This window comes from Gorilla gorilla, chromosome 7 (assembly GCF_029281585.2).
Source record: "Gorilla gorilla gorilla isolate KB3781 chromosome 7, NHGRI_mGorGor1-v2.1_pri, whole genome shotgun sequence".
Classification (NCBI taxonomy): domain Eukaryota; kingdom Metazoa; phylum Chordata; class Mammalia; order Primates; family Hominidae; genus Gorilla; species Gorilla gorilla.
In genome coordinates this window covers 27,736,467-27,880,645 of record NC_073231.2, presented here as the reverse complement: position 1 = coordinate 27,880,645, position 144,179 = coordinate 27,736,467, and the positions used below count along the sequence as shown (strand labels likewise).

General features: G+C 43.8%; 1 protein-coding gene and 1 pseudogene across 4 annotated transcripts; one reads left to right on the top strand and one right to left on the bottom strand.

The window, feature by feature from the left end:
- Positions 1–20,343: 20,343 nt before the first annotated feature.
- LOC101151338 (SIN3-HDAC complex-associated factor-like) lies at positions 20,344–21,519 on the top strand (annotated as a pseudogene).
- A 56,863-nt stretch (positions 21,520–78,382) lies between these two features.
- SLC25A37 (solute carrier family 25 member 37) lies at positions 78,383–125,152 on the bottom strand. Of its 4 annotated transcripts, none has more exons than XM_004046784.5 (4): positions 124,686–125,152; positions 87,521–87,749; positions 85,494–85,550; positions 78,383–82,506 (listed from the first exon to the last, which is right to left on the bottom strand). In XM_004046784.5, exons 1-4 carry the CDS (start codon positions 124,893–124,895, stop codon positions 81,986–81,988), a joined length of 1,017 nt encoding a protein of 338 aa, XP_004046832.1. In that variant the 5' UTR covers positions 124,896–125,152; the 3' UTR covers positions 78,383–81,985. The 4 variants fall into 4 exon arrangements, with proteins under 4 accessions (XP_004046832.1, XP_055204917.1, XP_018888015.1 ...); XM_055348942.2 differs by lacking the exon at positions 124,686–125,152 and adding an exon at positions 110,708–110,824; XM_019032470.4 differs by lacking the exons at positions 87,521–87,749; positions 124,686–125,152 and adding an exon at positions 86,900–87,480.
- Between the last annotated feature and the right edge of the window lie 19,027 nt (positions 125,153–144,179).

The window sequence follows — 144,179 nt, the reverse complement described above, 5'->3', positions numbered from 1 at the left end:
TAGCAACATAGACGAATCTCAAAAATATCATGCTAGGCAAAAGAAGCCAGACACAACAGAGGACGTGCTATGTAATTCTATCAGGCTCTAGAAAAGAGGGTATGGCCTGTTAAGTGGCAGAAATCAGGCCATTCTTGACCTTGGCTGTGGTGGAGGTGAGATTGATTGAGAAGAGGCACAAAGGAGCTTTCTGGGGTGATGGAAATGCTCTCCATTTTGATTGTGGAGGTGGTTACATGACTGTATTACTTGTCAATATTTACTAACCTGTATATTTAAAATGAGTACATTTTATTGTATGTAAAGTATACCTCAATACAGTTGACTTCAAAAGTGTTTTTCTTACTCATTTTGACTTTCTTTACCCTAGACCAGACAGGTCGAGAAACTCTGGACCACAGGGTAAATCCAGCCTGCCACCTGGATGACTGTGAGCTAAGAATGGTTCTGACATTTTTTAACGGCAGGAAAAAAAAGAGGCAAAAGAAAGACATTATTTCATGACACATAAAATATATGTGTCATTCCAATAATAGTAAAGTTTTATTGGAGCACAGCCACAGGCATGGCTTTCAGACTGTAGTGGCAGGAGACTATATGGCCTGCACAGCCTAAAATACTTACTATCTGGCCCTTTCCAGAAAAAGCTCCTGACCCCTCCTCCAAACAGTAATCTCTTCTCAATGACACCATCCCTTTGCAGGCTATAAGGAAGGAAGGAGTGCTGCTGTTTGTACTTTTGAAAAAAAAAAAAGAGGCAACATTTAGTGAGAAAAGCAACCAGGGTAAACTAGCAACAATTTTTTTTTCTTGCCAGTGGCTTGGCTGTTGGAAATTATGAGTGTTCTTTGGAGTTCTGTCACCTTTGTGAGAAATTGATCAGGTTTTGAGTGGCATTCCACAGACACAACATCCCCTCTTCTCCTTAGTCAGCTTTATGGGACAGCCAACTGCTGGCCTTTGAGGGGAAGGACAATAGACTCTTATACAGCTCCTCTCCAGGCCCGCTGTTTTCCGACACTTTCTTTTTCTCTTAGACCACTTGTGACTTGTGATTCAGAGACTCACTTCAGAAACAATCAGACACAACACATCTTCACTCAGTCTTCTGTGTCAGCTGCCTACCTTCAGAAGAGACCCCATTTTCCACCATCAGCTCTCGTCTTCACGGAAGGAGCAGGGAGGCAGAGCAGAGATTTGCTTTCTTGTCTCTCTTCCCCATCCCAGCCCGCCCTGTGTGTCCCCAGGGCCCAAGCCTGTTCCAAGAGACTCCAAGGGTCAAAAGCAAATCATGCCCCGTTGCTCTCTGATCCTTCACCTCCACAACATTTTTATTTAAGGGAAGGTTCAATGAGCTTCCAGGTAAGTTTAAAGGGGGAAAAGCAATAAAAACACACAGCTCAAGAGGTGTCTGTGAAAAGAAGAAAAGAGACCATTAACTTTACCTCGTTGATATACTCAGGTGCTTACAAGTTCATTATCTCATCGAAACCTGAGATCTTTTTTTTCTTTTTCTCCTGGTGGTGACTTTCTCTCTGTGTCAGGAGCAAGGGTACTGATTCAGTTTTTCCTTCCTTAGGAGCATGTCTGTAAATTAACTCAGATTTACAGTCACAGAAATGCTGCCTGCTGGTTGACAAAGTTAAAACCAGAAGCCTCAGCTCAGAAATGTTCTTGTCAAGCAAATGCCTCATCTCCTGCTAAAAACATTTTGTCTCCCATGAACCCACATGAAGAACAATTCGGTGAGGTGAGTGGGTCATCTTCTTTGGCAAAGGAGGAGAAAGGACAAAAGGCTGGACGTCTTTGTATTTATTCTGATGTAAAGATGACTTACTGCTTTATTTACCTAATAAAATCTTTCTCCAGGTGAACACACTGAGATGGAAGTGTCTTATTTGCATGGCAGACCTAGGGCATTGAAAGCATAGCCCTGTTCACGTAAACCCCTTTTCAAAGAAACACAGGAGAGGAGGACTTCAAATAGAATGAAAACAAGCTCACAATGAGAGATGATACTGAATCATATGCTATTGGCTGGAACTGCGACTTGGAACCCATAAACTGCAATAAAAACTGCTCTTGTTATTTCTTTAGGGACACGTCTTCCTCTAAGTACTTCATTTTCTATAGGAGAGAATGAGAATGGGACCTATCTGTGGTTCCTGGAAGACCTACCAGAGCAGACTCATCATCTGAAGGAGTCCCACCTCCATCTGGAAACTCAAAGTCACATTATTGGCCTGGTGTGGTGGCTCACGCCTGTAATCCCAGCACTTTGGGACGCAGAGGTGGGCAGATCACCTGAGGTCAGGAGTTCGAGACCAGCTTGGCCACCATGGTGAAATCCCGTCTCTACTAAAATAGAAAAATTAGCCGGGCGTGGTGGCACATGCCTGTAATCCCAGCTACTCAGGAGGCTGAGGCAGGAGAATTGCTTGAACCTGGGAGGCAAAGATTGCCATGAGCCAAGATCGTGCCACTGCACGCCAGCCTGGACAACAAGAGTAAGACTCCGTCTCAAAAAAAAAAAAGTCACACTATCTAACGTTCATGAAAAACGCCAGTGGAAGGTCAGATGTTTGTAATTCATTGCCATCTTCTTGACTTTCTTCTAATACACTAAAGTACAGGGGTGCCAGTAGGCCATGCTCATACTGACTTACAAATTTGCTCACTTGGGAGTCTGCTTCCCACATCCCCCAAACTCCTTTCTCCTTCCTTTTTTCCCCCATATCCAATACCCACAGCTGCCCAGCACATAAATAAGATCATGCTGACTGCTGTTTCCCTGTAAATGAATACGTATTATGGTGTTAGGACTCAATATGTAACTCCTCACATTTTAAAGGTATTATTAAGGAGCATTTTTTAAAATGCAGCTTGAAGACAGCAATGATAGATTAGAGGAACAAATCTTCAGAATCTTCAGTCTTCTGAAAGTGGAATTTCAGGCATTAGTGGAGGATCTATTCAAAGACAGTAGGGAGCAACTTTCCTGTTGCCTTTAAGTTACCCCCAGCCCTTCCTAGGAGCTGAGTTCATAGCCTCCCTAACTGCTGCTGTTGAACTCATGTTCAACCACCATTCTTGAACGGCTACTGCGTGCTAGGCACTGTAATGAGTATTTTCCAACATCCTACTTGGTTAATTTAAAATGGACAGTTTAATTTAAATTTTATGGACATAGAGGTCAAGTAAATTACCCAAAGTCACCCACAGAAAGAAACAAAGAAAGAAAGAAAGAAAGAAAGAAAGAGAGAGAGAGAGAGAGAGAGAAAGAAAGAAAGAAAGAAAGAAAGAAAGAAAGAAAGAAAGAAAGAAAGGAAGAAAGGAGGAAGGAAAAAGAAAGGAAGAAAGAAAGAGAAAGAAAGAAAGAAAGAAAGAAAGAAAGAAAGAAAGAAAGAAACAAAGAAAGAAAGAAAGAAAGAAAGAAAAGAAAAAGAGAAAGGAGCATGACTGGTCATGAAGTCAAAAGACCAGTATCTGATTGATGTTTCCAGTGTGCTGTTTCCACGATGGTCAGCTCCACTGTCCAGAGCCCTAAAGGTCCAGGGATAGTAAACAAATCTGTGCTGAGGCATTGCTTATTATGGCCATTGTCAAATGCTAAGTGGTAAGATGAGATCTTTAATACAGAAAACTGGGGCTTTAATATAGAAAATTCTGAGTTGAGAGTAATGCCCTAATTAAAAAGAAATTAACTCATTTCTAACACCTGCAGGTCAAGCAGAGCTTTATGCATGGGCCCTAAACTCAGAACACAGCCCCCTCACACAGTCTCAAGACAGGCAGCAAACCCTGATGGGATGGATTCACATTCAATCAACCAATACATATTTACTGAGCAACTAGTATATGTTCACCAGAGATCTAGGTACTGGGGGAGATATAATAAGCCTAAGACTCAGTTCCTGTTCACAGCTTATTGGGAAACCAAACCATCCATTTTAAAAGGATAACTAAGAGATAAAGTGGAATACTAAATTGGGGGGGCAGGGGCAGAAAATCAGCACTACAGGGGTTTAAAAGAAACACAAATCTCTTGAAGTTGGAGCAATTAGGAAAGTCTTCAAATAGCTATTTGGGGCTGGATTAGAGGGGGTTAAAAGGGAAAAGGGGTGGGGTGTGGTGGCTCACACCTGTAATCCCAGCACTTTGAGAGGCCTAGGTGGGTGGATTGCCTGAGGTCAGACCAGCCTGGCCAACATGGCAAAAGCCCGTCTCTACTAAAAATACAAAAAATTAGGTGGGTGTGGTGGTGCATGCCTGTAATCCCAGCTACTAGGGAGGCTGAGGCAGGAGAATCGCTTGTACCTGGGAGGCTGAGGTTGCAGTGAGCCAAGATTGTGCCACTGCACTCCAGCCTGGGTGACAGAGCAAGGCTCCGTCCTAAAAAAAAAAAAAAAAGGCAGGAGGAGAAGGACTCAATGAAAGGAAGTCTGTGGATGGGGAGCTATTGCAATGATCTGGCATGGGACAATAAAAAACGAAAAACTAAGAGAATTTAGTAACTCACTGGATGTGGGCAACAAGGCAAAAGCCTCTAGACTCAAAAGTAGTACCAGGGTTTCTCCAGAAATAAGAAGTTGAGAAGATTTGGAAGTTCGATTGGGGATCAACTGAGTTGGAAGTGGCATTCAAATGTACTAGATGGGGGGAGGAGCCAAGATGGCCGAATAGGAACAGCTCTGGTCTACAGCTCCCAGCGTGAGCGACGCAGAAGAGGGGTGATTTCTGCATTTCCATCTGAGGTACCGGGTTCATCTCACTAGGGAGTGCCAGACAGTGGGCGCAGGCCAGTGGGTGCGCGCACCGTGCGTGAGCCGAAGCAGGGCGAGGCATTGCCTCACTTGGGAAGCGCAAGGGGTCAGGGAGTTCCCTTTCCGAGTCAAAGAAAGGGGTGACGGACGCACCTGGAAAATCGGGTCACTCCCACCCGAATATTGCGCTTTTCAGACTGGCTTAAAAAACGGCGCACCAGGAGATTATATCCCACACCTGGCTCGGAGGGTCCTATGCCCACGGAGTCTCGCTGATTGCTAGCACTGCAGTCTGAGATCAAACTGCAAGGTGGCAGCGAGGCTGGGGGAGGGGCGCCCGCCATTGCCCAGGCTTGCTTAGGTAAACAAAGCAGCCGGGAAGCTCGAACTGGGTGGAGCCCACCACAGCTCAAGGAGGCCTGCCTGCCTCTGTAGGCTCCACCTCTGGGGGCAGGGCACAGACAAACCAAAAGACAGCAGTAACCTCTGCAGACTTAAATGTCCCTGTCTGACAGCTTTGAAGAGAGCAGTGGTTCTCCCAGCACGCAGCTGGAGATCTGAGAACGGGCAGACTGCCTCCTCAAGTGGGTCCCTGACCCCTGACCCCCGAGCAGCCTAACTGGGAGGCACCCCCCAGCAGGGGCACACTGACACCTCACACTGCAGGGTATTCCAACAGACCTGCAGCTGAGGGTCCTGTCTGTTAGAAGGAAAACTAACAAACAGAAAGGACATCCACACCAAAAACCCATCTGTACATCACCATCATCAAAGACAAAAAGTAGATAAAACCACAAAGATGGGGAAAAAACAGAACAGAAAAACTGGAAACTCTAAAAACCAGAGCGCCTCTCCTCCTCCAAAGGAACGCAGTTCCTCACCAGCAACGGAACAAAGCTGGATGGAGAATGACTTTGACGAGCTGAGAGGAGAAGGCTTCAGACGATCAAATTACTCTGAGCTACGGGAGGACATTCAAACCAAAGGCAAAGAAGTTGAAAACTTTGAAGAAAATTTAGAAGAATGTATAACTAGAATACCCAATACAGAGAAGTGCTTAAAGGAGCTGATGGAGCTGAAAACCAAGGCTCGAGAACTACGTGAAGAATGCAGAAGCCTCAGGAGCCGATGCGATCAACTGGAAGAAAGGGCATCAGCAATGGAAGATGAAATGAAGTGAGAAGGGAAGTTTAGAGAAAAAAGAATAAAAAGAAATGAGCAAAGCCTCCAAGAAATATGGGACTATGTGAAAAGACCAAATCTACGTCTGATTGGTGTACCTGAAGTGATGGGGAGAATGGAACCAAGTTGGAAAACACTCTGCAGGATATTATCCAGGAGAACTTCCCCAATCTAGCAAGGCAGGCCAACGTTCAGATTCAGGAAATACAGAGAACACCACAAAGATACTCCTCGAGAAGAGCAACTCCAAGACACGTAATTGTCAGATTCACCAAAGTTGAAATGAAGGAAAAAATGTTAAGGGCAGCCAGAGAGAAAGGTCGGGTTACCCTCAAAGGGAAGCCCATCAGACTAACAGCGGATCTCTCAGCAGAAACCCTACAAGCCAGAAGAGAGTGGGGGCCAATATTCAACATTCTTAAAGAAAAGAATTTTCAACCCAGAATTTCATATCCAGCCAAACTAAGCTTCATAAGTGAAGGAGAAATAAAATCCTTTACAGACAAGCAAATGCTGAGAGATTTTGTCACCACCAGGCCTGCCCTACGAGAGCTCCTGAAGGAAGCACTAAACATGGAAAGGAACAACCAGTACCAGCCACTGCAAAAACATGCCAAATTGTAAAGACCATTGATGCTAGGAAAAAACTGCATCAACTAATGAGCAAAATAACCAGCTAACATCATAATGACAGGATCAAATTTACACATAACAATATTAACCTTAAATGTAAATGGGCTAAATGCTCCAATTAAAAGACACAGACTGGCAAATTGGATAAAGAGTCAAGACCCATCAGTGTGCTGTATTCAGGAAACCCATCTCACATGCGGAGACACACATAGGCTCAAAATAAAAGGATGGAGGAAGATCTACCAAGCAAATGGAAAACAAAAAAAGGCAAGGGTTGCAATCCTAGTCTCTGATAAAACAGACTTTAAACCAACAAAGATCAAAAGAGATAAAGAAGGCCATTACATAATGGTAAAGGGATCAATTCAACAAGAAGAGCTAACTATCCTTAATATATATGCACCCAATACAGGAGCACCAAGATTCATAAAGCAAGTCCTGAGTGACCTACAAAGAGACTTAGACTCCCACACATTAATAATGGGAGACTTTAACACCCCACTGTCAACATTAGACAGATCAACGAGACAGAAAGTCAACAAGGATACCCAGGAATTGAACTCAGCTCTGCACCAAGCAGACCTAATAGACATCTACAGAACTCTCCACCCCAAATCAACAGAATATACATTTTTTTCAGCACCACACCACACCTATTCCAAAATTGACCACATAGTTGGAAGTAAAGCTCTCCTCACCAAATGTAAAAGAACAGAGATTATAACAAACTATCTCTCAGACCACAGTGCAATCAAACTAGAACTCAGGATTAAGAATCTCACTCAAAACAGCTCAACTACATGGAAACTGAACAACCTGCTCCTGAATAACTACTGGGTACATAACGAAATGAAGGCAGAAATAAAGATGTTCGTTGAAACCAACGAGAACAAAGACACAACATACCAGAATCTCTGGGACACATTCAAAGCAGTGTGTAGAGGGAAATTTATAGCACTAAATGCCCACAAGAGAAAGCAGGAAAGATCCAAAATTGACACCCTAACATCACAATTAAAAGAACTAGAAAAGCAAGAGCAAACACATTCAAAAGCTAGCAGAAGGCAAGAAATAACTAAAATCAGAGCAGAACTGAAGGAAATAGAGACACAAAAAACCCTTCAAAAAATTAATGAATCCAGGAGCTGGTTTTTTGAAAGGATCAACAAAATTGATAGAATGCTAGCAAGACTAATAAAGAAAAAAAGAGAGAAGAATCAAATAGACACAATAAAAAATGATAAAGGGGATATCACCACTGATCCCAAAGAAATACAAACTACCATCAGAGAATACTACAAACACCTCTATGCAAATAAACTAGAAAATCTAGAAGAAATGGATAAATTCCTCAACACCTACACTCTCCCAAGACTAAACCAGGAAGAAGTCGAATCTCTGAATAGACCAATAACAGGAGCTGAAATTGTGGCAATAATCAATAGTTTACCAACCAAAAAGAGTCCAGGACCAGATGGATTCACAGCCGAATTCTATCAGAGGTACAAGGAGGAACTGGTACCATTCCTTCTGAAACTATTCCAATCAATAGAAAAAGAGGGAATCCTCCCTAACTCATTTTATGAGGCCAGCATCATTCTGATACCAAAGCCAGGCAGAGACACAACCAAAAAAGAGAATTTTAGACCAATAACCTTGATGAACATTGATGCAAAAATCCTCAATAAAATACTGGCAAAACGAATCCAGCAGCACATCAAAAAGCTTATCCACCATTATCAAGTAGGCTTCATCCCTGGGATGCAAGGCTGGTTCAATATACGCAAATCAATAAATGTAATCCAGCATATAAACAGAGCCAAAGACAAAAACCACATGATTATCTCAATAGATGCAGAAAAAGCCTTTGACAAAATTCAACAACCCTTCATGCTAAAAACTCTCAATAAATTAGGTACTGATGGGACGTATTTCAAAATAATAAGAGCTATCTATGACAAACCCACAGCCAATATCATACTGAATGGGCAAAAACTGGAAGCATTCCCTTTGAAAACTGGCACAAGACAGGGATGCCCTCTCTCACCACTCCTATTCAACATAATGTTGGAAGTTCTGGCCAGGGCAATTAGGCAGGAGAAGGAAATAAAGGGTATTCAATTAGGAAAAGAGGAAGTCAAATTGTCCCTGTTTGCAGACTACATGATTGTATATCTGGAAAATCCCATTGTCTCAGCCCAAAATCTCCTTAAGATGATAAGCAACTTCAGCAAAGTCTCAGGATACAAAATCAATGTACAAAAATCACAAGCATTCTTATACACCAATAACAGACAAACAGAGAGCCAAATCATGAGTGAACTCCCATTCACAATTGCTTCAAAGAGAATAAAATACCTAGGAATCCAACTTACAAGGGATGTGAAGGACCTCTTCAAGGAGAACTACAAACCACTGCTCAAGGAAATAAAAGAGGATACAAAGAAATGGAAGAACATTCCATGCTCATGGGTAGGAAGAATCAATATCGTGAAAATGGCCATACTGCGCAAGGTAATTTATACATTCAATACCATCCCCATAAAGCTACCAATGACTTTCTTCACAGAATTGGAAAAAACTACTTTAAAGTTCATATGGAACCAAAAAAGAGCCCGCATCGCCAAGTCAATCCTAAGCCAAAAGAACAAAGCTGGAGGCATCACACTACCTGACTTCAAACTATACTACAAGGCTACAGTAACCAAAACAGCATGGTACTGGTACCAAAACAGAGATATAGATCAATGGAACAGAACAGAGCCCTCAGAAATAATGCCGCATACCTACAACTATCTGATCTTTGACAAACCTGAGAAAAACAAGCAATGGGGAAAGGATTCCCTATTTAATAAATGGTGCTGGGAAAACTGGCTAGCCATATGTAGAAAGCTGAAACTGGATCCCTTCCTTACACCTTATACAAAAATCAATTCAAGATGGATTAAAGATTTAAACGTTAGACCTAAAACCATAAAAACCCTAGAAGAAAACCTAGGCATTACCATTCAGGACATAGGCATGGGCAAGGACTTCATGTCCAAAACACCAAAAGCAATGGCAACAAAAGACAAAATTGACAAATGGGATCTAACTAAACTAAAGAGCTTCTGCACACCAAAAGAAACTACCATCAGAGTGAACAGGCAACCTACAAAATGGGAGAAAATTTTCGCAACCTACTCATCTGACAAAGGGCTAATATCCAGAATCTACAATGAACTCAAACAAATTTACAAGAAAAAAACAAACAACCCCATCAAAAAGTGGGTGAAGGACATGAACAGACACTTCTCAAAAGAAGACATTTATGCAGCCAAAAAACACATGAAAAAATGCTCATCATCACTGGCCATCAGAGAAATGCAAATCAAAACCACAATGAGATACCATCTCACACCAGTTAGAATGGCAATCATTAAAAAGTCAGGAAACAACAGGTGCCGGAGAGGATGTGGAGAAATAGGAACACTTTTACACTGTTGGTGGGACTGTAAACTAGTTCAACCATTGTGGAAGTCAGTGTGGCGATTCCTCAGGGATCTAGAACTAGAAATACCATTTGACCCAGCCATCCCATTACAGGGTATATATTTAAAGGACTATAAATCATGCTGCGATAAAGACACATGCACATGTATGTTTATTGCGGCATTATTCACAATAGCAAAGACTTGGAACCAACCCAAATGTCCAACAATGATAGACTGGATTAAGAAAATGTGGCACATAGACACCATGGAATACTATGCAGCCATAAAAAATGATGAGTTCATGTCCTTTGTAGGGACATGGATGAAATTGGAAATCATCATTCTCAGTAAACTATTGCAAGAACAAAAACCAAACACCGCATATTCTCACTCATAGGTGGGAATTGAACAATGAGATCACATGGACACAGGAAGGGGAATATCACACTCTGGGCACTGTGGTGGGGTGGTGGGAGCGGGGAGGGATGGCATTGGGAGATATACCTAGTGCTAGATGACGAGTTAGTGGGTGCAGCACACCAGCATGGCACATGTATACATATGTAACTAACCTGCACAATGTGCACATGTACCCTAAAACTTAAAGTATAATAAAAAAAAAATGTACTAGATGTCCAGTGCAGAGATAGAGGATTCTAGTTCTCTGGAGGAAGGCTGGAGCCACAGTTGAAGATCTTGGCGTCCTGTGCCTAGATGCATGGGAATAGACAAGGCCGCAGAGAAACCAAGTACAATAATCTAATTCATGTTTACAAGGCACAGTCTGTGTTCTAAGCATTGTGTTTAACACTTTAAAAGAGTCACCTGAGTTATCCTCACAGCCCCACTAGGTAGACAGAGTACCCTAGAACCATTATGACTCGTGTTTTTATAGATACAAACACTGAGTCTTAGAGAGTTTTTATTTTTATACTTTTTAAAGCATTTTATCACATGGACACATAGAAGGAAACAACACACATTGGGGCCTATCGGAGAGTGGAGGGTGGGAGGAGGGAGAAGATCAGGAAAAATAACTTATGGGTATGAGGTTTCATATCTGGGTGATGAAATAATCTGCACAACAAACCCCCATGACACGAGTTTACCTCTGTAACAATCTGCACATGTACCCCTGAACTTAAAAGTTCCAAAATAAAAATAATTAATTATGCTTTATTATCTCAGCCAGAGATGTTCCACTGAATGTGTGGATTAAACTTAGCTTCCTGGTTTGACAGACTTCTATAATTCAAAAATATTATTAATGATTTAATAGCCTCTTATTAAAGTACAAAGTTAGCTAAACAAAAACAATAAGCTCGTCTGATTGTGATAAGAGTAAATATAGGTAAGAATGACCAATTTGTTAATTATTCTTATGTCTGGTTTCTGACTTATTGTTTCTATTAAAAATGTAAAGCAGATAAAGATTTAGTCCATTATTTTTCTTGTCAGGGAAATAAAAACAAATAGAGCAAAAAAAAAATCCCATTTTATTGTATTTATTATTTTTAGCTTTTTTATTTCAATAGCTTTAGGTGTATAAGTGGTTTTGGCTACATATATGAATAGTCTGGTGAAATCTGGGCTTTTCATGTACCTGTCACCCAAATAGCATGCCCAATTATGGTGCCCAAGAGAGAGTTTTTATTAATATAATTTTCCCAAAGTCACTTGGTAGATAAGCAAATGATGGAGGTGGGGTTAGAGGCCAATTTCTCTGACTCCAAACTCACAGTCTTCAATACAACATTCTCCTGCATGGCAGAAGACGAGATGAGCTGGCTCACTGGTGACTATCAAGGCTGTGGGAGATTGCCAAGGCCAGAGAAGATGGGGAGGGTGGGAAGAGAGCCAAGCCCTCCAACACCTGGCAAGTGCCTTCCTCCTAGCTGAGCACCAGCAAAACTTCTTTTGCTAAGAACACATGCCCAAGCCAGAGGGTTGAACTTATCATATCGAGGTCATCTTGATCCCCTCTGTTTATCTTCTCTCTTAGGCACTTCCTGAGCAAACTTGCTTACTTACCCAATATAGCCTCATGTACTTTTGAACCGATCACCTCCCTCCCAAATCCCTAGATGCTCTTTGCCAGTCTCCCAGATTGGCTTTACTATTGAACTGGGCTCGTGATTTCTGCTTGAAACCTTGTTCGTCTTCTGTGAGTAAACCAAGGCAGCATAGTATGACCTAAGAGTCAATAAGAAAAGTGTCTTGGGCAAGATCCAAGCCAAGCCTAACAAAATTGTGAGGTGGGGAAAATTTGCCTTTTTTCATCTGACCTTTTTGTCTTTTCTCCTGAACTCACTCATGTTCAGGCTTTTGATCCAATTTATTTGAGGGGAGGAAGAGTTCAGATTCTTTATACCCACTTCTTCCTTTATAACCCCTTTGACAAAACTCTCCCATAAAAAAGACACAATACACTCATTTACTTTAACACATAAATGACTGATAGTGATTCTATACATGAGCTCTACCAGGTATTTAACTCAACACAAAGTCATTTGATTTATGCCAAAGGAATAAAGCTCTAACGATAAACATCTAAAATCCAAGTCAAAGGGGAATCCTTAAAGAAGGAAAATTGGGCAACTTTAATTTGTAGTGTAGAAATTCCCCAAGATAAAATTCCAAAGAATGAACTGGGCTCATGACAATCAATATGACAGTTAAAATTACAAAACACACAAGAAAATAAGGAATCGTGAGTGACATCAAGCACACACAACACACAGCTAAATCAGATCTGAACCGATTGTCAGAGTTGAAAAAGAACCAACTACAACTTTAAGAAATAAAAATTTCATGACTTAAAATTTAATAAATCAGATTACAGCATATTGAATGCAACTGAAGAAAGATTTGTTTAACTTAGATCATAAAAATTATCCAAATACAGCACAAGGAGTCAAAGGGATGGAAAATACAAAAGAGAGATCAAAAGACATGGAGGAAGAAGTGTGAAGATTTAACAGATGTGTCATCAGAGTTCAAAGAGAAGAGGACAGAGATAACGGGAGAGAGACAGTATCTGAAGGAATAAAGTCTAAGAATTTTCCAGAACTTATACAAAGGCCCTAGTCCAAATAATTTCGGATAAAAAAGAATCAGAAAAAAATAGAAATCTAACCCAAGTACAACATGAGCGAACTGCAGAAACCAAAGACAAAGAGAAGATTATAAAAGTAGCCAGAAAAAGAATAAAGTGGAAAGCAGATTGCCTTCAAATAAAGTTTGTCAACTTTATTTGACAACAGCTGATTTCTCAACAAAAATAGGAGTGCAAAAGCCAATGAATGACTGCCTTTAATATGCTAAGGGGAATACAACACTTTCTTCATAAAAATAATTCTAAAGGGTGTAATTCAGGCAGAAAGAAACCCTGAATAGAAATTCTGAGATGCAAAAAGAATGATGAGTAAAGAATGCAATCATGTGGGCAAATCATACCACTGATTAAGACAGTAATAATAATGTCAGTAGGCTTTAAACAAAATAGTAAAATAAAGACAATAATGACTTACTAGTCAGGATTGAAGTTAAATGAATGAGCATTCTAAGGTTCTTATATTGATGTGGAGGATGGCAAATATCGATTAACTTTAGACTTTGCAAGTTATATTATACATCTTAATTTTATAGGGTATTATCTAAAAGGATGGGAATACTGTACAACTTCCAAATAATGAGGGATTGGGGAGACAGAGAGAGAGCAACAGAGAGAAAGAGAATTAATATAGAGGGGATACAACTAAAATATAAAAGAAACAAAAAATATAAGAGAAAGCACAAAATAATATAGTAGATTGAAATTCAAATGTACTAGCAATTTCAATAAATATAAAAGGAATAAATCCTTCAGTTAAAATTTTAAACTTTTCAAACTGTATTATAAAAAACTTGTTATCCATAGATAATATGCTTATCTATGTAGAAAACCCTAATGTACAGACAAATCATTAGAATTATGGAGAATTTAGTAATGTTGCTGGATACTAAGTCAATGTTCAAAAATCAATTACACCATCCACACAAAAACCTGCATGTGAATGCTTATGGCAACTTTATTTATAATTGTCTAAATGTAGAAGCAACCAAGATGCTCTTCAGTAAGTGAATGGATAAATACACTGTGGTGCATCCAGACAATGGAATATTATTCAGTGCTGGAAAGAAATGAGCTAATAAGCCATGAAAAGACATGGAGAAACCCTAGGTGCATATTACTGAGTGAAAGAAGCCAATCTGAAATGGCTACATATTGTAGAATTCCAATTATATGACATTCTGAAAAAGGCACAAGTGGAGACAGACAGTAAAAAAAAAAAAAAAAATCTGTGGTTGCGAGGGGTTGTGGGGAGGGAGGGATAAATAGGGGAAGCCCAGGGGATTTTTAGGGCAGTGAAACTACTCTGTATGATGCTATAATAATGAATACATATCAATATACATCTGTCCAAACCTATAGAATGTACAACACCAAGAGTAAACTCTGATGTAAACTATGGATTTGGGGTGGTAATGATGTATTGATGTAGGTTCATTGACTGTGACAAATGGACCACTCTGGTGGGGGATGTTGACAGTGGCAGAGGCGGTGCCCGTGTGGGGACAGGGGTAGAAAGGAACTCTCTGTATCGTCTGCTCAATTTTGCTGTGAACCTAAAACTGCTCTAAAAAATAAAGTCCATTTAATAAATCAGTTATACACCCCATGTCTTTGAGTTGAACTGTGACTAGGAAACAAAATAACGATAGCTCTATATATCAGCAGCAAACAGAGAGGAAATATAGTTTTTTAAAAGAGATAACATTTACCATAGCCTAAAAATATAAAGATGTACCTATGAATAAATCTACAAAAGATGTCCATTCTTTTGTAAAGAAAAATGTAGAAATATTATTGATAGACACTAAAGAAGGCCTACATTAGTAGAGAGATACACTATATTTGTGGAGAGAAAGTTAATCTCACAAAAGTGTTAGCTATCTTCAAATTTAATAAAATGATTCTAAAATATCAATGGATGAGCAAAGAACCAATAATAGCCAGCAAACTCTTGAAGAAGAACAAAGTAGAAGAAGTTGCATCTACTCCTAATTCTTAGATATCAAGAATTAATATAGAGCTATAATATTTAAGGCAGTGGATAGACAAATTGACAAAGAGAACAGAATAATGAAAACTTGATTTATAACAGAACTGGCCCTGCAGATCAATGGGGACTGGATAGAAAATTGGATATCCATATAGAAAAACTGAAATTGTACCCCTATTGCACACAATTCACAAAAATCAATTCCAGGTAGATTAAAGACTTAAATGTGAAGGGCAAAACGATAACACTTTCAGAGGTGCATATAGGCTAATATATTTATTATCTTGGGGTGGGAAAGGATTTCTTACACAAGAAAGAAAAACTACAAACTATGAAAGACTACATTAAAATTTAAAACTCTAATTAATTACAAAAATCATTAAAAGGCAAACCACAAACCAAGACAAGATACTTTCAACATATATATCAAGAATACTTAAAAAATTCCTACAAATTAAAGAAAAAGCATAAATGATACAAAATAAAAATGGGCAAAAGACACAAGCAGGTAGTTCATGGAAGGGAAAAACCAATGAGTCAATAAACATAAGAGAAAAGATAATCTTAATTTCATTAGTAATCAGAGAAATGAATATTTAAACTTCAACGAGAGAGATTTCTCACCCACAAGACGAGCAAAAATGTAAGTCTTTCAACATCAAGTTTCTACAAAGATATGAACAACCAGAACACTGAAAGGTAGGTAAACTGGTACAGCTACTTTGGAAAACAACTTGACATTATTGGTAAAGCTAAAGATGTTCAAATTATATGACTCAGCAATTTCACTCCTAGGGCTGTACCCTAGAGAAATTCATGCTCACATAACCCAGGGATGCATAGGAAAGAATGACATAGGAGATATCTGTCAGAGCAACAAAGCAGAAATAAACATTTCCCTCAACAATGTTAACTAAAATATTATTATATGTGATTTTCTTATAATAAAGTACTTCATTGCAGAGAAGCAATTGAATTACAGTTACATGCCACAACAAGGTTGAATTTTTGGGAACATAATATTAAGCAAGAAAAGGAAGTCAAGAATAGAATTATAGTTGCTGGGGATAGGAAGGATGAAGACATAAGGAGTTGCTAATCAATAGGTATGAAGTTTCAGTTATGCAAGATAAATACGTTCTCAGCTCCACTGTATGCTATTGGACCAACAGTTAACCAAACTGTATTGTATACTTTAAAAATCTGTTAAGAGGGCACATCTCACATTAAGTGTTCTTACCACAATAGAATAAAAATAATAATAAAAGAGAGAAATTAATGTTAAAAAGAAAAGTGAATCTAAAAAGAATGCCTATAGTATCATGTAATGATGTAAATATACACAAATATACATATATACTACATATACAACAAATAAGCATAAATCTGAATATTATATTGTTTAGGAATGCTAACATATTTGGTAAAACTGAAGAAAAGCAAAGAAATGATGAAATAAAAATGCAAGGTTCCTCTCTGAGTGGTAAGAAAACAGGATATAACTGAGGGAGGTACACAGAGGTCTTCAAAGGTGACAGTTATGTTATTTTTTAGTAAACTAGTTAGTGGATACAGTATTTATTGTATTGATATTTATATCTAGATATTATTGTTCATCTATTTCATGTTCAGTTACAGCAATTAAAAAAAGCATTCATTCAACAAATAAATATTGAGTCACTACTATGGCTCTGGCACTGTTCTAGGGGCTTAGGATACAACAGTGAATGAAGCCAATGAAGTCCTTCCCTGCTTACCTGCCAGCTGGAGGGCAGTGGCATATCATTACAAATGATAAACAATAAACTTAATAGTAAGCAAACCATACAGCATGTTAGAATATGATAAGTGCTATAAAGAAAATGTTGAGCCAGGTAAATGAGAATGGTAGGGTGCGATGGGCAGTTTTACCAAGAAAATATCTGGGAGACGAGTAACCTAGGTAAAAAGCTAGAGCCAAGCAAAGGCTCTAGGGCAGGAAGACGTCTTGAAGTATAAAGAACTGCTAGGAGGCTTGTGTGGTTGAGATCAAGTGAGCAAAGAGGGGAAGGACTAGAACATGTGCTCAGGGAGGTACTGGATGGAGGGGGAGAAGAAGAGGGAGGAGGAGAAGTGGGACTACAGATTATGTATGGATTTTGAGCCAAAGAATGATATATAAATTTCCCATTGCTGCTGCAACAAATTACCACAAACAGTGGTTCTAAGAAATTTGGATTTATTTTCTTATAGTTCTAGAGGTCAGATGTTCAAAATCAGTCTCTCTGGAGGCTGCAGGGGAGAATCTGCTTTCTTGCCTTTTCCACCTTCTCGAGTCAGTCCTCATGCCTTGGCTCAGGGTTCCTTCCTCCATCTTTTTTTTTTTTTTTTTTTTTTGAGATGGAGTTTCGCTCTTGTTGCCCAGGCTGGAGTGCAATGGTGCGATCTTGGCTCACTGCAACCTCTGCCTCCTGGGTTCAAGCGATTCTCCTGCCTCAGACTCCTGAGTAGCTGTGATTACAGGTGCTCACCACTATGCCTGGCTAATTTTTGGTATTTTTAGTAGAGATGGGGTTTCACCGTGTTGGCCAGGCTGGTCTCGAACTCCTGACCTCAGGTGATCCGCCCACTTCGGCCTCCCAAAGTGCTGGGATTACAGGCATGAGCCACCACACCAGGTCCCCTTCCTCCATCTTTAAAGCCAGCTATGTGGTATCTTCAAGCCTCTCTCTGCTTGCGTCATGAAGCTGTCCTCTCTCAGCATCTGTCTACTGCTTGCCTCTTATATGGGCCCTTGTGGGTGTACTTATATACACTCCCCATCTGCAAAGTCTCTTTTGCCATATAAGCAACATATCCACAGGTTCCAGGGATTAGGATGTGGATGTCTGGGAGAGAGGGACATGTTTCAACCTACTGCAAGGAACATAATTGATTTTTTTTTTCTTTTCTTTTCTTTTTTTTCTTTTTTTTTTTTGAGATGGGGTCTTGCTGTGTTGCCCAGGTTGGTCTTGAACTCCTTGGCTCAAGCAGTCTTCCCACCTTCACCTCCCAAGTAGCTGGGATTACAGGCATGAGTCACCATGCCCAACTGAATATTTTTCTCAAAGGGATTCTGCAAGGGTGGAAGTAAGAAAAGCAATTAGGGAGCTATTTCAATCATCAAAGTGAGAGTTTATGGTGGTTCCCATCAAACCCATAGCAGTGGGGGTAGTTAGAGGTGGTAGGACACTGGATATATTTCTGATATAGTGTGAATATTATCTCATAATGGGTAGGGTGTGGGATTTGAGAGAAAGAGAAAAGTTAAGAATAAATCCAAAGTTTTTCACTTGAGCAACCAGAAAGCTCAAAATCCCATCAATTTAGATAGGGATGAACAGGGAAAACACATTTTTAGGGGGAAGTTTAGGAGTTCCGTTTTGTACTTTGAGGGAGATTGCAAAAAATGACCACAATTTTTTTTCTCATCCCTCTATGCAGGCCTCTTTGCAATGTGGTTTTACTGCTCATGCCATGAAGAAGTGACAGCTATTTCTCCATCTCTTGAATCTGGAAGAGTCTTGTGACTTGCTTTGACCAAGAGAATGTGGCAGAGGTGACACTAGGTGACTTTCAAGCCTAAGCCTCAATAGCCTGTACTCCCACTACCTTGGAAAACTTCCCTGATACTCCATCCTGATCTAGAGGATGAGAGACCAAATGGAGCGGAGATGAGTTGTCACAGTGAGACCCTCCAGATCAGCCAGCCAACAGCCAGCAGCAACCGCTAGATCTGGGAATGAGCCATCCTAGACCACCCAGCCCCAGGTGAGTTTCCAGTGAAATCATACTGTTCATCTACCTTTGCAACTTCTTTTTTCCTCATTCAGTATTGTTTTTAAGATGTATCTGTAAATAAAGAGATCCACTTCAGTAATTTTTAACTACCCGGTAGAATCCAATATGTTGCGTATTCATTCTCCTACAAAAGTGATGACAATCCTTGCATATGTTCCAGTTTGTGAGTTTCTTAAGACAGATGCCAAGAAATGAAAGTGCTGAGTCCGAGGGGGTGCTCATTATTCAACTGTATTAGGTGTTGCCAAATTCTTGTCCAAAGTGGTTCTTTCAGTTCACCCACCCACCAGCAAAGGATGAAAGTTCCTTTTTCCATACATCTTCCCTAACACTTTGTGTAATTAGACTTTCATTTTCTCAATCTTACAGGAATAAAATTGATCTCATTGTTATTCTAATTTTCTTATTCCAGATTGTTGTGAGGTTGAGAATGATTTTATAAATGTATTAGCCATTAGCATTAGGGATTCTCCTTTATATCTTGCCTCTTCATGTCATTTGTCTATTTTCCTATTAGATTTTTTTGCTTTGCCTCATCTATTTTTAGTCATTCTCTATGGATCCTAGTCACATGGATTACAAACTTCTTCTCCTGATCAGTGGATTTTCTTTCTTTGCACTTTATTTATGCTGTCCTTTGTTGAAGACATTTAAATTTTAATATAGCCTAATTTATTATTTTTGTCATTATAGTCAAATCTTTTTCTTTTTTGCATGCACAAAGTTTACTAAAGGCATTTTGTTTTTTGCTTATAGTTGAATCTTTTTTGTTTTGGCCTATCTGAAGTTAAAGATTTTCTCTATTTTCTCCTACATGATTCAGAGTTTGCTTTTCACATTTAAGTATTTAATCTATTTAGAGTTTCCTTTTGTGTAGGATATAAGGATCTGATTTTATAGATCCACTTACAACGAATGTTTCAACACTATTATTGACTAATTCATCCTTTGCCATTAATTTGGATGCCTCGTCTGTCATATTTCAAGTATCCACCTACTCATAAGCCTGTGCCTAGGTCATTTGTCCTAGAAACCGTGTGTCAATATCAAAACTGTTCCAATAACCATAGCTTTACAGCAAGTCTGGATATTTGATAGAGCAAGTTCTCCTCCATTTCTTCCCTCTTGTTTATTTTTAGTCTTTTATTCTTCAGTAGGATTTTATAATCAGCTTGTCAAGTTTGGAACCTGTACTAGTTTCCTAGAATGGCTGCAACAAAGCATCACAAACTGGGTGGCTTAAAAACTACAGAAATTTGGCTAGACAAGTCAGTTGAGGAGGAGGGGGCGCTTGAGGCGAGGCTGATCCGGCATGCACTCCGCACCTCGGGGACGTTATTTCGCGTGGAAGAGCTGCTTTTGGAAGACTATCGCCCAGAAGAAAAGATGTTTGATTTTCATAAGCAAAAGATGTACCAAAGTATAGAAGTCTGGTGTATTTGCAGAGCTAAGTCCTCCAGTTCTCGATGCACTGACAGTAAATGCTATGAAAAGGACTTCCAGAGCCATTTTGGATTACATGAGACTTGCTCAGGAGACATCTACAATGCCTGTGTCCTGCTTGTAAAAAGACGGAAGAAGGTGAGAGCAGGATTAAAAAAAAAAGAAAAAAACTGGAATCATGTGGTAGTTACAAGGCCTGGACCCAGTATAAAGAGTACATTGAAACCATAGAAAGTGAAAACTCTATCCGAGAACAGGATAAAAAGCATCCAGATCAGTAAACTGCAGAAGGAATTTGAACGTCATAATTCTGATGCTCACAATACCACCTCAAATGCGCCCCCAGCTCAATCTCCTTGTAACAGTAACCAGTTAGATGATAGCTCAGATACAGAAATGGTTTCTGGTTCTAACAGAACGCCAGTTTTTTTCCTTTTTAGAGCTCACATACTGAAAAGACAGAAGAGACATTGTGGGGTCATCTATAAAGGATGTTTTGGGGAAGTCCTCATCAACACACATCTCTTCAAGTCTTGCTGCAGTCATAAGAAAGCAGCTGGGCCAGGCACCGTGTCTCACGCCTGTAATCCCAGCACTTTGCAAGGCCAAGGTGGGCAGATTATCTAAGGTAGGAGTTCGAGACCAGCCTGACCAACATGGTGAAACCCCGTCTCTTCTAAAAGTACAAAAATTAGCTGGGCATAGTGGTGCACCTGTAATCCCAGCTACTCAGGAGGCTGAGGCAGGAGAATCAGTTGAACTCAGGAGGCGGAGGTTGCAGTGAGCTGAGATCACGCCACCTCACCCACTCCAGCCTGGGTGACAGAGTGAGACCCTGTCTAAGAAAGAAAGGAAGGAAAGAAAGGAAGGAAGGGAAGAAAGGAAGGAGGGAAGGAGGGAAGGAAGGAAGGAAGGAAGGAAGGAAGGAAGGAAGGAAGGAAGGAAGGAAGGGAAGGAAAGGAAGGAAGGAAGGGAAGGAAAGGAAGGAAGGAAGGAAGGAAGGAAGGAAGGAAGGAAGGAAGGAAGGAAGGAAAGGAAGGAGCTGCTGAGAAGCCAGAGGAGCAGGGGCCAGAGCCTCTGTCCATCCCCACTCAGGAGTAGAGACTGAAGTTTTCAGGTAAAAGGGGAACAAAAAAAATCTAAATTTTGAAAAGACCACAAAGCAACAATCTGACCCTCCTATTTTTCACTTGGATACCTGCTATTCTGCCAAAAGACAATTTCTAGAATAGTTTTGAATGGGTTGATTTTCCCCCAGTCCCACAAACTTTGAAGCCAGTGTCTAGCTCACTAAAAAAAGAGTTGCACATAATGTTTAAGATGCTATTTCATAGGAAAGCTGAATGCTGCTGTAAAGTACTCTTTAAGTCTTTTTTTAAAATCCCCTTCTAATGAATGAAACTAGGGGAGTTTCAGGGGACAAAGGCGGGATTTGTTTATGATAAACTGTAGTTTTTAGTCTTTCTGTATTGAGAAGCAGTTGTTGGGGCATTTTTTAAGATGGCTAGCTACGCTTGTTTTCCCTTATGATAACAAATTTGTCATAACTCAGTAACATGGACTTTCCCCTAGAGGTAGCTGTTAATAATTTTGAAATATTAAGGTCTTGCCTAGGTTCTGATGATTCAACCTGTACTACTGATTATTAAGCAGGACAGACTGAGCTTTCTGTTGCAAATACCTTGGAGGAGAAAGTAATTTCTCAATATATAGAGAGGTAACTTGACTGTATACGTTGCATCCTGTGCTACCTCCCTTCATATTAATATTTGACAAAGACTTTAACGTACGTGAAACTTCTAAAGCAGAATCAAAGCTTCTCTTGGGGAAATGGCAAGACAGGTGAGACCCTGCGGGAATAGTGCCAAGGCATTACCACGTAATAGAGAACACGCCCTATTAAAAATGTTAAACTATCTGAGAAATACAATGTGCAAGTCTTCAGGATGGCAAAAAACAAAGGTTAATGCTACCTGGGGCACATTTCTTAGAGGGCTTGCTGAGTTTGTAAATAATCAGCTTTTGCTTGTGTTACATGACTTTGATGACTTCATTGAAAATCTGCACAATTTAGTTTCAGCTCTGGATTACTTCAGTTGACCTTTGTGAAGGCTTTTATCTGTGTAGAGCAAGTGTTTGACTTGTTTCAGCCTATTAGGTTTTTATTTTCTTTTGCTCTGTATTAAAAGCAAATTTTACTAAAAGAAAAGAGGTTTCTGTTCATGTTAAGCAGGTAGGTTTTTGTTTGGCTTCTTTTATTCAGGCTTTCTGAACATTGAGATAACTAACCTGAACTTAGAGCCCTTCAATCCTAAAATCCTCATGAAAAGCCTCTCACTCGAACCCAAACCAAAGCACTCTTACTGCCTCTTTTCTAAATGTTCAGGAAAAAGTATCACCAGTTCAGTCTTTTCATAATGAGGGAGAAGCACTTGCCTGCCTCGTAATAACAAGACTCAGTGCTTATTTTTTAAACTGCATTTTAAAAATCGGATAGTATAACAATAAGGAGTGAGCCACCTTTTATGGGCACCCTGTAGATTTATAGTTCTTAATCTAAACATTTTATATTTCCTTCTTTTGGAGAAAACCTACATGCTGCAAGCCACCATATGCACAGACTATACAGTGAGCTGGGTCAGCTCTCCCTCAGTCTTTGAGGCGAATTACAAAAGTCCAGCCATTGTCATCCTCCTGAGTCATTTTGAAATTTTTTTTTTGTATATGTTGGCTGCAGCATTAGTGGTAGAATATACTATACTATGGATCATCTCTACTCCTGTATTTATTTGTTTATTGTTAGACCTCAACCACAGTCTTCTTCTTCTTCCTCTTCCACCTCTCTTCGCCTGTAGGATGTACTATATGTAGTCATGCACTTTGTATTAATATATTAGAAATCTACAGACCTATTTTGTACTTTTTATACTGTTGGCTACTTATAATCAAAACTTTTACTAGGGAATTGAGTAAGTCCAGTCTTATTAGAAATTTTTTTTAAAATACAGAAATTTGTTCTTTCACACTTCTGGAGGACAGAAGTCCAAAAGGGTGCATCAGCAGGGTTGGTTCCTTCTGGGGACCAGGAGCAGGGAATCTGTTCCATGCTTCTCCCTGAGCTTCTGGTGGTTTCTAGCAATGGTTGGCATTCTTTGGCTTGCAGCTGTATCACTCCAATCTCTGTGTCCATCCTCACACAGCCAACATCACCCAGCCTCCTTCCCTGTATGTGTCTCTGTGTCTTCATGTGGCCTTCCTATAAAGATTAGGGTGAGATCTAATATGACCTCATCTTAACTTGATTACATCTATGAAGACTATGTCCAAATAAGGTCACATTCACAGATCCTGGGAGCTAGGACTTTACCTTATCTGTTAGGAATATACCATACAACCCTCAACAAAACCTTTGCTTGTAATGCCAATCAAAACCACAATGGGATGCCACCTTACTCCTGCAAGAATGGCCATAATAAAAAAAAAAATAGATGCTGGTGTGGATATGGTGAAAAGGGAACACTTCTACACTGCTAGTGGGAATGTAAACTAGTACAATCACTATGGAAAACAGTGTGAAGATTCCTTAAAGAACTAAAAGTAGAACTGCCATTTGATCCAGCAATCCCACTCCTGGGTATCTACCCAGAGGACGAGAAGTCATTATACGAAAACATTTCATTGCACACCCATGTTTATGCAGCACAATTCACAATTGCAAAAATGTGGAGCAAACCCAAATGCCCATCAATCAATAAGTGGATAAAGAAATGTGGTATATATATATATGATGGAATACTACTCACCCATAAAAAGGAATGAATTAATGGTATTCACAGACACCTGGATGAGATTGGAGACTATTACTCCAAGTGAAGTAACTCAGGAACGGAAAACCAAACATTGTATATTCTCACTCATAAGTGGGAGCTAAGCTACAAGGATGCAAAGGCATAAGAATGATACAATGGACTTTGGGGACTCAGTGGAGAAAGGGTGGGAAGCAGGTGAGGGATAAAAGACTACAAATTGGGTTCAGTGTATACTGCTCGGGTGATGCGTGGACCAAAATCTCATAAATCACCACTAAAGAACTTAGGTAGCAAAATATCACCTAGTCTTAAAAACCTATGGAAATAAAAACATAAAATAAAATAAAAAAGAAATTACATTGCATTTGGGGATTTGTTTAGGAGAGGATTGTCATTTTTACTTAATTTACTTGCATTTTACTTATTTCCTTCCAGAACATTTTATCCTTTTCTTCATAAGGTTTTTAAAAACCTTTTGTTAAATTTATTCCCAGGTACCTTATTGTTTTTTGTTACGTTTTGAAATGGTATCTTTTTTCAAATTGCATTTTGCTACTTCTGTGTTGCTGGTGTACAGAATGCTGTGTATTTGGGGGCAATTGACAAAACATCCAATAATTATTATTCTAACAGTTTGTAGGTGTCGTGGAATGCTTTGTGTATAGTCGTACTGTCTGCGTTGACAATTTTATTTTTTCCTTTCCAGTCTATATTCCCTTTATTTATACTCTTTATCTCATTAAGTTGGTAGGAACTTCAGTAAAATGATTAATAAAAGTAGCAACTGGGGATATCCTTTACTTGTTTCCAATTGTACAGAAATATTTTTACTGTTTGGCCATTCATTATGATGTTTGCTTTGACATTTTGTTTAAAATATTTTATCAAATTACTTTTTATTCATAATTGGGAAAACACTATTTTGATTTTGTGTTTGCTTTCATCACGTATGATGTCAACTTTTATACCAAATTTGATCAGAATCTATGAAAATAATTATATGTTCTTTTGTCTTGTTTCATATGCTACTATGGTCAATTTCATTGGAGAATCTTTTAATGTTAAACAATTCCAACACTCCTGTGATAAACCATATTTAGTTGTGTTTTTCACTCCTTTTATCTTATTTATTATATCCTTGATTACAAAGTTATGATCACATTTTAAAATATTGTGTTGCATATCAAGGAAAATAGAAATAGTCAAACATAAATATTTTTATATCTGTGTCTCTCTCTCCTCAGTTAGGGAGCAGAAATACAACTGCATTTTTATCTACATAAATATCTGCTATCAGATCCCATGAGTGAAGCCCTGAGGTGTCCTGTCGAGGTGTTAGTGGATGGCAGAAGTTGTCCTCACGTGTATGCAGGGACACAGGCCCAGAGGGTGTCGTCTAAGAGCTGCATCATCAGCTCACCTGGTACCAGTCACAGACGGAGCCATATAGGATCTCCAAACACCACTTTCTTCCTGGATATCAGTGTTTGGGGTTGTTAATGTCTGAAAGGCCAAGAGTCATTGGAAATTCTATCAAGAAATAACAGGAGTTCTCTGAAGATCAGAGAAGGGCTGCGGATTCTAATAAGAAATACTACCACAAGGGAGACTGGGAAGTCAGTAGTGACTGGGACCTTCAGGAGGGCGTTGGTCCTTCTTGCTTCTGCTCTCTTGCTCTAAAGACATGTATATTTCTGAAGCTCCCATGGGGAACAGGATCTCCCTGATGATGCATCCACACAAGAGCGGTTGCACTTCTGAGAGGTCACACCAAGATACATAACCACTAGTAATGCTGAACATGGCCCTTCAGGAGCCAGAAAAAGGGCTGCCCCATGCAAGGAGTTGTGGTGAGGGATTCCCCTGGGTGTCAGAAGACCAAACTTCTCCTTCTCTTTGGTTCTTGATCCACCCTAATTACATTGGACATCACACCTGTGATTATAAAGTAACTGTGGCTGCAATATCTTAAAATTACATATAAGCTACCATAATTCACATATGTACAAGTTGTTGTGTACTTGTTAAAAGTTTCAGTTAGCCATAAGCCTGCCTTAGATTAACTTCCTGGAATATGACACCAACGGAATATTTGTTAAAGGGGAGGTAGTCAGTGTAGGGTAGGGAGGTGGCTGCACCCTGAAAGAACACGATGGAAGACTTGGGCTCAAGGTATCAGCTCTGATTCCAACCCCAGACTAGTCTAACCTCTGGGACCTCATCCGCCAATGTGAAAACCATACTTGATGACTCTCCGAGCTTTTTTTTTTTTTGAGACAGAGTCTTGCTCTGTCACCCAGGCTGGAGTGCAGTGGCGCAATCTCGGCTCACTGCAACCTCCGCCTCCCGGGTTCACGCCATTCTCCTGCCTCAGCCCCCCCAGCAGCTGGGACTACAGGCGCCCGCCACCATGCCCGGCTCGTTTTTTGTATTTTTAGTAGATATGGGGTTTCACCGTGACAGCCAGGATGATCTCGATCTCCTGACCTAGTGATCAGCTCGCCTCGGCCTCCCAAAGTGCTGGGATTACAGGAGTGAGCCACCGTGCCCGGCCGACTCTTCGAGCTTTTATGTGCTAGAATTTATTTTAACAAACCAGTTTTATAATCACATCTCCTATATTACCTTTTGTTTCTTTCTTTTGTGAATGTCTTGCTTTCATCAACAGTTGGAAACACATTGTGGGCAGAGATCCCATACACTCCTTCTTTTATATATTCCTTGTGGTGTAACCAGAGTTTACAGTGTGACAGGAGCCAAGTAAGGGCTTTGCAGAGAGAATATGTGAATGAATGACTTTGTATCTCCCTGTGATGGTGAATTTCATGTATTAACTCAACTGGGCCATGGCATGTCCAGATAGCTGGTAAAACATTATTTCTGGGTGTGTCCCTGAAGGTGTTTATAGAAGAGATTAGTATTTGAATCAATAGACTGAGTTAAGAAGATCCACCCTTACCAATGTGTCAAGGATTGAACAAAAAAGGCAGAGGCAGAAGGAATTTGCTGTATCTTTTTGAGCTGGGACATCCATCTTCTCCTGCCCGCCAACATCAACACTGCTGGTTACTTGGACCTTCAGACTCAGAATGGAATTGACTCTATTGACTCCCCTGGCTCTGAGGCCTTTGAGCTTGAATTGGAATAATGCCACTGGTTTTCCTGGGCTGCCAGCTTGTAGACAGTTGGCATATCAAGAGACTTCTCAGCCTCCACAATTGCTTGAGCCAGTCCTTCATAATAAATATAGATAGATAGATTAGATAGATAGATAGATAGCTAGATAGATAGATAGATAGATAGATAGATAGATAGATAGATAAATTTTTTTGAGACAGAGTCTCGCTCTGTCACCCAGGCTGGAGTGCAGTGGCACAATCTTAGCTCACTGCAACCTCTGCCTCCTGGGTTCAAGCAATTCTCCTGCCTCAGCCTCCTGAGTAGCTGAGACTACAGGTGCATGCCTCCATGCCCAGTTAATTTTTGTATTTTTAGTAGAGATGGGGTTTTGCCATGTTGACCAGGCTGGTCTCCAACTCCTGACCTCAAGTGATCCACCTGCCTCGGCCTTCCAAAGTGCTGGGATTACAGGCATAAGCCACCACACCAGGCCAATATCTGTATGCCTATAAAGATCCTATTGGTTCTGTTTCTGTGGAGAGCACTGACTAATACACTGCCTAAACTCTAGCTCATAGTAGCCAGACAAAAGTAAAATATTTTCTCCATACTCTCTATAGTCTGGGTAATACTATATATAAGCTGAGCTTTAAGAAAACCACGTGAACCAAAAATCTTACAAATGTTGACACCTGTCAATTATTCTTTGTCTTATAAATGGGGTCTGTATCAGTCAGGGGCCCTGCAAGAAGCACTCTCAAAATGGGCAGTGTGAGAGTTTAGTCAAGGAGCTATTTACAAAGGTGTGGGCAACCTGGCAGAGAAGGTGCCAGGGAAAGTAATATCTCAACCTTGTGTTCCTCTGGCCCCCACACTTCAAACCCTCAAGATGCACCATTATGCCAGAAAGAGTTCTGTCAGTCATAACCCTCCTCCCTCCCAAGTCCCTACTGAAAGGTCAGAAAATATATTTTTGAAAGATCAGAACAATGACGGTGCTGGAAAATTTTTAAAATGAGATTGCATGGTCAGAGAAAGCAAAGCAGGAAAGTCACAAAACAAAATACCAGAAGCAAATGCAACCCCTTCCTAGAGAGTATCGGAGAAGCTCCAAGCTTGGGGCAAATAGGAAGAAAAATTGTGAGCCTTTGGGGGTGATTATGGGGGCACATAATGAAAGAGAATTAACTATTTTCTTAATTTCAATTGATCCAGAAAGTTCTGAAATTTGGCTCACAAGTTCCTTGTAATATATTTCCCTGTGTTTCCATCAGTGATATATATTTTTCTTGCAATAACTCTATGCCCCTTTGATTGGAAAGTCTAGCTCTGGAGCTCTTCCTGGAGTAACTGTGCCAGTTAAGCTCTTCCCACCCCCAGCCCCACTTCCATCCCTCTGGGCATGCTGTATGCCCAAGATGTAACTGCACTCTAAAAGCAGTGGGTGGGAGAGACTAACGGAGCATCAGAGTAGCACTGAAAGGGACTCTAGTCTATACCACCTGCTGCAGCAGACACGGAGGAATAAAGAAAGGAGGATCTCCTTCAAGGAAGGAAATACACAAATGTCCAACACACCAGAGAATAGCCTTCCTCGTTGTGCCTGCATCTCATTTACACGGTGAAGTACATCATGGTTGATAACATGTACCACCCTCAGCAAGAAGCCAGAGAGAAAACAGATGTACGTAACTAAAGAAGAAATCCATCCCAACTATTTATACAAACCAAACAAACGATGACATGCTGTACACACCATTGCTTTCTTATCCTATATTTCAACCTCATTTTGGAAACTTCCCTGTTATCAGTACATAGAAAAGCTTTCTCATTTTTGGAGTGTTTTTTATTTTGCACTTTTTTGTTTACATCTGAACATTATTTCATTGTATTGATACATCATAATTTATTTAAACACACTCTTATTGGTAGATAATTTAGGCTGTGTTATCAAACTTTCTGATCCTTGATAACCTTATAGGTGATAAGTGGTAGCCTGGGATAGTTTTATTTTGCATCTATCTTATGACGAGTGAAATTGAACATCTACTCATGTGTTCAAGAACCATTTGTATTTTCCTTTCTGTGTGCAGTCCAGTCTGTTAATATCTTTTTTCTATTTGGTTTTGGTCTTTATTTTGAGAGAGATCATTTTTTCACTTACATCAGTTTGATTTATACACATTTGAATATTATTCAAACGACTGACTTGTTTCCAGTATGAAAACTAAATTTAAAATAACTTGATTACTTTGTGTCCAACACAACTGTTCATATACCATACTCCAATGCCATGGTCTTTTGTTATTGGTAGGAATTCAACTTCTAAACTCGGGGGGCCAAATAGCAATGAAATTAAAACTTCTTAAGGCCCCAAATCCATTATTTCTGAACTAAAATACATCATAACTAACTTTTACAAAGGTATCCTCAGTTAAATAAATTAGATTACAAATTAGTCCATTGTTTCAAAATGCAGGAGTTTTTTTAACCCCATAAATTTAGCTTAACATAAAATACATTGTTAAAGCCAAGAAATTTCATAGAGTATTACAACTTTAAAACTGGAAGGGACCTTTAAAGTTATTAATTCTCTTGCATCATTGTATAGATGTAACAGAAAATTCAAGCAAGCAGCCAGAGTTAATAGAACCTAACTCTCCAGATTCAGCACAGTGATCTTCCTATGCCACTTTGTTGCTCCTCCCAATCTGCTACTTAGACAAATCAGAATTTTCTGTCCTTGGCAGAAAGTTTCTTTTCAAGAGATATGTGAATAAGCAGCAGCAAACCCTTCGAAGAAAGCTCAGGACAGCTGACCTCAAAGTTTTGCTGTGGGTGCTTCTCCTAACTGGGTCCATTGTTCTCCCAACCTTGACCTTAAGCTCTTATAAAGGAAAGAATTCGGCAACTCTGGGGAGACAAACACATATTTTTAAATTTCTCCCCAATGATAGACAGGACAGAACAAGGCAGCCCACGCAGGGGTGTGGCTAAGAAAACCTTTCAGAGCTGGACACCTCGCCGAATGCTGCCATCCAAGGTAAACACCAAGCTTAGTGAAATCTCAAGCAATTGGCTATTTGCCTTTATGTCTGATCCCCTGTAAAGGAGGGGTAATATTTGAAGAAAAACAAAAGATCTGAGAAAACCACATAATAATCACGTACTGAGACTAGGTACAGGAGCTTAGTTGTTTAGATCCTGAATTAATAAATGAAGTGAGATATTAAACCCCAGAGGCAAGAACTCCAGCAGAAGCAGTGGAGGGGATCGGCCGTGCAGCCCCTAGAGAGAGCTCTAGGCTGAGTAGGGGTACGTTGGAGAGTGAGGAACCAAGGGCCAAGCTCTCTTTTTTAAGTAGAGAAGGAATAAGTTCATTCCTACATGTCATTCTGGCAGTCTCTGAAAAACAAAGCAAAACAAAAGAGGTATTTCTAAAAGAATGAGAGTTAGAATAAATGCCTTGATGGACTTGGCTGAGTTGTGCTGTGAAGGAAGGAGAGTAGTAGAACATCTCAGAAGGATCAGAAGCAAGGCTGTCTTCGCAGTAGTCCAGGAGACATCTGTCTACGTGGTGAGGACTGCCATGTGCAGACAGGCAACTTGTGCACTGCTCAAAGGCACTGTCCTAAGAAATGCAGGGGCTGAAATACATCCTGCACATCACTAGTAAAACTGCACAGGAAAAGAATTCCTTTTACAAAGGAACCCACAGGGCTGCATCTACCCAGAGGGAGACACTTTATCTAATTCAGGCAAAGGTGTTATGTAGGTTACTGGCAGCTCGGGATCTTATTATAAATGTAGACCTCCAAGGCCTACCCCAGAACTGCTGAATCAGGATCTTCCCATTAGCAATATCCCTGGTACCTTGTATGCCCGTTACAATTTGAGAAACACTGGCCTAAAACACAGGAAAATACATTTCTTTGCAGAAGGGGAAACAGATCCAGAAGACAGCACTTTGCTTAGAGAAGAGGTACAGGTTGCTTAGAGAAGAGGTACAGGCCTCCCAAGTTCCAAGCTTCAACTTTTATTCCACGCTAATAACCTTTCATTACCCTTGGTCTATTTTATCATGGTAGCACATGGACACATGGCCTGAATCCCTCATTGATTTTAGAGTCCTGAGGCTCCTGGAATCCTCAAGACTCGTGACATATATTTTCAAGATCCCTTAGTTCACTTGTGAATGAGGATCATTGGATTATAGCTGAACTAGGGCAGTGGAGGTACCCCTGCCCCTGCTCAGAGCTCCAGTCCTTAGATTCTGGCTAAACTTCAGGTCTAGGAGTGTTAGAGAAGACTGGTGTGTGTATGTGTGTGCGTGTGGGCAAGTGTGTGTGTGTGTGTGTGTCACAGAGAGCACACAGGCATGAGGAGAGTGTGGGTACGTAGAGCAGATAGAAATATCTTGCATGCAAACCTTGCTCTTCCTCTGCGTGGCTTTTCGTGTGGGGTTTTTGCATTCTTCTAAGAGCCTAAACCACCAGCTTAGCTTGTCATACACTCGAAGAATCTGTCCCCACATTTTCTTTGCATTCCTCATTTATGCAAACAGATTGTATGTCTAAACTTGGAGTGCCTTTCAATCTAAGTTGTTCCCTGATTGTTGATATGATCTCTCTTACTCTCCCCGCTTCTCCTCTCTCAATTTAATTGTGAAACCACCTTCCTAGTCCCTGCTAGATGGTACTCAGCCTATAGGAATAGAGAGAAAGTCTGGAAGCAAAAGTATCGAGGAGAGAATTCACAGTATAAAAGCCTGGTTACAATACATCCATTTGGAGTAGCAAGCATCATCTCACATTGTAACTAGCAGCTTATCATGGTCAGAGAAAAGCTGCTAAGTTTTTCTCCTTAGGACTATCTATGTCTTTTATTCTGTGTGCCAGCTTTCTCTCTCTCTCTCTCTCTCTCTCTCTCTCTCTCTCTCTCTCTGTCTGCTCTTCCTCCTCCTCTTCCTCCTCCTCTCCCTCCCTATCTCATTTTCCCTTTCCATCGCTCTCCTTACCCTCCCACCAAGGAGGACCTCTTTTATCTTCTCCAAGCTAATTATGATTTTCCAAGTTCTCCTTCATGAGTCCTAGTAAAGAGAGAAAGAAGTGGAAAGAGGTGTTCACAGCGTGAGAGCTTCTTCTCAAACAGGGGATCCTTCCTCTGCCACCTTCCTGCTCAAAGCAGTCTGCCTCCTATCCCCGTGCGGCTCCCTGGTGCTAGGGACCCTCCATGCTTGTGCACAAAGAGGCTGCGCAGTCTTTCCAGCTAACGCAGCTCTAGTCAGCTGACCCTTAGTCAGATGCCACTAACTTCTGTCCCCGCTCCCACTTTCTCCTCTCCTCCCCAGTTCTAGCCTTTTTTCAGGTAGGTGGAAGGATATTGAAGGAGTTTCCACTGGATACTTTTTATAAAAAAAAAAAAAAAAAAAAAAAAGGAGGAGAAACAGCCATCTCAGACTGCGGGAATAGGTCATGGGGTCAGAAATTGAAGAAAAGTCAAAGTTTTTCATTGTTATACTGGAGGAAAAAAGCAAGCCCTGATTGAGGAAACAGGAAGGCTGTGTGGTTTTGCAACTTTCTTCCAGTTCCACTCACAGAAAAGACAGACTTGAGATTCATCCATTATCCCCTCCCTCCTCTCACTCATTGCAGGCGCCTTGCCTTGAGAGTAAGGAGTTTTATTTTGCTTTGTTTTGTTTTGTTTTCCCAGAAGGACTCTTGGTTCATTACAAATCAAATTACAGAGAACGAGAATAAGAAGGAGAAGTTTTTCAATACAAGGTGCTGAGACTAGCCCAAGCCCACTGTCTCAGTATTTTGGCATGTCACTTCGCCTCTCTGGATCTTAATTCCCTTTGACATAAAATTAGGAAAATACCATCAATCCAATCTACCACGTGGGAAGGTTGAAAGAAACATGCCAGATAATGTATGTGAAATAATTTTTAAAAGTATAAAGTTGCTCTAAGAGTAGAAGGTGCTATTGATATCAAATCACTGTTTTAAGTGCTTTGTGAGAAATAAGTTTGAGTAAGAATTCTTTACCAAAGAGTTACAATACAATTAGGGAGGCAAGACATAGAGCAGATGGCACAGTGCAGAACAGATGATAGTATCAGGTGGCCTATGGTAAGGGTCAGGATGGTGGTGCAGGTGCAAGTTGGTGGCTAGAGACCTGCCAACTACACAAATGCAGAGTGAAGAGTGATATTAAAGGGACGGGAGCTGTTTCAGGTTGCATATGACTCCCAAAAAGGTATGTTACAGACTCAACCCCCAGTACCTCAGAAGGCAACCTTATTTGGAAAATAGGGTCCTACAGATGTAGTTAAGATAAAACCCTACTGGATTTGGGTAGGTTTTTAATCCAATGTGACTGCTGTCCTTACCAGAAGGGGAAAGAGAGAGACAAGGAAGAGAATGCCAAGCGAAGACATACGTGCAGAGAATGACATAGGATAAAGGGAAGAGAGACTTAAACTGTGCACCTGCAAACCAAGAAAGGTAACGGGTGGCCAGCAAATCACCAGAAGCTAGGAAAAGCCTGCAGGGATCCTCCAATACAGGGTTTGTTTGTTGGTTTTTTGGTTTTTGCTTTGAAATGGAGTCTCACTCTGTTGCCCAGACTGGAGGGCAGTGGCATGATCTCGGCTCACTGCAACCTCCACCTCCCAGGTTCAAGCGATTCTCCTGCCTTAGCCTCCTGATTAGCTGGGACTACAGGCACATGCCACCATGCGCAGCTAATTTTTGTATTTTTAGTAGAGGTTTTACCATGTTGGCCAGGCTGGTCTCAAACTCCTGACCTCAAGTGATCCGCCCACCTCAGCCTCCCAAAGTGCTGGGATTGTAGGCGTGAGCCACCAGGCCCAGACTCTCACACAGGTTTTAGAGGGAGTGTGGATGGCCCTGTGGACCCCTTGATTTCAGACTCCTGGCCTCCAGAATGGCAATAGAATACATTTCTGTCGTTTTTAGCCACCCAGTTTGTAATACTTTGTTATAGCAACCGCAGGAAACTAATATAAAAGTTGAGCAGGGTCTTGTAAGCTATGCCATAGTCTCATAGGCGCAGCTGGGGAGAGGCAATTATGCATGTCCTGTTATATCACAGTGAGGGATGAACTTCACCTGTCAAGTGAATCATTTCTCAATATGCTAGAATATATTGGAATAATATCTGTGTTCCCTCTGTCTAAAATCAGCAATTTCTACTTTACTATATAGTAACCGGTATTATCATAGCTTTGTTGCTTAATATATTTGGTTTGGCTGCACAAACTCTTTTTTAATTACTTCTCCTTGCCTATTATCGGTTTATTGCCCATGAAGAATCATGCTGACCCTGTTCTTATTTTTTTTTAAATCAATGTTTGGCTTTCATGTTTATTGATATTCACATCTTAGTGGTCCGTACCCATGTCCTAATAATTTTTGACAAGGAGTTCTGAGGAGAGCATTCTGAAATGACCTCAGAAGCAACTCCTAAAGCACCGTGAGCCCTGTTTGATACTCCGTAGATTCTGCTTCAAGGAAATCCTGTTCCCTGAAGAAGTTGTTATGGTCTATTGGACCAGTATCATACCTTGAGAAAGATCTAAGAGCCGTATTTACACATATAGCTGTCATAGATCCAAAGTAGCCATTAAAGATGATTAGGTAAATAGAACAATTTCAAATGTCCCTAAATACATATTTGCAGGATAATAGTCTATTGGATGAGGTGTTTCTCTTTTAATAGGCCCAGCTTTTAAAAATGAAACTCTGGTTGGGTTACAAGCCCGCTAGATAGCACTGCCCCATCTCTATGTATTGCCAATTAATATATCATGGTTGTATCTGATAATGTCTTAGCAATCTTTGGGCCCTCTAATAGTGATGGGGAGTATGTAACATTTGTTCAATGCAAGGCTCAGGACACAAATCAGTATTCTAGTTTTAGAGCAGAGGCTTCTACGTGGGTGCCCCCACAGGTAGTAATTGATGTCTGTGTGCTATTTTAATTTTTTCAGAAAGTATCAGAAATTATTCATTTGCATTCAAACCACCACAAGGTCTAATTCAAGGGTCAATTGTGCATTACAAAGTTAAGAGTTTAGAGTCTGGAGCCAGACTGTCTGAATTTCATTCAGCATCACAATTCACCAGCTGTGAAACCTTGTCCAGTTTGCTCAGCTTCCCTGAACCTCAGTTTCCTCATCGGTAAAATAGGGGTGATAACAGTACCTACAGCATAGGTTGCTTCTGAGGCTCACCTGATTTGGTGCAGGGAAGGCACTTAGGGTAGTGCCTGACAGATAGTCAGTTCTCAAGAAATGCTTATTAAGACTTTTTGCTTTTAGCTAAATTTTATGAATTCCAATCAGACATTTTATGCTAACCAGAAACTCTGCTTTGCAATGCCATATGTCTCAAATTAATTCTTATTAATCATTAAATATTATTTATTTATAAGATATCTCTTAAAGCCTGATTTTTGCAATGGAAAAAATAGACGGGGTCATTGGTGGTGACAATGCTGGGGATTATTTTCCCTTCTTTTTTTTTAAGATTCTCTTGCTTGTTTTTAATGATTCTCATGTTGACACAGTATCCAAACCATGAAAGAATATCCAGAGAATCCAGTCCTGTAAAACATTGTAGTCTTTCTTTTTTGTTTTTCAGAGACAGGCTCTTGCTCTGTTGCCCAGGCTGGGGTGCAGTGGCACCATCATAGCTCACCGCACCCTCAAACTCCTGGGCTCAAGTGATACTCCTTCCTCAGCCTTTCAAGTAGCTAGGACTACAGGTGTGTGCCACCATACCTGATGATTTTCTTTTTTTTGTAGAGACAAGTCTTACTATGCTACCCAGGTTGGTCTTGAACTTCTGAGGTCAAGTGACTCCCCCATCTCAGCCTCCCAACATTCTGAGATTACAGGTGTGAGATGCTATACCTGGCCTATAGTCTTAATATAATAGTAACAATCACTTAGCAATTAGATGCAGCCTCTGATTCTGTCTCTCTCAATTTCCTGTTAACATATCCAAGGAGATTCAGAAAAGTATGAAAATGAAAACTGCAGGCTGATTGGTACTTTAATAACCAAATCGGGGAGGAATTTCCACAAGATAAGGCAGTTGGAGCAGACGTGAAGGAAAAACCTACCCAGCATGATATAGAACTTAAAAATGTAAAGCACCAAAATTGAAACCCACACAGGAAGAAGTAAATAGCAGAATGAATACTACAGACATGGTCATCACCATTCAAGTCTCAGTTTAGGGGTCACCTCCTCTAAAAAGCGTTCCCGTAACCCCTCAAGCTGACCCAGGTGTCTCTTTGCCTGTTGTCTGAGTTCTCAGTGCAGCATCTGCATTCTTCTACCATATCACCCACACATCATATTGATATTATCAGTTTCTAGATCTAAGTCTAAATCTAAATTGTATGGGCCACGTGCTAGTCCTGTTTGCATCTCCTGAAACTGGCAGAATGGTTGGTCCACTGCAGGTGATCCATTGGACCATTCTGTTGTGGTCCAATAGACTATAACAGCTTCTTCAGAGAGGTCAATTGTTTACTGAATTATCCAGTGTTTTGCCAAAAGCCAGGTACACTCTCTGCTGCACTTTCCTGAACTATGAATTTTGTAGTCCATCAAAAGAAAGGAATTTGGTTATTCATTTATTCACTCATTTTATCAGTATCTTCTGAGTTTCTACCATGTGACAGACATTACACATGTATTCTGCCCAATATGACTTATGTCTTTGGTCATGAGCTGATGCCTGGTATGGATAATTCCTTTTTTAGGTTCTCAGGAATGATTCCTCTAATAATTTATTCAGAGCCTAATACTTTCGAACCTTTCTAAAATCAATGTCAAGTTCATTGGTCTATAATGGGATCAACATATTTTCTTCATTGTTTCAAAATTTAGAACCACAGCTGTCTATCTCTAAACTTCTGATACCACTGTCATTGTTTATGGTCCTTCAAATATCACCAGCAACAACAGCTGGACACTCTCAACCACAAGTTTTTCTACGTGGCACACGATGTCATCTTTTAGGCTAGAAGACTTGCAGTCATTGAGAGAAGTTATCTTATATTTCCTCCTCTTCTTTAATTTTAATTCCTCTTAAAGTTTATGTAGGAAGATCATTGTCCCTGACAAAGATAGAAGGAGAGAAGGTAGAAGACACTGGACAGTCTTGCTTTCCTTGTTAACCTGTGTTTGGTAACCTAACGAAGTGAGGTCGTCAATACCAAAGTTTATTTATTTTTATTTATTTATTCATTTATTTATTTTTGAGATGGAGTGACCTTGTTTTGAGATCTTGACCTTATTGCCCAGGCTGGAGTGCAGTGGTGCGATCTCAGCTCACTGCAACCTCCACCTCCAGGGTTCAAGCAATTCTCCTGCCTCAGACTCCCTAGTAGCTGGGATTACAGGGGCCTGCCACCACGCCCAGCTAATTTTTTTGTATTTTTAGTAGAGACGGCGTTTCACTATGTTGGCTAGGCTGGTCTCGAACTCGTGACCTCAGGCGATCCACCCGCCTCGGCCTCCCAAAGTGCTGGGATTACAGTCGTGAGCCACCACGCCTAGCTAATACCAAAGTTAAAATCTGTCCAAATTGAAGATTAACTGCTATAGGAATTGGCTTTCTACCAAAAATAATCAGAACACTGGACCAAACACATGAAACAATTGTTTCAGATAATGGACAACCGTTTTCAGATGCTGGACAACCGTTTTCCGATATTGGACAACTGTTTTTAGATATTGGACAACTGCTTTCAGGTATTGAACAACCGTTTTTAGATATTGGACAACCGTTTCCAGGTGTCAGAATGGTGAAGATGTCAGATGTTAGAATAGTGCCCTGGGGGTATTCAGAGGTTTCTACTTGAGCCTATGGCTGCTCCCTTAGTTGCACACGTGTGGAGTAAAACTCCATGAGGCTGCAGAAGGAACCACCAGAAAGCAACAACAGATGAAACAATTTCCAGAGTTTATGAAAAGCTAGGAACATTTCATGTTTTGACCAGACAGGGTGGAGAGACCTCATGCTATGTAGGCATTGGCAATGATGTACTGGGGCAGGTTTGTCCCTGTTTGAGACAGCTAATTGCTAAGTTTTCAGGAATTTTGAGAGCTATTTGATGTCACATTGGTAGATGGAGACTCGCCATGATAGGAAGTCAGCAAATGTTACAAATAGGTTTTTATTTTTTCTGAGAACCAGTTGTTAAACATTTACTAGCACACCACTAGGCATTGGGTAGTCTTTAGAAGAATCATGCTTTAGTAGTAAGGATAAACTAATCCTAGAACAAAAGCTACGCTGAACCCACACCCTACAAAAGCCCAAGAGCAAGCCTCAAAAGGGTCAAACTCATCTATAAGCAACATAACTTCAATGAAGGCCCAATACTTTTTTTTTTTTAAAGACAAAGTCTTGCTCTGTCACCCAGGCTGGAGTCAGTGGTGTGATCTTGGCTCACTGCAACCTCCTCCTCCTGGGTTCAAGAAATTCTCACGTCTGAGCCTCCTGAGTAGCTGAGATCACAAGCGTGCACCACCACACTTGGCTAATTTTTGTATTTTTAGTAGACACAGGGTTTCGCCATGTTGGCCAGGCTGGTCTTGAACTCCTGACCTCAAGTGATCCGCCCACCTGGGCCTCCCAAAGTGCTGAGATTACAGGCTCAGGCCCAACACTTGTGAAAGTAATACAACAAAATCTAGCTTTTAACGCTACAATATTCTTCATAACATGAATAGCCTTACATCTATTAAATAAATGTAATTCATTATCAGAAACCATTCCAAAAAAAAAAAAAAGATTCAAGGTATTTTAGTGAATTCCACAAAAATACTTAAGGAGGAAATAAACCCAAGTCTACATAAACTCTTCCAGAAAACAGAAGAGGAGGAAATACTTCCTAATTCAAATGCTATGGGTCCAGCATTACTCTGCTATCAAAACCAAAGACATATTATAAGAAAAGGACACTGCAGACCAATATCCTTCCTCAACATAGATAAAAATTCTTTAAAAAATTCGCAAATCAAATCCATCAATTTAAGGATAACAATCCATTATGACCAAGTGTGGTTTATCCTAGGAAGGCAATGTTATTTTTGCCTTTGAAAATCAATTTATATCATTCACCTTATTAACACATTAATAAAAGAAACCACAGATTCCATATTGTATGGTTCCATTTATGTGAAATTCTAGAAAAGGCAACACTTCAGTGGCAAGAAGCAGATCAATGACTGTCTGGGCCTGGGATGGAGGAAGAAGACTGGCTACAAAGGAGGACAAGAAAGGAGGACAAGAAAGGAGGACAAGAAAAGGAGGACTGGCTACAAAGGAGGACAAAGGAGGACAAGAAAGGGGGTTAATGGAAATACTACAGTTCTTGAGAGTAAAAGTAGTTTTGTGACATTTGTCAAAATTTATCAAAACTGAACACTTAAAATGGGTGATTTCCATTGGATGTAAATTATACCTTTAATGTTGATTTTTTAAAATTTTTGGCCCAAACGCCCTCATGGCAAAAGTAGTTTCCAACAACCGTCTTCTTTCTATAGATCCCCTTTTCCCTTCCTTTGTTAGCCTGGTCATACCTTAGTGCAAAATCAGCTCTGGATGGCTGGTCAAATGCTCTAGGCTGCCACTGCCAGAAATGGGAGTGAGTAATTGATTTTCTCAATGCGGGGGTCTACAAGAGAAGATCAGAACATGAGGGCCTTTGGCTTCCTCAGTAGATAGGGGGAACATAGGAGGCTTTGGTTGTGATGGTGGCATTTCTCTCCTTCCTTTCCTTCTTTTCTCACGTAAATAAATGTTTAAGTCTGGCTCTTCTGACACACTTTCCTTGGTTCAATTCAGAAACATCTATTCATTTATCAGTGATGATAAATACATCAAGTACAGGGCTTAGGAGTAAAAAGACCAGGTCTCTAGAATTGGTTCTGAGTGAGATTGAAGAAGTGAACCACCAGCTTAACCTCTCTTGGCTTCAATGTCATCCTTCATAGATGAAGATCAACAATCCCTAAAGTGCTTGCAATAAAATCTGATTCCTTACTTTCCAGAGGAAACACTCCTCCACACCTGCTGCCCTTCTCTTATATTGCTGCTCAAAATTGTCCATCTGCTTTTCATACATAACTTCAAAAACTGTGCCTGTAATATTTTAGGGATGAGTAATATTCAGTTTAGTACAATAATACTGCATCCATCTAGCAATCAGGTCTCTTGATTTCTTAATTCTCTAGAGTACAATCTAGGATCCAAAAATCAGCTTTAAAACAAGAAGGAAGAAAGGATTCTGAATAGCCTACCTACAAGGATGAGCATTTGCCTAAAAGGAGAAACCCTTGGACTTACTTAGAGTTAATTTGTTGGGAATTTTATATCCAAACCTAACAAGATTAGTTTGTTCTTAAGCCCATGATAGATAATTATCAGCAAATTAAAAGGTACATTCACAAACCAATTACAAGGAGGAGATAGAAAAATCATAAAATACAGGTATAATAAAATACAAATAATTCTAGTGTAGAAAATAAATTATCTTATGTACATACTTCAGTAGGTCCTCAGTGAACTACTGTATTGGAGCTAAGTACAACTGCAAATTTTATTAATGCTACGATCTTATGTTTTAAGAGACAATCTCTCAGATGTCCAGAAAACTCAACTCTCCAGAATGACTCAACTTTTGACAGTTCTGAAAAGCTGATGATGCTTGCTCTAGTATCTTTTATCTAGCAGCTATTTCATATGTGTAAATATTCTGTTATTGATTATACAGAAGCTCCTTGAGACCAGGTCATGTACTTCTCTGTAACTTTCATACAATCATCGTCATCTGTATCATGAGACTAAGACACCACCCTCACATGAGCATAGTCTAGGTTAAAGACCAAAGTTCCTAGATCCCATGCATAGTGCTCAACTAATGTGCCCAGCACACAGCTGATGCTTAACTAGTATTAGTCAAATACATGATCTCAAAGAGTTGTGCAGCTCAAGGAATACCTGAATTATTACTGACGTAGGGATCCCTGTGTCTTCTTCAAAGTTGTATTATATACATGGATGCCGTCCTTTTTCTCTGAAAAATTTACTAATCTTCTCTCTACATAATTAAAATAATCTCTAAAATCCCACAAATTCCCAAAGATGTTCCTGATTATCCTGAAAAGGTCTGATGGCTTCTCCTTGATCTCATGAAGGGTAGATTGCAAACTCCCACAACCCTCATCCCTATTCTCTTCTCAAAATGCTGTTGCTCCCCTCTCTCAAAATTTTTCTGAATTCTGACTGATATTTGACATCAACAGTTTACAGAATTGGTTTAACATTTACATTTATTCTCCCTTTTCTCCTTCTATGTTCACATCCCCATGGTTGCCTTAGATTACATATTTTTAGTGTCTCGGTAGAAGGTGTCTTTGCAATTATTTTTTGCAGTTTCCCACAGGCAATTAGGTGCTTAAAAATGTCTTAAGAAATGTAAATCGGGGATTCAAGGATTCAAACACTTCCAAAAGAATGTTTTCATTGGGTGCTTTCCAACAACAAAACGTTTTAAAATGGAAAAAAAAGAGTATTAATTTGTGATTAACTCTTCCATAAAATTCTGGAAAAGGCCAAGACTGTTGCGTACCTCTTATTACAGCTAACATGGGGCTATGTGAGCTGGGAGTGGGGGCAAAATGATAGAATTCAACAGAACAACAAAGGCATTGCAGATACTTAGTTTGTCTTGGTATAAATACAATAATAAAACACATTTTTAATCTTGGAAAATTAAAAAAATAAGAAAACAGTACTGACATTTTCACTGCCCCAATGAGACCATTTGTATATAATTTAGACGTGTTAATTGGGTACAGTACTTGGGTAGAAAACACAGTCACTACTCTGGAGACTTTTTAAATCCTGGTGGGGGTAGACAAGACCACACGTTTGAAGTTGTTAGGAAACAAAGTGAGACCACGTGTAATCCAGTGCCAAATGGAGGACTTACAAAGAAGAAAACAGAGCCTGTAGAATGTTTGCCTACAGGTCCTATATCCAAAGTACGAGACAGTGTCCAGAAAACAAAACCCTCTATTCCAATGACCTGCTGGTTGAATGATAAGCATTGACGAAATGTTCCTGATTCTAGCAATACTCACTGACCAGGTGGGAGACAAAGCTTCTCAGGCCATGAACCGGAAGTTCTCGAATATTTTTCAAAAAATGATCATCACTGGAGTATGAAACTCAAACAAGAACTGGAGGCTACTGTATAATGCCAGCATATACTTTTGCCAGAAAAATCACACCCTCCCAAAAAATAATGAATATGTATGCTATTCTTTGTTCATTCTAAGAAAAAAAAAAGTTTTAATTTAAATATATTTTTATATTCAAAATAGGAACTTATTTTACAACTCTTCAAAATACAGTCTCCTTTGCTTTATTACTATTTTTTTAATCTTTTTGTTTTTATTCTTGCGGGTACCTAGTTTGTGTTTATGGCACACATGAGATATTTTGACATAGGCATGCAGTCAGTAATAATCACATCATGGAAGATGGGGTATCCATCCCCTCAAGCATTTATATTTTGTGTTACGAACAACCCAATTATGCTTTTAGTTATTATCAAATGTACAATCAAATTATTATGGACTATATTCACCCTGTTGTGCTATCAAGTACTAGGTCTTATTCATTCTCTCTTTTTTTTTTTTTTTTGCCACTAACCATCCTTTTTAATCTGGATATGTGTTCTCAATTTTACATAGAATTTGTAACCAATAATGAAGACTGCCTGTAATTGCAGAGCTGAGGGACTGAGACCCAAAAAGGACAGCAACTTTTCTAACCTCACACATCTACTAGTGACAAAGCTAAATCACTTAACGTTCCCATCACCCAGAGATGGTTAATCTCTGTATAAAGAAGTAAAGAATTTGCCTTGCACTTAACATGGCTTTTCAATCAAGGTAAGAATCTGATGGCAGGAGAAGAAGTAAAAGACACTGAGGAAAGATCTTATGGAAGATTAAATAAAAATTTGTTTTCCCTTCACTTTAGCTAAAGAAATGACATGTCTAAAACTGATCCTAATCCAAAACGTACATTCCAGGGAGAAGACTCGCCCATTTTAAAGTGTGTTCTGGTACAATTAAGAGGTACACTTAAGATGGGGATTAATTTTAATGATTCTGCTTAGGGTTCTTTGTAAAGGAGAGAGTGCATAGAGGAGACCATAACGCTTCCCAGAACCATCATCCCTGCTGCCTGGCTCCTTCCAGCAAGTGATGATATAAGGCTGAAAAGAGCTTCAAGGTATTATGGAATGAATCTTTGCGTCCTCTCGAAATCCGTATGTTGAAGCCTTATGCCCCAATGTGATGGTCTTAGGAGGCGGGGCCTTGGGGAGATGATTAGATTTAGACCTGAGTCCAAAGGTCATGAGGGTGGGGCCCTGTCTTAGTGTGCTTATGCTTCTCCAACAAAATACCTGAGACTGGGTAATTTATAAAGAATAGAAATTTGTTTTCTTACAGTTCTAGAGGCTGGGAAGTCCAAGGTTAAGGCATCAGTAGGTTTGTTGTCTGACAAAGGCTTGGTCTCTGCTTCCAAAATGGTGCCTTGAACACTCTATCCTCTGAACAGGGGGAACACTGTGTCCTCACATGCCCAAAGACAGGAAGGTAAAAGGGGAGAACTCCTCCATCAAGTCTTTTTATAAGGGTACCTGATTCATGAGGGATAAGCTCTCATGGCCTAATCATCTTTCAAAGACCCCACCTCTTAATACTACTACATTGGCCTTGACTGAATTTTGGAGGAGACACATAAAAAATGTAGCAGGCCCCTCGAAGAGATTACTGTTCTAACCTAAGAAGAGGAAGAAGAAACCTAAGTGTTCTAACATAAGAAGAGAAAGAAAGACCAGAGCTCGCTCGCTCACTCTCTCCCCTCACTTCTCGGCCATGTGAGAACACAGTGAGAAGCAGCTATCTACAGGCCAGAGAAAGGGAACCCTCATTAGGAACAAAATCTGTCAGCACCTTCGTCTTGGACTTCCCAACCTCCAGAACTGTAAGAAATAAATGTCTGGGCCAGGCGCGGTGGCTCACGCCTGTAATCCCAGCACTTTGGGAGGCCAAGGCTAGTGGATCACGAGGTCAGGAGATCGAGATCATCCTGGCTAACACAGTGAAACCCCGTCTCTATTGAAAAAATATAAAAAATTAGCCGGGCGTGGTGGTGGGCGCCTGTAGTCCCAGCTACTCGGGGGTCTGAGGCAGAAGAATGGCATGAACCCGGGAGGCGGAGCTTGCAGTGAGCCGAGATCGCGCCACTGCACTCCAGCCTGGGCGACAGAGCGAGACTCCATCTCAAAAAAAAAAAAAAGAAATAAGAAATAAATGTCTGTTGTTTAAGCTACCTGGTCTATGGTATTTTGTTATGGCAGTCTGAGCTAAGACAAAAGATATCTGTATTAGAGTGCTCTAGAAAAACAGAACCAACAGGATATAGAGAGATATGTAGAATAGATTTATTATGAAGGATTGGCTTACACAGTTATGGAGATTGAGAAGTTCCATGATCTGTCATCTGCAAGCTGGGGGCCAAGGAAACAATCCAAGGACAAAGGCCCAAGAACCCAGGAAACCAATGGTTTAAGTCCAAGTCCAAGTCTGAAGGCCTGAGAACCTGGCGGGGGTCTGGGCATTGTAAATAGTGTAAGTCTTGGTCTGAGTCCAAAGGCCTGGGAACCAGAAGCACTGATATCAGAGAGCAGCAACAGGATGGATGACCCATTTTAATGAGAAAGAGCAAATTCAAACTTCCTCCACCTTCTTGTTCTACTCACCCAGTAGTTGCTCAGTGTTATTTGATTAAAGTGCAGTTTAGTTGGGCCTTAACAAATGAGATGGTCTAAGTAGGCAGAAAATAGAGACGATAATGGAGATTATTATAGTACTATTAGGGATAATACCAAGAAATTCCATTGCAGAAAATATTACATAATTCCAACAACCCGGACTTGACAAGTGGATTTTCTGACCTGCCGCACACAGAGCATACAGGAGGTTTCCAAATGTGAATTCAGGAATGTGGCTGCAGCTGTTCTCTGGAGCTGAGAGGCCCCAGATAGAAAGCTGAGTGGTGTGCACACAGATTCACCTAAAGGTGCACCTGTTATAGCTGAGTAGACTCAGAGTGAATGAGAGGCTAAGAAGCAGCACTTTCAGACCATTCTTACCCCATACTACAGCTATCAAGAAGTGAACCCCATTGGAATGGATTTCTATTCAGTGTGAATTTTTGAAAAGCTACATATGAAATGGCCCCAGTTACCCCCAACTTAGGATAAACCAGTTATTCCCAACTTAGGATGGCTCTGAAGCATCATCCTACTTTCAGGAATCCTCCCAGGGTTGGTGATGGCTTCTTTTGGAACTGCATCGCAGCTCAAGTTTTCCCTCACCCAATCGTGTGTCCTCACTTCTTTAAGGGTTGATCCCCAAACCTCCTGCACATGAACCATTGCAGCCTCTGCTTCCAGGGAACCCAGCTGTGCAACACTGCCCGAAGAAAGAAAAGGTAAGGTCCCTGATTTCAAGACTCAATTTAGCTAGAAATATCAAACGCAGTCACAGAAATCATTACAGTATAGCACAGATTATAGACTGTAAACCTCTTGAAGATAGACATATTGCCTCATTGTTTTTAGTATTTTCACAGCCCAGCAGCAATCCTGGTTGTAATCACTGTCTGTGGAATGGATGGACAGATGGAAAACAAATGACAGAGTTACCACCCATGAGAAGGGCTGTCAGAGCTCAGAGCAACACAAAGTCACCATGGAGTTTTGTTCCTGGGAAAGCCATCATTAAGGAAGTAGCAATTAAGTAAAGGTCTTCTACACAGTAGGGAGAGGGAAACCCAATCCGCTATGCAAGAATGAGACCACAAAAAACCAAGACTAGATTGAGAAGACGGAACTATTGATAACTGTCTAGACTGCCCATCTATAAGAGCCACTAAAATGTTACCAGAAACATAACCAAATGGATAATTGTGTGATTGCATGTGCCCGTATTTCTTTCAAGGATGTAACTGGAAATAAAACTCTGATGATTCTATTGGAGTGAGGAGGAAACCCCAAAGACACATGCTCAAATAACAACACACGGCCACTTGACTTCCTTTAAAAGGGCAGGGCTGGGTAAAAGCAGGTTTAGGTGAGAGCTGGATGGCTGAGGATGTTAGTCAGGGGGATACTCTTGCCACTACCATTCTTCTTCTTTGATTATCTGAGTCCCCCACTTCATGCAGCCATCAGCCATTCCCCTAAATAGACACTGAAAAAAAATTTGAAGAATATTAGTTTTAAAAGACATCAAATTGATTAGCCTGCTTTGGCTGCCCACATGCCTCAATTAAGTCTTAAATCTAGAGATATGCAGTAAGAAGGGAAAAAAATGAGAAAGATATTCAAGATGTCGGGGATGAGTTCACCCCATGATTGTAACTAAAGCTGTTTGAGGCTGTTTGTATTTCTGCCAGTTCCATAATTGTACAATTGTTGCATGCTTTGTGTGTGTTGTTTGTGTGTGTGTGTCTGTATGTGTGTATTGAAACATCAGAAGGAAGGCCTAAGTCATGTTCTCACTGTAAATCCAGCGATGTCCAGACATCCCTGGAAGCTTTTTAATGCCTTCTTGACTCCCAGTTCCCAAGACCAAGACTCTTAACCCTTCTCTAATGAAAGCCTCCCCTTTACTCACTGGAAAGGTAAATGGATAAAAAAGGAACCCATCAGGGTCAGGGGCATGGTGAGGCTGAAGATCACAGCACTATTTGGGGGAAATGGCTGGAACTGGGGGGGGTGAGGTCATTTTAAATACAGAAAGGCATGCATTAGGATTATTCTCTCTGCCAGCCACCAGTGACTGCTGCTGGGGGCCTAGGATTCCTAGGACTCTCAGTGCTCATGGTGCGGCTCAAAGCTTGGCAGTCCTGTCACAATGAAAGGTTGTCAAGGTAGAAGGCAGTTTCCACACTTTAGCATTTACTTGTTGAAATACAGAATGGAGGTGTCAAAAGGCCACAGAAATGCAAAGACTGTTGGCAACTCCTCCTGTCGGGCCCCAGCAACACTGCAGGGTTCTGGGGAGGGGATTACTGTAGAGACACTGGAAGCTGCTTGATAAGATCAAGCCACAGAGGAGGACAAGATGGATAAATCCAGATAGCCATTCCTGAGCCCATAGGAGACCCCAGGAACTCTGAAGGACGACAGGAAGGAATGAGGAGTTGGAATACCTGAAGTTTTGAGAAGGAGATTAAGCCAAAGAAAGACTGGTTTGTTGCAAATATTCAGGCTCTGTTGTACATCCCAACACCAGATGGTTATTCCTGGGAAACATGGGCGTGTGTGCAGATGACTGGATTTACTGAGTTCACCAAGAGGACATAGCCGCTTCTAGACAGCTGGAAATCCCACTGCTGACTACTTATATTGTGGGTGGTTTCCCGAGCAGTGGAGAGAAGTAGCCAGTGGGCTCACCGTAGGAGCCCTCCTCTGCAACACTGGGAGAGGAATTTCGTTGATTTTCCTTTCCTGGGGTTTCCAGTCTTGATGGCATGTGGAATAACCAGCCTGGTGCAAAAGTGAAAACAGAACCTTCAGGAAGGCTGACTAAATACTTGTTGATATAATCAGAGGTTCTGAGTGCTGAGGGAAAGTCCCAGGACTTAACAAGAATGTCTTCCATGCGTGCTTCTGACAGATGCCTGAAGTTCTGCCATGACAGCCCCACTCTGTTTGCCTTCAGTGCTGTTCATGGCACTTTGGAGGATTTTACTGGGGAAAGAGCTTGTTTTTTAATTTAAGTATTAAAATAGATTTTGCAGCAAGCTGTGGTAGCTTACATCTGTAATTCCAGTGCTTTGGGAGGCTGAGGCAGAAGAATCACTTGAGCCCAGGAGTTCAAGGCCAGCCTGGTAACATAGCAAGACCCTGTTTCTTAAACAAAACAAAACAAAACAAAAATAATGCATTCACATGACTCAAAAGTCACAGACCTAACTTTAGAATTGACTTATATATATGCACGGTCTCCCTTCCACACCTCACCTTCACCACCATTGCTGTCATAACCTCCCCTGGCCATTGTTGTGAGGGTTCTGTGTATCCTTTGAGGGTTTCTTTTTGCACAGATGAGCAATATAAATATATATTCTTATCCCATCTTACCCAAAGATAGCATATTATAACACTCTGTTTTTTTTTATTTGTGTGAGTTTTTTAGTTTAAACAAAATTTAGCAATTTTTTTACTTAAAAAAAGGTGTGTTTGATACCTTTCTGTTTCAGATGTTTCCTTGTGATTCATTAATTTATTTTTATTTCCATAGGTTATTGGGGAACAGGTGATATTTGGTTACATGGATAAGTTCTTTAGTGGTGATTTGTGAGATTTTGGTGTGCCCATCACCCGAGCAGTATATACTGAACCCAGTTTGTAGTCTTTTATCTCTCACCCTCTTCCTACCATTTCCCCCTGAGTCCCCAAAGTCCATTGTGTCATTCTTATGCCTTTGCATCCTCATAGTTTAGCTTCCACTTATGAGTGAGAACATACGACGTTTAGTTTTCCATTCCTGAGTTACTTCCCTTAGACTAATAGTCTCCAATCCATCCAGGCTGCTATGAATGCCATTAATTCATTCCTTTTTATGGCTGAGTAGTATTCCATTTTGTGTGTGTGTGTGTGTATCACAGTTTCTTTATCCACTCATTGATTGATGGGCATTTAGGTTTGTTCCACATTTTTGCAATTGTGAATTGTGCTGCTATAAACATGGGTATGCAAGTATCTTTTTTGTATAATGACTTCTTTTCCTCTGGGTAGATACCCAGTAGCTGGATTGCTGGATCAAATGGTAGTTCTGCTTTTAGTTCTTTAGATGTTTCTTTGTAATTTAAACAAATGGACGGTATTCCATTATATGAATGTACCATAATTTTTTAATCAGTCCTTTGTAATCGTCATTTAGGTTTTATACAGTTTTTGCCATTTCAAATAATCTGGCAAGGGTGGAGCCTGGAGAAGTTACCAAAATCGCCATTTTGCACATGTGCAAGTATATCTGGAAGATAAACTCCAGAAGTGGAAAGGATAAATTTTGTAATATTTGTAGATATTGTGTATGTGAGTGTATGCGAAAGTGTGCTTATGATTTTTGTTTTGGAGGAATTTTAGATTTACAGAAAAGTTGCCAGCATAATCCAGAGTTTCTATATACACCTTATGATATTGCATTTTTTTGATATACAGACATTTACCATTTTTATGTAGTCACTCTACTTATGTTTTGCTTTGTAGTTTCTACCTTTGCAGAAAAAAAATCCATTATTTTTGTTTAGTTTGGTTTGGTTTTATCTTTTACATCAATTTTTTAATTCATCTGAATTTGTTTCAGTATATGGTATAAGGTATGAGGTGGGAATATAACTTAATTTTAAAAATTGTTGGCCAGGTGGGGTGGCTCATACCTGTAATCCCAGCACTTTGGGAGGCCGAGGTGGGCAGATCATGAGGTCAAGAGATCAAGACCATCCTGGCCAACATGGTGAAACCCCATCTCTACTAAAAATAGAAAAATTAGCTGGGCATGGTGGCGCACGCCTGTAGTCCCAGCTTGTCAGGAGGCTGAGGCAGGAGAATCACTTGAACCCAGGACGCGGAGGTTGCAGTGAGTCAAGACCGCACCACTGCACTCTAGCGTGCCAACAGAGCGAGACTCCGTCTCAAAAACAAACAAACAAAAAATTGTTAATGAAAGTTCCCGATTATAGTATCTTTTGTTAAATAATTCTTCCCCCCAAGTATGAATATAAATTTAGTATATAGTAAAGGCAGAGTGCATACCAGGAGAGAAGTAAAGGGCAATTCTATTAAGTTGATCTTGCTTGTAAATATTAGTGCTTTGGGGACAACTTAATATTTCAATAAATTCATTATATGTTCCATTGGTTTTTCAGCTGATTTTTCTTGAATTTCTAGGTAAATCATTATATTTGTATTATGTTTTATAATAAGAATAATTTTGTCTCCTTTTAAATATTTTTTGCTCTTGTTTTAATTTCTTATTTTATTGCATTGGCCAGAACTGAGGAGATGGGCAAAGGATGGAATCAAGTGCACAAACAGAGGGGCCTCACTTTAGAAAGGGAGATAAACTTATCTTTCCATTGAGGCAAGAAGGAGAAAGAACAAAACTGTGCAAGGAAGTGGGAAATGAAGCACCCTCTTCTTGGGAGGAATGCAGAGAAGTAAGTGTCCTCAGGATAAGAATAAGGTTTTAATTAAGACAAGAAGGTAAAAAAGAAAACATTATGAGAAGAGGCTAGGATGTAGGGGAGTGTGTTCGCAGAGGGCAAAAGGGAACAGTTTAGAGTAAATGAAGAAATAGAAGTGTGGGTCATGGAGAGACAGCTCCAAGGCTTATGGACATGAGAGTCTTAGAGATAGATGACCAGGGAGGCGTCCGACTGGAACCTGACCAAGGATAACAGAGCTGTGAGGCATGGACCTGCTGGTTGCTGCAAAGTTTCTAAAAGGAGCAGTGTTAGAGTCCTCTAGAGCACAAACAACTGTGGCACTGGGGAGAAGTTGCCACAATGGGAATTGATTAGCCTTCTAAGAGGGTTCCAATGCTGGAGGGCAGACAAGCAATAAGACCAGCAAATGTTATAATTCAGCAGTTCAAGTACTTCCAGTGCTGGCTAAAATGGAGTAGGTTTACTACAGCCTGTAGCTTTCATTAATTACAACAACAATTCTGAGGAATATAAAAACCAACTACTGAGGACTCTAAAAACTAAATAATAGCAGGTGGATTGGGGAGTAAAGATCAAACTTAAAGAATGACCAGGGGCCAGGCACGGTGGCTCATGCCTGTAATCTCAGCTCTTTGGGAGGCCGGGGAGGATGGATCACGAGGTCAGGAGTTTGAGACCAGCCTGACCAACGTGGTGAAACCCCGTCTCCACCAAAAATACAAAAATTAGCCAGGTGTGGTGGCACGCACCTGCAATCCCAGCTACTCAGGAGGCTGAGGCAGGAGAATTGCTTGAACCCAGGAGGCAGAGGTTGTAGTGAGCCGAGATTGCACCACTGCACTCCAGCCTGGGTGACTAAGCAAGACTCTGTCTCAAAAAAAAAAAAAAACAGAGTGACCCGTATGATTGTGAGTTTCTTTGTTTTTTGCTTTGCTTTGGTTTTGCTTTTTGGCTGTCTCCTTTACCTCCCAGCTTTAACCTGAAGGTGGACCACATTGCTGGAGGTGTATGGTTAATGCAGTTAGCAAAAACTGGGAGAAACTTCCTCTTTCTGGCCATACCAGGATAAAGGGTCCTGTGAGCCAGAAAGCATTGGAGTAATTCCCATTCTTTTCCCTTTTTCCCCCTTTCTTTTCTCTCTGCACTCTCTCCTGAAGCCAGCCCAGTTGCAGAGCTGCACTGTCACTGCAGTGGCAAGGGCACATAAGACTGAAGAGAAAAGCTCCTGGCTGGGCATGGTGGTTCACACCTGTAATCCCAGCACTTTGGGAGGCTGAGGCAGGTGAATCACTTGAGGCCAGGAGTTCAAGACCAGCCTGGCCAACATGGTGAAACCCTGTCTCTACTAAAAATACAAAAATTAGCCAGGTGTGGTGGCATGCACCTATAATCCCAGCTACTAGGGATACTGAGACAGGAGAATTGCTTGAATGCAGGAGGAGGTTGCAGTGAGCTGAGATCATGCCACTGCACTCCAGCCTGGACAACAGAGCAAGACTCCATCTTGAAAAAGAAAAGAAAAGCTCCTGTGAGCCTAAGAGTGCAGACAATTCCTACTATTTTTTTTCTACTATTTTTTCCCTCCCTTTTCTCTCACCACTTTTCCTCTAGGATGGGGACAGGGGCTAAAACTCTTAAAGAAACCCATACTTCTGGCCAGAGGAATCAGGAAAGAAACCCATAGGATCATACAGTATGTGGGAAATTATGTAGAGAAAAGAGCTGGAGAAGCAGATACCATAATTCTGTGTAGGAACTAACAAAATCTCAAGCTCACCATTGAAACTCACATGCATAGAACAGACCCAATGAAGCATAGTAAAGGCTTGAGAACTGAACTATCATACAAACCACTGAAAAGTCCAAACTAAACTCTGAGGCGCCATGCATGGGGCAGATTTACATAGCATAGGAAAGACTTTGAAAATTAAACTGACATTGGGCCCATCCCCAGAGGGTGAAACAGAACTTATGGTTCAAACACAATCAGGTTGATTGCCTGCTAAAACAAACAAACAAAAACATCCTGTAGAGTATTTTACTATAACTCAAACTCTTATCACATAATATTCAAAGTGTTTAGATACCATCCAAAGCTACTTAACATGCCAACAACCAGGAAAAGGTCACCAAATCTCAAGAACAGAAAATTAAAAATGCCAAATATGAGATAATCCAAATTATCTGACAAAGACTTTAAAGCAGTATTATAACCAAACACTATGAAATACAAATAAATACTTTTGACAAAAATGTAAAGATAAACATAGTCATCAGAGGAAAATTATCTTTTCAAAATGGAAAGTTTATAATTGAGAATATAATATCTGAAGTAAAGAATTCATTGCAAGGGCCCAAAAATAGATTGAAGATGATGAAAGAGTGAGTGAATCTGAATATAGATCACTCGTAAATTTCAAATCTGAAAAAGAGAGAAAAAAAACGGATTCTAAAACAAACAAACTGAGCCTTAGGAACTTGTGGGATGATATCAAAAATTCTAACATTCATCAAAAATTCCAACATTCATGTCACTGGTCACAGAATAAGAAAGAGATTGGTGCAGAAACAATATTTAAAGAAATAGGATGAAAAATTTCCAAATTTTGTGAAAGACAACGGTTTGCAAATTTTAAAATCTCAGTGAATCTCAAGCAAGACAAACTCAACAAAAAGCAACAAATTATAATCAAACTGATAAAAACCAAATATGAAGGGGAAAAAAAACCTTGAAAACAGCCACAGAAAAATGACACATTACATGTAGCAGACATCAATTCAGATGACTGCAGATTTCTCATCCGGAACCATGGAGGCTAGAAGACAATGGAACAGGATCTGTAACATGCTAACAGAGAATTGTCAACCCAGGCTGTTCCAGAATGAAAAAGAAACACATTTTCAGAGGGAGGAGAACTAGGAATTTGCCACCAGATGATCTACTCTAAACTAAATGGGGAAAGAAGTTCTTCAGACTGAAGGAAAATGATACCAAAGGGAAACCTATAACTTTAGTAATTTTGTAAAAACGAAGAGCAACAGAAATTATTTTAAATGGATAAAAATAATAGACTTTTTTGTTCTTAAGTTTTTTCAAATATGTATGATTATTGAAAACAAGAATTGTTTAGCTTTGCATAGTGGCAGTATCATAGCCAATGAGGTTTATCCAAGGCACAATTATTGCTGGTTATTGGTAATTATCCTATAGAAATGAAAACTTACGTTCATACAAACATGTGTGTGCAGATAACAAGAGTAGCTTGATTCTTAATCACCAAAAACTAGAAACAATCTAAATGCCCTTTGTTGCTGAATGAATAAACAAACTGTGGTACATTCATACAATAGACAATAGTCTACAATTTATGTGACATTTGTGACATTCTGAAAAAGGCTAAACTATAGAGATGGAGAACTGTTTGTCAAAGGTTAGGAATGGCAGGAGGAGGTGACTATAAAAGAGCAGCATGGCCAGGCATGGTGGTTCGCACCTGTAATCCCAGCACTTTGGGAGGCTGAGGCAGGTGAATCGTTAGGTCAGGAGATCAAGACAATCCTGGCCAACATGGTGAAACCCCATTTCTACTAAAAATACAAAAAAAAATTAGCTGAGCGTGGCAGTGCATGCCTGTAATCCCAGCTACTCGGGAGAAGAGTAGCTGAGTAGCTGAGAGTACTGAGGCAGGAGAATTGCTTGAACCAGAGAGTTAGAGGTTTCAGTGAGCTGAGATAACACCACTGCACTCCAGCTTAGTGACAGAGCAAGACTCCATCCAAAAAAAAAAAAGCAGCATGAGGAAATTTGGGGAAGTGGTAATGGAACTACTGTGAACCTGATTATTGTGGTGATTACATGACTATGCATTTCTCAAAACTCAGAACTGAACACCAACACAATAATTGTTCCTTACATAATTTTAGACATTTTTAAAAATGTAGTAATCTGTTAAATTTTCAATTTCATGTGTCCCTCCCTTAAGTCAATATATACAGTATCTAAAAGCTGAATGGAAATTGAATTCTTGTAAAATCTAAATATTTGAAAATTCACCAGGGGAGCTTAACTTTTAAGGGAATCACAGAAAACTTGGTTAGCACACCTGATACCTGCTACTATCTATGTAAAGTAGAGTTTTGGATTTCATCATTTCTTTAAAGTGAGATGGCAGAGCTGGAAGAAAAAGAGTGGGAGCCCTGCAGGGCAGTTCAAGTCCCTCAGGACCTGCCATCAGAGAAACATAACATCCTCCCCTGATTTAGTGAAAAGGATACCGGGAGATGGGGCTTGCACACCCAGGTGTGCTGTAACTTGCCTTTTTTTAGATTGGGCTCACAGCTGAAGGTCACTGGGGCCTGAGTCCCCATGAGCCAGATCACAGCCACATCCCTCTCTCACACTGCCAGCCTAAGAATACCCTGATGTCAAGAGCAAACAGCAACTCCATGAGAAGGAGGAAGTTGCCTTTGTCTCAGCTTCATGTTTAGTGATGTATGTCAGAGATGACACCTGTTCAATAAGCCAGGTAAACTTTACGCTCCTTGTTCTTGGCTTCTTTCTAGCTCTGCAGTTAGCTCAGGTGCTCCATTCGGCAAGTTTGCACATCCTGCTCACATTTCCACAGGCCTCACTTTCCTAAGCTGTGTTTCAGGTTCAGTAGTCTTTCAAAAAAATCATAGACAACTCTGCCTTGCCCCTCCTAGGAAGGTGAGGAACACCTTTGCTCAATAACTTCCTGAAAAAACAATGGATGCAAAACTCATTGTTATCAATCATGGGGCATAATAAATGCCTAAGGAAGTTTCTTATAAAGCAAGCCTAGTGTGGCTTATTCTACAAATTGAAGTCTCCTTTTGAAAAGAACCAAATCCCATCCCCCTCCTGAGCCACACACATATATACACACACACACTTGCCAACTTCTCTAGCTAGTAAATCCACATTGGACATAATGTGTGTTTTTTTTTTTTTGGACTGGTGAGCATTCTAGCAGTTATTCTCCTGAGTCTCTTAAAAATACAAATGCTTTCATCCAGTATTTCTGAGAGGAATAAGCTTGAACTGAATTGTTGGATATCCAGACCACTTCTGGGAGCCTCAAACTCCCAACAGAAGCATTTCCTCTTCTTTCCATACCAGGGGCTGCCTCTGTTTCTTTTTTTTTTTTTTTTTTCCCAGTTCCACCCAGTACCCCCTACTGGTTTATCTAGCACTCCCCACTGACAGGATGCGTCTTTCACGGAAGAAGAAGATGGCACTATACATAACTCAACACAAGGGGATGATATACTTAAAGTATGCATTTAGTAAATAAGAAGAAATTGGGCCAAGCCCTGTGGCTCACGTCTGTAATTCCAGCACTTAGGGAGGCTGAGGCGGGTGGGTCACCTGAGTTCAGGAGTTGAAGACCAGCCTGGCCATCATGTTGAAACACTGTCTCTACTAAAAATACAAAAATTACCCAGGCATGGTGGCACACACCTGTAATCCCAGCTACTAGGGAGGCTGAGGCAGGAGAATTGCTTGAACCCAGGAGGCAGAAGTTGCAGTGAGCTGAGCTAGGACCACTGCACTCCAGCCTGGGAGACAAAGTGAGACTCCATCTCAAAAAAAAAAAAAAAGAGAGAGATGTTAAGTTGTAACACAAATGTCCTCTCCTATTGCCAAAATACTACAAGAGTTCATTTTCTTTCTCTAGGGCTGTTGCTGCAACTGGAAGGGATCAGTGAATACTGCTAAAATTTAAAATAAGGTTAAGCATAAATCAAAGTTAAGTCATTAATTGTCTTACTATTGAAAAACCAAAGAGCATCCACTAACAAGAAAGAGTTCATGGACTCCTGGTCCAGTTCATCCCTCAGTCTCTGCCAGGATCCCTTCTCTGGCCTGAATGTTTGTGTCTCCCCAAATTGCCTATGCTAAAATCCTAACCCTGATGATATTAGGAGATGCAGCCTCTGGGCCGATTAGATCATGAGGGTGGTATCCTCATGAATGGGCTTAGTACCCTTAAAACAAAGGCCCGAAAGAGACCTATTGCCTCTTCCACCATGTGAGGACACAGCAAGAAGACGCCATCTACGAACCAGAGAGCTGGCCTCCACCAGACATTGAATCTGCCAGTGTCTTGTTCTTGGACTTCCCAGCCTCCAGAACTGTGAGAAATAAATTTCTACTCTTTATAAGTTGCTCGGTTTATGGTATTTTGGTATAGCAGCCCAATAAGACACTCATCCTATGCTATCTGATTTTCTACCTATCAAAGGAGAGTAACAGGTCAGGGGGACCAATGAATACCCCTCAGACCCTGCCTCACCTGGCATGCCATACTGTGGCTCATTTCTTAAGGATTCCATGACCATACCAGCCATAGGAGCAGAGCTATTTTAGGAACGTCATAGGCCTGGGGCTTTCCTACTTTTGGAGTTCTCACCCCATATTAAATAAAAATTTTAAAATTTGCCAGTACACTAAAATAAAAATGCTTTGCATTACCCTTGAGCTGCAGGCTAGAAAACTATATGGTCACTCATGAGTTTCTAGTTATGCCAGAATGTCCAGCTCCTTTATTGGGATGGGACTTCCTAGCCACCCTTGGAGCCACTTTACATTTATGAGGCCCTGGGGAGCCTTATTGGCAATGATTGTTGTTTCTAAGCCAGCCTGAGAAAAACAGGAGATCCACCTCCTCGAAATAAGGTCCCAAATAGCTCCACAAGTATGGAATCAAAAAACCCCTGGGAAAGCAATACAGGATCAGCCAGTGAGCCCCTCTTTAAAAGACAAAAATAATTTCCCATAGAAGCATCAACATCCCCTCAAACCAAAAGCCAGGCAAAGACGGGCTCCAACTGAGAAGTTTTTAAAACATGGCCTCCTGGTTCCATGTCAGTCTCCTTGCAATATTCCTGTCCTCTCTGTCCAGAAACCAAAGAATATCATCCAGTTCAAGATTTATGAGCCATTAATGAGACCATAACTCCCTTACATCCTATAGTGTCTAATACTTATAATTACCCAAATACTGGGAGACACCAATTGGTTCACGATATTAGATCTTAAGGATGTTTTCTTTTGTATCCCTTTGCTCCCCAACTCTCAATATTCTCTCAATTATTTGCTTTTGATCTAAAATTAGTATTTCCCAGCAGTACGCCTGAACAGTACTGCCTCAGGGCTTTAGGGATACCCCTAATTTGTTCTGAAGCATCTTGGCATGAGAATTAAGGGAGCTAGAGTTAGACAGGGGAGCAAATACTCCAATATGTAGATGACATCCTGGTATGCAGTCCCACTAAAGAGGACTCAGATAAGAATGGCATTCAAGTCTTAGACTTCCTAGGAGAAAGAGTACTGGAGCTCTCCATCCAAGGCCCAGATTTCTAAACCAGAGGCAAAATATCTGAGGTACATCCTAAGACCAGAACATCAGACCTTGTCTATCAAACGAAAGGAGGTTGTTTAAAAGGTGACACCTCCACAAACGAAGAAATAATTCAGAGCCTTCCTGGGTATGACAGGATTTTGCAGGATTTGAATCCTAGGATTTGGGTTCATTTCTAAGTCACTATATGAGGCCCTGACAGGGCCAGAGCATGAACCTCTCAGAGGGGTTTGCATAGTAATAAACACACATGTTGTTCTTATATCAACAATTCAGGATTTAGTTGAACTGCAAGTTCAAAAGACTTACCAATAGGCTACCTGCCCTCATAATTTCAATAACCCCACTGCTCAAACTGTCTGGATTCCATCAAAGGATATCTACCAAGTGTGACATGGTACCCACCTTTCCTGGGACCTTTAATTGCTATCGTATTATGGCTACTCTTTGGTCTTTGTTTAACCTCCTTGCAAAGTTTGTGTCTTCCAGGTTGCAACAGTTCCACGTCAAAACTATGGTTATGCTAGGATTCCAGCCAGTCCCTGCCTTGGATTCGACTGATGATCCACCCTTGGGACCCTTAGACAGGTAGCCAGAAATTTCTATGTCCTCACTATGCAGAGTCAATGCCCCTGATCAACAGGAAGTAGATTCAGAAGACTGACTTCCTCCCTCATCAATTCCTAAGAATAAGGTAAGGAATCTCTGGGAGCGGGGGGGGGGTGGGGGCGGGGAAATGAGACAGAAATAATACAGGGTGGTCACACCTGTATGATTAAAGGCTATGGGCTGATAAAACCCTGAAAACCAGGGTGTGGACCAAGCTGACTAAGAGCAACTAGACCCAACATGGTGCTGAATTTGACCCAGATTTCACCTAGGACCTTTTTATATGCTCATTAACACACAAAATCCTATACACATTAGTGCCATGACAGTTCCAGGAACACCCATATTTGGTGTAAAAATGAGTGGCACCACAGTTCCAACAAATGCTCATCTTCTTCCAGGAATTTTCATGAATACTCCACCCTTTGGTTTAAAAAAAAACCCTAAAGATAGAAACCCCAAACCCCATTGCAAGACTCTGTCTTAAGTACATCTGCACTCCACTTTCTTAAGTGTGTACTTTTTACTTTGCAAAAAATCTCTGTACTCTCACTAAAAAATAAAATAAATAAAATGAAATTTGCCAGCATGTCACATTAAATATAATTTATACATGGCTACATAAGCATTAGAAGCAATTAACTAGTTGATACAGTTTTGTAAACATCTAACTGGGTGTTCATTAATTTCTGTTTTCTTTTGTTTTCCTTTCATGTTTTGAGATCAATGCATTTCTTTTGGGTTTTCAAACATTCCCATTGTCCCCTGTAAAGCTGGTACACGTAAGGAGTTGATTCTCTTGTGCTTAATGGATACAATGGCCTTGCACAGAGGGACACAGGAATGGCACCTCTTGGCCAAATCCATGGTACACCAAACTCAAGATGCTTTTACCACCCATGGCCCAAAATATTTGAAGAGAAGAGGAACCCAGAGTTCTAACACCATCAGTCAGTTTCACTTGTATTAGTCATTCCATATTCACAACCACTTTTTGAGCTTGAAAATTAGTATCCTCATGTTCCAAACAGGGAAAATAACCACAAAGGCTCTCAGCAACTTGCCCAATGTCCCATCTCTAGAAAGTGGGCTTTTGAACCCAGGTCTCATGGCTCTGAATTGCACCATCTTCAGCTTAGTCATGACTCCTGCAGGCACAGCAGAAAGTCATGGCTATCTTTCCTGGCATTTAAAGTTAGATAAATATTGGCCAACTTCAATGATTATTTAATGTTCTGCCATTCTTAGATTTGTTTGTATCATTTAGGAGATACTCATTCTTTTTACATCTGTATCTTCTTGCCCAAAATGGCCCTTATTCAAGCTGTAAAAGGTACTCCCATGTAAGTGCTGTTTATTTTGCTTTTTTTTTTAACTACTTTCTGTGTTCCTTCTTAGCCTTGCCTATCATGAGCAATCTCTCCTCTTTATGCCTAGATCACATGCCGTCTGTAGAATTCACTTGGCACTTGGAACCCAATGTCTCCTTTTCATTCCTGCTGATCTGATCTCTCTCAAACAGCACTCTGGGATCCTCCATGCAAAGATTGAATCTTATGCTTCTTGCTGTCTCCCTTAGCAGTGTGGTCTAATAGTAAATGGGCCCTGGTTTCCAGATCCCTCTGATGCTAGCCAGTTATGTGATCTTGGGCAAGTCACCAAACATCTCAGTCTCTTTATTCATGAAATGGAAACAATAGTTGTCCTGCTTACCTCACAGGATTATTACAGAGATGAGACAGCAAGTCAATGTCTAGGTAAGTGCTTTGCAATCTAGAAATATTATGCAATTACAGAGATGAGACAGCAAGTCAATGTCTAGGTAAGTGCTTTGCAATCTAGAAATACTACGCAATTATACAGGGTTATTAGCCAAAAGTATTGCTGAGTGATATTGGGAGGAGTAGGTCGCTAGGGTCTCCTGCCAAACAAAGGAGTTTATAAACTATGACAGGGACCACTACTGCACTAGGCTTCCCAAGATCACAGCAGGTACATGAACCAATGGATTGGATTTGATGCGACAGTTGATTTGGCAGTCAGCCTTCTAGGAGAGCAAGGAAAAATTACCAGGCAGTGACACTCTTGTGAGCCAGCAGATCTCCTGGTCCCTTCAAAAACTCAATCCCTGAGTGGTACCATTGGATCACCAGACACCTAGAATATACCGAGAGCTATTGCCAACACTCAAGCACTTACCTTAACAAAACATCAAAGGGGCAAGCACAGATGCTGGTACGTGGAAAAGGCACTTTGCCAAATCTTTTCTTAAAGCCCCAAATTGTCAAGGTGAAGAAGCTGTGAGAGTTGAATGGGCTAAAGCACAATGAATAATTCTGGAGGAAGCTGAGGCTGGGGAGAGACTGAGAGGGAAGGAGGCTCCAAGCCCAGGATGAGGGGCAAGAAGGGAAAAATCAGATGCTTCAACTAGTAAATCTGGGCTTAACAATTCACTGGGGAAATGCTTGCTATGGAAAAGGAATAGTACATTCCTTTTCCACATACTAAGCTATTCCACAGTATAGCTCAAAATGGAAGCAAAGCCACCACCTGTAATAAATTGCGAGCGAAAAAAGACACCTGGGCTGTCAAGATCTAACATCACCAAGGCTAGCCCACCACTCCCAGTCTAAAACCTAGCTCCCTGTCCCCTAGTCTAATACCTACTGTGGCCAGCAGGCCTCTTCATTCTCTCAGCTCTTTCCAAAGCCCCTAGCTTTTGTTCACAACAGTCCATCCATCTTTCCTAGAATGCCCCCCACCCTTGGTATATCCCACTCAAAGCCAGTATGGCTGCACTTGACAACTGGGCAAGTCTCTCCTCCTGCACAAAGCCTACTCCATCCACCCAGTACCTTGGAATGCCCCACTCCACTGAGATCATAGAAGACTTGGTGCATGCATCTCTTGTAGAGCAAGCTTTTCTAGAAACACAAGTGAGCAAATATGCATGTGTTTCTAGTTTGAGTTCCCCAAATATCAGAGCCTGAGTCAAGGACATGGGTCAAGGACTTCAGTGCAGGCTGTTTATTTGGAAGACGATGCCAGAAAGCAGAAGAGTATACTATGTGAGACAGGGAAGAAGGAACCAACCAAGGATGCATTATTAATGGTCTACATCTTGAGCAACTGGGCCTCAACCACATTGGAATCCTCTGAGGAACCACATAGAATGTGCCTGGGAATTGTCCTAACTGAAGACAGGTGGCTGGACCACATGGCCATGGTCTTGCCTTCATTGTTAGGGTTGCCTTTGGAGGCTTTATCTTGCCCCTTTTCTTGTGCTTTCAGGTCACAACTCACACAATGGTGTATGTCACCTCTTTGGTGTGACACACCTCCTTGGGCTTCAGAGAAAGCCCTGAGGCTGCAGATCCATGGGAATCAGTTTGATGCACCACAAGTCACCCCAAGATCTGCTGCAGTGAGCACACACATGCTTCCTCTTGGCAACAAGATCATAAGCTCCTGGAATGCAAAGATCATAAAAGGAGAAAGAAAACCAGGCAGATGGCTTCAACTGTAGACTGACATCATTTTGGCTAAAACCTTGAGATAGTTTGCTCTTGGTTGTTTTCAACTGATGACATTTTATCTGTCCCTTTCCCCTATGTTCTCACTGAGGAATAAAACCATAGCATTATATGGCAAAACCATAGCATTATATGGCAAAATCATATAAGGAAATAATACAGGAAAAGCTGTGCCTTCGTTCATTGTAGCAGCAACTGTGTCTATCACCATCTTTAATTCAGAAGAAAAGTGGGAGAAATCTCACCTTTTTCCATTAGATCCTTTGCTGGCCCCCATCTTGCCAGTCCTTCAAGAAGCAAGGTCAGACCCAAATGACCAGACTGACTCTGGGGAAGTCAAGTCATTTAACCTGTCTGAGCCTCAACGTCCCAATGTGTAAAGCAGGGACAGTAACTGTGCTGACACCACAGGGATAATGTGAGCATCACATACGGTAATGTTTGAAAAGACTTTGCAAACTGTAAACAGACATTCAAATGTCAGCTATTATTACAGCAGATTTGGGTCCCAGATACTTGCCCTGCAGCAATCCCTGCTGTGCCAGCTGGACAGGATCTTGCTTCCTTCTCTGAAAAATCCAGCTCAAGTTTTACACCACCTAAGGACACATGTCCCATGCTGCCCAGGTTATTATTTATGTAGGTGCCTTGTGTGTTTTTCAGTGTCCCCCACTGACCACAGGGCTTTGTGCTTCACTTTTTTTTTTTTCAGCTGAATTTTAGACTCACACTTTTTTAAAAATCCGTAATTGTTCTCAACTTCCTCTGGGGAAACTACAGGCACCTCAGCATGACCTCAGGGCCCTGCCCAGGTGGAGACCTGGCTATCCCAGTGCAGGCCAGACCACTCTCCTCCTCTTACACTCCGGCCCCCTCACACTGCTCCTGCGCCTCCTGCACCCTGTCTCTCCACGTGGCAACGCCTCCTCCTTGACTTCCTCTGTCCAACTCACACTCATCATTTTCAAGTTAGTTTCACCCCATTCTTCCATGCAACGCTTCTTAGGCCTCTTCATACACTCATTCCGTAGGTTTTTGTTTGTTTGTTTTTAATTTTTGTTTTAGAGACAGGGTCTCGCTCTGTCACTCAGGCTGGAATGCAGTGGCACAATCATAGCTCACTGTAGCCTCAACCTCCTGGGCTCACACAATCCTCTCACCTCAGCCTCCTGAGTAGCTAGGACTACAGGCATGCGTCACCATGCCTGGCTGATTATATTTTTTATTTTTGTAGAGACAGGGTCTCACTATATTGTCCAGGCTGGTCTCAAACTTCTGGCTTCAAGCCACCCTCCTGCCTCAGTCTTCCAAAGTGCTGGGATTACAGATATAAGCCACTGTGCCTGGCCTATATATATATATATATATATTTAGTATCTAGTATGTGCCAGTGCTGTGCCAGTGCTGTTCAAGTGCTGTGCAATGGTGAACCTATCTCTCTTAATGCCTTTTCTCACAGATCTAGAGACCTTATTCATAATACTGGTCTGAGACTTAGACAATGTGCCTGTGAGTTTTTCCTTTATGGCTATTTTATGCATGCACTTTGCGTCTACCCCACCTAAAAGCTAGATCTTTGAAGAGGGCTTCTTTGCGCCTTCCTACTCACAAGCAAAACAACATGCAGCATAGGATAGGCATATGTTAAAAAAGTGCATGACCCCACTCTCAGCCATAGAAATACATGGCAAAAGCTATGATAAATTTTCTACACAATGATCAATTAAAAACATTAAAAACGTAGGAGCATGCCTTGACACAAACATGACTTAACTAAATACAGGAAGGTTTAGTTCTAGGCCCCTAGACAAACACAAGTTAATGTAATTTCCTTTACAAATGCTGCCATGGGGACAAAAATCTGTTACAATAAGAGTCCAGAAGTTGAGACAGATGGAAGTTTCCAGCTTGAGAAGTGAGAGATGAAGGGGTGTGGCTCCCGTATTAATGAAAATCAGATGCCACCTTGTGGCCAGAAATCAAAATTCAGGGATTTTGCTGGGGAAAAGAATTGAGTGCTGTGAGAATCAAATAGAAAACTGCATTCCACAAGGAACACAGATTATCCTAGTGAAGACACTGTATACTCACATTTACCCTCAAAAGACTTCTTTGCTGTAATCTATGACCTCCTTATAGCCATAATCCTTAAGTCAAACACGTACTACACTCAAAAGCTTCCAAAAGCCCTGCTCTAATCGATAGGACCAGCTGTCACCTCAGCTAAAATGCAGTGTTGATTTATCCCAACAAACTCTCAGGGAAATATTGATCTCTGAAAGAGTAAAGATGACATCACAGATATTTTTCAGGGAAATTGGGTGAAACACAATTTTCTTTCAAGAGCAAATAAACTCTCAGAGACAAGGGAATGAATATTTTACAAAAAGGTGGCTATACGAAATCATTTTTAACCAATATTTTATAGGCATATATAAGTGACCAATTTTGACAGTACTGGGAAGTTTAGGATTTCTCACAAACTAAGAGCTACTGAATAGTAAAGATCAAAATAAACATAATCATGCCTTATTGCAGATACCTAAACTTTTTTAAAACTACAGACCAATACTCTCATGAACATAGATGCAAAAATCCTCAACAAAATATTAACAAATCAAATCCAACAACATGAAAAGAATATGCACCATAAACAAGTGGGATTTATCCCAGATGTGCAAGGCTGGCTCAACATTTACAAATCAGTTAATGTAATCCAGCACATTAAAGGCTAAAGAAGAAAAATCACATAATCATATCAATAGATACAGAAACAGCATTTAACAAAATTATATGCATTCATGATTAACATTCTAAATAAACTAGTAACAGAGGAAAGCTTCCTCAACTTGATAAAGAAAATCAACAAAAAACCTACAGCTAATATCATATTTAATGATGAGGAACTAGAAGCTTTCCAAATAAAATCAGGAATAAGGCAAGGCTCTCCCCTCCCACCACTCCTTTTCAACATTGTGTTGGCCGGAAGTCCTAGTGAATGCAATAAGACAAGAAAAGAATAGAAAACTAAAAGCTATACTGATTGGGAAGGAAGAAATAAAACTGTCTCTGTTCACAGATGACATAATTGTTGATGTAGAAAATCTAAAAAAATCAACAAAAAAACACCCTGGAATAAATAAGTTATTAAAGCAAGGTTGCAGGACATAAGGTTTATATACAAAAGTCAAACATATTCCCATATAGCAGCAACAAACAAATAACATGTGAAATTAAAAACACAAAACCATTACATTAGCACCTGCCAAAATAAAATACTTAGGTATAAATCGAACAAAACACATACAAAATCTAAATGAGAACTACAAAACTCTGATGAAAGAAATTTGAAAAGAACTATATAAATGAAGAGATATTTCAAGTTCTTGGATAGGAATGTTTTATACTGTCAAGATGTTAGTTCTTCCCAGATTGATCTATAAATTCAGTGCAATTCCAATTAAAATCTCAGCAAGTTATTTTGTGGATGTCAAAAAACTGATTCTAAAATTTACGTGGAGAGAATAAAGATCCAGAATAACCAACTCAATATTGAAATATTGAAGGAAAAGGGCTGAGCTCAGTGGCTCACGCCTGTAATCCTAGCACTTAGGGAGGCCAAGGCAGGCAGATCACGAGGTCAGGAGTTCAAGACCATCCTGGCCAACATGGTGAAACCCTGTCTCTACTAAAAATACAAAAATTAGCCGGGCATGGTGGCATGTGCCAGTAGTTCCAGCTACTCGGGAGGCTGAGGCAGGAGAAACGCTTGAACCTGGGAGGTGGAGGTTGCAGTGAGCCAAGATTGCACCACTGCACTCCAGCTTGGGCAACAGAGTGACACTTTGTCTCAAAAAAAATAAATTTAATTTAATTTAAAAATAAAACAAAATATTGAAGGAAAAGAACAAAGTCAGAGGACTGTCATGATGCAAATTCTAGTGTTATTAATAAGCTACAGTCATCAAGACAGTAAAATCACTCTTTCACCAAGTGGTATTGGTGAAAGAATAAACAAATAGATCAATGGAACAGAATAGAGCCCAGAAACAGATCCACATAAATACAGGCAGACCTTGTCTTACTGCACTTCACTTTACTGTGCTTTGCAGAGGTTGTGTTTTTTATAATTGAAGGTTTGCGGCAACCTTGCATGCAGCAAGTCTCTCAGTGTCATTTTCCCAACAGTATGTGCTCCCGTTATGTCTCCGTGTCACATTTTGGTAATTCTCACAATATTTCCAACTTTTTCATTATTATCATAGCTGTTATGGCAAGGTGTGATCAGCGATCTTTGATACTACTATTGTAATTACTGACCTATGTCCATATAAGATGGCAAACCTAATTGAGAAATATTACACGTGTTCTGACTGCTTCACTGACCGGCCGTTCCCCAATCTCGTCTCCCTCTCCTCAGGCCTCCCTATTCCCTGAGACGTAACAATATTGAAATTAGACCAGTTAATAACCCTACAAAAGCCTATAAGTGTTGAAGTGAAAAGAAGAGTTGCGCATCCCTCACTTGAAGTCAAAACATAGAAATGATTAAGCTTAGTGAGAAAGGAACGTCAAACGCCAAGGTAAGCCCAAATATATGCCTCTTGTGTCCAACAGTTAGCCAAGATGTGAATGCAAAGGAAAAGTTCTTGAAGGAAATTTAAAGTGCTGTTCAAGTGAACACACAAATGATAAGAAAGCAAACAGCCTTATTGCTGATATGAAGAAAGTGTTAGTGGTCTGGATAGATCAAACCAGCAACACCATTCCCATAAATCAAAGCTTAATTCAGAGCAAGGCTGTAACTATCTTCCATTCTATGAAGTCTTAAAATTGTGAGGAAGCTGCAGAAGAAAAGCTTAAAGCTAGCAGACGTTGGTTCCTGGGTTTAGAGAAGAAGCCATCTTCATAACATAAAAGGGCAAGATAAAGCAACCAGTGTTGTTGTAGAAGCTGCAGCAAGCTATCCAGAAGATCTAGCTAAGATAATTGATGAAGGTTGCTACACTAAACAGCAGATTTTCAATGTAGATGAAACAGCCTTCTTTTGGAAGATGCCATCTAGGACTTTTAAAGCTATAGAGGAGAGTCAATGCCTGCCTTCAAAGACTTCAAAAGACAGCCTGACTTTCTTGTTAGGAGCTAACGCAGCTGGTGTCTTTAAGTTGAAGTCAATGCTCATTTGATTTCAAAAATAAGAATTATGCTAAATCTACTCTGCCTGTACTCTATAAATGGGACAACAAAGCCTGGATGATAGCACATCTGTTTATAGCACGGTTTACTGAAGGTATTAAGCCCACTGTTGAGATCTACTGCTCAGGAAAAAAAGATTTATTTCAAACTATTACTACTCATTGACAATGCGCCTAGTCACCCAAAAGCTCTGATGGAGGTGTACAAGGATATTAATATTTTACGCCTGCTAATACAACATCCATTCTGCAGCCCATGGGTTAAGGAGTAATTTCAATTTTCAAGTCTTATTATTTAAGAAATACATTTCATAAGGCTATAACTGCTATAGATAGTAATTCCTCTGATGGATCTGGGCAAAGTAAATTGAAAGCCTTCTGGAAAGGATTCGCCATTCTAGATACCACTGAGAACATTTAGGATTCATGAAAAGATTTTGAAGTGTCAATATGAACAAGAGTTTGGAAGAAGTTGATTCCACTCCCAGGGATGACCTTCAGGGGTTCAAGACTTCAGTGGAGGAAATCACTGAAGATATAGTGGAAACAGCAAGAGAACTAGAATTAGAAGTGAAGCCTAAAGATGTAACTGAATTGCTGCAACTTCATGATAAAACTTCACTGGATGAGAAGTTGCTTCCGGTTTTTTTTTTTTTTTTCAGACGGAGTCTCGCTCTGTCACCCAGGCTGGAGTGCAATGGTGTGATCTTGGCTCACTGCAACCTCCACTTCACAGGTTCAAGCGATACTCCTGCCTCAGCCTCCCGAGTAGCTGGGACTACAGGTACATGCCATCACACCCGGCTAATTTTTTGTATTTTTAGTAGAGATGGGGTTTCACCATGTTAGCCAGGACGGGTCTCCATCCCCTGACCTCGTGATCCACCCACCTCAGCCTCCCAAAGTGCTGGGATTACAGGCGTGAGCCACCATGCCCGGCCAAGAAGTTGCTTCTTATGGATGAGCAAAGGAAGTGGTTTCTTGAGATGGAATAATCTACTCCTGTTAAAGATGCTATGAACATTGTTGAAATAAAAACAAAGAATTTAGATATCTTACACAAACTTAGTTGATAAGGCAGCAGCAGGATTTGAGAGAACTGGCCCCAATTGTGAAAGAAGTTCTACTTGTGGGTAAATGCTATCAAACAGCATTGCCTACTACAGAGAAATCTTTCATGAAAGGAAGAGTCAGTTGATGCAGCAAACTCTATTGTTGCCTTTTTTATTTTTTTTTAGAAATTGACACGACCGTCCCAGTCTTCAGCAACCGCCACCCTGATTAGTCAGCAGCCGTCGGTATGAAAGCAAGACTTTCCACCTCCAAAAATATTGCGACTCCCTGAACACTCAGATGATCACTAACACTTTTAGCAATAAAATATTTTAAATTAAGGGGTGTACATTGTTTTTTAGACGTAAGGCTATTGTACACTTAATAGACTGCAGTATAGTATAAATATAACTTTTATATGTACTGGGAAAGCAAAAAATTGTTTGACTCACTTTATTGCAATATTTGCTTTATTATGGTGGCCTGGAATCAAATCTGCCATATCTTTGAGGTATGACTCTATAGCCAACTGATCTCAGACAAAGGAGCAAAGGCAATACAATAGAAACAAGTAGTGCTTTCAACAAATGGTGCTGGAACAACTGGACATCCACAAGCAAAAAAAAAAAAAAAATGAATCTAGTCACAGACCTTATGCCCTTTACAAAAATTAACTCAAAATGGATCGCAGTCCTAAATGTAATATGAGAAACTACAACATTCCTAGAAGATGACATAGAAGAAAATGTAGACAACCTTGGGGTTGGCAATGCCTTTTTAGATAAAAACCAAAGGCAGGATCCAAGAAAGAAATGATAAGCTGGACTTTATTAAAATAAAAATTTCTGTTCTGCAAAAGACACTGTTAAGAGAATGAAAACCCAAGCCATAGACTGGGAGAAAATATTTGCAAAAACATATTTGATAAAGGACTACTATCCAAAATATACAAAGAATCTTTAAAACTCAACAATAAGAAAACAAACAACCCAATTAAAAAATGGGCTGAAGACCTTAGCAGACACCTCACCATGAAGATGTACATGTGGCAAATACACATATGAACAGACGCTGCACATCATATGTCCTCAGGGAAATACAAATAGAATGAGATCCCAGTACAAACCTATTGGATGGCCACAATCCAGAACACTGATGACACCCAGTGCTGATGAGGATGTGGAACAACAGGAACTCCCATTTGCTGTTGATGGGAAAACAAAATGACACAGTCATTTTGAAAGACAGTTCTGGCAGGTTTTTTATTTTTTTATTTTTTTTTTTTTTGAGACAGAGTCTTGCTCTGTTACCCAGGCTGGAGTGCAGTGGCGTGATCTTGGCTCTCTGCAACCTCTGCCTCCTGGGTTCAAGCGATTCTCATGCCTCAGCCTCCCAAGTAGCCGAGATTACAGGCGTGCGCCACCACACCCAGATAATTTTTTATATTTTTAATAGAGACGGGGTTTGGCCATGTTGCCTAGGCTAGTCTCAAACTCATGGGCTCAGGCAATTTGCCTGCCTTGTCCTCCCAAAGTGCTAGGATTACAGGCGTGAACCACCGCACCCAGCCCGGCAGTTTCTTACAAAGCTAAGCAGACTGTTACCTAAGATCCAGCAATTGCCCTCCTTAGCATTTCCCAAAGGAGTTGAAAATCTATGCTCACACAGGAGCTACACATGGATGTTTATAGCAGCTTCATTTGTAATTGCCAAAACTTGAAAGCAACCAAGATGTCCTTCAGTAGGTGAATGAATACATGGAGTACATCCAGACCAGGGAACATTATTCAACAACAAAAAGAAATAAGCTATCAAGACATGAAAGGACATGGAAGAATTTTAAATGCATGTTACTAAGTTAAAGAAGCTAATCTGAGAAGACTACATACTTTGTATGTTTCCAACTACCTGACAGTCTGGAAAAGGCCAAACAATAGAAACAATAAAATGATCAGCAGTTGCCAAGGGCTACCGGGAAGGAGGAAAGAATAAACAGACTGCAGAGGATTTTTAGGACAGTGAAACTATTCTGAATGATAGTACAGTGATGGATACAAGCCATTATATATTTGTCCAAATACATAAAATGTACACCACCAAGAATGAACCCTAATGGAAACCATGGACTCAGAGTGATAACGATGTGTCAATATAGGTTCATCAGTTATAACAAATGCATCGGTCCGATGAGGGATGTTGCCAGTGGGGGGATAATGCGTACATGGGAATGCGTTATGGAAAAAATCTAGTATCTGCCTATCAGTTTTGCTGTGAACTCAAAACTGCTCTAACAAAATAAAGTCTATTTTTTAAAAAAGTTTTAGACATATAGACCCTACAATAAAAAACATCATGGAGGCCAGGCACACTGGCTCACGCCTGTAATCCCAGCACCTTTGGAGTCCAAGGCAGGTGGATCACAAGGTCAAGAGATCGAGACCATCCTGGCCAACATGGTGAAACCCCCTCTCTACTAAAAATACAAAAATTAGCTGGGCGTGGTGGCACGCACCTGCAGTCCCAGCTACTCGGGAGGTTGAGGCAGGAGAATCGCTTGAACCCGGGAGGCGGAGGTTGCAGTGAGCTGAGATTGTGCCACTGCACTCCAGCCTGGCAATAGAATGAGACTCCATCTCAAAAAAAAAAAAAAACATGGAGAATATACAATGTGCCTTCCTATAGTAACAGACTGTGGGAAAATAAGGGCATCACATTCCGTGAGCTGCTGGCACACAAGACCCATTTTGTTTCAAGCACTAGGCTGGAGGGCTTGGACTGTACTAGAGACCAACAGTCCCCACTCAGAGTTCAGAAAGATATATAGGCAAATAAATTATTTACTTGCAAGTAATTAAAAACATATTAAAGAAAAGGATGTGAAATAGTCACATCCATCATTCTCCTATATCAAGTTCCTGGATTTTAGTCTTTATTTGTAGAGTAGTTTAGGAAGAGGGAAGTGAGAAGAAGTAAAGCAAAATGGTAATGAATGATTCTTTATGGTAGGTAAGTTAAAAGGCCTGTGAGATTTTCCTTCTAATTTCATCTAAAAAGCATGTAATCATATTTTAATCATAGACTTAGAGGCTAGATAGAGCCTGTACTCTGTGGACATTATTACAGGCTAGAGAACCTAGAGGAGCTATTATTACACGTCATCTGGCCCAATCCTTTCATTTCGCAGCTGAGGAAACTGCAGACCAGAGAGATTAAGTGATATACCCAACATCACCCAAGCTCACTCAACCAGTTTAGTGACCTGCAGGACTAACATCTAGGCCTCTGACCCATCTGTTATATGCTCAATGGCTAAAATGGACCAGAGCAAACAAATCACTTCATTATATGAACCAATAAGAAAATTATCCTTGCATTGGAATCCTCTCAAAGGTAATTGTATGCTTTTCAAATGTGGCTTTGAGAAACTTGCTGATCTTAAAAACAAAAGAATTATAGAAGCCAAGGTGGACATTCTAGAGAGCATCAAGAAACAAAGATTTTGATGGAAGTCAAAATCAGCAAAAATAATCTCTTCAAGATAGGAAGCTGGATCAGATTAAGTGTGACAGTAAGAGTCTAAGGACGTTTGTTAAATGAGTGCTCTTGACAACCCAAGCTCATTGGAACACCAGGAGGCTTAGAACTTCATGTTCCATTCTGTGTATAGGAAGTTTTTCTACCATGATGAATAATAGGCCCAGGGTTTAGTTCATTCTTCCCATCTAGAACATTCTTTACTCCTGGCTGCTCTTCCCAGTATGACTGCCTCTCAGTCTCATTAACCATAACCCCCTTCATGTGTAATTTATCCAGATTTTACTCATTTGTGAGCTTGAGGGGAAATGTGAGAGGGAGTCATGCAGGACAATTTGCCCTCAGACGTTGGACCCTACCTAAAGATTGTGAAATGACCATGGAGTTCCATTGTTATGGATATACACGAAACCCTGAATGGATCACTGGATGTGCTAGAGACTATGCAAAAACCCAAGGAAGCTCCTAGCACTTAGGTATTACCAGTTTCCAGGCTGGTGATGTTTTTGTAGTCTTAGACCAAAGCCGCTGAAGCTTGGGCATTGGCCTTGAGTCCTCAGGTTTTTCTGTTGCGGTCAAGGACTCTCAATGTTGAAAATGCTAATAGAAAGCATCACCCATTAAAGTCTCATGAAGCCCAGAGCTACAGACAGAAGACATTATGAATATCCATAACTATTTACATTAAAATTTGCACATTGATATGGTTTGGGACTGGGCGGGGTGGCTCACACCTATAATCCCAGCACTTTGGGAGGCCGAGGTGGGTGGATCATTTGAGGTCAGGAGTTTGAGACTAGCCTGACCAACATGGTGAAACCCCGTCTCTACTAAAAATACAAAAGTTAGCCAGGCGTGGTGGCACACACCTGTAGTCCCATCTACTTGGGAGGCTGAGGCAGGAGAATCACTTGAACCCGGGAGACGGAGGTTGCAGTGAGCTGAGATCATGCCACTGCACTCCCGCCTGGGCAACAGAGTTAGACTCCATCTCAAAAAAAAAAAAAAATATATATATATATATATATATATATATATATATATATATGGTTTGGATTTGTGTTCCCACCCAAATATCATGTTAAATTGTAATCCTCAATGTTGGAAGTGGGGCCTGGTGGTAGGTGACTGGATCATAGGGGCAGATTTCCCCTTTGGTGTTGTTCTCATGATAGTAAGCTATCACAAGATCTGGTTGATTAAAAGTGTGTAGTGCCTCCCACCTCGTTCTTTCTTCCACCTGCTCTGGCCATGTAAGACAAGCCTGCTTCCCCTTTACCTTTCGCCACGATTGTAGCTTTCCTGAGGCCTCCCTGGCTATGCTCCCTGTACAGCCTGTGGAACCGTGAGCCAATTAAACCTCCTTTCTTTATAAGTTACCAGTCTCAGGTATTTCTTTATAGCATCAGTGCAAGAATGAACTAATACACACATTATTTATTTCTAAACTTTATGCAGACACAATCAGGGAAAGATTGAGGATGTGCTGGTATATTTCACCAGCTGCTTGCATTAGGCTCAACGTAGAAATCTTGGGATATATATTTATCACCTGTCAATCCAAGCTAAAGGTGTCCATCAAGAGAATATTTTCACTGTTCAGCAGGCAGCAAGAACTCCTTCCATGAACTCACATACTGATGAGGACAAACACCCTTGGTACATATCTCCCTTTGTTCTTTTTAAACCCCCTTTTCCCTTAAAGGCAGCCACCCCAAGGGGCAGCATGACAATAATGAAGAAGCCAGATGTCCACAGTCCCTCTTTCTGCAGCTCTGGGCTTCATGAGGTTGCCGTCGGGTGCCCATTCAACACTGAGAGCACTTCACAACAATAGAAATACACCAGGACTCCAAGGCGATACCCCAGCTCCAACTGCTTCAGGTTGAAGACTAAAACATCACTGGTATGATTTTGATTTATACTTTTTGTCACAGACGAGTTTCTGATGACAGTGGACAGGGGTTGGGCTGTCTGTCTCTGCTAAAGTGGCCCTTGTGTCCTCTTAGCAGTAGTGCTGGGGGCTCTGCCCAGAGTCTCACTTACTATGGAAAATGAAACATCAAAGCTACCATAGGTAAGTATGAGCATAAGGAAAGAAGAGCTTCTTAAAGAAGCTATGGCAACAGGAACCTGGAAGTCTGGAATTGTGTAATATCTATGGCTTCATAAAAGAGAGGTCACATGTTTACCAAAATAACATTACCTTTAGGAGGCAAAGCCAGAGAAATGGGGAAGCTCAGAAGTATCCTAAATTTGATAAATGTATTGGGAATAAAGATTTTATGGTATATTGCTGGGGACCCTTAAAGAAATTTCTTTCCTACAAAAATACCAGGACAGCCAGGATTGTCTATAAACCATTTAACTTCTTGATAGATATCGTTTGTTTTCCAGCTTTTCACTTTCATGAACAAGCCTGGGATGTGCAGTTTTGAGTGTTTGTCTAATTATTGCCTTTAGGTAGCCTCTGAAATATTATGCTAGATACAGTAGGAATGGTGCTGGGTGCAGGGGGTCAGGGGAGGGGGAGGTGTGGAAGCAGCTGAACTTGGTGAAGGTGACATTTAAAAGGGAATCCAAAAAGGCAAGAGAGTAAGTGTAGGGAAAAACAAACCGGGAACAAAGAAGACAAGAGCAGGGAGAGACAATGTAGGTTTTGTTTTTTTTTTTAACAGCTTTGGTTGCTTATATTTCACTCCTAAGCTTGTAGAACGGATTACTACCCCTCCTTTGTAAAAGCCTCACCTCTTGGTTACTTCATAACTCTCTGACCACTCCAGCCTCTCCTGGTTCCCATTTCTCTCTTCACTATTAAATGTAAGCCTTCCACGAGATTGTTTTTCTCCTTAGGGACTCTCCTCTGCCCATGGCTTTGGCCACCACATCCCTTGGCCTATATGCCAGGTCCTTTGTTCCAGTTCCAGCCTTTCTCCTGACCACCAATATTGCATTTCCTTCTGGGGGTCTCCACCTGGATGTCCCACAGGAGTTTCAAGCTTAGCAGGACATCAGAAGTTTGTTACATACAACGAACAATAACTGTCACTCTTATGCAGAATGCGGGAAACAGTAGGCTGGAGGGCTATGGAGAAAACAGGAGTGAATAAACCACAGTCTCTGCCCTCACTGGGCACATAATTCTGGGCAGAAGGCAGCAAAAATGCAAAGTGAGGTCAGCCATGGCAGGTTGGAGGCCTGTCAAAGAGGCTGTAGATACTGACAAAGAGGAAGGAAAGATCACATAGACAGGCAAATTAGGAGGAGCTCCACAATGTGGTAGTAAATGGTATCTTCAAGGCAGCCTGAAAAGGGGACTTGAATGAGCAGAGAGGAGGTGGCAGGAAAGGAAGACATTCCAATGGGAACAAAGTTCTGCAAAGAGCGCAGCACCACCCTGTTAAGAAGATTAAGACCTCAGGGTCTTACACAACCATCCTGCTGACCTATTCTGTTTCTCTCTAGTCATTACCTTACACACGAAGCTAAACTGGGAACTGCCATATGCAGGAAAGCCTATTAAATTCAATCAACAATGAAGAGCCCTTGAAGGTCTTAAGCAACTGAATAACACGGTAAGCCTCTGGCAGCAAGGGGGGATAGTCTCTTAAGAATGGAGGACAAGTTGAGATCCAAGAGATCTCCAGCAGGCCACTGGACATTGAAATCTGGAGTTCAGGAGAAGAATCGGGGTGCTACAGCCCCACATCTAAGAATCATCTTCCAGAGGAGGGCAGATCAGCACCAAGGGGGTGTGGAGAGACAGGATCCCCAGTGGCAGAACCTTTCCAAGCAGCCATACTTAGGTGGCCCGGAAAGGAGATGAAGCTGGTGAAGGGCCAGAGAAGGTAGTCATAGAGGTGGGAGGCCAGCAGAAAGCAGGGAAATGGAAGTCAAGTAGGGGAGCTAAAGAGAGAGCCCTCAAGTGTTGTGCATGTTCAAGGAGAAAGACTAGGGAGGGACCCATGGACTTAGAGATGTGGAGTCTATGCCGAGGGAGGAGGACTAAAGACAGACTCGTGGACTTGGAGATCAGGCATCTATGCCAAGAAGGAGCAGGACTAAGGAGAAACCCATGGACTTGAGATGAGTTTTCCATGCCCGAAGAAGAGGAGGACTAAGGAGAGACCCATGGACTTAGAGATGAGGGATCTTCTCTGCCGCCATGTATTAGTCCTCACCACCAGGTCTTCCTACTCCTCTCAGACAGCCCAGCCTGTTCTCAGCATGCCCTAGAGTCCTGCGCCCCCAGGCCTCTGTTGACTTCACCTCTACACTCTCATCGATCCAGTCCCACTCATTCTGTTTCAGTCTCCTTCACCTTTCTCTTAGTCATCCCTCTTCTGGACAATTTCACTGTGACATGGAACTGACCATCTCCTGGCTTCCTCCGTATTTCTTCTTCACTTGGTCCTGTACACTTTAGCCAGATGAGTTTCCCTAGAACCAAGCTCCAATCATGGTGTCCCCTGCTCAAATACTCTTCATAAGACTCCCCATTACCTACTGCTTAAAGGTCAAACTTCTTACAATGGCAGTCAAAGCTCTTATGTGCAGCTTACTTACCATGAGGGTGTCTCCTACAAAGCCCTTATGGATGCAAACCAAGCTCTTTTCTCCCAAATTGCTCTTATTTCTCTTAGGCCACTCACTGCATTCAGACTTAGACCAGAGGCAATGCTTTATTCCCTTGCAAGCAATCATAACCCACCTCCACATCTGCCCAGTTGGCTGTGTCTTTCTCTTGTACAAGACTAGGCTCATTACTTCTTCTCTGAAATGTTTGTCACATTAAGTCCCCTCCTTGGGTAGGAGCAGAGGTCTCTCCTGGAAGAGGTAGCTGATAACTAGAAAACATGCAACTCAGTAAGGAGACCTTGCCCCTAGAGGAAAGGTATACCTTCCTTTCATGGCCTTTTTAGGGCTGGAATTTGAATGTGGTCGTGCTGGAGAGGGCTCTTGAGTGATAGAAAGATGCCTCCACGAGGAGGCAGGTGGCAAACTAAGAGGGGCACCACAGAAGGGCCCCCTAGGTTGACACTGGGTTCTACTTTTCATATTTTCCTCTCAGCAAATCTTCACTGAACACCTAGCACATACCAAGCACTATGCTATGTGCCAGCAGTGGTGTGCTGATAAACCAGCTATTGGAAAAGCAAAGGCCTTGATAAGTAGCGCTTGACGATTTCTGTGGTGTAAATATTCCCACTGTTGCTGATTTCAAGCTACCAACATGGTAATATGGAATGTGAAGCTGGGAAGGAATGTGCACTGTACAACCTAGAGAGCTGGTGCAGGGCCAGCCCCAGCACACCACTGGCTGGGAATAAAGCAGCAAATAGGACAGACAAGGCCACTGTCTCATGAAGCTTGGTCTAATGGGCACAAAGCTACTGTTTTGCTTCCATGGCTGACTTTGCTACCATCTTGATGGGTCAAGATCTGATTGTCTTAAGGAGTTTGCATCTCCCCTTGTACTCTTCTACTAGGCTGTAAGGCCTTCGAGGACAGGGACCACATCATATACTTCATTCTGTTCCCAGCACCTGCATGAGGCTCTGCTCATGGGAGGCACAGCCAATTTGTTGGCTGACTGATTCCTTGGTGGAGGGAGAGGGGGGATATCTGTCGAATGAATCTTTATCTACTGGAAGCAGACCAGCTGTGCCGCCCACCCCAGAGGAGGGGAAGCAACCACAAGTTGGAGTAGCACAGCACTGGCCATAGGTAAATTACAAAACAGGGAGTTTATCCCAACGCTCCCCATCCGCTAACCACCACCCCTTTCCACCTCCGGGCACCCCTGCACTGGCCAGTTCTCAGGCCTGACCTCAATTCTGACCCTGACCATGGCAGGCCAAGGGCTTCAGTGGTCATACTGAAGGTGGGTGCTCAGACTTTCAAACTTGTGGGAAGCATCAGAGTCATCCCTGGCTTCTCAAAGTGGTCCAAACCTTCCCTCCTCCCACCTCCAAAAGAGGTCACGTTCTCTTGCTTAAGCTGAGGTGTAAGACAGAGAAAACAGGCATGAGCACAGCACATTCCAAAGAACCACTTGTAGCCTGCCACACACAGCCAGGCTCTCACAATGAGAAAGAAAAGTGCCACCCTCCCCAGCATGGTGAGCCAAGCCAGTGGGAGGGCTCCCGCTCCTGCCCAGCAAGACAATGCAAACACCACCATCAATCTGCTTGCCCTGGGGAAATGGGGTTGCAGGGGCTGTTCCTATCAAAGCTGCAGACCTTGGTCCTTAGTGCTCAAGAGGAACAAGCATAGGCCCCGTGAAGGACGTCCCCTCTTGCCATCCACTCCCTTCTCATTTCAGGATTCCCACCACAGAGCCCACAACACTTCGAAGATCAGTACTTTATTTTCTCTAGCTCCAGTGTTTTGCAACTGTAGCAGCATATCAGAAACATCCCCACACAAAAACACACAATTCTCCCCTTCTTCAAAGAGCTGGCAACAATTGAGAGGCAGAAACAATAGTTACTACAGGCATTTGAGAAATTTAAGAAATAACACTTGCTCACCCTTGAAACATACATTGTGCGTCTTGCAGGTAGGAAGCAGCAGTACATTTGTCATTCAAAGACACAATCATCCTTAAATAAAGTTAAATAAAACCTTATTGGCATAACAATGTGTTGGAGATGCAGCTTTATGGGGACTTTGGAGGAAGGTGCTTGGAATAAGACATGAGCATTTTAAAAGAAAAAAAAATGAAGAAAGCAAACTACACATAGAATGTAACCCAGTAAATAGATTCAATGCAAAGTTAAGAAAACATAGTCATGGGAAGAAGATTTCACCCATTTGGAAAAAATCAGTTTATCGTTCTAAAATAAAGCTTTGATCTACGGGTAGTTGAACCTCAAATCATGGTTTGGACAGAAGAGCTACTCACACACACATCACGTAAAAGTACGAGTGCTGTACTCAGGTGGCACTAACTAGCTGCAGATGTCACTCCAAAGACACCAATGACTGAGTACGTGCAATGGTTACACTGAGTTGGTCACCAGGGTGGGATAGTGGGGTGGGGAGGCCTCTTCCTATGTTGCACTTTGCAATGTCAAAGTCACAATAAGAAACCGGACTGCAGTCTGCATGGGGCAACAATACCAACTTTGGAGATAAAGGCCAGATGGGAAAGTTAATTTCTACAAAATTAACAAACACTTGTATCTGCTCAGTGCTTCACAACTTTCAAGGCTTTTCTCAACCTCCTGATGACCAGGCATGCAGGCTGGCCAAGTGGCTCCCCAAGCTGACTCATCCCTCATCACACAGGGAGGAGCCTGCAATCAGGGCCCACAGAGCTCCAGGGTCCGGTTTTTGCCTTTCCTTTTTGACAGTCACTCTGTCGCCCAGGCTGAAGTGCAGTGGCACAATCTCAGCTCACTGCAACCTCCACCTCCTGGGTTCAAGCAATTCTCCTGCCTCAGCCTGCCAAGTAACTGGGATTACAGGTGCCTGCCACCACGCCCAGCTAATTTTTTGTATTTTTAGTAGAGATGGGGTTTCGTCATGTTGGCCAGGCTGGTCTCAAACTGCTGGCCTCAAGTGATCCGCCTGCCTCGGCCTCCCCAAAGTGCTGGGATTACAGGCATGAGCCACCACACCCCACCTTCACCTCTCCTTCTTGCATCCCCCTAACCAAAGGAGTGCTCCTAGAGAAATCAAGTTTATTTTCTAAACACCGGTGAAAGCAAAATCCAGTAGGAAATACCTTGCTTCAGCGTGGCATATCTTAAGTGGACCAAAAGGGGTGGTAGGATAATTTTTTTACAAATTTGCTTTAAATTCTACTTTGAAATTTGGAATTTGATTTTTTTCCCCTGCATTTGCAGAATTTAACACCATTTAACACGAACGCAAGGCAGGTTGAGAGCGGAGATGTAAACATTTTCAACAGCAGCGTGGACTTTACGGCTTTCTACATCCCCATGTGGGTTGAGGCTGCAACTGGTTCTGGGGAGTGGGGGGCAGAGCAGGGAGAAGGCGTTAACTGCCAGATGGGACGGGGCAGCAGCCAAGCCCCACAGCCCAGCTGCAAGGGGCTGTTCACAGGGCACACATGGGAGGTACCCAGTTTGGCTCTTTCCCATCCCTGATCTGAAAAAGGAAGTCAACTGACTGATAAAATTCCTCATCGCTATTAGGGCAAAATCTACTCCCCCAAGGCACTGTGTGCATGGTCCCAAGATGGAAATTCTCCACGTGTTACTTCCTAGGCAGTAGCACCACTCAAAAGAATCCAGGCCTGCGCCTGCTCGGTGAGATGCACCACGCTGACCGTGGTGGGTGGCGGCAGGTCAGGACCCGGCTCACTGAAATGCAAACACACATGAGCTTCCTGCTCGTTTTTAAAGACAAGCTCCGGTGAGGGCTCCAAATCAGAGACAGTGCAGCTCGTCTCGTCGGTATTCCCTTGCACGGCAGCCTGGCAGAGCACCAAATGGCACAGCTAGGGAAAACGGGCTTGTATTTTCTCTGAGCGGCAATCTGACTCGGCACACACCATTTCAGAAAGCGAGGCTGCGAAGCCTGTGTTCTCGGGTGACGCAGAGCAGACAAGGATGCAGAATGGCTTCTGGAGAGGGGTCTTCCGACTCGGGCATGAGGGTCCAGGTCAGACCTCAGCCGCAGGGCCCTAGCAGATAGGCCTGGCTCTTGTCACATGCAGTGAGAAGCTGTGACATGAGAATTAATGGTTGGGACAAGATGGGGACAAAGACCGGAGACATGCTTCCCTAGACTGCACAGGGAAACACAGGAGATGAGATTCAGTCAAAACACACATAGATCATGTTACCTGAAGTGCCTGAGTTAAAAGGCTGATGCAGAAATAAGTCCTAGGATGAAGGTAGAATTTATCCCAAACACCTGCCCCACAAGTCGCCAAATGCTGCCTATCAAGCGCTTCTAAGTGCTGACCCGGGAAGGCAGGCATTCACATCACTCACAACCAGGGAAGGAAGCAGTCTCAGCAGGTTTATGCCCAGTCACCCCAATTCTACTGGGCTCCACCACCCTCCAGCGGGCGAGAGCCTGCCACCCAGCATGGGTGCGTGTGTGTACACAGCGAGAGAAAATAAGCCAGGGCCAGATCTCTGGTCCTGGAATTTTGGGGAAAGACAAAGGAAAAAGGCACATGAAGGTGGCTGATTTAATTTAAAAGAAAAAAAAAGGTAGCTGCAAGTGACATATCATTATTTTGATTTTTTTAACGTACCTTTTTTCCCCATGAAAAGAGAAATTCAAAATATAAACTTTATTATTTTACATTCAAGTGAAACTTCCATCGGGAGGGGCTAAACACAGCTGCAGGCCACATTCACTGATTTATTACTTTGGTGCCTTTTTCGTTCACCTGATGGAAGAATTCAACCCTCTTATTTAAAAACATAACAACAACAAAAACAGCTGGAGAGTCCCAGCCGTAATACTAGGTGTAGACACGCACAAGCACACACACAAATTCAAAAACTTCTACATAGAAAAATAAAGGATAAACATTATCCATCTATTTTGTACTGTGTAATGGAACTTTTATATACATAAAAAAATTTTTTTTTTTTTTTTTACTGTTTTCAGTCACTGCAAATTTTCTTCCCTCCTCTGGGATCTAAGGATCCAGGGAGGAGGCTGCCACAGTGAAGCAGAAAAGCTACATTCTGCCCAGGGAGGAAGAGAAAAAGCAATTTCTCGCTCCCCTTCCCAAGTCTTTCCTGTCCACCACCACCTCGGATGTCCCTGCACACAGCCTTCCGGTGAGCGGCCGTGCTGTCCCCTCCTCTCTCTAAGGCATTGGGGAGCAGAGGGCCCATAGGCAGCACCCTGCAAAAAAAAAAAAAATGATCTAGGTGTGAGGAGAGGGCAAGAGGCTCGATGCAGGCAGAGAATGACTTTAAGAAAAGATTCTATGATCCCTTCCCACAGCCTGCTCCTTTAGTATGGAGCTCGATTTTCCAGCTGGCGCTTGGTGAGGAAGTACTTGAAGAACTCATAGACAGACCAAGATATGGCGGTGGAGGGCATCTGGTAGATGACACGCGCCTGGATGCCTTTGAAGTAGCCGGCCAGGCCGTTGAGCTGGTACACCGTCCGGAAGGCATTGGCCATACCCGACAGCCGGCCGCTGATGTTGGCCAGCGAGAGGGCCACGTTCTCCTGAGTGTTGAGAAGGGTCTTACAGACGTCCAGGGGGGTCGTGGCGGCCGCGGCGAGGGCCCCGGCCAGCCCGCCTGAGATGATGTGGGACTGCGGGTTGTAGGTCCGGTGGGGGTTGACCTGCTCCTGCAGGAACTCGTAGGTGATGAAGTGGATGGACTGGAAGGGGATGTTCATGGTCAGCTGCGTGGTGTAGCTCCGGTAGAAGGCCCCCAACCCCTCGGTCCTCCACACCGTCCGGGTGCAGCTGATTGCTGACCGGTGCTGCGAGTTGTACATCTGCAAGCGCTGCTTCACCACTGTGGTTGGAACCGCGGGGCAGGCCAGACGGACAGCCAGTGGGCAGTGGGTTGGATGTGGCCCCACCCCAGGTCGGAATGAAGCCAAGCCATAAAGAGAAACAAGCCAGTTAGACACCGGAAACAGGCGAGAGCCAGCACACACAGCCCTAGTCTGAGCAGCCGCGGAGGGCCAGCTCCCGGCAGTCCTGGGCTAAAATCCATTTTTATCTCCAGGACTCACGCCTGGAAGGTGGCTATTTCCGTCTCTCCTGCCTGAATCTTGCTGAAGGTAGCCCCCGAACCACGCAGCCACTTCAGACTAGAGTCGCTGATCTGTTTCCCAGATCCTGGCTACCCCTGGTAGGAACCCTCAGGACCCACCACAAAGCTGAATCCTGTCCCCTGTCCCCTCTGCCCTCCTCCTTCCCCAACACATCTACTGGAAGCGTGTCCCCTTGTGTATTCTCAGGGGTTTGTGCCTCTAATGGTAATTCTAGCTTCTGTGACACAGTGCGTTTGGAACAGACACTAGAATTATGTCTGCCCAAGTTCAATGACATTCTAAGTGGAGTTCACAGGACAAGAGGCAAATGAGACTAACTGTGGTACCTTAGGCTCAGGGTTTTAATGGCCTCATGTATTGCCAAATAAATACATACAATATGCTTTACTTTTAAACAAATAAAGACTGTAAACCAATAGTTATGACAAGGAGAAAGAGAGAGTTTGAGCCTCACTTTTTTCTCCTTTAAAAAAGATAAACAAAACCCTTGCTTGGTTACACGAAGTTAACTACCTGTTTACTGACTGGGTCCCTGAATGAACTGTCATAAAAAGAAGCCCAAGATATATAATATGTAAGCGAATGTTTATTTGGGCATTTTTAGGTTTTTCGTTGAACTGCTTCCTAGAAGGGTTTCCTCTCCACCCCACCCCACCCCCCGCCGCCGCTTACCTAAGAATGCCTCTTTCCTGTCCCCAAAACACTGTCTTGAACGCATTCATTACAGGACAAGCCATGAAGGCAGGTCAGTTTACTTAAGGACATCACATCTCTTGAGAAAGATAATGTGTACAAAACAAAACAGAACACGAGCTGTCTTTCTCAGCTCTCTACTTTGTAAATAAAAAGGGGGAAAGGTGTGTGTCCCTCCAGCATGCCTCGTGCGGCACACGATATAGAAATCAACGGGAATGGAGTAGGTGATTTTCTTCACCTGCCCATCGGGTCCACCTCAGCACCCAGACCACAGAGACTCCCCGCCCACCTCCCAACCTGCCCCATCACAACCCTGAAGGTCAGACCAAGTCCTCTATCTGCTAGGACATGGAGGGTAGCTGAGAACAAATTTAATAGCTTCACCTTGAAAGACAAAAAGATAGGCAAACTTATAGCATGAGACTTAAAATGTTGAAACTTTTCTCACCAATTCTCCCTTCTGGCCAGGAACTATTTTCAGATGAGGCAAAAAGGTGAAAAGAGCTCCACAACTCACCTAAAGCCATCGCCAGGTAGAGAATGACCCAGCTGAAGGCCTGCCCAGTGCCAGGCCCAAAAGGTACTCACTATTCAGAAACGAGCTGGCTAAGACGCCGGGATATATAAAAAGGGAACAGACTCTGGTCTGCCCAGCTGAGGCTTGCTTCATATTACCCCCGAAATTTAAAAGAACAAAAAGAAGAGAATGTGGAAAGAGACGGCTAAAACAAAATGACCCAGTGTGAATCTCTGAAGCACAGTGATGGACACACTGCAGTTCATCATATGATTCTCTCCACGTTCACATGTTTGAAATGTGATCCATAATCTTTCATATTAAAAACAGTCAAATTGAACACTAGCCCTAAAGAATAGCCTCTGATGGGTTCCCCATACATTTGTCTAGGATCGATAAGGGTTAACAAGGGCTAAGAGAGTGAGTGTGTGAGAGAGAGAGAGAGTGTGTGTGTGTGTGTGTGTGTGTGTGTGTGTGTGTATGCACACATAGGTTTTAGAATAGTGCAAAAGCATGCAACAGAATCACCAATAAACAGATTCTGGTCCCTAGCTCCAGGGATTCTGATCCAGTAGGCTCGGTGTAGAGCCTGAGAATTAGCCTTTGTTTTCTTTTCTGTTTTGAGGCAGTCTTGCTCGGTCGCCCTGGCTGAGTGCAGTGGTGCAATCACGACTCACTGCAGCCTCAACCTCCCAAACTCAAGCAATTCTTCCACCTCAGCCTCCCGAACAGCTGGGACTACAGGCACGCACCACCACACCTGGCTAATTTTTGTATTTTTCATAGAGACGGGGTCTCATTATGCTGCCCACGCTGGTCTTGAACTCCTGGGTTCAAGAGATCTGCCTGCCTTGGCCTCCCAAAGTGCTGGGATTACAGTTTTAAACCACCATGCCGGCCAGAATTAGCATTTCCCTTTTTTTTTTTTTTTTTTTTCCTTTTGAGATGGAGTCTGGCTCTGTGGCCCAGGCTGGAGTACAGTGGCGCGCTCTCGGTGCACTGCAACCTCTGCCTGCTGGGTTCAAGCGATTCTCCCACCTCGGCCACCCCAGTAGCTGGGATTACAGGTGCACACACCATACTAGGCTAATTTTTGTATTTTTAGTAGAGATGGGGGGGGGTCTCTCCATGTTGGCCAGGCTGGTCTCGAACTCCTGACCTCAAGTGATCCGCCCACCTCAGCCTCCCAAAAAATGCTGGGATTACAGGCATGAGCCACTGCACCCAGCCTCAGAATTAGCATTTCCAACACCCCTCAAGATGTCTGATGCTGCTGGTCTGTAGAACACACTTTGAGTAGCTCCGAGCATAGAATACCAAAAACTCTTATGTTCACGTCCTTTCTTGAGGCCTTTGATAACGTAGTAAAAAATTCAATTCTCCTGTCTGCTCTGACTGGAGACTAGGAGCCGCTCTGCCCACCTTCAGTCCTCTCCACTCCCCCACAACCATTTTTTGTGCCCCTTTGCACATCCCCTACTGCCCCTCCCTGGGACCATGAAACATTACCTTCTGCTGGATTCATTACCGCATCGTGGAGCAGGGTGGCCATACTCCCAGCTATCCCTGCAAAACAAACTCCAGAAAATTACCCTCTGCGATCGGGTGTTCTCAGGAAGTTCCTGGAACCTAAAATCAGACGGAACCCAGGACTTAGCTTTCTAAGAAGCAAAATGTACTACCAGCTCTGCCCAGGTGAGCACTGACTCTTAAAACCCTAAAGTGACGGTGGAAATATGATAAAAATGGGGATGGTTAATTTAGGCACACTCACCCACATTTTAATCTTGCAAAAACATGGTTTTCTTTCTTGTAGTCAACCCTGGGAAAAAGCTAAACCTGCAAGTGTTGGTGGTTCCCAGAAACCACACACCATGGCTTTTTCCACTGTCTAGATGTTAACTCTCTCTTGTCCCTCGCCTTTGCCTACACATTAACTCACTTTGCCCTTAAGCTGGGGCCCTGAAAGGAGATAATATCATATCTACAGCTGAGAAGGGGGAAAAAAGAAAATCTGGTTAAAATCCAGGCTTTAAAAAAAAAAAAAAAAAAAAACTGGGCAAGAGAAGAGGAAATCAGGAGAATCTGCATTTTGTAGATTTCCAGGGTCAGTATGCAAAGCGACGGGACTGACCCCATCTGAGAGTCGGGTCAGGCCTGGCTTCAAGAACCAGGAACCTCAAAAGCCACAATCAGGCCTGGAATTTTGCTTTCGGCTTTGAGTTTCCTCCCTTTGCGGTGACACTGCCCCGTAATTAAAATGACCACGGGAAGGTGGGAGGAATGAGGAACACCAGTATGACTCTTCAGCAATGCATGTAATACCCACTCCCCCACCACACACACACTTATAATCATTCCCAGCAAGATCACCACAGCATACACCACACATTGCAGAAACAGTGCAGGGCAGCACTTGGCATAAAATGGATTCCGTCAAATCTCTTTCAAGGAGTAAAACCATTACGTAAGGCAGTTTCAGCAAAAGAAGGGCCCCAATGTCATAGAATCAGGGTAGGTCAGGGCATAGCTCTTTAGAGATCATCTCAATAAATGCACTAATGGCCAATTTTTACAAAGCAGAACAAATATCTGCAAACCAGCCAGGCACACTTATGACCAAGGTTGGGTAATGGGAGGAGAGATGCTTTTTGAGCAGAGTAAAAAGAGAGGGGGAGAAGTTATTGTTGGTCAAATCTATGTCTCCATTGTTGAAAAAAATGAATTTTGTCAAAATAAAAGTACTTTATGCTGCTATCCATATTTCCATTCCAAACCCAAACAAGAAACAACAAAAGCCAACCCCACTGGAGAGGAGAAAATAAAAGCTCAGCCCTCCCCAATAAAACATGCCTTATGTAAGAGCTGCTGGCAGATTTGCAACCCCCCACCCCGCCTCTCTCCCTCAAAACAACCAAACAAAATGATTTCAGCCCTTGCTTGCAGAGAGATGAGACTCAGACAAACAGAAGAGAATGGGGGTAAAATTCCCAGATCCCCGGAAGCTTAAGGTGGGAAAGGCCTTCTGCGTTGCGCGAGTCCTTTGTCAGCCATAAAACTTCTTGACCTTTTAAAGCTTAGTTAGATCTTGGCGTTGTAGAGACCTGTTGTACCAGTTTTTAAATAGTCTCAAAGAAGCTGTCCAGATAACTTTTTTTTTTTTTGAATCCAGCATTCAAAAGTTTTGTTTCTATTCAGGGTTTCTCCTATGTCTGATCATTAATTGCTTTTGAATGTTTAAAAACAAAACAAACAAAAAAATAGAAAAGAAAACCCACATAACAATAAAACCAAAACACCTCTGTCACTGATTTCTCCCCAGGCTTCAGAAAGCGGAGGGGAACAGAAAAAAGCATGTGTGTGCGCGCGCGTGTGTGTGCGTGTGTCTGGGTGTGCATTGCACACACAACTCTGAGTTCTTTATTCGTGAGCAAGCGGGCCGAAGTCGAGGCGGTGGGTCACAGGGAGGAACACCCTGGGGAGGGACGTGTTGAAGAAGAGAACTTTCTAACTCCAGACAAACGCTTTCAAAATACCGTTGGCTAGGTGGCTGTTTCCTTGGTGGTGGAAAACGTCATTTAAAGTCCTTTTCATGTTTTCATAGCAGGCAAAATACATGGCGTGGGCCGGCCCTGCACCCATGATCATGACGTTGACACCCCGCAAGGGCCTCCAGAAGCCTTCGGTCCGCATGATTTTCTTGAGGGCTCCGTAGATACTTGTGTACCGGGCTTTGGGATCTGGACTCAAACTCTGCATTCGTGTCTGGGAGCGGGCAAGAAGAGAAAACAAACAAAAAATAGAGTTAATCAGGATGGTAAAGAAGGAAAATAAGACCTGGAGAAGGAGAGAGAGAAAAACAATGTCGTAGTTTCACAGGATTTCTCTGGGAAGGAAACATATTTGAAATCAAAATGAATTCTACATGGACATAATGAAATCTACATGAATGTGTGCACATACATTTCATTATGCTCCATAAAGGGAGAAAGACAGAGAAGGCTGTGGAAGAGGAAGACCTTCCCCTGCCACTGGCAAGTTGTGTGGCCTCTGGGGAATCCCTAGGCCCTAAGACCTTCAGTTAAAACAACAGGGTTGTTGCAAGCAGCAAACCAAACAATGCATATGGAAACCCTTCAAAAACTCAGAGTCCTAGAGAGATGTAGAATTGTCCTGTGGTGCCCACTCTGGTTGTGAAGACTTCTGTGTCCTCACTTATCTGAAACCTCCATGTTCTGGAAGCTCCTATTCAGTCCCTACACCATGAAATCTCTCCAAATCCTCCAGCCCTCACTTGCCTTGTCACTTCTAAATACTTTTTACATTTCATAAGTTGGCACTTATATATAAATGGTCTTGTTCTTAATTTCTTTTTTTTTTAAGTAAAAGCAAGTTTGTTAAAAAAGTAAAGGAATAAAAGAATGGCTACTCCACAGACACAGCAGCATTCTTAATTTCTTCATATGCATAATTTTGTCTCCTTGAAGCAGAGACCTGGCTTTCCCCTCCTCTGTCATCCCTAGGACACCATCCAGGAGGGAAAAGCGCTTGCACAGGTGTGATGGTTAATTTTATGGGTCAGCCTGGATGAGCCACAGTACCCAGATATTTGATCTAACACTAGTTTAGATGTATGTATGAAGGGATTTTCTAAATGAGATTAACATTTAAATCAGTAGACTCTGAATAAAGTAGATTAACCTGTATACTGTGGGTACATACACCTCATTTAATCAGCTGAAGGCCTCGTGAGAAAAAAACTGGGTCTCTCTCAAGGAAGAAATTCTGCCTCCAGACTGCCTTCAGACTCAAACTGTAACATCAGCTCTCCCTAAATCTCCAGCCTGCAGATTTTGGACTTGCTAGTCCCCACAATCATGTGGGTCAATCCTCAAAGTAAATCTCTCAATTTCTAAGTAGGTAGGTAGGTAGGTAGGTAGGTAGGTAGATCAGACAGATAGGTAGGTAGGTGGGTAGATTAGATAGGTAGGTAGGTAGGTAGGTAGACAGGCAGACAGACAGATAGAGACAGGTAGGTAGGTAGACAGACAGACAGACAGACAGACAGATATAGATAGAGAACAGGCAGAGAGTTAGACAGATAACCTCTCTATGTAGCCGGATATAGATGTCTCTGTCTCTCCTGGTTTCTGTCTGCTAGGACCCAAGGAAGGTCTTCAACCAAAGGCTGGTCTTACAAACCCAAGTAGACTTTACACATCCTATTACCTGTTTCTCTGGAGAACTCTGACTAGTACAGTAGGCAAGAAATACTCGCCAAGTAGAAGATCCACCATGGCTCAGTCCCACCAAAGTCACTACATTCCTTCCTTCCTTCTTCCTCCCTCTCACCCTCTCTTCCTCCCTCTCTCCCTTCCTCCCTTCCTTCTTTCCTGCCTCCCTCCTTTCCTTCCTCCCACCCTTCCCTTCCTCCCTCCCCGACTCCCTCCCTCCCCCACTCCCCCCCAACACACATCCTAGAGGAGAAGCTTTTCAACTTTTGGCAGGGGTATCCTTTTATCTCCAAACAAAATCATTAAAAAAATCTAATCCTACATATAAAAAAGGAGGGCTTCTCTGATTGAAGATGGGCAAAGGACTCTCTGGGGCTCCCTCTCACTCGCCGGGACAGAGAGCCCCAGGTACCCCAGGGCTCGGAGGAACGGTGAAAACCAATCACCTGAATTAGTGGTCATTTTCAGAGTTCAGATTTCACCAGCTATTAAAACCACAAAGGAAATGGACACACCAAGGCAAACTTTTTATTTTGCCCAGAAAGGACACAAAAACAATAACAATATAAGCAACAATCACCACTGCCCTCCACCACAAACATGATTTCGTAAAAGAAAGGGCATTTTTAATGCTTAAAAAAAAGTAAGGAAGACTACCTCTGATTATAAAACGGTACTTTAAATTAGATTTAGCTTTATTTTTATTTTTTTCTTTGACATGGAGTCTCATACTGTTGCCCAGGCTGGAGTGCAGTGGCACAATCTCAGCTCGCTGCAACCTCCGCCTCCCATGTTCAAGCGATTCTCCTGCCTCAGCCTCCTGAGTAGCTGGGATTACAGGCGCCCTCCACCACGCCCAGCTAATTTTTTATATTTTTAGTAGAGATTGGGTTTCACTATGTTGGCCAGGCTGGTCTCAAACTCGTGACCTCGAGATCCACTTGCCTCGGCTTCCCAAAGTGCTGGGATTACAGGCGTGAGCCACTGCACCCGGCCCGTTTAGCTTTATTAAAAACTCGCTACTCTGCACCCTTTTTCCTACCACAGACTGGTGAAAACATCCTCTGGCCCAGCCCAAGGCAGCTGCCAAGACACCTGGGCCCCAGGGTCCTAGGGAGGGTAGCCCTGCATCCTTTCGTTTTTTAAAGTGATTTCAATTTTAAGTCTTTTCAAAAAGGATTTGATCTGATTTAATAAGATGATACATTAGGCTAGGTGTGATGGCTCACACCTGTAATCCTGGCGCTTTGGGAGGCCAAGACATGAGGATTGCTTGAGGCCAGGAGTTTGAGACCAACCTGGGCAACATACTGAGACCTCATTTCAACAAAAAAATAAGAAATTAGCCAGGCATGGCGGCACACCTCTGTAGCCTTGGCTATTTGGGAGGCTGAGGTGGGAGAATCCCTTGAGCCCAGGAGTTTGAGGCTGCAGTGAGCTATGTTTGTGCCACTGCACTCCAGCCTGGGTGACAGAACAAAACCCTGTCTTAAAAAAAAATTAAAAATTAAAAAAGGGATATATTATAAGCAAGAAAGACCAAGGGAAGGACGAGCAAGTGAATGTGCCAACCAAGAAGGTATCTGAACCAAGAGAATACCCAGGTCATGGTCACAACACCTCATTCAGTTCCTGAGTGGCCTGTTGGCCAGACCAAATGAATGAAGATGTACACACCATACCAAGTGTTCATGCTGGGAAGGAAGAGGCAAAGCTCCTCCTTTAGGACATATGAAATCGCTCAAGTTTTAGAGCAAATAAAGCTTCGCGTGTCACCTGCCTTCTTCTTATACTTGCCCCTGACAAAAAGCAAGGGTACCAGGTGGTACAATGTGGCTGTCAAGAACCCCAGCTTTGGAATCAGAGAGAACTGGGGCTGAATTCAGATTCCATCACTCATGGTGTGACCCTGGGCAAGGTCATTAAACTCTCTAAGTTTGAGTTTCCCCACTTGAGAGAATGGTTGGGAAAATTAAATGGGATAATATGTGTCTAAAACCATCAATATTGTCAGTAATGACACAAGAGTCCCCTGTCGAGGGGCTACATGACGGTGATTCATGGAGAGGCCAAGTGATAGGGTTCTAGTGTGTGACCTTCCAGGGTTGTACAGGCCACAGAGGTGGGGTTGTGTTTGTCTTGTTCACAGCAGATCTCCAAGGACCAGTAAGATGATTTATTGGGAACCCAATAAATATTTGTTGAATGAATGAATTGATGAACAAACTAACCCAACTTAGAATACCCACCGGGGTGAAAGGGTACTGTGTCTTGTCTCTTAGCCCACCACCCCTAAATAGGAGCCACACTTTCTTGGACTTAGCTGTGCTTGCCATCACCTTTAATTTGGACCTTTTCACATCAATGCAAAGTTCACGTGTCACCGCATTTCTCAAGCCTGGGTGTGATCTGCAGAACCACATATGGAGCCAAGGCAACCTGTCCCAGGGGGCCTAACATGGGCCTGTGAACAAGAGGTGGCTCCAGGCAGTGCCCTTCAGGGGAGAGGCCCCCACACTTTGGAGAACGGCAGTGTATCTTCTTGGGGATGAGCCCTGGCTGGAGCCCTGAGGTTTCCAGCCAAGGGCAGGGTCCTACCAAGGTTTTGCAAGCCCAGTCTATGGTCAAAGGCCTTCCTTAAGTTCCAGAGCCCCATTGAGCAGGGCTGGCAGTCTGAACAAACACAGAGCATGGAGAACTGGCTACTGAGATCGCACTTTGGACCTGATGCTGGCTCTGGCTACAACCCAGTGACCTTGGTCACGGCATCTCATCTCTCTGGTCCCCAGTGTCCTTGACTGGAAAATGAAAGGGAGGATCAGAGCAGGGTCTGAAGATCAGAGTTACCCGGGAAATGTTTGAAAATACCCATCCATAGACACCACCCTAGCACACACTGATTCAAGTCTTCTTTTTCTTTTTAAAATTCCCCAGATGATTTCGATCAGGACTCAGCTTGGGGAACCACTAAGTGACCATCTAGACCCCTTCCAGCCCCAGCCCTCTGCCTGGGCAGTAGGGAATTACCCCTGGTTACCTATGGAGGGAGTGGCTGAGTGAGGGCAGGGGGCACAGAGGGTGCCCAGGCTGTACAGCCACCCAGCCTGAGGTTGTCAATCTCAATTCCAGCTCTGGGACCTCAAGCAGGTTCCTTAACCTTAGGGCATGGCCATCCTTGGCTGGAATAATCGCCCAGAGAGCTGCTGGGAAACACTTGGCACAGGCTGGCTGTCAATAATGACTGTCCCCATCCCACCCCATGATATACGTGAAGCCATCAAGAGGGTCTCTCCTTTACAAAACTGCTCATGTCAGCCAGTTGGAGGCTGGCATCACACCAAAACTTACAGGGACATTTGGGACTGATTTCTCACCCCCTCCTCTTTTTAAATTAGGGGTAGAGCAGTTGGAGGAAACACTACTGAACCAAAATGCATCATTCTGTTATGAAAAAAAAGGTCAACTGGGTATCTTTGTGCTGTGAAAGAAAAATAAAACCTCAGGGCCCTAAACTCACTATGTCAAAGAAAAAGAAAGTTAAGCTTGGGAAGTGAGTCATGCAAAAACTGACCTTCTTTTTGTTCCCAAACAGACAGCTCTAATTTCATAAGCTTACTTTATCTTATGTAAAACGTAGATTTACTAAGTGCAAGACCATGATTCACTTTTCCCAACTCCCTTCTTTTCACATGTAAAATGCAGATTCACTAAGTGCTAATCAGAGCCTCACAAGAATGGTACCACTTGCCTAATGCCTACCCTTCCTTCTTTTATTTTTCTTCTCTCCCTCCTGCTTGCTCTTTCCCCTTTAAATACTGATGTTACCAGAGCCCTCTTTGGAAAAAGCACAGAACACAGATCCTACTATAACTTGTGTTTCTTTTCCCCGGTGCATCCTCAACCCTGATAGAATAAACCTCTAAAAGATTGAGTTCTGCCTCAGTCACCGCACCTCAGTGGACTTCTCTGTCCTCAGGGTGGTTTACTCAAGGGCAGGTCTTAGTTAATGATACAAGCCCCAGACAGAGGCAAGTGGCCCAGAAGCGCAGAGATGGGCCTGGTCAGGCCCCCGCTGGGACCACTGCAGCCACAGCAGCCAAGTTTGGGGCCAGAGCCTCATTCATCCTGCAGCACCATCATTTCTTCCACCTGCCTGCAGGGAGCACCCACTGAGGTTGGCATCAGGATACAGAGGAGAAAAAACAATGGGGAAAAACAAGGAAAGTGTATGATAACAGGAGGAGGAAACGAACCACCAGGGTGCCTCGAAGGAGTGTAGGGAAGAGGCAAGGAGGGATCAACCCTGCAGCAGCCTCAGGAGAGGCAAGAGAGGCAGAAGGCAGGCGGCTAGGAAGGCAGGCAGAAGTGGCCACAGCCAGAGAGACAATAATCAATTTAGTCTCTTTTTTATTTTTTATTTGTATTTTTTTAAGACAGGGTCTCACCTATCACCTAGGCTAGAGTGCAGTGGCATGATCATAGCTCACTGCAGCCTGAGCCTCCTGGGCTCAAGCAATCCTCCCACCTCAGCCTCCTGAGTAGCTCAGACTACAGGTGCGCACCACCACACCTGGCTGATTTTTGTAGAGACTGGCTCTTACTATGTTGCCCAGGCTGGTCGCAAACTCTTGGGCTCAAGTGATGCTCCTATCTGTGTCTCCCAAAGTACTCTCTTTTTTAAAGCTCCACTACCTGTAAAATGTAAAAATGAAGGCTGGGCATTTTCTATTCCTTGAGGATCAGAGAGGGGAAAAAACATCTGGGAGTGAGTGGAAGCAACTCAAGTGTCCATCACCAGATGAAGGGATAAACACGACGTAATATATCCATACAGTGGAATATTATTCAGCCTTAAAAAAGGAAAGAAAATTCTGACACAGGCTACAACATAGATAGTTCTTGACAACAGCATGCTAAGTGAAAGGAGCCAGTCACAAAAAGACAAATACTGTATGATTCCACTGATATGAGGTGCCTAGAGTAGTCAAATTTGTAGACAAAAAGTGGAATGGGGGTAGCCAGGGGCTGGGGTGAGGAGGGAACAAGACGGAGAGTTCTTGTTTTATGGGTACAGGAGTTTGAGTTTTGCAAGATGAGGAGAGTTCTGTGGATGCATGATGCTGATGGCTGTGTTAATAGTATGAATGTACTTAATGCCACTGGACTGTATGCTTAAAAATGGGTAAGATGAGAAATTTTGTTATGTATATTTTACTACAATTTTTAAAAATACAAAAAAAGGAAGTGAGGGTGGAGAGGAGGAAAAAGGAAATGAATGAATCAGGATGCAGAGACAGGGCAGAGATTAAAAATAAACACACACGCGCGCGCACACACACACACACACACACACAACCGGAGACAGAGAATTTCACAAATTTCTTTTCCTGTCCAGGTTTCAGTTCCTGCCCAAGACCTAGCTTCTAGTCTCCTCCTGTTCGGTAAAATCAGTTTCCATGTTTGCATTTCAGTTCTCCCCTCTTGGAAATTCATAAGCACATTACCATACTAAAGCCTCTGGGAAATCCTTCCGGAAAGAAACCTGTTTCACTTGGTTTTCCGAGGCACTTCCTAAACCTCTGTCTCTAGCAATGCAAGCCTTGTCTCATTTAATAACCAGAGACACCTGACCAAACACACGTGTGAAAACACAGCCGTAGCCAATGGGAACCTAAGCCCTTGAAGCAGCAAGTGCCGAGAACATCCAGGTGTCAGAGACAGTCAGAAAGACCCCTCTGGCAACTGTGTGGGGAGCAGGCCGGAGGCAGGTGGTTGTGTGGCTGGCCCCTGGAGGGGAAAGAGGGTGCCAAATAAGCAGCTGAGAGGAGCCCTCATGTGCTGCCTGTGAATAAGCATTCCTCCTCTGCACCTGCCTGCAGGATGGAGAAACGTGTCCTGCCCGGGGAATCAAGAGACAAGGGTCTCTGGCCTGACTCTGCCACTCCCAGTGTGACCTGAGCAAGTCCCCTCCAGCTCCAGATCCGCTCCAGGACAGTGAAACTCCCAGTGATATGAACTCGTCTGTATCTGCATCCACTGTCTCCACAAACTCCTAGCAAAGCTAGAACAAAGTGAAGGGTCAGCCCCTGACACCAATTCTCCCCTAAGATGACAAAACAGGAAAGGCCTGTCTCACTGGCCCGTTCTCTCACTGTGGGGAGGAGGGAGAGTGGAAAATGCACGTTCTGTCCTAGGTGAGCTGGCGGGATCATGTAACAGAAGCAACAATGGCCCTAGGGAGACCGCATCCAGCCCAGCCCCCGCCTTTTCAGATGGGAAACTGAGGCCCAAGAAGGAAAATGACTTGTCCAAGATCCTGTGGGTAAGGAGCCTCTGATCCAGGCCTAGAACCAAAAAAGAAAAGAGAAGGGGGCAAGCTGAGCCTGGTAGGGGGCCTCAGGTCCTTCTAGGGGTCCTGCAGAGGTCATGCCACCCAAGCCAGCCACCTGTAGCATCAGAAACTCAGCCACTGACTCCCTGCCTGACCTGGAGACAGCCTGTGACTCCCACCTCTCCAATCTCTCAAAAATAAAAAACTTTCCATGTGTGAAGTTCACGTGGCGTTTCTAGGACTGAGGAGACGATCATGTGAAATCTACTCAGTGGCTCATTCTAAAGCATTTGCCTTACACCTACCTTGAGCCAGGTGCAATGGGGATACAAACAGGAAACAAACAAGCACTGTAATACCATGAGCAGCACAACTCCAGGGGGGCCCAGGGCTGAGCCCTAGAGGCTGCTGTGCACCGTCTCTGTTCCAGACTTTCTCCCAGAGAAAGGAAATAAGGCTCGGGCACCTCGAAAGTTTAGGATAAATGCCAAATGTTAGCCTCTGCTGCCCAATGTCTGCTTCAGAATTCAAAATCGAACCACTGTTTTCTCTTGTCTGTCAACTGTCCCCAGCTAGCACTGACATTCACTAAATAAACCACAGTAAAATGCGGGGCCAAGCCCAGCCCCCTCCCTGTTTTCCAAGCCTCACCCTGCAGCCCCCTGGCCAGCAGCTCTCCCATGTCCACCATGAGCCCATCCAGAGCTCTATGCTCCTGCTTCACTGGGGTCTGCTGAGGGCACTCTCAAGACACCAAGAAGCCAACTCCCATCCACAATCGTCCAGAAAGGATCAGACCAAGGAGCTGGTTCCTACAGAGCCCTCCCTCACTGAAACTCCACGCCACAAATCACAGCGGGAGGCCCAGGAGGAAAAGGCTTTTTTGGCACCATGCTTTATGGAAAGGATTGTCTTCCTAAGTAAAGCCACAAACCCCATCTAGGCCTTGGAAAGCCCTGTCTCACCCTCCAGCATCCTTAGAAGGCACACACTACAAATGCAGAAACCCAGACCACATCAAGGAGCACCACGCACACAAAAACCGTTGGCACTCCCCGTCCAAAACCACCCGTTCCCCATCCAAAACCACCAGCCTTCCTCACTCAAACCTGCTCCCTTCCTAGGCTCCTTGACAGAAGAGGGACTCTTAACAGGGCTTTGGATAGTCCCACCCTGGCCCTTTGAAAAGCCATGTAAAAATCATGCAAAATTGGCCAAGTGTGGTGGCTCACACCTGTAATCCCAGCACTTTGGGAGGCCGAGGCGGGCAGATTACCTGAGGTCAGGAGTTCGAGACCAGCCTGGCCAACATGGCAAAATCCCATCTCTACTAAAAATATAAAAATTAGCCAGGTGTAGTGGCACACGCCTGTAATCCCAGCTACTCAGGAGGCTGAGGCAGGAGAGTCACTTGAACTCAGGAGGTGGAGGTTGCAGTGAGCCAAGATCGCACCATGGCACTCCAGCCTGGGTGACAGAGCGAGAATCTGTCTCAAAAAAAAAAAAAAAAAATCATGCAAAATAAGCAGGAGGACATCACTCAGCATCATTCCCACACATCGCAGGCAAGAGCAGAGCAGCACAAATAATCCTTTAACTGCAGCTCTCAGAGTACAACTAACTTTATCCCTAAGTTGAAGATTCCAAATCATGTCTTTTTCTAACATCTCCCAAACTGGCAAAAATAAATACACAAAGAGAATATACATATAATACATATACACACACACACACACATATATATACACATATATACATATACACACATATATATACACATGCATATATACATATGTATATACATACATATACATATATGTATGTTTTTAATGAAAAGGAAAATTTGAGCTGGGTGCAGTGGCTCACACCTGTAATCCCAGCACTTTGGAAGGCCAAGGCAGGTGGATCACTTGCTGCCAGGAATTCAAGCCCAGTCTGGACAACATAGCAAGACCCCATCTCTTCAGAAAATAATTTTTTAAAAAAATTAGCCAGGCATGGTGGGTGCCAGTAGTCTTAGCTACTTGGGAGGCTAAGGTGAGAGGATCACTTGAGCCCAGGAGACTGAGGCTGCAGTGAGCTATGGTCATGTCACCGCACTTCAGCCTGAGAGAGAAAGACTCTGTTGCAAAAAAAAAAAAAAAATTGGTGCTCTTAATGTTTTGAAACCAGCAACAGAAAAATGATTCCCCTAAAAGTAGTCATTGCCCCCACTTCAAAAAAGGGGGGGATGGGGTGGGAAAACAAATGCCTATCAGAATACATGGCGGGGGACTCAAGCAGAGTTAGAAGAACATACATTCTGAAAAAAGCTTCCTGCTCATCTGAAAAGTCTCTGGTGAAAACTACCATTTTGGAACAAGCAAAGAGCCCAACCAGCTTGCTAGAAAGTCAGCCAGAAAAGCTATACCAAGACAAAATGAAGAGTTGAGACCTGGTGGAAAACACTTCAACTAAATCAGGTCTACGTGGCTTTCCCTGCCTCACCTACAGGAAGACCTAGACTTCCTTCAGCGTTCAGGTCACCCTGATGTTGGAGGGGGGAGAAAGTGGGTTCATATGTGTGAGAACAAACCATAAAGGCTCCTCTGTCTTTCCACCGATGTCCCCGAATGGTCCCAGTTTTCTGAAGGGTCACGTTTGTCCTTCTGAAAACACCAGCCACAGTCTGACCTCCTGGTCATCTGCCGCCTCTGAAGTGGACCACAGAGGATTCCTGCCACCTGTCACTGATGCTCTCCAGACACAGTCCTGAAACCTTCAGGGTCTACTGGGGCTTCAGGAGGCACTGCTATTGCTAGGGGCAAAAGACTCAGTGAAGAGTTTTCATTGCACATTTGGTAGAAAATAACAATTCTGCTAAGATAGCAATAACCAAGTTCCTCAGCCTCCTAGGAGAGAAGCCCCAGCACCAAACCCCCCTTCTCCTTGGAATAGGTCACAGCAGGACGTGCTATAGGGTAGAGATCCAGAGTCCAGATCACATCCAACCTGGAGAAGGTGGCTGGAAGGAAGCCATGTGAACAGCCACCTAGAAAAAGGAAGAGTATGTCAAGCTGTAAGAATTAGAGCTGTCACTACAATCTCTTCTACACTATTTCATTTTGTGACTATGTACATATGTTACTTTGACTGGGAAAGAAAAAGACAAATTTGGCATGGAGATGAAGAAAACAATTCCCACTGCAGGAGGATGTGAACATGCTGGTGCATCTGGGGAATGAGGACCTGTGGCCGGAGGGTCTGGAGTGCAGAGAAGACAGCAGTCAGGTGAGGGTAGAGAAGCAGCCTCAGACTTAGGAGAGAAGCTGCCACCTTAGATGATCAATTATTGTTTGCTGGAAGAAAGGTAGGGTGGGGCTAGACCATGCAAGGCCCTGAATACCTTGCTGGAGTGTGTGGAATTTACTTTATGATCAGGTGTCTTCCATGGCTATGAATCGCACCCAACAGCAATATGATGGGAGCTATGAAAAGCCATGCAGTAAGCAAGACAGATGGGCTCTCCAATATCTGAGAGAAAGCAACAGGCCGTGCAACAGAAGCCTTCCCTACCAGGCCCCTGGACAGGCTGGTCGCTCTCTCCAAAGCTACAGCTGCTTGCCAGGCCACCACTAACATCACATACCAGTTAGATTTCCCTCTCCGCCCACTGGCAGCAGCTCCCAGCCTTGCCTGTAGTTCAGAGGGTGCCATTCCCACATCCCCCGACCCTAGGAACCCAATCTGGTCTCCACCCCTTCTCTAGAAAAGCCTCCAATGGATGGAAGGGTCTGTGCCTGGCCCATGCCCAGTGTACCCAGAACACACCCAGAATATCCCATATGTGGCCCACCAAAAAGGATTAAGTTATCTCTGCCCTACAGGTGGGGCAAATTCCAAAGATGCCAGATAACAGGACTAAGATTTCATGAGTGCAACTGGTGACCTCACTGCGAGACAGAAAGGGAAGGGACTACCCTGGACTGGAGGGGGAACTGAGCTGCCAGTCTCTCCTGCCCAGCTTCCCTGCCCTGCCCTGCCCTGGTAAGAGGGACAGGGCCTGAGTCACAGTTCTTTCTCATCCTGCATCTGGCACTGATACATTGTATGGCCTCAGGTCAATCAACTTGCTTCCCTGAACCTTCAACCCTTCTATTTACAAAATAATTATAACAATAAAAGCAGCAATATTAGCAACCAGTTATCCCCATTCTACAAATGGGGATAACTGAGGCACAGAGAACAAATGACTTGCCTCAAGGTCACAAAGTACAGAAGGAAGACTAGAAAGAAGCCAGGCAGTCGGCCAGAGTCATGCTGTTGACCACTAGGCTATCCTATCTCTCACAAAGGGATGGACGCTAAAGGATCCCAGGTGATCTTCAACTTCCCTTTTGTCCCAATATGCTCTGTTTCTACAACATGCTAAGTCCCATGGATGCCACCTCCTCTGTGCCTGACCTTGGGGAAGACCCTATGTCAGAGTCACCTAAATCCTTACTTGTTAATGTCCACAAAACCCCTGAGGGCTGTGTCTATGCCCAGCTGCAAGAGTGTAACTTACAGGCAAAGTCAACAGCCCTGACCCGTGGAGGTCACACAACTTATCTGTTCCACAACCCTGGTCATCACGAGACTGGGCAATAGTGGTTGGTTCAATACAAACCCATTCTGTCTCCTAAAGAAGCGCTTGAGACATTAACCAGCTGAGGTCACAGAGGGGCATCTTGACAGACGAAAGCCTGGCACTCCGTCAGTATTCAAAGGCTAAGGCTGAAATATTCCAACAGTCACGGTGCTCTCAAGAGAGAATTGAATTCACTGCTAGTAAGCTAGACTACCCAGGGCCTCCCCTTGACTCTGCCAGCCTTGTCAATGTCACCGGCCCATAAACATCCCACTCATAAGTAAGGAAGAAATGCCTCATCCTCAAAATTGTTTGTTTTTTTTTGTTTTTTGTTTTTTTCTTTTTTGAGACGGAGTCTCACTCTGTTGCCCAGGCTGGAGTGCAATGGCATGAACTTGGCTCACTGCAACTTCCAGCCCCCGGGTTCAAGCCATCTCCTGCCTCAGCCTCCTGAGTAGCTGGGATTACAGGCGCATGCTACCACACATGGCTAATTTTTGTGTTTTTTGGTAGAGACTGGGTTTCACCATGTTGTCCAGGCTGGTCTCAAACTCCTGACCTCAGGTGATCCACCCACCTCGGCCTCCCAAAGTGCTGGAATTACAGGCGCGAGCCACTGCACCCAGCCAAAATTGTTTTCCTTTTGTATATAGACACACTCACTGAAGCGTCACAAAGCTGCGCAGAACAACAAATTTAACACAAGAGTCCACGTCAAAGCACCGTACATGCACATCAACCCATGTGTGGGGAGATAAGAGGAGTATCCAGGCACCTAGAGTATGTTCACAGACTCCACACAAGGCTCCCGCCCCGCTCCACGCTGCAGCCCGGCAGCTCTGCCATCATCGGTTTTGCACGATGGGGCTCCCTGTGAGCTTTCTTTTGTTTTCAGTTCCCCTACCCCTCCAACCTCCCCAACTTTGTTCTGCCAGTGAGCAAACAGTTAGACTTGCCCGGGCTCCCCCACTGCCAGACTCGCCCCTCTGACCAACTTGCTACCATATTTTGCTGAAAATCCCAATCACAGAATCTCAAAGAAACTGAGTTCAACCACCCACCCAATGCTCAAAGACCATCTCTGCCCATAAGTAACGTACATTCTGGTTGGGGAAACTAGGTGCCATGGGGAAGGGGTTGGGATAGGATGGGAAGGGCGTCAAACATTCAATAAAGACCTCCCAGGTAAGACAGCGTTCCTTCTGGGCACGTGGCCTGGGGTAGCAGGAAAAGCCAGAGGGACCAGCTTTGAAGCTCATCCAGTCACTCAACCATTATATAGAGAGCTTCTACCCCAGGCCAGCCACATGCCTGAGAGCACAAAGACAACCCCGGTTCCCACCTACCACAAGGTCGAAATCCTATTCTATTTTTCAGCTATACGAACTTGGATAAGTAACTTAACTTCTCTGAACTTCAGTTCCCTCGTCTGTAAAATCCCCTAACCATGCTTCCTGAGATGAACGAGAAATCCTTGGATTCACCTAGTGGTACTCAATAAATGTTTATCTTCACCGGAACTATTTTTAGAAAGGCTCCAGTATATTCCCTACCTGGTAGGGAGAAAACCACCACCTAGGTTAATCAAAATGGCTTAAATTATCATTAAGAACCACAGAACTAGCTTAATCTTGCTAGAAGGTGTGGGTGTTTTTCTCTACTTGCTGATAAATGGCCTGTATGGCCCAAAGAACAGTATTGCAGGTTTGAATTGAATCCCTCCCATCGGACTACAGAAGAAAATGGCTAAATCAAACAATAGATCCTGGAGTCCCAGAAGGAGGCTACCAGCCACAGGGCACTGGTGTTGGGAACTCCAGGTCACAGTCCCTGCACCATCACAAGCAAGGGACAGAAATAAAACCCCATCCTGACCCTAGGTCCCCCCCAACACACCTTTCAGTTTCTGATGGAATATATAGGCCCAGGACCTCAAAGCTGGAAGGACAGGCTTGGAGACCCCTCTGTATCTAAATCCTAGCTCTGTGGCTTCCTCCTCAATGTGTGTCCTTGGGCGACTCACTTCAGTTCTCTGCCCCCGTTTTCTTATCTGTAAGTGGGGCTCCTAATGGCACCTACTGCCTAAAGTCTCTGTGAGAATTCAAGGAAAAGCCCTTTGCATGGGGTCTGGTGGACAGCTGCCTGCTGCTTTTATTTCTGCTTCTTTTTTTCCTTTGGATAAACAGCAAAAAAGACGTCATTCTTAGCAATGATGTCATTTTTACCAATTCCTTCCTGACTCACTGCCTAGCAGCAGGATCTGCCCTGGTTGGGAGCACTCTCACCTGTACTCACTACACACAACACTAGGATATGGCAGGACCACCTGAGCAGCCCTTCCCTTCAGCTGCCCCAACTCACAGAAGGGAAACCAAGGCCCCAAAGAGCAAAGGGACTCGCACATGGTGGCCCCCAAGGGACTCTGACCCCTCCCCATTCACCTTTCTTCACTAACCATTTCTAAAAGGATGGCCTAGGCTGCTTAAATTAATCCTGATTATGTAACAAAGAAAACTTAGATAGCTGGCAGAGAGGTGGGGGAGGGAAATCACTATTATCAGTTTACACTGGCACAGAGGCCCAGACAAAAGTGCTCTGGGAAGTTCACTCACCTGCTCAGAGCCAAGGGCAGCTCTGGGGACCTTTGACCAGTGCTGAAGTCCAGGCCAGGGCTAGGCAGGGACCTTGAGGGCCAAGATTCCCGACACTGCTGACTGGTCTGGTGTGGCCAAGTTCATACTATGGAAAAGGCCCTCCCTGCTGCTGAGAGCTGGCTCGCCTCTGAACTATAGGGAGACCAGCCCTGGGGGCAACAGCCAGAGGCCGCCCAAGTTCAGCTATAGGACTGGGCACCAAGAAGCCCATGCTCCACAGCAGGCCTGGAGGACCTGGGCTCCCCCCAGCCCATGGGTGCGGGCATGCTCATTGGTCCCTTGGAATCTGGGTACTACAAGGCACAGATATTTACACCAAGTGTGTCTCACTAGACCAAACAGCAGTGCTCCCCAAACTGTACACCTAGGTAAGATGGACACAGCCCTGTTCCAAGTTAGAAGACCTAAATTCTGTCCAGCTCTACCACCCAATCCCTCAGCAACTGCACAATCATTTCACCTAGCTGCGCGTAAGCTGTCCACACTGGACAGGCCAGGGAGCCAGGCACCTCAGAAACCCAGGCTGTCTCCCAAGCCAGGTGTGGTCCTCCCAGCTTCTACAAATGCAGTTCCCACGCCCTTGGTGGAGGCCACACCTTCTAAAGCACACCCCGCTATTAGCCTATTATCCGCATAAGAAAGGATTTTTAAAGCAGCCCCGTCGCCAGCCTCCTCTTGCTCATTCCTCCACGTATAATTATACCAAGTGATGCGTCTGCATGTGACTCCCATGAAAGGTCAGAGAAACGTGAAGGAGGGCGGCAGCACTGTGATCTCGGAGCCAGCGCCATGCCATGCTCACTAAAACACGTGCTCAATAAATGACTACCACGGATTCAGAGATGAACTCAATTCCACCCACAGGCAGGTAACAAAGCGGGTTTTTGTTTTTTTGTGTTTTTTTGTTTTTTTTTTTTTGAAACGGAATTTCGCTCTTGTTGCCCAGGCTGGAGTGCAGTGGCTTGATCTCGGCTCACCACAACCTCCACCTCCCGGGTTCAAGCGATTCTCCTGCCTCAGCCTCCCAAGTAGCTGGGATTACAGTCATGCGCCACCGCACCCAACTAATTTTGTATTTTTAGTAGAGACAGGGTTTCTCCATGTTGGTCAGGCTGGTCTCGAACTCCCGACCTCAGGTGATCTGCCCGCCTCGGCCTCCCAAAGCAGGTATTTTAAGTCCTCCTCAAATTCTGCCTGCTGTGGATCTGTCTCCCCTAGCGCAATGCACCTGGCCACAGTCTGGGGCCCACCCCACAGGTTAACAGCTGGGGATGTAAGCCCCATCAAAGCTGGGCTCCAGAATTTAGAGATGCCAGGGGGCAAATGAGGGGTCCAAATTTCCCAGATCCTACCAAAGCCAGATTTCCCACAAAGGCTACTAACTTGATAGTGACTTACCACGTGGTACCAAGTGACAGCTCTAAGCCACAGCTCGAAGGGATGTTCTTTCTCCACACACCTTTCACCTTTCACACTGATGACAATCGCAGAGAAAGATGACAGGACACCAGACGCACCAGGCTTGCCGTTCTAAGGGTCTCAGGGAGAGAAACACCAGAGGAAACAACCGCAAGACTCGACTTTCAGCCTCCGGGACCCACTTGCTGAATTTATGCTAGACAATAGGTACAAATTACTTCCGAAGCTTTTGGAGGAGTCAATTTAAGTCGTATTGGATGCAAAAGGTAATAGCAGGAACCTTCCATCATGAGTGAGATTTTTACGCTAAAACCCTCTCCCTGGAAACCAAGAGCTCCTGCATATAATTTAAACCAAAGCCGTCTGGCCAGAAGGGTTTCCAAAAGCAAGAGGAGGAGGCAGGGACCAGAGATGAGTGACTCCCCAGACCACAGAAGTTTCAGCTGGTAAAACTACAGGATCGTTCTGCAAGAAAACGCTGCTACTACCTAAATGTCAGCGCAGTGTTAGGGGCTGCTGGAACTGAGGGAGCAGGTGTCGTCTTTGCCTTCAAGGAGTTTATAGTCTAGTAGAGGAGAGAAAAAGTACTAAAAATCCTATCGATAAAAAATTCCAAACTCTAAATGCCATGAAGCAAAAGTAGAAGGTGCAATGAGGGCAAACGCAGGGGGACCTCATTTAGATTTGGGGAGGGGTCCTGGCAGTGACCACTGAAGGTGAAGTTAGGGCAGAGGTAGTGACAGGTGGGATGTGGACAGAGGCTCCGAGAAGGCTGGTGTCACCTGAAGATGAGCCTGAAACGAAGTGTAGGACATACAGCCCATGCTGGGCCCTGAACACCAGGCAGAGCAGAGGGAGGGTGTTTTACCCTTAATGCTGTGTTTCCATCTATATGGTCCTCATCTTTTGCCTTTGGCCAGGCGCAGTGACTCATGCCTGTAATCCCAGCACTTTAGGAGGCTGAGGCAGGCAGATCACCTGAGGTCGGGAATTTGAGACCAGCCTGACCAACATGGAGAAACCCAGTCTCTACTAAAACTATAAAATCAGCCTGGTGTGGTGGTGTATGCCTGTAATCCCAGCTACTTGGGAGGCTGAGGCAGTAGCATCGCTTGAACCCAGGAGGTGGAGGTTACAGTGAGCCGACATTGTGCCACTGCACTCCATCCAGTGGGGGCAACAAGTCTGAAAAAAAAAAAAAAGGCCGGACATGGTGGCTCACGCCTGTAATCCCAGCACTTTGGGAGGCCAAGGCGGATGAATCACAAGGTCAGGAGATCGAGACCACCCCGACCAACATGGTGAAATCCCATCTCTACTGAGAATACAAAAAATTAGCTGGGCGTGGTGGCACATGTCTGTAGTCCCAGCTACTCAGGAGGCTGAAGCAGGAGAATCGCTTGAACCCGGGAGGCAGAGGTTGCAGTGAACCGAGATCGCGCCACTGCAGTCCAGCCTGGTGACAGAGACAGACTCCATTTCAAAAAAAAGAAAGAAAGAAAGAGAGAAGAAATGAAGCGAATATAAGAGGAGACCGTTTCTCACTGCGAAATCTACAGGAAATGCGAAACACCATGGCGGGGAGATGCTGCAGGGAGGCTCCCCAGCTCCCCAACCCCATCATTCCCACGGACGCTCCTCTGGAATGATGGGCTAACCCCATCTGTGCTGCTGGCAGTGCGGGGTGACCTTGGCCATGCCGGCTGACCCCTGGATGACTCAGCTTCCTGGTAGTGAACTTGTGAAAGGTTCTGGCAGGAAGGAGTCAGAGAGCTGTAAACAGAGCCTTCCAGAAGCATCTGCCACACTTCTCCCCTTGATTCCAGGGCGGGGCTGTGGCCATTCAGCATTTCTGTAATTGCCCGGATGGATGATTTGCAGTCTTGAAGTGTTGTCGTTGGAAGTTTCAAGTATGTTAAATAAACTATCATTTATTTCTAGGCAGACACCTTGGAATGCAGGGGCCCGACATGGTACATGGGCCGCTGGTCCTTCCCACCACTGCTCAGCCCCTCTGCAAAATTCCACAGCAGGGTCTTCCTAGCTTCCGCTGCAAAGCAAAAGTGCTTGTGAGCCTGTATTTTACACTCAAAGTTGAAACAGGGAGTTAAAGTTATACTGCCCTGTGAAAAGAAGGAGTGGAAATTTTAGAACTGGTGAGTTCCCGAGAGAATCATGTAGTGTTAGTTCAATCTTGACATTTTATAGACAAAGAAACTTAAGATGTAGACAAGTGTTTTTCCCAGAGTCGCTTGATTGGTGGGCCCCTGGTCATCTCAAGCTAATTACAATTCACCCTAAAATGCAAATCCAAGCCTTACATGTGTGTATCTACAGAAAGATCTGCTTTCGCCTTGCTTCTAGTCCTTTCCTTCCCTGCCCTCCAGTCAAGCAACACCATGAATGGCCGGTTCTGGATTGACAAATGTTCTCCGTGGCTCTCCCAGTCCCTCCCTTACACTCGAGCTAGTCAGGTGAGATCCGAAATCTGTTTTCAATTTCAAATCACTCACTTCTGGTAGAAGCCCAGCTTTGCAGTAACTTGTGGGTTGTAGGGTCTGAAAGAGAATTTCAGAAACTTCCTTATGATTGATTTATCAGAAAAAATGCAAAAGATTCTTGGAAGAGACCTCAAGGGAATTTGAAAACAAGAGTTCTTATCCAAGGCCAGGCAAAGCGTCACCAACCAGCCCGCTCCCAACTCCCAGAAGCCTGTGGGGGGAGCAGTGCTAATTCCAAGGATAAATGGAACCTGCCACCACCTAACATTGTACTAATACGCACTGCACCCCAACCCCCATAATAGTAAATTACAGTTCTAACTCCTTCTCTACTTCCTTCCAAAATTTGAAAAAAAACTTAAAAACAAATAAGTAGCTAAGAGTCATTCCAACTTGTAGATGAATTTTTTTCTTGTGATTTTATCACCTGCACAATTAAAAGTCATTTCTGAGCTGATATTTTTGAAGCTCTAAGGGCTAAATACAAATCTACCTTAATTTTCTAAGTAAGGCAATTTAACACTTCACCCTTCCTGGCCCAAATATATATATATACACACACACACATATATATATACACACACATATATATACACAACATATATATACACATATATATACCTATATATATACCTATATATAGGTATATATATATATATAGGTATATATATATAGGTATATATATAAAATTCAGTTATTGCCTGAGAAGCCAAGGTTCAAGAAAAAAAAATTTTTAAGCAAAATTTCATTAACAGAGAGATCTCCAGTCTTACTTACATACACTTGAGGTTTCTAACTCCTTTCACAGATAACCCTTCTCCCCACACAGGGCATTTTCTGTTCTTTTATTTATTTATTTTAATATTTTTAGAGACAGGATCTTGCTCTGTCACCCAGGCTAGAGTGCAGTAGCATGATCACGGCTCACTGCAACCTCAAACTCCTGGGCTCAAGCAATCTTCCCACCTCAGCCTCCTGAGTAGCTGGGACTACAGGTGTGCACCACCACACAAAACCAATTTTTTTTTTTTTTTTTCTTGAGACAGAGTCTTGCTCTTGTTGCCCGGCCTGGAGTGCAATGGCACGATCTCAGCTCAATGCAACCTCTGCCTCCCGGGTTCAAGTGATTCTCCCGCCTCAGCCTCTCAAGTAGCTGAGATTATAGGCATCTGCTACCACACCCAGCTAATTTTTGTATTTTTAGTAGAGACGGGGTTTCACCATGTTGGCCAGGCTGGTCTCAAACTTCTGACCTCGTGATCCGCCCGTCTTGGCCTCACAAAGTGCTGGAATTACAGGCGTGAGCCACCGCGCCCGGCCTATTTTTTTATTTTTATTTTTAGAGTTAGGGTCTTGCTCCGTTGCCAAGGCTGGTCTCGAACTGCTGTCCGCCAGCAATCCCCCTGCCTCAGCCTCCTGAGTAGCTGGGATTACAGGTGTGAGCCAGAACACTCATCTACATTTCCACAGGGCATTTTCTATGCTTCTATCCTGACCATTTCTTCTGAGTGACAGCTTGGCATTGTCTAACCACCCTGAAAAAGGCCCACACACGTGCTCCTTCAAAGCACCCAGCAAAGAGATTTTGTAACAAAGACCCCCTGTACCAGGGAATCGGTGGACACACAAATAGAGAGGATAGCAGGTCTGTGCCCCTGTCACCGCACTGGCCTGTTGGAGAAACAGGACTCAGTTTCCAAAACTGCGAGATCCAAGAGCTTCTGTCTACACCCTGGACTATCATGGACTCCAGCGGGAAAGTCCCCAAGCTCTCATCTCAGGCCCTTTACCAAGCCCAGCTGACTGTGCCCTTGGCATTTGATAGCAGGCCATCTCTGAGAGAGGAAGGCTACAAGGAAAGAGAGAGGACAGGAAAGTGTCCAGCTCTCCAGTTACCTTTCAAAAGAGACAAGAAGTGACACACGAATCTGAGCCTCCAGAGCAGGCCCTGGTACTACAAGATCCCAGGTCCATCTCTGACCTTTGGAAGGCACAGTTGTCGCCTACACCATCCTCAAGTCTCTCTTTGCCCTACAAGTTGTGACCTGGACCAGGAAAGCTCACTCAGGCAAACCCTAAACCTGCACACGTCACATGAGCATGTTTTATTTTTAGCAACTTACCTGGCCACTGCTCCACCAGCCACTACTGCCACCTATTATGAGCCAACGATGAGCAGAAATGCCTCTGATGCGACCGCTTAGCCTTCCTTCCTCCTGTTTCCACCCTCCTCGGGTCCTTGGTTCGACAGTGAAAGTTCCCACCTGGGAGGAGGCTGGGCTTCTCTGAAAGCCACCAGGCAGTCAAACAGGGAATTAAGATTTCAGAACAGAGAGGAGAAGAGCTGCCACCTGATGACCCCAAACCACAGACATCTTCTCAGCTCAGAGCAGAACCCCAGATTAGAGTGTCAGCGGCATGCAGACACCCTGGGGATGGCCAGGCACCTTGGAAATAGGCCGTGATGTTCTCAGGGACACAGAGAATCATACAGTTTAGTTGTAACATCCACATCTCCTTCAGGTCTAGATAGAGATACTGAGATATTCCTTCCTCGGGGGGCCTTTCCCAACTCCTCCCCATGAGGTGCAGGATCCCTGAAGACTGAGCTCATCACTCCTGAAAGGAATGATTCATTGGACATCTGTCCTTCCTGCCACAAAGGGGCTCCCATGGGGAATGCCTGGGTTGTGTCAAGCCTCCGTCTCCTTACTGCCCAGCACCCACGGTCATACCCCATATGCCCCATTCCTTAATTACAGTCACGCATCGCAAATGACAGGGATATGTTCTGAGATATGCATTGTTAGGTGACTTCATCCTTCTGTGAACATCACAGAGTGTACTTACACAAACTGAGAGGGGATAGCTACTGCACACCTAGGCTGTACGCTATAGTGTGTTGCTCTTAGGCTACAAACCTGTACAGCATGCTACTGTACTAAATACTGCAGGCAACTGGAATACCATGGTATTTGTTATCTAAATGAATCTAAATATACCAAAAGTACAGTGAAGGCTGGGCGCAGTGACTCACACCTGTAATCCCAGCACTTTGGGAGGCTGGGGCAGGTGGATCACCTGAGGTTGGGGGTTCGAGACCAGCCTGGCCAACATGGTGAAACCCCGTCTCTACTAAAAATACAAAATTAGCCAGGCGTGGTGGCACACACCTGTAATCCCAGCTACTCGGGAGGCTGAGGCAGGAGAATTGCTTGAACCCGGTAGGCAGAGGTTGCGGTGAGCCGAGATTGTGCCACTGCATTCCAGCCTGGGCAACAAAAGTGAAACTCCATCTCAAAAAAAAAAAAAAAAAAGTACAGTGAAAATACCACATAAAAGTTTGTTTTTTGCTGGGCGCAGTGGCTCACGCCTGTAATCCCAGCATCTTGGGAGGCCGAGGCAAGCAGATCACAACAAGGTCTGGAGATCGAGACCATACTGGCTAACACAGTGAAACCCCATCTCTACTAAAAATACAAAAATTAGCTGGGCGTGGTGGCAGGCGCCTGTAGTCCCAGCAACTCGGGAAGCTGGGGCAGGAGAATGGCATGAAGCCAGGAGATGGGATTACAGGCGTGAGCCATTACAACCAGCCAAAAGATTTTTTTTAATGGTACACCTGTGTAGGGCATTTACCATGAATGGAGCTTGCAGAACTGGAAGTTGCTCTGGGTGAGTTTGAGTGAGTGGTGGTGAGTAAATGTGAAGGCCTGGGACATTCCTGTGCACTACCGTAGACTTTATAAACACTGTACACTTAGGCTACACTAAATTTATTTTTTAAACTTTTGCTTTCTTCCATAATAAATTAAATTTCAAGGTTGGGCATGGTGACTCATACCTGTAATCCTAGCACTTTGGGAGGTAGAGGCAGGAGGACTGCTTGAGGCCAAGAGCTTGAGACCACCTGGCCAACATTGCGAAACTCCATCGCTACACCAATTTAAAAATTAGCTGTGTGGTGGTGCGCACCTGTAATCCCAGCTACTCAGGAGGCTGAGGAGGGAGGATTCCTTGTACCCAGGAGTTCGAGGCTGCAGTAAACTATGATCTCAACACTGCACTCCAGCCTAGGCGACAAAGCAAGACCCTGTCTCTAAAAAAAAATAAATAAATAAAATTAATTAATTACATTTAGCTTACTGTAATGTTTTTATTTTATAAATTTCAATTTTTTGACTTTTTGACTCTTGTAATGACACTTGGCTTAAAACATAAAACACACTGTACAGCTGTACAAAAAATATTTTTTCTCTATATCCTTATTCTATAAGCTTTTCCTTTTAACATTTTTTATTTTTTTACTTTTTAAACTTTTTTCTTAAACATACACATTAGCCTAGGCTTACAGAGGGTCAGGATCATGAATATCACTGTCTTCCACCTCCACATCTTGTCCCAATGCAGCTGGCACCTCCTGTGATCGCAATGCCCTCTTCTGGAATCCCTCCTGAAGGACCTGCCTGAGGCTGTTTTACAGTTAACTTAAAAAAAAAAAAAAAAAAAAAAAAAAAAGGCCGGGGTGGTGGCTCACACCTGTAATCCCAACACTCTGGGAGGCTGAGGAGGGCGGGTCACCTGAGGTCAGGAGTTGGTGACCAGCCTGGCCAACATGGTGAAACCCTGTCTCTAACAAAAATACAAAATTAGCCGTGCGTGGCGGTGCATGCCTGTAATCTCAGCTACTCTGGGAGGCTGAGGCAGGAGAATCGCTTGAACCCAGGAGGTGGAGGTTGCAGTGAGCCGAGATTGCGCCACTTCGCTCCAGCCTACACGACAAGAGTGAAACTCCGTCTCAAAAAAAAAAAAAAAAGTAGGAGTACACTCCAAAGTAATGACAAAAAGTATAGCATAGTAAATACATAAACCAGTAGCAGAGTCTTTCATTATTATTTGCAAGCATTACCTACTAATTGTGTGTGCTATACTTTTACATGACTGGCAGCATAGTAGGTTTACACCAGCATCATCCCAAACACGGGCGAAATGCAATGCGTTGTGATGCCCCTAGGTAATAGGAATTTTTCAGCTCCACTATAATCTATGGGATCACTGTCTCGTCACATATGGAGTCCATAGTTGACCGAAACATCGTTATGTGGTGCTGACTGTAATTCAGTCATTCAATGAAGGGCAGGGGATGAAGCTACATTTTCACAAATACCATGTGAATCTTCCTAGGGAGCCACATTACTGTGAATCAGGCTAACGCAAGCCAACGTTTAGCAAATGAACCACAGAGGCGGGTGACTAAGGAAAGCAGCTTTCTTGATTCTTCAGTTAAAGACACACCCTGGGTTTACCCCTTCCACCCTCATATGTATATACACGCACTGGCAGCATCTTCTTGCCTTTGAAAAGATGTCCCCACCTCTGGTCTGACTCCCTGGATCTGATCATCAGCCGGCCACTCAGCAACTTTAATCTAGGCTCCCAACAGCCCTAGGACACCCGTGATCCACAGGAGGGCAGAGAAAGTGGGGGAGGGGAGCACTGCGCATCAAGGACGTGCTGTGAGTCACAGGCACTGCCCGCGGGTCCCGCTGCCCGGCAGGTCTGGCTGGCCAGCTTCCTGCAGGCTGCAACCTCTCTCTCCATGTTCTGCTTCTCAAGCCAGGCCCTGGGCAATGCAAGGCGCCCGCAAAACCCTCAAGATGGGCACTGTGGGGACCCTGAGACAAAGGCACTTGTGTGCGTTACCTCCTTCTCCTCTTAAGCAAGTGAGGAAAACAGTGACGGGAAAGGCCAAAGTGGGGAAGAGCCCAGGCGTATGCAAACACACACAGTCATTCTTCCGGGATCATTAGTCACCTTCCTGCTCCTGGGGGACCCCTCCTCACAGTGTCCCCAGACTCATCTGCCTGGTGCTCAAAGGGACAGACTTTCTTGGAAAATAAGAGTAAGGATATAAAACCCCACAGATGTCCTCAAACTAACAGCCCTGGGTACACCTCCCTGAAGGTGGGCTCATCCGGTCCTACCCTGCTGGTTTCTCCTACACGCAGCCACTACTATCCCCTGTCTACATTACCACGAAATGAGCATGCTGTGAGCAGCACTGGCTCTTCCTCATTAGCCAGCCAAATGGGCGGCAGCAGACAGCCACCCTGTCTTGGCTCAACAGATGGGAGACACTGTAAGGAGAGAGGTTAAGTGCCCAGGGCCAGGCAGCTGCACTGAGTCCTAGTGCTGGAATGAGAGCCTGGATTTTCCATTCCAATGAGCTAACCTTACCCCTCCCACAGGATCCCAGTGTGATAATAAATACCATGACCTAGCACCTGCACAGAGCTTTATACTTTTAAAGCGGTGTTCCCTGCAAGCCTGCCTGTATTTTCTCACTACATGCATAAGCGGACCTGCCAGGGGAGGCAGGATGGGCACCGTTACCCTTCCTTATTTCAGATAAGAAAACTGCAGCCTTAGTGGACCACGGAACTATGATGCAGTGCTCTTCCCAGTAAGTCACTTACATACATATACTATGATCTGGAAAGGAATCTTCACGACTAGTCCGAATTCAAAACACTATATTGAGTGCAACTTCGACTCACTGCTGAAATGAGAAGGTGTCACAGCAACTGCAATTTGTTTCAGAGACAGAAGCCAGACGCAGCCAAAAATATCCTGTGGCAATAACCATATGTCATCATCCTTCTTCCCTGCTTGCTGGAGTACTTGCCCAAGCACTCCTAACTACACGTTAGAGCCCTGCATTCTGTGCCACACTTTCTGGGTGCCATGATTTCCTGGAGTTACTCCCTCGACTCAACTCTGGTTCCTCCGTCCCAACAATGCAGCTGGGCCCCATCATCAATCTCAGCCCTTTCTCATATTCTAGAATCCAGCTCAAGGGCTCTGCTGCCATTAACATCTGAGTCTGCATCCAACATCCTACTGGCTTGCTCCAGCCTAATTCCCTTCCTCTCTTCTCTCGCTTTTAGCTCTGGAGCAGAAAAAGGCCCGAGTTCTAGGGCATGTAATTTTTCTGAAGTTCAGTTTTCTCAAATATGAAATGAGAAACAACACCTGCCTTTTCTCACCTTCAAAGGAGAGCTAAGACGATCAAATGACCAAATAAAAGCTAACAATACAAAAATAATATAATTAACAATTGCACCAGCAATATACAAACATACCCAGGCATTGAAGTAATACTTTTAGAAATAACAAGAGGAGCTGATATTAATGGGGCATTTGCCATGTGCCTTAACATTCTAGGTGTATCATCTCAATTAATTCTCACAGCAACACTGAAATGGGTAAAGTTATCAGCCCCATTTTATAGATGAGAAAAATAAGGCAGAGAGAGGTTTCAGGAACTTGACCAGGTGCCACTCCAGGCAGTCTGGCCGCAGAGGTTGTGCTGTTAACCTAAACAGCTCTAATAATCAAGCACATTGCCTCTGATACAATCTGTCATTAGCTTTGCGTGTTAAGGTTTGCAAGAGCCATTCACAAATCTATCTCACCTAAGCTTCCCAACAGCCCTGTCAAAAAGGTAAAGTAGATGACACTAGTCTAGATTCACAAGGAGAAAACTAGCCCAGAGAAATGATTAGCCCAAGGTTTCCAAGCTGGTTAATGGGAGGACCAGGACTTAAATTCACGGGGCCTGCACCCCGCCCCGGTTCGGTGACCTTTCTAGGGCCTCAACACCAGCGTAAGTCTGACACACAAACACTCCTCCAGGTCCCCCACCCACAGCAGTGTCTCAAATGCACCCTTTCTGGTCATGCCAGGGAATAAACACTGTTGGCTAAATATCAGCCAGGGTCTCTCTTTCACCAGTGACAGCCATTGCAGACCACGTGGCCAGCCAGACCTCAAGGTCCCAGAGCCTTCCAAGTGGCTCTCTGGATGGATCTGATGGATCCAGAGGCTCGGTGGACCCGGAAGAAGTTCCCTCAGTGACACAAGGCTGCAGTCCCTCAACTTGACCCACACGGCCAGACGTTTCCTAGACCTGTTATGCAACCCTTGCTTCAAGCAAGCTGCTGCTGGGATTTCTCCCTATTTCAACATGTTTTGTTTTCTCTTCAGAGAGAAAGCACGAATGTGAAACCATAACACCTCTTAGTACCCGACAACGGCCCTTCCTGACTGTCTGGGGTTACGAGGAGGGTGGGGGATGTTTTCAAGAGCACCTTCTGTGAGCCAACTTGAGCCTCCAGAATGACTAACCACCGTGGGAGGGAGGGTGAGGATGGTGGGGAGGGAACACAACTGAGGACCACTGTCTCTCGCAGGAGAAAGAACAAATTCCAGAGCGCCCAGCAAAGAAACTAGAATGACGCTACCCTGTAGGCTCTAGACCTGCAAGACGGCAGCAGCTTGAGCAGTCCAGAGTCCACACACCCCAGACCTTGTTCTCCCAGCCCATCTGAAAGTCCGTCAAGACAGGCGACTCTTGTCTTGAAAGGGAGCTGGTTCTGTCGCCTTAGCTCAGGGTCTAATTATAGGAAGCACGCTTACTTTGAGAACGGGGACCAGGCATTCTTATTTTTGTAGCCCAGTGTCTAGCACAGTGCCTAGCCAAGAGGGCACTCAGGAAACGTGGAATGACATGAGTGGCCAAATGAAGACATTGCCTCATCGGGGTATAGCTGCTGCTTGCTGGGTTCTCCACACGCACACACACACACACACACACACACGACAAACAACAGAGCCAAGAAAGTCTTCTTTGTGGCCATAACATGCATGGATTCAAAACCAATGCAAAACAAAAATCCAAACTGGAATTTGTTTAATAGCAAGTTTTTTTTTCTCTCTTTTTTTTTTTTTTTTTGAGATGAAGTCTCGCTCTGTTGTCCAGGCTGGAGTGCAATGGCGCGATCTCGGTTCACTGCAACCTCCGCCTCCCAGGTTCAAGTGATTCTCCTTCCTCAGCCTCCCAAGTAGCTGGGATTACAGGCACCCGCCACCACACCCAGCTAATTTTTGTATTTTTAGTAGAGACGGGGTTTCACCATGTTGGCCAGGCTGGTCTCAAACTCCTGACCTCAGGTGATCTGCCTGCCTCGGCCTCCCAAAGTGCTGGGATTATAGGTGTGAGCCACCACGCCCAGCCAATAGCAAGTTTTAAAGATTTCATAACTTTTTTTTCATCTTTTTTAAAAAGCTGTGCCTTCTTCATTCAACCAATATTCACAGAATACTTCTTTGTCATTTTGTGGATGAGTCCAAGAAAGGCTGGAGGAGGAAAGAGTTTCAGTCTGTGTGTCTGCCATGCAAAGGTCGGGCTTTACATGCAAGGCAAACAGAAGTGCTAAGGGATTATCAGGTGGGGAGACACACAGGTGTGAACTGCAGAAAGACGTGGCTACTCCCTGTCTTTCTGCAGGCTTGCAGGCTCTGCGGCAGGCACCACGAAGAATGGGCTGGATCTTCCACTCCAATTAGCTAAACTTACCTCTCCCGCAGGATCCCAGTGTGACAATAAACACCATGACCTAGCACCTGCACTGAGCTTTATACTTTGAAAACTGTGTTCCCTGCAAACCTGCCTGTATTTTCCAACTAGATGCACTAAAACGACCTGCAAGGGAGGCAGAATCGGCACTGCTACTCTTCTCTATTTCCGATGAGAAAACTGCAGCCCACCAGGAAGCTGCTGGGCTTGGAGGCTGAAGAGCAGGACCAGCCATGGCTGACGTGCAGAATGAACTGCAGAAGCTCCTCCATCAAATACTTACTGAGCACCTACTGTGTTTCTGGCAATGGGAATACAGTGGTAAACAGAAGAGTATACATCCCTGGCCACTTGGAGCCTACATTCTGATGAGGGAAGAGAGACCATAAACAATACAAATAATACTATAAATATAAGTAAAATATGTAAACAATATAAATAAACGATGGTGTGTGTTATGAAGTAACAACTGCTGGGGAGAAAAACAAAGCAGAAATGGGCAATAGGGAAATGTGAGGCAGGGGAGAGTAATCTCATTTTTTTTTTTTTGAGACAGGGTCTTGCTCTCTTGCCCAGGCTGGAGTGCGGTGGTCCAATCATAGCTCACTACAGCCTCGACCTCCCAGGCTCAAGCGATTCCCCCACCTCAGCCTCCCAAGAAGCTGAGACCACTGGCACATACCACTATACCAAGCTAATGTTTTTATTTTTTGTACCTATGGGGTCTCGCTATGTTGCCCAGGCTGGTCTCCAACTCCCGGCCTCAAGTGATCCTCCCACCTCGGCCTCTCAAGGTATTGGGATTACAGGCGTGAGCCACTGAGCTTGGCCTAAACTCACTTTTAACTCGGGCAGTCTGGGATCTCAAGGAAGAGGAGACATCCAGGTCCCTGAACCAAGGCAGTAAGTAGCTGTGGGGAGGGAGAGAAGGAAACACATTCAAGAAGTATTACAGATACAGCCACAGGGCAGGCCTTCCCTGCATACAGGGCAGCAGTGGGAGAAAAGCTGACGACCATCCCAGGGTGCAGAAGGAGGCAGAAGGGCAGGCCCGAGGGGAAGCCAGGACCACCATTCTGGCCACACTGAGTCTGAGGAGGCTCCGAGGCAACTGGAGATTCAGCTCCAGAAAGTCTGGGCCCAAGATAGTGATCTGGGAGCCATCAGGTCCCAGGAGGAAACTGAGGCATGTGTGCTGGGGAAAATGAGGTGGAAGGGCACATTCCTGAGGAAAAGCCATGCCCAAAGAGGAAAACTGAGGATCGCAGGGCCAACCCCCTCTCGGAGGTGCCCCTGGCAGGAACAGAGGCAGCAGGGTGGGCCAGGAAGATGATGGGTAGCCAGAAGTCTCTGTGACGCTGCGGCTGGGCAGTGCAAAAGCCAGGAAGCAGGGGTGGCAGTGAGGAAGTAGAGACCAGTGTCAATAGTTCTTTCAGAACATTTGTTGTTTTAAGGAGGAAAAAAAGGGGCAACAGTTTGTTTATGGGAAGAAATATTGGGGGTGCATGTGAGGTCAAGGTGAGAAGTCTGGGGTTTATTTAAGACAGGATGGGCTTGGATCTGTAGAAACACTTTTGAGAAAAACTCAATGGAGCAGGAAAGCTAAAGATCCTGGAACCGAGTCACTCAAGAGTGAGGGGACAAAAATGACATCACCATCACCATTTATTGACAACGTACGCACCACGCACTGTGGCAAGAACTTTACATATGTTGCCTCATTTAATTCTTACAACAACCCTATAAAATAGCTCTTGGTATTTGATATGGTTTGGCTGCGTCCCCACTCAAATCTCATTTTGAATTGTGGCTCCCATAATTCCCACGTGTTGTGGGAGGGACCCAGTGGGAGGTAATTGAATCATGGGGGCAGTTTCCCCCACACTGTTCTCATGGTAGTGAATAAGTCTCACGAGATCTGATGATTTTATATGGGGAAAACCCCTTTCACTGGGTTCTGTCCTCTTTCTTGTCTGTTACCATGTAAGATGTGCCTTTTGCCTTCTGCCGTGATTGTGAGGCCTCCCCAGCCACGTGGAACTGTGAGTCCATTAAACCTCTTTCTGTATAAATTACACAGTCTCAGGTATGTCTTTATCAGCAGCTTGAAAACAGACTAATACAGTATTCATATCCCCACTTTGCAGAGAAGGAACCTGAGCTTAGAGAGGTTAGGTAATGTGCCCAGGTGTGCAGCCAGTATTCAAATCCTGGTGTCAAGGTGGTTTGTATACATCTCCCTTCTCTGCCACATTGATATACCTTAAAGGAATGAAGACACCTGTTCCCTTATAGTGGGGGTAGAAGGCAAGAGAGTTTGGAAGGACAGTGACAGGAAGATGGGTTTGACTGAGGTCCTGGTTTCCCTATGACATGGAAGCAAGATGCCAGGCTGAGGCTGACAACAATAGGGTGGGGAGCTAAGGGGCAACAGGACCCCCGTGAAGGATGCAAGCAGCTGCCCAGACATGTGGAGCTGAGGCCAGGGAGCATGCGCATTGGAGGCAGTGTGAATGTCCCCTGAAGGGCTTCGCTGCCCAAGGGACAGATGGGCTGTCCAGGACCCAGGTGGGGCAAGCCAGGGTTGGAAGAACCAAAGGCAGAGAAACTAAAGGCCCCAGAAGCTGCAGCAGTCAATCTTGGGGTCCAGGCTATAATAATCTGGATTTAAGATCTCAGAAAGATTCTGAGTTAGGTCAAGGGACCATGGAGGTGAAGGCCATTGACTCAGAGGTGTAAGGAATGGAGTGATTTGGACTTGAGTCGGGTGGGGACGAAGAGGGGCCATCCTCAGGGTGAGGACGGGATCTGTGGAGGTGAAGTCTGTGCATCAGATGCCAGAGTCCTCAGGGAATGAGAGAAAGTGATGGCAATCATGCTGATGATGATGAAGATAAAGATGAGAGCAGACATCAGAGAGTATCAACTGTTCTGTGCGTGTACCAGGCACGTGAAGTGCAGCGAGGGCTTAACCCTCACAACCATCCTGGGAGATCGGTACCATCTCTTCTCCTTTTTACAGATAGGGAAATAGCACAGAGAGGTTAAGAAACTTGCCCAAGGTCACACCTAACTGGGAAATGGGACCCGGTCCCAGGGATTTGGACTCAAGGGTCCATGCTCCCAACCCTTAGCAAGAGGAGCTGGATTTCCATCAGGAGGGGGAAGTGAAAGAAACATTCGGTAAAGAGGGGAAGATGTAAGGGAGCTTGTTAACAAGGAACTTCCACAAGGCCCACTGGAAAAATGAGAGAAGTGGGAAAGAAGCAATGGAAAGCTGGGTCAGGAAAGAGAAAGCAGGAAGAAAATCAGGATCCCCATTTGACAAGTAAGGACATGAAGAAGCTAAGTGTCCTGCCCAACTAGTAAGTCAAAGACTGGAATTTGAACCCCAAGATAGTTCTCTAAGGGTGGGAAATCCATCTCAGTAGGAACTTGAGGGAAGGTTGAGGGAACTTTAGGGAAGGTTTCCAGTTCAACAAAAAGAAAGAGGCTGGGCATGGTGGTTCATGCCTGTAATCCCAGCACTTTGGAAGGCCAAGGTGGGAGGATCGCTTGAGCCCAGGAGTTCAAGACCAGTCTGGGCAACAAATTGAGGTCCCCATCTCTAAAAAAAAAATACAAAAAAATTAGCCAGGCATGGTGGCATGTGCCTGTAGTCCCAGCTACTCAGGAGGCTGAGCTGGGAGGATCACTCAAGCCCTGGGAGGTCAAGGCTGCAGTGAGCTGCAATCACACCACTACTCTCCAACCTGGGTAACAGACCGAGACCCTGTCTCAAAAAAACAAAAAAAAGAGAGAGAGAGGGAGAAAAAAAAGAGAAAGAGATTGGATATACCCCTCCTATGACAAACATCAGACACAACATTCAAGGTGGACATGGGAGTGGCAAAGCCATGCATCCTGGCATGGTCCAGCCAACACCATGATCACAGGGGTATGTCTGTGGCCAGCATGGATGGGACATGACAGCCGGTATTTCGGATGAAAAACAAAAACAAAAACACAAATTCTTTGACAAGAAAAGGTTCCGTACTAGTGGAGACAGGAAAAGAGCCAAAAAGTTCTGGGGTTCAAGAAAGATGCTGAAGGCTTCCACACCAGCAGGTGAGTTCATCCGATGAGTCAGAAGAAGGAAACCCCTGAAGTCAGAGAGAGTCAGAAGCCCAAGACTAAAAAACAGAGAAAGTGGACCTGATTCCCCAAGACTGGTCACTGCTGCAAGACAGGACAAAATTCATCTCTAATGAGATGGCCACATGCAGCTGAAACGTGCCCAAGTGGAAGCCAGGAAAAGGTTTGGGAAGCACATTCCTCCCTTCCAGGTGACACACACATCCCCCACCCCAGGTGCACACCCCTGTATAGTTTAAGCAAAGCAGCTGATTAAATCCTCCCATTCAACCCCAAATACCTCTCCCTACTAAAAAGCTGAGGCCCCCTTTGCTGTTCACAGTACTCTTGGGCACCCGCCTCCAAACCACGCCCCAGCCTGCCCCTCCCCAATTTAGGGCAGAGAAAAGTGGATGAGGTTCTCACACTCCTCAGGGTAGGCCTGAGGGGTACAGGCCATGGCTGCCTGGGGGTTCATGAAACAAGGAACAGGACTGCAGCTCACAAATACCCCTTTTTTGATTCCTTGCTCCAAATTCGCCTTTTAAGAAAATCACCTCTCATCAAAGGACAGAAAAGAAGGGAGCAGGGGGATGTGAGGGAGAGGAGACAAAAAGGGAGAGAGAAAAATCATTATAATTTTGTCCCAGGAACTAGAGCAATTTGGGATTTCACGCCCTTCTGAAGCTGAATGGCATGGACCGAACTGCACTTTGTTTGGAAAGCAATGAAGTGGGTGGGAGGGGACTCTGGCAGCTGCCTGCACTGCCCCCCAGCACCCTTCCTACCAGTCTGCCTGCAGCCAGGAGAAAACTCAGAAGAGGAGAAAAGTCAGAAGTTGAGGTAATGCTCTGCTGAGCTGGGCAGGCTGGCTGTGCATGCCATAAGGTCAGCCAGGAGGCTCCTAGAGGGAACGCTCCGTGGTGCACCAACCTGGGAAGGAGGGCTCATCCTAGGAGAGTCACAGGCAGGGTTTCCCCCAACAAGCAAAGCAAAAGAAGGGTTGTGAAAGGGTCAGCGGAAGTTCCCCGGCTTCAAATCTTTCCTGTTTCTTTCTGCCCCTGCTTTCCCCAGGCGGGACTCGGCATGGTCTCCGAGTGGTGTGCCTAATCTGGTTGGAATTTCCTCCTCCACCCACCTGGCATGCTCCTCAAGTCTTGAGCTCTCCTGACCAGACCAGGGGTTCTTGTATCCACCCCAAGTGCCCCTTGCCACTCTGGAACACCAGAAAGAGGCTCATGGAAAACCTGCCACCAGGCCCCGCCTAGACAGGAGTAAGTCATTGCCACCATTTGGTGAGAGCCCTGCAGAGACCCTATACTCCCTCCCTGGGTATCACTTTGCTGCTCACTGTCATCGCAGGGGCAGCCAAAGGTCCCAGTAGACTGGCCCTTTATGGATGAATGAGCACTCACATCCCACCATGGGAGGACCAAGGGAAAGAAGAAGACACAGGAAGCAGCAGGAAAATTGCCAAAGGTCTTCCAAATACCCATTTCATAATCTCAGTGTTGCCTGCTGGGGCTCCAGAGATATTTTCTCAGATTCAGTGGTTTTCATATTTGTTTGACCAGAACTCCCAGCCAGAAGTACATTGTACACGTCTGTAAAATGCACTCAGAGACACACACACAACCCAAACAGAATTTCAACATTTCTCCCACTGCATGCCAGGCACACCCGTATTTTTATACTCTCACTAACAACTTCTTTTATTTATTTATTTATTTTTAAATGCAGAGTCCACTAATGGGTCATGGCCCACCATGTAAAAAACACTAGTTATTAAAGTGACATTGGGGATGTGAGGTGTGAACTCATGAAGAAGCAAATTTAATATTATAATGGGAAGCATCCACCAGGCCGACTTTGCACTTAGAACTGCAAGATAAGTAGCATCAGGTTCAGGGTTGAAAGTGACCAGCACAGAGCTCCACAGTCCACATTACCTAGGATAGAAAAAAGCCAGCCGATTCAACATTCTTATTTGTCATTACAAGATCAAAGTTAAAAATGGCGCCTTTCAAAACTGGAGAAAGCTTTCTCTCTTTCAAGATCCGATTTACATAGATTTGTTTTCAGCTGTAATAATTCTTTTGATATTTCAAGTAACATAAAAGAGGACGATGGGTGTTGTGTGTTCAGAGAAACGGGGCATGGGTTAAAAAATGTGGAGAGGGACTGAGCAGGTCCACTGTCCCCACTTTATAGTGACAAAACTAAGGCACAGAACAGTGCCCGAGGCATGAAGCAAGTGAGAGCAGGGCTTGAAGCCCAACCCGGGTTTCTTGACTCAGTTACTCCCGGTCTTTGCCATCATCCAAAATACTTAAGAGGAACACAGGTGTGGTCTCCCCCAAGCCTTTCCATGATGGAGGATGCACCCCTGACTCCTCATGCTGGGCAGACAACTGTGCTGATGTTGGCAGACCTTGGCACTCAGTGGCAGCCTCAAAACCAACCCTGCACACTTCAGCATGGAAGGGCCCCTAAGGGTCAGTTATAATCCCAGAACCTAGAAGACTTCACTGATTAGCTAACCCACGCCTTGTTTTACAGACTTGTCTAGGAAAACCAGACCGGCTCCTTCTACCATTCACACCATGTTAACCTGTCCACAGGTGAAAACTGCCATGGAAAGTAATACTAAGTACACAGGTGACATCTGAACCAAAACATATCAACATCTATGGGGCAGGGAGAAACTAAACACAGATCACACAATTTAAACATGTGAGAAACGCCTCTTGAGAGTGTCAAAGGGTGCTCAGAAAGCACAACTAATTATTTCTAATCCTAAAAATAAGCTAAAATGATGCTCTGAAGTGAACTCACTGTGGGGTTCCCGAATAGAACATTCATCTCAAGACACCAGTAGGACTAGGGCCTGCTCAGATAACACCTCCCTGCTCCTAACTTTCCCCAGACTCTGCCCAGGGCAGTTGAGACAACAGCTTCAATCATGGAGAATTTTATTACATTTGAGAGATTCTTTCCCATACAAATGCCACCTGGTATCAGTCTAGTGTCTTTCCTGGAGATGAGAACCATTCCTCTAACTCCCCACTGGGACACTGGAGGGACATATGGGTGATGGCTCAGGCTTAGGTCCAGCAGCACCTTGGAAGCCCATGTCTTTCCTCACTGGACTTCTGCCTGTCCAGACACTGACTGCTGGCTCCAAGCGAGCTTCCCGGAGCCGGGAAAACCCTCTGAGTTATACTTTCTGGCCTTCATACCTGCTCATGCAGGACCAGCATCAGCAACAAGATAAAGCTGCTGGGGGTGCCTCTGTGGGACCTGCCTTGCAAAATAATTGCCACCTAGAGAGGCCTCCGAATCCCCCAAAGCACACTGCAGCTGCAGCCAGAGGATAAGAGGTGGTGTAGGAGCCTGGGCAAGGTAATCGGTTCGCCTCTCTGCGCCTCAGTTTCTTCATCTGTTAACCCCCAGGGCTGTTGCATGAATTAGGCGAGTTATGCCTATAAAAGTGCAACGTGTAACAGTCAATACTGGCATTACTTCCTGCACCACTCTATCCTGGCCCTGGGGTGTTCTGGGCAGGCTGACAGAGGGCAGCTCTCAGTCTACCAGGCAAAACGCACCTAGTAACGCTGCCTCTTTACAGAAATGCAGTTAAAACTACCGGGGTAAGTGACAGACAGGGTTTAAAGGAAACTGAGTGCCTCTCACACAATCCACAGCAAGGGCTGTAAGGCAAAAGCCCACCCACCTCCCCGCAAGCAAAAGGAGAAGGCAAACGTCATTGCCTCCCGGCGGCTCGGCGACCCAAAGTCGGGGGAAGAAGTGCAGGAACCCTCAGAAAGGAGATCCCACGGGCCGCTGTCGAACCGGTAAAGAGCTGCCACTAGTCGAGAGAAGACTTGCCGGCCCCAAGTTCCCGAAATAACCCGGGGAGCAGCAGCCACACACCAAGTCCCGAGGGCGCGCGGCCGGGCCAGGGCCACACGTTTCTCAGCGCCAGCGTGGTGAGGGCTTCCCCTGCGGGGAGCTCCCTCGGAAACCGCGCACGTGTGGGCGGCCCCAGCCAGCCCGAACGGCCAGCGTGGTAAGACTGTGCAGAGCTTCAGCGATCGCGTCCCCCGGGAGCCCAGTCGCCGCCGAAGCCAGCGGTGCTCGCCACTCCGCCTCCCCCGCCTCAGCGCCGCCAGCAGCCGGGGCCAGGCACGCGGCTGGAGCAGCGGGCGGTGCGGGGCGAGGACCGGGCACCCTCGCGGGGTCGGCGGAAGGCGCGGCGCCCAGGCTGCGCGCAGCTGCTCCTGGGGCGACCCCGGCCAGCCGCGGTCCTGGGGAGAGCTCGGTTTCGGGACGCTGCCCCGAGGCTGCCGGCGCGCGGGATGCAAATGCGCGCGCGCGCTCCTTCTCCGCTCGTTGCGTCCCCGAAGTCTCCCCGCGCCTCACCTTCACCGAGTCCACCGGGTACATGACCGAGTGCTCCAGGATCCCGGCCATCGCTCCTGCTGTCATGTGGGTGGACACGGAGGCGCTAGTCGGCAGGTTCTCGTAGTCCTCCGACCCGGTGGCGTCCTTGCCGCCGCCGCCATCTCGGCTGTCCCCATCCATCCTCCGCGCCACCGCCTGGCTGCCCACGCTCCCGCTGCGCAGCTCCATCCGCCAGCTCGGCGGGGCGCAGGAGGCTGCAGGAGGTGGGCAGGGAGGGGGAGGGGCGCAAAACTTCACTTCTTAAAGTGGGAGCCACCTCCCCGGGGCCGCGGCGCCTGACGCCATGGCGGGCTGGGGTGGAGCGCAGCGGCCAGAGACACCAATCGCCGGGAACCAAGAGGCCGGCGGCCGCCGCGCCATTGGTGTGCGGGACAGTGGGGACCCGCCTCCCTGTGTGACGTCACCGTCCCGTGCACATTTCCAAGCAACCGGACGGGGGCGAAAGGAGACGTGGGGTGGCCCGGAAAGTTGTACTATCTTGAGGATGGGCTGGTCCGCGAGGGGCAGGGGAGGTCATTGGGGAGGGGCCGCAGTGGGGTATGCCCAGAGCTGGAGGCATGGGTGACAGTGTCTCGGGGAAAATCCGTCCCCGTGGCGGGTGGGTTTGCAAACAGAATCGCTCAGTGAGCTTTGGCATTCCTAAGGCCTGAATGTAAACCTCAGGGGCCCGTTCTAGACTGCTTTGTTGGAGAGACCCCCATTCATTCGAAATTGTTTCTCTCAACCTAAATACATAATGCAGAGCTAAATGTGTTCCTTTTGTTCTCACCGAGAGGCCGAACCCACCCTGCCCTGGACCGAGCAAGGCTATAAGGAGTGACCAGGAGGGAGCCCCTCTGAGTAGGCACCTCCAGGAAATTTTCTTTGGGTTTGATAGGCCCATAAGGTCTGTAGAGGCCTGATCTCACAGTTAGGAGTGTGAACTGGCTGAGAGTAAAATCTTACAGCCTTGCCCCTGCCTGTCTTAAGACTGTGGTCACCTAGTTCTTAAAGTCGTCCTAAGCTGGCCTCTTCAATAAAGTGTAACCCAGGCTGTTTTAATATTGTTTTGCTCCAGTCTGGGGGAAAAGGGAGAAATCAGAAAGTAGGGGAGGGACCTGTCTGCCTCTGGAAGTGTCCGTCTAAATTGCATGTTCCAGGGCTTAAGATGACTTGGGCTGATCAACTTCTAGGCACCAGGGCCTCCCTGCCTTATCTGGACAAGGCTTCTCGTCAGGAAAGCTGGATCCTGAGATATGAAAGGGTGGGGAAGACCCTGAAGAGGCTGAGCCTACTCTCTGCCCTCACCGTGATCAGCATCCCAAAGCAGCTCTTAGGGATTTGAGATGCAGTAATGTGAGCATGGGTAGAGGTCAATAGAGGCGTCAGGGCCAAGAGCACTGTTTCCCTAGTTTTGGTAGCTGCAGATAGTAGCTGGCAAGCTGAGTGCTAAGGATGTGATAAGTAAAAACAGGCTCTGTGTTTTTACTTAGCCATCTCTGTAATGGCTAGAGAAAACTCTACTTTGGTCAAAGGTCGTTTTTAAGAAATACTGATCAGAAGCTGTTGATCCTTATTTTTAAGTGGATGCCCTTTAAACATTAAGTCTATAAGAACCCACTGCCCCACTTCTGGGAATGTAACAGAAACCCAAATACACATGAAGCTCTTCTTCAAAGCATTCCTTATAGCAGTAAATCATTGGAAACAACCTAAATGGTCAACCAGAAGGGAATGGCTAAGGAAATTATGATGTGTGCATAATATTAGTGAAATATTATGCAGCCTTTACAAGTGGAATTTCCATTACACGACATGGACGATGATTATAATGTAATGTTAGGTGAAAAAAACAAAACGAAATTCTATAACCATTGCATTCACAAAGATGTAAATGTGCTCAGGAAAAGAATCGCATGGTTACTGTGCTAGTGATGGAGGATTATAGGCAACTGCTTTGACTTTATTTTTCAGACTTTAAATAATACTTATATTATGTCTGTAATTTAAAAATAAAAAACCATTCTTTTTAGGAAATATATACTGTATTTACACATACATACACACATCTATATATAGAAGTATATATGTATAGAATATAGATATGTGCATATGTATAAGATATATAGATAGGATATAGAATATATATATATGTACATATATAAAATATGTTGATATGTGTATATAAATATATATAGATATGTGTATATATAAATGTATTTTTTTACTTAGCCTCTCAGCATTCATATCCGTGTATATATAAAATATATATACATTTTATGTATAAATATATACATTTTATATATATAAATTTTATATTTTATGTATATTTTATATAAATTTTATATTTTATGTATATTTATATAAATTTTATATTTTATGTATATTTTATATAAATTTTATATTTTATATATTTTTATATAAATTTTATATAATATATATTTTATATATATTATATAAATTTTATATTTTATATATATTTTATATATTTTTTATAATTTATATAAATTTTATATTATATATATTTTATAATTTATATAAATTTTATATTTTATATATTTTTTATAATTTATATAAATTTTATATTTTATATATTTTATAATTTATATAAATTTTATATTTTATATATAAGATATATACACATGTCTATATATTTTACACATATTTAATATATACCTATGTATATATGATATATACACCTATGTATACATATATACATCTATGTACATATATACACCTGTTATATATGTATGTATATTATATATATACCTATATTATATATAATACATATGTATAAGATATATTTTATATATACGCACACACACACACACACACATACACACACACACACCTCCTAATGGATGAGAAACCCTCTGAACTTTGCAATGGCGATACCAGTGGAAAGAAGTTGCCTTTTGATGGTTAAGAGAATTCTTAGCAAATGTGAATATGCCCATAATCTTCACAGACGTGATTTTTGTTTAATTTCATTAAATAAATGTTAGAAACAGTTGAAAATTTTTGGAATATTGATTATTTAACAGAATTCATATTTTTTTCTCCCCATATATGGTAGATATGGTGGTTTGGCACTTAGCATCTTACACTCCTCCTTGGACTGCAGTGGCCAGAACATGTAAAGCCACATTTCTCAGACTTTCTTGCAGCCAAGGGTCTAGCCATGAATTATATTCTGGCAATAGATGAATTAGAAAGATCTGGAAAGTGAACATGAGCTGAAGCTCCCTTCCTGCTCTTTGGTGTTTTCTGCTGCCTAGCAAGGTCACAGACACTTGAGGCAGGAACAGTTGGGGTGGGCAGTGGGTTCCCTACTCCAACAGCATGGCAGTGTTTGGTCACTAGATTCATGGATGCTGAGAGGTATTTATGGAATGAGGGGGTGCAGCAGTGATAAGTGGCAGCCTCCCGATCCCCACACCGTGACTTTGTAGGTGGCCTTCTGATTCCTTGCCTTTGAGGCCATGGCAGAGGTAGCCAGTCCCTTGGGAAGCCAGTTTGGCAGTGTGGATCTGTGCCTAAACCCCTCCCCACGGTTTTGTGCATAGCTGTGAAAGGGCATAGTAATGAAGGCGCCATCCCGGATGTCACAAGGCAGCAGCCGGTCCAGCTCCCAGACCTCTAGGGAAGGCATGCTGCGAGAGGGTGGCATCCCAGACAGCATAACCCAGTGCTTGGGCCACACTGCCATCAGGAAGGGAGCAGCTCTGTCTTTGAAAGGCAAGAACATGGCAACCAGGAGCAGAGGAGTGGCAGCTCATTTGGTCCTCTCCCATGGGGCAGGCCAGGAAGCTCAGAATGACTTGTCGCTTCTATCGGAGTCTTTCGTAAAGTTCCTGAACGTTGTAGTTCTGAAGATGTCATCATGCAGCCCTGGCCTAACTGGAAGCCAAGCTCCATTTAGAAAGAGGAAGCTGTAGAATGTGCAGGGCAAGAAGCACCTGACTTGGAGGTGTGGACCTGTGCAAGCTCTGCTTCCAGTGTTCACTAGCTGAGGGGCTCTGGCCTGTTTCTGGCAAGCTTCCTCCTCTGTAGACTTTGGTCATTCATACTACATGGTGAACAAAATATAGAGGAAAATAAACTCTATATTTGGAAGAGTATATATCTCAATTATATATGCTGCACCATGGAAGCTCATGGTGAAGTTTAGATATAATTTTGGAGAGTTGGGAGAAAAGAGGACAGAAAATGAGGGGTGCAGAGGGAAGAGGTTCAGGCTTTCTCCCAAATCCTGCTTTTTTTCATAAGAATTACTCTAGCCCTGACATCCATCTGCTCCATGCAACACACAGGTACATTACTACCCTACTTATAATTTAGCCAGTGCTGGGTGTCTCCCTGGGTCCCAGCACTCCTCTGCTTTGTGCGAGAGAGAAGACTCTTGGCCACGGAGCAACTGCAGCTAGCACTATGTCAACTAGGGCACCTGGTGGTGTGGTGTGCTTTCAGGCTTTGTTGATCTTTGATGTTTTGTGGGTTTCTCTGGTTTGTGTGTTTGTTTGTTGTTTGTTTGTTTTTGAGACAGAGTCTCACTCTGTGACCCTGGCTGGAGTGCAGTGGTATGATCACCGCTCATGCAGCCTTGAACTCCTGGGCTCAAGCAATCCTCCTGCCTCAGCCTCCCGAGTAGCTGGAACTACAGGCACTTGTCACCACACCTGGCTAATTTTTAAATTTTTCTGTAGACACAAGGTCCCACTATATATTGCCCAGGCTGATCTCAACCTTCTGGATTCAAGCAATCCTCCTGCCTCAGCTTCCCAAAGTCCTTGGATTACAGGTGTGAGCTACTGCACCTGGCCTGTTTTTTATAATGCACTCTCATCCCCATCCTGGGTAATTTTAAGTGGAGTGCACATGCTGGGAGGGCCTCAAAGGACTCTGGGCACACAGTCCCTCCCTCCCTCACACAGCTCTTGTCCTGTAGCCCCAGATTCCCTGCTTTCCCTGGGACAGTGCTGTGTTTCTAAATCTATCCGAGACTCATACAGAAATGAGTCTCCCCATGAGATGGACGAATAAATGGAGGCAAAAGCTAGCCTCCCTCTCAAACCCCAAGTCAAATAAAGAAGAGATGGGAAAGAGTCATCAGATGGGAGAACACAGGGCTGCCTCACTTTACCAGGCATCCTTGTACAACCAGTGGTGACTGGCAAGGGTCAGAGCTGGGGTGTAATCAGTAACTCGAGAGAGAAGCGTTGATCTGCCTCCCAGGAGCCTGCCTGTGCCCTGACGTCCTCCCACTCTGCTGCTTGACTCTACCAATCATCATGCCACGTGACGTGGGTGGGCCACCGCAAGAGCTGACATCTGCATTTTTCCCTCTCCTCGCCTGTTTCCACAAATACAATTGGTGCCCCCATCACCTAATAGAACCTCTCTTCCCTGCTCCTTACCTGAAGCTAGTACCCTAAGTCTCTCCTCCATCCTGAAGTCCTCCGGAGAGGACTCTCCCTGCTCTCTCTGCTAAAAATGCACTCAGTCCTTAACCCTTTGCGTGACAGTTTCTTTTCTTTTCCTTTCTTTCTTTTTTTTTTTTTTAGACGGAATCTCACTCTGTCGCCAGGCTGAAGTGCAGTGGCGCAATCTCGGCTCACTGCAACCTCGGCCCCAAGGATTCAGGTGATTATCCTGTCTCAGCCTCCTGAGCAGCTGGGATTACAGGCGCCTGCCACCATTGCGTGGCAGTTTCTAACCCTTGCAGTTTTCTACAGGAATTTTTGCGTGCCAGCCACATCGGCTGCTCCTCCCAGCATGAACCTCTCAGCCTCCGCCTCCTCTGGAATCCCTTCCTCACTTCCGCTCGCTTTCTTGGGGCCCTCTGCCTTTTCTCCCTCTCCTTCCTCCCTCCCTGCAACCCCGTCCTGGCAGCTGCTGTCCTGTCCTCCCGTTGGTCATCTCTCCTATTCCCACACCCCAGTTACCAACCCCAGCTCCTCCTCATTCCAGTCCCACGCGTTCATGCGCCTCCCGGCAGCTCTACCTGAATATTCTGCTGCACCTAAAGCTCAGAAAGCGTACAATATTTGTGTCCTGGGAGTGCTCTAACAAAATACCACAAACTAGGTGACTTAAAACAACAGAAATGTGGCCTGGCGCGGTGGCTGACGCCTGTAATCCCAACACTTTGGGAAGCCGAGGTAGGCGGATCACGAGGTCAGGAGTTCAAGACCAGCCTGACTAACATGGTGAAACCCCATCTCTACTAAAAATACAGAAATTAGCCGGGCATGGTAGCATGCACCTGTAATCCCAGCGACTTAGGAGGCTGAGGCAGGAGAATCGCTTGAACTCGGAAGGTGGAGGTTGCAGTGAGCTGAGACCGTGTCACTTCACTTCAGCCTGGACAACAGAGCAATACTCTGTCAAAAAAAAAAAAGAAAGAAAGAAAGAAGGAAGGAAGGAAGGAAGAAAGGAAGGAAGGAAGGAAAGAAAGAAAGAAAGAAAAAGAAGGAAGGAAGGAAAGAAAAAGAAAGAAAGAAAGAGAAAGGAAGGAAGGAAGGAAGGAAGGAAGGAAGGAAGGAAGGAAGGAAGGTAGGTAGGTAGGTAGGTAGGTAGGTAGGTAGGTAGGTCTGGAGGCCAGCAGTCTGAGATGGAGGTGTCAGCAGGGCCATGCTCTCTCTGAAAGCTATCCTGGAGGACCCTCCCCTGCCAGTTCCCAGCTTCTGGTCCCTCCTTGGCTTGTAGACGCATCACTCCGACCCCTGCCTCTGTTGCCATGTGGCACCCTCCCTGTGTGTCTCTGTGCCTGTCCAACTCCTCTCTTCTTATAAAGATACCTGTCATATTGGATTCAGGGCCCATCCTAATCCAGTATGACCTTGTCTTAACTTGATTACATCTGCAAAGACTGTATTTAGAAGTAAGGTCACATTCACAGGTTCTGGGTGGACATGAATTGGGTGGGGGGGACAGACACTATTCAACTCAGTCCAGTGAGGCAAGAGCACCAAGAGGCCTGCGTTCCTGTCCTAACATTCCTTTTTCTCGTTCCTTCATCTGTGAAATGATTATCTGGATTGGACTCATTGGTATGCAGACCCCTCCAGCTCTGTCCTTCTAATCTTTCTTCACAATCACCAACTCCTTCTTTTTTTCTTTTTTATTAACACAGAGTCTCGCTCTGTTACCCAGCACAGTGGGGTGATCTCAGCTCACTGTAATCTCCGCCTCCCAGGTTCCAGCAATTATCCTGCCTCAGCCTCTCGAGTAGCTGGGATTACAGGCACCCGCCACCACTCCCGGCTAATTTTGGGGGTTTTTTTCGTTTTTTTTTTTTGTGGGGGGACGGGTTTGACACAAAGTCTCACTCTGTCACCCAGACTGGAGTGCAGCGGCATGATCTCGGCTCACTGCAACCTCTGCCTCCCGGGTTCAAGCAATTCTCATGCCTCAGCCTCCCGAGGAGCTAGGATTACAGGCGCCCGCCACCACGCCCGGCTAATTTTTGTATTTTGGTAGAGATGGGGTTTCACCATGTTGGCCAGGCTGGTCTCAAACTCCTGATCTCAGGTGATCCACCTGCCTCGGCCTCCCCAAGTGCTGAGATTACAGGCGTGAGCCACCGCACCTGGCCTAGTTTTTGTATTTTTAGTAGAGATGGGGTTTCACCATATTGGCCAGGCGGGTCTCAAACTCCTGACCTCGAGTGGTCCGCCTGGGATTACAGGCGTGAACCACTGCGCCTGGCCACCAACTCTTTCTAATGCCATTTTTTCCCCTTGCATTTACCTCCTTTTTACCAACCTGCGGCCAAGCATAGAGTCATCTCTCTCTTTTTTTGACTCTTATATCCTATTAGCCACATCTGGATCCAGCCTCTGAGATAGCATCATCTATAGCTATAGTGACTCTGTAATTTATCATCCAAACTGGGACACTTTTTGAGAATGAAAAGGGTCACTGTTAACAATTCCACCAGGACAGAGGGTATAAGCTGAGACTATCCTAGGAAAACCAGGACATAGAATCACCTAATTATAGCCAGACCTTGCTTGTCACCCCCAAAACCATGTCCCTCAACCTATGGCCCTTGTCTCTTCTTATATCCTCTTGGAAGGGAAGACTCTCCACATCTCCACTGTTGAAATGATGCTCAACATTCATTTCTCAACTCAGACACCTCACCTTCCATGAAGTCTTCTCTGACCCCTAAAAAGTAGGAGGAACCCTGGAGCTCTTCCCTGCCTCTTCCACAGCTCTTACTTAGAACCTTGAACTTTGTATTGCAGCTCTGGAAGCCATGTCTCAGCCCTCCCATTACACTCTAAGTTCCTTGAATACACACAATGAATAAACAGTACATATTATTAAATGAGTCAGAATTTCTTTGGAAAAGAGCTTCATCTTCCTATATAACAGCATGAAATATTGCAGACGTTCATGATTCCCAGGGAGTTAAAGAACATGTTGCACCTCAGAGCTGGAGATTCTGAGCACAGGTTGTGAAGAAGAGAGAAAAAGGTGACTTTTTTTTTCTTCCAAAGTATATGTCACAAACACTAAATTAGAGAGCTACCTTTCTTTTCTTTTCTTTTCTTTTTTTTTTTTTTTGAGATGGAGTCTTGCTCTGTCACTCAGGCTGGAGTGCAATGGTGTGATCTCGGCTTACTGCAAACTTCGCCTCCCAGGTTCAAGTGATTCTCCACCCCAGCCTCCCGAGTAGCTGGGATTACAGGCACGCATCACCATATCTGGCTAATTTTTGTATTTTTAGTACAGGTGGGGTTTCACCAAGTTGGCCAAGCTGGTCTCAAACTCCTGACCTCAGATGATCCACCTGCCTCAGCGTCCCAAAGTGCTGGGATTACAGGCGTGAGCCACGGTGCCCGGCCAGGGGACTACCTTTCTTAGGACAACATGGAGTTACTAAGCTGGGGACCTGAAAGAGAACTAGAGTATGATATAGTCTATAAGTCCTTTCTTACAGGTGGACAAAAGAGATCCAAGGTAAAGTAACGTGTCCAAGGACACAAAAGTGGTTGGTGGCAGAGCTGGGATAAAACCCCAGGTGTGTCATTCAATACCCGTTCACTTACTTACCTTTGAAATAAACTCAGAGCCTGATAAAACTCCTTTATTGCTATCATTTGTCATATCTCAGATGCCTGCTCTGTAAAAATCAATAGTCATCAATTCTCCACTCTGGTCAGGTTCACCTGACACAGCACATTAGCACATGGCCACATTTGCACAGTTTTGTACTGAGCTCTATGCACAGTGAATAAGAGAGTTCACTGACCACGATCCTTCAGGTAGCAAAGTCTCTGTACTTCCCTGCCTCAAATAGACTACTGAGCAGAGAAGATGCCCCTCTGTGGGAGGATGGAGATGATGTCGCATAAAAATAACAAGCATGTGCTTTGGAGACAGATCAGGACTGAGTAAAACCCACTGCTTCCAAGAGTTGCCCTTGGGAGAAGCAGCTCGTTTGCAGTTAGAAGCACCAACCACTGTGGTTTTCCATTTGCGTTCCATGTGTTTTCTCTGTCCACAGCATCTAATTATGCCTTGCTGGTCTCTCCTGACTTTAGTCATATGTGTTTCTCAAGTCTGGACCTCTGTTTCAGCTGCTGTTGGGGGGCAATTGCAGAGTGATTGTGAATTTGCAGAGAAAGATGTGCAAAGGGTGCCAGGTTGCCACCTACCAAAGCAGGGGGGGCAAAGTTAGCACCAAGAGTCTCTCAGGTGGGAGAGAAGGGTTAACCAAGGATCTCCACTTGGTGGCCTGTGGAGACAGGCCTTCAGAAACACTGGGTAGCAGAGAAGAACCCTGGGAGTGGCCTCAGAGAGCAGCCAGATCTTCCCCCTCCTCTCAGGCTCCCAGGCTGAACACTTCAGCTACTGTGTTGGTAGATGGAGCCCCAGTATCTGAGACTCCCAATGTGGCTGTGCGAGAATGGGCTGGATGGTACCTTTTCCCTACATCAAAGCTCCAGGCTAGGGGGAAATTCAGCCACATACACACTGTGAAGTTCTTAATTCTGCTTTATTAATTTCCAGAGTCCTCCTTGATGTAATAAACACACCCTTCTCAACTGAGGCCAAATGTGGTAATTCATAAAATTTGTCTATGTAGCAAGATGCTACATAGCAGTTTTCCCCAAGAAATCTGCCTACTCAGGACAGATTTTCAAGAATCAGGACATTTGGTGTACATAATCAGAAAGAGTATTTTTAGTCCAGTTTTTAAAACTAACCAGCTCTGATGCAACCAGTTTAGAAAACGGTCTGGCAATATCTAGTAAAGCTGCATATACACATGACTTATGACTCAGCAGTTCGACTCCTAATATATACTCCAGGAACACCTACTTTGTGCACCAAAAGACGTTCACAAAAATGCTCACATCAGCACAATTCACAACAGTCCCAGGCTGGAAACAACCCAACTGTTCATCAGTAGCAGGATGGATAAATACATGGTGGTATGTTCACACAATGCAATGTGACACAGCAACAGAAAGGAATGATTCTCAACTTTGGACAACAACATGGTTCAATATGACAAACACAATGTGGAGCAAAAGAAGCCAGACACAAAATAGTAGACAATATGATTCATTTAACATACAGTTCAAGAACAAAAAAAGCTAATTGATAGTGTTAGAAACCAGCATAGTCATTACCCTTGTGGCTGCAGGGAAGCATGAGAGACCTCCTGGGAATCTGGTTGTGTTCTGGGTTTTTTTATTTGGTGTGTTCACTTCATGGAAATTCATTGAACTGGACACTTATGATTTCTACACTTTTTATAACATATATGTTATAAGTCAATATATAACTATAAATGTAGAAATAGTTATATATTCTGGAGAAAAAATATAGTAAATATTTGTTTAATTGATTGAGGAGGAAGCAGAGAATAGCAGGAAAGTTTGAAGTTTACAGGAAAGGTAAACTTTGAAGTCAGAACTCCTGACTTACCACCTACTACCTAGCTGCATGTCCTTGGAAAAATTACTTACCATCTCTGAGTCTGGTTCTCAATTATAAAATGAACACAAAGAATTCCTACATTGCAGAATTAAATGAGAAATTACAGAAGGCACCTGATATATATTAATGCTATTATACATATATAGACTACTGCTATATGTATAACATATAATACATATAATAGTGATATATATATGCCAAACTGTCAATTTCCCCTTAGTGTTTGGCTAATATTTGTCAGCATTTACTGTAGCCATAGACAGTCGCTCAGGGTGGAGTGCAATGGCACGATCTCGGCTCACTGCAACTTCTGCCTCCTGGGCTCAGGCAATTCTCCTTCCTCAGCCTCCCGAGTAGCTGGAATTACAGGCACCCACCACCACGCCTGGCTAATTTTTGTATTTTTAGTAGAGATGGGGTTTCACCATTTTGGTCAGGCTGATCTCGAACTCCTGACCTCAGGTGATCCACCCTCGGCCTCCCCAAGTGCTGGGATTACAGGCATGAGCCACCATGCCTGGTCTGCCATAGAGATTTTTCATAGCATATTTATGTTCACCAAAGATCTTTCTCTTAATCAGCAGTTAATTCTGCTTTTTAAGTGTCCTCTGGCCAGGCGCAGTGGCTCACACCTGGAAACAACCCAACTGTTCATCAGTAGCAGAATGGATAAATAAAATCCCAGCACTTTGGGAGGCCAAAGTGAGCAGATCAGCTGAGGTCAGGTGTTCAAGACCAGCCTGGCCAACATGGTGAAACCCCATCTCTACTAAAATTACAAAAATTAGCCAGGCATGGTGGCGGGCGTCTGTAATCCCAGCTACTCAGGGAGGTTGAGGCACAAGAATCGCTTGAACCCTGGAGGCGGAGGTTGCAGTGAGCTGCGATCACACCACTGCACTCCAGCCTGGGCAACAAAAGGGAGACTCTGTCTCAAAAAAAAAAAAAAAAAAAAAAATTGTCCTTTTTTTTTTTTTTCCAAAAATCAAAATCTATTTGATAAATGCAAGTATATAAAATCAGGACATGAACATGATTTGCTCAGTTTAATGAACTTAATTTTAAGATATAGATCAATTCAAATTCTCATCAATTGTGTCACATCCATAAAAGTCACTTTAAGGGCATTAGCAGGCTCTCAAAATTGATCAATTTGGCACAAGTAAACCATGTTTCTCTTAAAAGGCTTGTGCACTCACCCAGGCACAAGGGTGTTACAGTCGAGCACATTTACACAGGTAGAAACACAGAGTGCCTTCTTGTAGCTTTGCTGTATTCCCCTCTGTCCTTCCGTCACTGTCCTAGGAGAGCAGTGAACTCACTTAGTTTCAGTGTCTCTCCATTCGCGGAAGTTGGTGGCCAAGTCATCCTAAAAAATGGCAACTTGATAACTTTCCAGCACTTTCAGATATCTTATCTCCCTTCCTTCTTAGGGCTGTTATTAAGGAGTAAGCTGGAGAAATGCAGGCCGTGTAATTTTATATGATGCTTGGGTCCATTTGTTGCTGCACCCCAGGAGGGTTGATTAATGGTGACAATATCAGCAGGAAGGGGGTGGGACACAGGACTCTGTCCTTGACTTAGGTTCAACTCAACTATTTTTTTTTTTAATCAACTACTAGAAAAAGTCCTGGGATGCAGATTTATCAACCTCTTAGAAGACAAAGCTAGGGGGAGTCGCTTCTTAGAATGTTAAAATTCAATTTTTTTTTTTTTTTTTTTTTTGAGACGGAGTTTCGCTCTTGTTGCCCAATCTAGCATGCAGTGGCACAATCTCGGCTCACTGCAACCTCCACCTTCAGAGTTCAAGCGATTCTCCCGCCTCAGCCTCCCAAGTAGCTGGGATTACAGACATCTGCCACCATGCTCGGCTAATTTTGTATTTTTAGTAAGACGAGGTTTCTCCGTGTTGGTCAGACTGCTCTTGAACTCCCAACCTCAGGTGATCCAACCGTCTCGGCCTCTCAAGGAGCTGGGATTACAGATGTGAGCCCTTGCGCCTGGCCTCAAAATTATTTTTAAAATCTTTAAAAGTATAAAATTTTACCCTTAAATCCTAAACATTAGGGATTTACTGGACAAGACTCAGCACTCCTAAGCAGATAAAACTTCACATGGCATTGTCCTCGCCCCCCAAGCTTGGCACAAACTCCAGCTCCTAGAACAATTTTCCCTGGCTCTCTTCACCTGGATGGTTGCTACTTGTCCTTCCAGTCCGCATTTAGATGTCACCTCCTCTGGGAAGACATGCTGACCTCACAGGTTTGCTTCTAGTTGCTCAAGCCGAAAACCCTGGAGTCATTCTTAAGTCTTTGTCTTTCACACAGAAAGTTCCATCAGTCAAGAATCATGCCAGCTCTACCTCCAAAGTGTTCCTTTCCAATATACAGTATAGCTGTATGTAGTCTTTTTAAGTGTCTAAGTGGATTACTTATGGTTTTATTTATTGTGCTTATTTGTTTGTGTTTATTAACTGTTTCCCCCCAAAAAAATGTGTCTCAAGAGAGACAGAACTTCAGTCTGTTTACAGATACTTTCCAGAATCTACAGAGGTTTGTAAGACATGGTAGAAACCTAAAAGTATTTATTTTTTATAAATGAGCAGATAAATGTTCGGTACTCCTGTATCACTCTGAATTCTCTCATCATAAGATTTTGTATCCTGTCATGTAATTGACAGAGGTTTGTTTCTACATAAAAACCTGTCTTTTGGCCAGGTGTGGTGGCTCACACCTGTAATCCCAGCACTTTGGGAGGCCAAGGTGGGTGGATCACCTGAGGTCGGGAGTTTGAGACCAGCCTGACCAACATGGAGAAACCTCGTCTCTATTAAAAATACAAAATTAGCCACGCATGGTGGCACATGCCTGTAATCCCAGCTACTCAGGAGGCTGAGGCAAGAGAATCGCTTGAACCCAGGAGGCAGAGGTTGCAGTGAGCCAAGATCACACCATTGTACTCCAGCCTGGGCAACAAGAGCGAAACTCCATCTCAAACAAACAAACAAACAAACAAACAAAAACTATCTTTTCATTACACCTTTGCCCATGAATAAATTCCAGTTGTCACGTAATGGTTTGACCATTTCACTAGACTACAAACCACAAAGAGCCCATAGCTGGTCAGCCTGGCTGACTGCCGTACCCCCAACACCTTGGGGCAGTGCTCTGTAGAGAGAAATAGCACATGCATTAAGTGCCAGGCACTCATCTGTGTTTTACAGGCACTAATTCATTTAACCCTCACAACTACTCAATGAGGTGGGTACTACTGCTATCTCTACTTTATAGGTAAAGAAATTGAGGCCCTGAAAATTTAGGAAATGTATACAGTGGCACATAGCAAGAGATGGATCTTGGATTCTGACCTAGGAAATCTGGCTCCAGAGCTCAAGTTCTAAACTACTATGCTGAAGTGCCTCATCTTCTCAGGACACTTAATAAAAATTGTTTAATAAATAAATCCATGAAATATGGCTGCCAAAAAGAGGAGAATGTGTTCTGAAGCTGCATTAATAAAGTGTCAAGATAAGAGAGGCTGTTATAAGCCACATACATAATTTTAAATTTTCCAGTAGTCACCTTAAAAAATGTAACAGGAAACTGGTGAAATTAATGTTAATAATATATTTTATTTATCTCAATGTCTCCAGCGTAGGGTACAGGTCAGCTCAGTTTACGATGACTCGTTTTCAAAAAGACATCAGTCCACTGAAGTAGGTCTGAAGACTTAAACCACAAAGGCAATGAGTCTGCAATTTATGAACAGTCAGTGAAACTTCTCAGCCTTTGAAGAGTTGGGGTGGGAATTCAGGATCTCCCTTCAAATCCAGGGATTCCTGTGGGAAGAGGACTCATCTGGTGCAGTGGGGCCTGAGGGCAGAGCTGAGGGGTGAGAGTTAAGTCCTAGAAAGGCAGATTTCAGTTCCCTGTAAGAAGGAACTAGTAGTTAGAAATACTCAAAATTTCAAAACCCAAGGGCCTAGCAACAGATGAATGGATAAACGCAATGTGCTCTATACATACAATGAAATGTTATTCAGCCTTAAAAAGCAATGAAATTCTGACATATGTTACAACATGGATGAACGTTGAAAACATGATGCTAAGTGAAATAAGCCAGTCACAAAAGGACAATATGTGATTGCACTCACATGAGGTACCTAAAAGAGTCACATTCATAGAGACAGAAAACAGAGTAGGGGTGACCAGGGGCTGGGAGAGTGGGAGAATGGGGAGTTAGTGCTAATGGGTGCAGAGTTTTAGTCTGGGGAGATGAAAATGTTCTAAAGATGGTGGTGGTGGTGCTTGCACAGCAACATGAATGTACTTAATGCCGGTTGATTGTACATTTAAGAATGGTTAGATGCTGGGTGCTGTGGCTCACGCCTGTAATCCCAGCACGTTGGGAGGCTGAGGCAGGTGGATCAAAAGGTCAGAAGTTTGAGACAAGCCTAACCAACATGATGAAACCCTGTCTCTACTAAAAATACAAAAATTAGCCGGGCCTGGGGTGCGTGCCTGCAATTCCAGCTACTCAGGAGGCTGAGGCCGGAGAATCACTTGAACCCAGGAGACGGAAGTTGCAGTGAGCTGAGATCGAGCCACTGCAGCACTCCAGCCTGGGCAACAGAGTGAGACTCCATCTCAAAAAAAAAGAAAAAAAGAATCGTTAGAATGGTAAACTTTATGTTGCGTGTCGCTTACCACAATAAAAAATGGAAAAATTAAATTTTTAACCCATTTATGCCTGAGGTTATGCAATTTTTTGAATTTTTGCAGACCTTGGTGATGACCTTGAGCAGTAGGATATAAATAACTCCCACATGCTTAGCGTTGCAATTACGGAACTCTAGGCTTAAATGGGTTAATAAAAAAATCAGCAAACAAATAAGGCTCTGCCTGTGAGACAATGGCAGCAAATGAGCTGAGGCAGAGGTTAAAGAAAATATAGGGACATTCTTGAATTTGGGTGGGAGTTAGACAGTTTGGCCCTTCAGGTCCTTTTTAATTTTTGAGGTTTTAGTTGTCTGTTTTGAACATTTGTTGAGCACTCAGTATGTCGTAACTATGTTAAATATGAAGTATATCACTGACTTTCTACCACTCCCCGAGACATCACTATCATAGTCCTCATTTTACCTACAAGGAAACCCAGGCTTAGAGTTCTCAAGCAATTTGCTCAAGGCCTGCCACATTCTAAATGTAAGGAAGAAGGGCAGAAACTCCAGAGACAGCACCAAGCTACAGGGCATGGATTTCACTGATGGGGAAACCGAGAGGGTTCCGTGACTCACCCAAGACCATGCAGAGCCGGCATCAGGGCTCAGGTCCTTCCTGCTGTCAGGGGCTCCTCAATGACTCTACGCTCCCTCCCCACTCTTTCCTCCTCTACTCGGGGCATCAAATGCTTTGTGGGCATCCTATTTGGTCACAGAAGGCTCTAACTGTCCTCAGGAAGGCACATGCCCAGCCTCAGAGAACATTACTGGGCCAGGATGTCTCATGAGAGACATAAAGACTGGGCCAATGTTGGCGGCACCATCACTGTCCTTTCAGAGCCCAATTTCCTGGTTAACAACTAAGTTACCTTGTTATTTTCATCACAATTTCCCATGTCAAAACCTCAGTACTCCCTCATTTAAAAGGCACTTGTAAATGATGATTTGAGAACACAAGCACTTCCATAAACCCAGTGCCCATTTTAATTTGAGGAGCACCGTGCTTTGTGTTTGATATGGTCTGTTGGTGCTTTGAAGCAGAGTCTAGACAGTAGAAATAGAAGTCAAGCTACATTAGGTAATATTACACTTTCTAGTAGCCACCTTAAAAAATGTAAAAGGAAAAAGGTGAAATTAATGTTAATAATATATTTTATTTAACCCAATTTATCCAAAATAATTACTGATGAGATTTTTGCATTCTTCTTTCATGCTATCTTTGAAGTCAGTATATATCTTATATATAGTTACATCACATCTCAATTCAGCATAGCCATATTTCCAGTGATTAACAGCTACATGGAGCCAGTGACTACCATATTAAACAGTGCAGGTCTAGGCTCTTTTTTTTTTTTTTTTTTTTTTTTTGAGACAGGGTCTCACTCTGTTGCCCAGGCTGGAGTGCAGACTGGTGCAATGATGACTCACTGCAGCCTCCACCTCCTGGACTTAAACAATCCTCCCACCTCAGCCTCCCAGGTAGCTGGGACTACAGGCATGTGCTACCACTCCCGGCTAATTTTTTTTTTTTTTTTTTTGTATTTTTAGTAGAGACGAGGTTTCACCACATTGCTCAGGCTGGTCTCAAACTCCTGGGCTCAAGCAATCTGCCACCTCGACCTCCCAAAGTGCTAGGATTACACTATGCCCAGCTTAGGCACTTTTTTCTAGGAGTTTGATGCTGAAGTATAAAAGAGAAGTAAGGGAGTTACATCTAGTGAAAATTTTACTTCGAATGGGATGCTGATCATACATGTCAGCTATGGGGCATAGAGAGGGGAGGGACTAAAGATAGAAAAGAAAGGAAATAAATAACGGTGCCTTCTCCAGGAAGATGCTTGACTGGGGTGGATGGGGGCGGGAGGAGTACAGAAGGTGTGCTATCAAGGGCCAAGACAAGGGCAAGCTTTGGAGCCAGCGCTGATCAAGTTCTTCTATAAGAAACTCAACCTCTATAGAAACTCTTCTATAAGAGGACTCAAAATCATTTTACTCTTTTTATAGGATTTCTAGTTTTCACCCTTATTTCCTTCTCTCCACCCTGTTGTCCCTCATTTATCCAATTGCCATCACTGTGATATCACAACAAAAGGGCTAGGACTCATGTCACCTACAAACCCATCCCAGGTGCCACTGCTCAACTATGGGACTTGCGGCAAATCAGCTTCCTTCTATGGCTCCAGCTTCCTCCTTAGTAAAATGAGATGGTCCAACTATTCAGGTATTCATTCATTCATTCAGTTAGTCAGTCAATAAGTCATTCTGTAAGTATTAAGCACTTAATAAGCACCCCATGAGGTTTGAGCTGCTCTCTGATTTTCACCTCCCTCTGATTCTGCTTTGTGTTCCCTGTGACTCCTGGGTAACCCTCGCTCTGCTGCCATGTGCTGGATCTCCCAGGCTGAAATTTTCTGTTCCCAAACCAAACAAGAGGCTCCTCAGGCAGCCCAGATACTCCCTGCTAGTGACCAAGAAAGGGAGGAGAAGGTATTAGTCCATTCTTTCACTGCTATAAAGACACTACCTGAGACTGAGTAATTTAGAAAGAAAAGAGGTTTAATTGACTCACAGTTCCGCGTGGCTGGAGAGGCCTCAGGAAACTTACAATCATGGCGTAAGGGGAAGCAGGCATGTCTTACAGGGCAGCAGGCGAGAGAGCGTCTGTGTGAAGCGAAGGGGGAAGAGTCCCTTATAAAACCATCAGATCGCATGAGAACTTCCTCACTATCATGAGAACAGCATGGGGGAAATTGCCCCCATGATCCAATCACCTCCCACCAGGTCTCTCCCTCAACACCTGGGGATTACAATTCAAGATGAGATTTGGGTGGGGACACAGAGCCTAACCATACCAGAGAGGGAATGATCACCGACAGGATGGGCCACAGCTGTGCCCACTGCACTTTTCTACTCAGGAATTTTCTCAGTACAGTGGCCTCCTTAGCTTCCATTTGGAGGTTTTGGCCAACACCCATCAGAGCTCTTTGAACTATACACCAGAGCACTGGGAGCATAGGAGAGAAGAAGGCAAACACAACAAAAATCCCCAACCCGGTCCTCGTTCCTCAAAGCCTGATTTATAACTGCTATCAGTTAGTACTTAGGGGGCCACGGGGTGGTGCCTCTCTCAACCCTGGCAATGAGGGAAATTTGGCTTTCCTCTGACGGTCAAAGCTGAGAGTTTGCATAGAGTACATTGGAGCTGCATAGCCACCTCAAAGAGAGGGGAGGATACTCAGGCACATGAAGTCTGACTGATAATGGATTGCAAGTAGCAATGCTTCCATTAGAGAAGGAAATAAAAATGGGTACGTGAAAAAGAGTTTTGAAGTCTGGGAGTAAAAGGAGAGTCACACCTAGAGACTTCAGCAGTGCCTGTCCCCACAGAGATAGGAAAGGACACAGCCCTGGCAAGGCCCGGAGGTCCCATCTGCTGACAGCCTCCTGGAGCTGGGACACACAGGGCTTGTGAGCACAGGTGGCATGCCAGTATCCTGTGGCCTTTGGTTGGACAGGTGTGTAATGCCCTACTGTTTATACTGACGCTGCGAAACGCCTGATTTATCTAGTTTCCCCTGAGTGTGGCTTTGTGCTCCTCAGGTAACCATCCAGGCCACGCTTTGGTTTCTACAAGGCTTTCCCTACAGAGAGGGAATGTGTCCAGGCTCTGGAGCCTGGTTATTTATTCCTCACTGTAAATTCACGAACAGGTTGGAACTCTAGTTACGTACATTAATCTTGAGAGTTTGATAAATATGAACCAGGCCCTGAGAGATCAAAGTACCCTCAGGGCA

Excerpts from the sequence above, each read along its gene's own strand:
- SLC25A37 (XM_004046784.5), bottom strand. The coding sequence starts at position 124,895 with ATGGAGCTGCGCAGCGGGAGCGTGGGCAGCCAGGCGGTGGCGCGGAGG. Across the intron at positions 87,750-124,685 it reads ACCCGGTGGACTCGGTGAAG|ACACGAATGCAGAGTTTGAG; the intron begins GTGAGGCGCGGG and ends GCCCGCTCCCAG. Across the intron at positions 82,507-85,493 it reads GGTAATGAATCCAGCAGAAG|TGGTGAAGCAGCGCTTGCAG; the intron begins GTAATGTTTCAT and ends TTCCAACCACAG.